Source organism: Anarhichas minor, unplaced genomic scaffold (genome assembly GCF_050575085.1).
Source record: "Anarhichas minor isolate MPS153535 unplaced genomic scaffold, ASM5057508v1 ptg000007l, whole genome shotgun sequence".
NCBI lineage: Eukaryota > Metazoa > Chordata > Actinopteri > Perciformes > Anarhichadidae > Anarhichas > Anarhichas minor.
The window spans coordinates 21,099,469-21,240,396 of NW_027466453.1; the positions used below are offsets into that span (position 1 = coordinate 21,099,469).

General features: G+C 41.2%; 11 protein-coding genes across 12 annotated transcripts in view; 5 read left to right on the forward strand and 6 right to left on the reverse strand.

Annotated features, from left to right (window-relative positions):
- Positions 1-6,466: 6,466 nt before the first annotated feature.
- Positions 6,467-12,919, forward strand: unm_sa1261 (un-named sa1261). Its single transcript, XM_076081565.1, has 3 exons — positions 6,467-6,638; positions 10,710-10,912; positions 12,104-12,919. The coding sequence occupies exons 1-3, from the start codon at positions 6,467-6,469 to the stop codon at positions 12,917-12,919; spliced, it is 1,191 nt and encodes a 396-aa protein (XP_075937680.1).
- A 3,802-nt stretch (positions 12,920-16,721) lies between these two features.
- LOC142945168 (uncharacterized) lies at positions 16,722-24,077 on the reverse strand. 2 transcript variants are annotated; one of them, XM_076086581.1, is made up of 7 exons: positions 23,735-24,077; positions 23,614-23,661; positions 20,378-22,335; positions 19,558-19,651; positions 19,310-19,359; positions 18,314-18,382; positions 16,722-18,030 (listed from the first exon to the last, which is right to left on the reverse strand). In XM_076086581.1, the coding sequence occupies exons 3-6, from the start codon at positions 22,331-22,333 to the stop codon at positions 18,341-18,343; spliced, it is 2,142 nt and encodes a 713-aa protein (XP_075942696.1). In that variant the 5' UTR covers positions 22,334-22,335; positions 23,614-23,661; positions 23,735-24,077; the 3' UTR covers positions 16,722-18,030; positions 18,314-18,340. The 2 variants fall into 2 exon arrangements, with proteins under 2 accessions (XP_075942696.1, XP_075942694.1); XM_076086579.1 differs by lacking the exon at positions 23,614-23,661.
- A 1,776-nt stretch (positions 24,078-25,853) lies between these two features.
- LOC142945169 (uncharacterized) lies at positions 25,854-47,565 on the reverse strand. The gene is made up of 22 exons (XM_076086582.1): positions 46,666-47,565; positions 45,461-45,538; positions 45,304-45,369; positions 44,792-44,943; positions 44,626-44,710; positions 43,694-43,871; positions 41,957-42,098; positions 39,113-39,230; positions 33,525-33,623; positions 32,587-32,643; positions 32,435-32,503; positions 32,257-32,346; positions 32,066-32,175; positions 31,083-31,593; positions 30,880-30,972; positions 28,609-30,786; positions 27,838-27,985; positions 27,460-27,577; positions 27,202-27,361; positions 26,904-27,005; positions 26,537-26,623; positions 25,854-26,404 (listed from the first exon to the last, which is right to left on the reverse strand). The coding sequence occupies exons 1-22, from the start codon at positions 46,789-46,791 to the stop codon at positions 26,264-26,266; spliced, it is 4,908 nt and encodes a 1,635-aa protein (XP_075942697.1). The 5' UTR covers positions 46,792-47,565; the 3' UTR covers positions 25,854-26,263.
- Positions 47,566-48,856: 1,291 nt separating this feature from the next.
- Positions 48,857-58,257, reverse strand: LOC142945170 (splicing factor U2AF 65 kDa subunit-like). Its single transcript, XM_076086583.1, has 11 exons — positions 58,118-58,257; positions 56,180-56,468; positions 55,635-55,738; positions 55,249-55,400; positions 55,015-55,131; positions 54,579-54,717; positions 54,415-54,494; positions 52,057-52,179; positions 51,887-51,973; positions 51,416-51,652; positions 48,857-51,183 (listed from the first exon to the last, which is right to left on the reverse strand). Exons 1-11 carry the CDS (start codon positions 58,164-58,166, stop codon positions 51,052-51,054), a joined length of 1,509 nt encoding a protein of 502 aa, XP_075942698.1. The 5' UTR covers positions 58,167-58,257; the 3' UTR covers positions 48,857-51,051.
- A 2,687-nt stretch (positions 58,258-60,944) lies between these two features.
- On the forward strand, positions 60,945-65,504 carry dhrs7ca (dehydrogenase/reductase (SDR family) member 7Ca). Its single transcript, XM_076081578.1, has 7 exons — positions 60,945-60,980; positions 61,594-61,759; positions 62,626-62,738; positions 62,852-63,062; positions 63,149-63,241; positions 63,862-64,011; positions 65,022-65,504. The coding sequence occupies exons 1-7, from the start codon at positions 60,945-60,947 to the stop codon at positions 65,225-65,227; spliced, it is 975 nt and encodes a 324-aa protein (XP_075937693.1). The 3' UTR covers positions 65,228-65,504.
- Positions 65,505-66,231: 727 nt separating this feature from the next.
- LOC142938299 (protein NATD1-like) lies at positions 66,232-67,743 on the forward strand. Its single transcript, XM_076081591.1, has 3 exons — positions 66,232-66,427; positions 67,123-67,232; positions 67,306-67,743. Exons 1-3 carry the CDS (start codon positions 66,274-66,276, stop codon positions 67,420-67,422), a joined length of 381 nt encoding a protein of 126 aa, XP_075937706.1. The 5' UTR covers positions 66,232-66,273; the 3' UTR covers positions 67,423-67,743.
- Positions 67,744-70,003: 2,260 nt separating this feature from the next.
- LOC142945171 (germ cell-specific gene 1-like protein) lies at positions 70,004-78,574 on the reverse strand. The gene is made up of 5 exons (XM_076086584.1): positions 78,063-78,574; positions 75,934-75,981; positions 74,457-74,609; positions 71,212-71,323; positions 70,004-70,307 (listed from the first exon to the last, which is right to left on the reverse strand). Exons 1-5 carry the CDS (start codon positions 78,364-78,366, stop codon positions 70,004-70,006), a joined length of 921 nt encoding a protein of 306 aa, XP_075942699.1. The 5' UTR covers positions 78,367-78,574.
- A 3,686-nt stretch (positions 78,575-82,260) lies between these two features.
- rcvrna (recoverin a) lies at positions 82,261-85,049 on the forward strand. Its single transcript, XM_076086585.1, has 3 exons — positions 82,261-82,649; positions 83,243-83,354; positions 83,460-85,049. The coding sequence occupies exons 1-3, from the start codon at positions 82,269-82,271 to the stop codon at positions 83,576-83,578; spliced, it is 612 nt and encodes a 203-aa protein (XP_075942700.1). The 5' UTR covers positions 82,261-82,268; the 3' UTR covers positions 83,579-85,049.
- Positions 85,050-87,200: 2,151 nt separating this feature from the next.
- On the reverse strand, positions 87,201-101,967 carry gas7a (growth arrest-specific 7a). The gene is made up of 10 exons (XM_076081601.1): positions 101,798-101,967; positions 95,696-95,785; positions 94,297-94,412; positions 92,573-92,647; positions 91,198-91,276; positions 89,735-89,866; positions 88,835-88,958; positions 88,071-88,150; positions 87,751-87,849; positions 87,201-87,314 (listed from the first exon to the last, which is right to left on the reverse strand). The coding sequence occupies exons 1-10, from the start codon at positions 101,924-101,926 to the stop codon at positions 87,201-87,203; spliced, it is 1,038 nt and encodes a 345-aa protein (XP_075937716.1). The 5' UTR covers positions 101,927-101,967.
- Positions 101,968-117,604: 15,637 nt separating this feature from the next.
- LOC142945176 (myosin-13-like) lies at positions 117,605-129,808 on the forward strand. Its single transcript, XM_076086588.1, has 34 exons — positions 117,605-117,808; positions 118,061-118,204; positions 118,525-118,681; positions 118,764-118,791; positions 119,185-119,293; positions 119,386-119,478; positions 119,568-119,631; positions 119,715-119,813; positions 119,902-120,005; positions 120,096-120,234; positions 120,316-120,434; positions 120,781-120,930; positions 121,023-121,193; positions 121,532-121,838; positions 122,179-122,252; positions 122,766-122,853; positions 122,928-123,045; positions 123,115-123,238; positions 123,309-123,445; positions 123,843-124,098; positions 124,175-124,417; positions 124,498-124,674; positions 125,399-125,544; positions 125,707-125,797; positions 125,881-126,270; positions 126,359-126,485; positions 126,567-126,685; positions 126,766-126,962; positions 127,453-127,636; positions 127,936-128,101; positions 128,185-128,309; positions 128,692-129,000; positions 129,078-129,281; positions 129,665-129,808. Exons 1-34 carry the CDS (start codon positions 117,605-117,607, stop codon positions 129,806-129,808), a joined length of 5,307 nt encoding a protein of 1,768 aa, XP_075942703.1.
- A 2,648-nt stretch (positions 129,809-132,456) lies between these two features.
- The window catches only part of LOC142945173 (myosin-4-like), a 14,134-nt gene continuing 5,662 nt past the window's right edge, over positions 132,457-140,928 (reverse strand). The window contains exons 18-40 of the mRNA XM_076086586.1: positions 140,796-140,913; positions 140,594-140,717; positions 140,363-140,499; positions 140,025-140,280; positions 139,689-139,931; positions 139,263-139,439; positions 139,034-139,179; positions 138,852-138,942; positions 138,384-138,773; positions 137,722-137,848; positions 137,221-137,339; positions 136,931-137,127; positions 136,612-136,795; positions 136,365-136,530; positions 136,157-136,281; positions 135,767-136,075; positions 135,230-135,433; positions 135,014-135,139; positions 134,770-134,940; positions 134,369-134,473; positions 134,142-134,237; positions 133,417-133,551; positions 132,457-133,187 (exon numbers count right to left, since the gene is read on the reverse strand). Coding sequence (XP_075942701.1) covers positions 133,146-133,187; positions 133,417-133,551; positions 134,142-134,237; positions 134,369-134,473; positions 134,770-134,940; positions 135,014-135,139; positions 135,230-135,433; positions 135,767-136,075; positions 136,157-136,281; positions 136,365-136,530; positions 136,612-136,795; positions 136,931-137,127; positions 137,221-137,339; positions 137,722-137,848; positions 138,384-138,773; positions 138,852-138,942; positions 139,034-139,179; positions 139,263-139,439; positions 139,689-139,931; positions 140,025-140,280; positions 140,363-140,499; positions 140,594-140,717; positions 140,796-140,913 — 3,788 coding nt within the window. The 3' untranslated portion in view covers positions 132,457-133,145. The remainder of the gene's footprint in view (positions 133,188-133,416; positions 133,552-134,141; positions 134,238-134,368; positions 134,474-134,769; positions 134,941-135,013; positions 135,140-135,229; positions 135,434-135,766; positions 136,076-136,156; positions 136,282-136,364; positions 136,531-136,611; positions 136,796-136,930; positions 137,128-137,220; positions 137,340-137,721; positions 137,849-138,383; positions 138,774-138,851; positions 138,943-139,033; positions 139,180-139,262; positions 139,440-139,688; positions 139,932-140,024; positions 140,281-140,362; positions 140,500-140,593; positions 140,718-140,795; positions 140,914-140,928) is intronic.

Below are 140,928 nucleotides of genomic sequence, written 5' to 3' on the forward strand. Positions count from 1 at the left end.
CACTGCAGAGAAAGAAAGTCGGAGAAGAAGAAGAAGAAAGAGAGGCAGAGAGATTAAAGCAGACAAAGGGGGTAACGTTACCTACTGTAGCGTGGGGTTCACAGCAGCAGAAATGGGTTGTTGGCATTAAAGGAGAGCGCCCAGTGATGTGCAGGCACAAAAGCTCCAGTGTGTTCGATGCTGGTTGGCCGAGCCGCGGTTAAAGCCTCCCTGCTTTGATGTGCTGTGGGAGCCGACCGCCGAGCTCCACCGGAGGGCCGAGCTGCAGGCCGGCCGCCACACAGGGAGAGGGAGCGAGGGGAGTTTCAGCTTTTTAGTTTAAGCTCTGCAAATATTTCTGGAGGAAAGAGTTGCTCGTGGTGCAGAAATAATCTCCCTGGTTCTGTTATCTCAGCGGGCAGAGTTAGAGAATGACATTTTACACTGTGTTGGATCACTGACTTAAAAAGGTTAGAACGACTAAAGGAGGAGACCGAAAGTCCCACAGAGACTGGAACCAGAGGGGAAGCCTGTAAAATGTCAGGACTTTTAGGTTTGATTGTGCAGCTTAGCCTTCGTTGAAAAACTGAAAAGGGACAGTCGCCAGGATTTAATTACTCCATTGTATCTAAGTGGGCTCTCTGGGTTGTTTGCTTCTGTCAACAGCAACAGATTGTGGATCAAATTTGTAAGTCAATCGGGGGTTTGTGTTCAGTACTGTTTGTTTGTTTGTTTGTTTGTGTGATGGCAGGAAATCTCAAAAACATGTTGACATATTTGATTGGATGTGGATTAAAGTAAGGTCATGGGTAAGGTCATGGGTGAAATAGGGGTGAATCGTTTTTTGAGGAATTTCTCAATCATGCAAGTCTTTGTTGAGCATTTTTGCTTTTATCTCATGAATTATTACATTTACTCGAATATAAATCTATTAAATCTCTACGGTGATGCTCGCGGCTCTGTGCGGCTAATGACATGCTAACATGCTGATGCTAAGCAGGTGTTATATTTATCATGTTAATTATTTTAGTTTAGTTCATTGGGAATGTCATAAACCAAAGAATCGGACAATGTGAGATTTTGACTTCATGGTGTCACTAGATGAACAGTTTTATGGGATCACCAAAGTTATTATAGTTCATCCTGAGGGGACCATGAATGGTTGGGCCAAATTTTATTGCAATCCATCAAATATTTCAACCTCATGGTGTCACTAGAGGAAAAGTCAGAGGATGACCAAAGTTAGTAGGGTTCATCCTCTTGGGATCATGAATGTATGTCCAAACTTTAATGACAATCCATCCAACAGTTGAGATGTTTCGGTCTGTACCAAACACCCAGTTACTGCTGGAATACAGTATAATTGATGAGGTGTTGTTTCCTGCTCTTTCTGGAACTCTTTCGAGGTGGATCAGACGTTTGCATGCAGCCAAATATTACTCAAGATGAGAACAATTGTTCCTTAAGTATTTTCTCGTTGGCTGACAAATTGATTTGGCATCGCAAATGATTAATTAGGTGCTGATGTTTTACAAGTCGATGTTGGCCTGAACTCAAATGGGGTGACGGAGGCAGCTTTTCTGCAGTGCTTAATGTGTGTCTACTTTAACAACAGAGGCCATTACTCAGCACTTCTGTCAGGTTCTATGGACATTTGCATGTAATGATGTGTAGTTGTGTATTATCAGGTGTGATGTTGTGAACGTGCAGATGGTAGCTCCTCTGTCGGTCTTTGGTTAAGTTTTGCAGAGTCATTGCGTCATGAATAGAGTTGTAGAAGTCCTATGATCTTAAAATCCATCCTGAAACTAACTAGCGGTCAGTTCAAGGACTCCAGAACTGCAATGTGATCTCCCGTCTTTGTTCCAGTTGAAACTCCTGCAGTATCGTTCTGTACACGCTGTAATTGATTTACTGACTTTCTGTGGAGACCTGAGAGCATTGAATTGCGGCAGTTGAAGTCTGCTTGAAATGAAAGCTTGTACAGGCTTCTGTGTCGAGGGGGGAAAAGACACGTACTGACCTTTTTAGTTATGTTCTCTTTCTGCGAATAGAAAATTAGGCCAGAGGCGGTCATGCATACAATTCTCAGTCTACGAGGAGACCCAAAGCAGACATGACAGATTGGTGCCGCTGGTGCAGGGAGATGAATAAAAGGTCTTTAAGCCCGTTCCCCCTTCAGGTGTTAGACCGAGCCCTCCTGTTTTGTGCAATCGGCCAGTAACATTAGCCGGGAGGTACAGATGGAGAGAAAAGCAGCAATGACGCAAAGCACATTGGCTGAGTTCCAGCTTTGATTACAGAAGAGAATTCCACTGAAAAGAAAGATGGAAGGCGGTCTCTTTCCCCCCTTTTTATCCGGGAGGCAAGCGGGGCTTGGCGCTCCTCGAGGCCCTCTGGGGAGCCGCCATGGCACCGTTACCCTGAGAAGGAGCATCGCGGCTGCTGAGAGCTGCCGTGAACAGAAGATGCTTCTAATTAGTGCTGGTTGTGACTTCTTTCATCTGCTGGCTCTTTGAAATGACGGCAGTGTGAGAGCACATAAGAGGTAAGTACGTATGCTTATGCTCGGGAGGTTTGATGATCGAGAGAATATGAGCGTGAAACTGCACGCACACATGTCACGGTTATGGTTAAGTGAAGCTAAGAATTACACAAGGCAGCAAGTGAACATGTTGTCCCACTCAGGAAAAAGTGGTAGCAAGTTTTAGCGACATGATAGATTAAATTCAACTTCTATATCATTTAACAAGTACTGAGACAGTGAAATGCGGTTTATCCTGCTAGAAGTGCAAAAATCTCACATGAGCCACAGAATTAGAAAAACAATGAAAGCTTAATTTAATGTTTTACATTTATTAAATTAACAAAAACAAGCAGAGGATACTCGTTTACAGAAGAAGTCCAGTTTACATCTGAATTCAGCTCAAGTTTTAAACATTTCTGGAAAATTTGCAGAAGAAAATATAAGTTACTGCACGTTCCATCCTCAATTACTATTTTTAAAAATAAAGGAATAGTTCAAACAAAGATAATGTAAATTGTCTATAATGCCCTCCTCCTATAGGCTCTCTGTGGTGCCACACAAAGACATGTGTCCAACGGTGTTCAGGAGAGCGCTGCGCCAACAATGTAACACCTGTCGGTGCAAACAGACCGAGAGAGAGAGACGGCAATAAAGATTAGAAAACCTCTGAAACCCTTTCTGAGAAATCCTGTGCAGCATCATCCACGTGTCTTGTAACATTCATGGGAATCAGAACACACGTGTTTACACTAAACTATCTAACAAAACAAAGGGATTAGTGAATATTCTGAAAATGCTTGGTAAACAGTGAAATAATGTTTCCATTGCAGTTTGTCGCGTTTCGATTTTATTGATGCACCAACTCTTCCACCTCATTAAGTGTAAACGCTGCTTTGAGATATTTCAACTTTTTTTTTCTTCAAAATTCCGTCATTTCCCTCCAATGTTTTGATGCACAAAGAAGATTTTCTAAGCTGCATCACGAGAGGATTTGTTTGCCGTTTGTACAACTTGAATGTTTAAACTGATCTGCTGCTGTATTTTCTGAGTCTTGGTAAACAATGATGTGTGACACCAGAACAAAGAAACCAGCTTCAGACTGCCTCCTCTTGGACCGGATCATATTTAACAACGCTGAATGCAGTGAGTTCAGTCCTTGTTTAAAGCTGGTACAGAAAACCCATTCTCGTGTATTGTGTTGATAATGTAACTGTGGTGAAGACAAACTGGACAACACCGTTATTATTCAGAATTGGGTTTGAACTCTAATCGAATCACAGAACCAGTAAATGAAAAGAGTGTTTTCTGTTTGCAGCTCTGGCTCCTCGTCCGCTGTGCGTTTGTTTTATTGACCTTGTCAGACGGCTGAGTGGACCGGTGACGGACAGCCAGTCGGCTCCTTTGGGTTCAGCTGACTCGTCATTTTTATGTGCTTGTCGTACTTTTATGCTCGGCACATACTGTTTGTGTTTCAGCCTCCTCTGTCACTGCAAGAAGACCCAACGTTCTGTTGTGACTCTCAGCTTCTGTGAATAATAAGAACGACCAATATATACGTGAGGACGGTTAAATCAATGTGTTGCAGACATCAGGAGTTCGGTCCTGTTGATTTGGTGGTTTGTGTGGTTTGATAACGAGGCAGACGCTCGTTGAGCCGCTACTTAGTCAGAACACAGAGTACCTGGTGTATCCGTCTACAGAGTATCATCGCTAGTAGATAATACTAGATACAATACTACAGAAGTCAACATTTACTCAAGTACTTAAAGTGTTAAACTTAAGAGCGTCTTTATCTTCTGTACTGTGATTGATGGATGGATGTGTATCTTATACTATTGGTTGTATTCGGTTGGTATTAGCCTACGTTAGCACGCGTCACATTCTGTTATACGGGAAGAAAAGGTAATTGGATTTTGCTAAAAAAATACAAAAATGTTTCCGTATATTGTTAAATATGTGCACAATATGACTAATCGTCGCTTAAAGTACAATTTTGAGGTACTTGCACTTTATTTATTTACGTTTTAAATAACTTTATACTTCTACACTAAATCTCAGAGGCAAATATTATACTTTCTTCTTCACTACATTCATTTTAAAGCTTTAGTTAGTTACTGATTTAGATCACTGATATTAAATATAATGTTTAATAACATACATAACTCATATGTTGTTATAGATTAAGCCACCCACTATTACAAAGTAATACAAGCTTCATATTTACCTCCTGCAACATTAAAGTGATGAACACATTAATGCATCAATAGTTAGAATCCAATAATATTATATATATATTATTCTGAAATGAGTACTTTGAGTAGATTTTAATGCTAAAACTTTAGTACTTTTACTTGTAACAGAGTATTTCTACACTGTAGTATTACTACTATTAAGGACTTGTTTCAACAGTAAATAACACAAAACACAGTTTTACTGTCACTGCAAGTATTTCCAGTGAAACATACTGTTTGTTTATTGTTTCCACACGTTGTTTTTTTAGTTTTGTGCACACATTTCCACGTCGTGCACGCTCTCACCGTAGACGGGTACACAGATGGACCGTCCCGTCTCCTTCAACACTTTCTCATCCTCGTTAATGAGACTTGGTATAATTGTGCAGCTCCATCAGGGCTGCGAAAGTCTCTGCTGTCGTTCGGATGTCTTGGCCCGCTGTGAGTGATGCAGCAGACGAGTGTCGCTTGGCTTCTTGTGGAAGCAGAAGGAGGAAGGTGAGACAGATTCACTGAGATTGGAAGCCAGCGGGCGCGACGGATCAGAATTAGACTTTCATTAAAGCGGGAGGATCGTTAGTCAGCTGCAGAGGATCAGCTCCACAAACAGCTAAATGCTTCTCGTCTCACATCCAGTTTGACTTGTTCACACTTTGATTTTATTACTTAACCGGCTCTAGAGTTCAGTGTATGACTGCATGTAAAGAAACATTCTGGGGAGTTTTATCTCTGACTCACCGACCTTCATACCTGAGGAGGAGTAAATGTAAACTCAGTGAAGAGTCCATGTTGCTGCAATCATGTTGGAACAACGACGACTTACAGCCAGGAAGTCACTTCATGTTGCAGACAGTTTTGAGCTCAAACTTGTAACTTGTATGTGATGAAATATCTGCAAAACTAATGGCGTTCCCATAAGTTTCAGATCTAGTTAGCATTTTGAGCTAATTAGCTAATGCACGCAACTAACCGGTGAACTTGTTAGCATTGTCATTAGCCGCGTTTCCATTCACATATTTTTATGCTCATTTTGAAGTATCGTGTCAGAAAAGCTGTTCGGAAGCAAAATTCAATAAAACTATCTTAGTTGCAGAAAAAGGTTTTACGCTCAGTTGAGACGTTTTTTGTTTGAAAAAGATTTAATGCGCTAAACTAATTATGGAAAAACCTGAATACATTCTGACGTACGGATCATTTAAAATGTTTCCGCTGTCTGTATCCTCCTGGATAAATGGTTATATACTATATATATATATATATTTAAACATAGCCAATACTCTCTGACATGAAAGAACAATTGAAACTAAATCCTGAAACTTGTCTATTTTTCTCTCGTAGATGGTTCGATGGCGACTTGTTTTGTCTCCGGTTCACAACCTCTAACTTCTTCTTCTCTGTTTATCGTTGGATTACATATTTCAGAAGTTCACCTAAGATTGTCTTGACAATAGCCTGGAAACATGACTAATGTGTCTCTCTCTCCCTGTGATCTTTAAAAAACCCCAAACCTTCTCATGAACACAAAGTGACGATTGAAAGGTTGAATGCAGTTCTTTTGGCCTGAACACAAAGCATTCTGTCCACACGTGCACGTACAATACAGTAGCTGTGTTTACAGTGGGGGGGGGGGTCACATAGTGAACCTTTCTCTTCCTTCCTGCTCCTCCCGTCCCACAGCAACATCCGTCTCCAGACCAGACCCTCGGCTCCGGCCCGACCCTCCACAACAATGAGCTCCTCGCCCCGCGGCTCCCGGGCCTCCATCGACATCCTGGAGGAGCTCCAGCTGATCGCCGCTCAGAACCTGGAGAAGCTGGACATCAACAAATACTACGAGGTCGTCTGTGAGCTCGGGAAGGGCACCTACGGGAAGGTGGACCTGGTCGTCCACAAAATCAGAGGTAACTTCTGTTGGACGCTTTTTGCAGCTAGCTTTGGATTTCTCCACATGTTTAAGTGAGCGCTACTAGAAACAATAACTGGAGTTTAATACGTAATTCAAAAATGCATTCGAAGCCCTCTTAACTTTCAGACACACCTGGATGTAACAACTGACGATCACCCAGAATTCATAGAACCGACACAGTAGATGGTGACAGGGTAGAATATATGAATGAATACATGAATGATTATTGATCAGGAGGACGTACATTTGCCATTGACAGAAGAAGTACTCTGATCATTGACTTGTATAACAGTAATGATACCACAGTGCAGAAATACTCTTACAAGTAAAAGCCTACAATCAGCATGTTACTTTAGTAAACATACAAAAGTATTGGCATCAGAATATACTTAAAAAGTACAAATACACAACATGCAGAACGACCCCTGTTTATATTTATAATGTATAATAATCATTGATGCATTCATGTGTTCATCGCTTTACTGTCGCAGCTGGTAAACACGCAGCTCGTTTTAATACTTTATATAATGCTGAGTAGTTTAAACTATAATAATACATCAGAATGTATGAGTTGATTTATATTTTTGTATTAATAATCTGAGTAATAGATAAATGTAGTGCAGTAACGAGTATGACGTTTGTCTCCTAAACGTAGTGGAGTAGAAGTATAAAGCAGCAGAACATTTAAATACAGTAAAAGTACCTCAAAATTGTACATAAGTACAGAGGTTGAGTAAATGTACTTTGTTACTTTCCAGCACTAGGAAACGGCACACAGCCAATGATCACCTGGTGTTTGACGCTTCATTTCCAAAAGATCAAACTAAGAGTCGATCTTTCGTTTAGACGAAGAGGAGCCGGTTTGAAGGTTTCACTTCATCGCCTCGTGTGTGAGAAGAGTTCAGCTCCTGACGTGTTTGTCAGAGGGAGTAGATCTTCAGGGCTGCAGTTGGAGGAAATGGGACGTTGTTCTCTTCTGTGGCTCTTCTTTGTGAGTCAGAGTGATACGACTCTCTGTCGTTTTTATATTCTTACTGACTTTGGTGTCGCAGCAGCAACAAACGCTGAGAGAATAGGAAATAATCCTGTCTTCACTCGGGTGAAGTGTTTACGTTTTCGAGCCGCTCTTTAGTGCAGAGCTTCAGAATCGATCTGGCACCAGACGGCCTGAAGTCACGACTTAACTAATAGAAAATCTGTTCAACCTTTTTCACATTAAAAGCCCAAAATGTTGCCCATCTGCCCAGAGCTTCTAAATCGTCTCCTTTATGGAGCACAAAGCTCATTTTCAGAGCGGCTGATGAGTTCTGACCTTTTCCAGCCTGTAAAGTGCAGTTAAAGCAGAAGATAATGAAAGCAGGTACACGTGTTTGTCTTCTTAATGCATCCTTTATCAGAGAGCCAGTGTGCTCTGTATAAATGTCATGTTAACTATGAGAATAAACGGGCTGAAGAAGACGGTGTTCTGACCTTTTGAGTCATTATTTTGTGCAAACACGTTTTAGTGAAGAAGGGAACTTTAATGAAAATCAATCACAGATTTAGTTTCTGTTCAGAGGAAAATAAAGAACTGTTTATCTGTGCACTTTAGCCGGCAGGCTGATGTTAACAGAGCGACTCATTTTCCATGTAAACATGAAACTACTGTTGATGCTGCAGGAAAGTATTTATTTACTCCATTTAGAGAGGATCTGCTGACTTCTGCTGCGTGTTTGGGAACGAATACATTAATGTTCCGGAGTCAGAAAAAGATACGAGTCAACAAGTGAGTGCAGAGGTAAAGAATATCGTGAAGTCAGTTTGGTGTTGCTGCACCAAGCCAAAGCAGTATTAGAATCAAATAAAGTACCAGAAGTAAAAGTAAAAGGTCTCTTTCTGAATAATATATATTAAAGTACTGGATTATGTACTATTTAATCATTGATTTGGTAATTAAATGTAATGTTGCAGCTGGTAAATGCAGAGCTAGTTGATTACTGCTGTGTATCTTAACATATATTACGTATATAATAAAGTTATTTGTTGAATTGTAGTGTTCTAAATCTGAAAGGTAGTATTGCTTTCAAATACATTGAGTAAAAGTACAATATTTACCTCTGAAATGTAGAGAAGTATAAGTATGCATACAGTACTAAGGGGGGAAACGCTCTCTATAACTCCAGAACTTTCCTCAGACTCATCACTCAGTGATATTTATATGTACATCCAGTGGTACTCTGCAAACAAGAACTAGTACTAGATGATTCAGCCACTTGAATCAAATGCAAATTTATAATATGCTATATTTATAAGAAACCTCAGGGAGATGATAAATTTACACCAGAGCGTCATGAGAAATGAGTGTGATGGAAGAAACATTTATTTATTTATTTATTTATGGTGGAGGTAAAGTCCTTCTGCATCACGGCGTTGGGAACAAACGGACCTCCTGACCTTCTCCCAAAGAGTGTCTGCACTCTGTGAAACTGCACAGAGCTCTTTGCAGAGCTGACCCGGTGGTATTGGAGAAGCGTCTCCTCTCGTCCTCGCTGACTCTCTATTGGTGCAGAGAGAGAGGCAGACGTGGCTGCTCTCCAGCTTGTACTGTCTGGGCTGTTTCACATTTAGCTCTGCTGGTTTCCCCTCGCTGCTCCTCTTGTTGCAGTGAAGTGTCTGCCGAGGCGAGACGATGCATCCGAACCTCACAAATTACTTTCCCGTGTTCCCTCCGGACGACTCGATGCGTTCCTGTGAATCTTTTACATTATTAAATCAAGAGGCTCGTCTTCGTTGCCTTTCTAATCCAATTTATGTCTGCAGCCGTTGATGTATATAAGCATGAACAGAGTGGTGTAACTAAGTACATTTAGTACAGATTCAACATGTTGTACCTTTTACTCCAGTCAGAGGTACATGTTGTACTTTTTACTCCACTGCATCTCAGAGGTACATGTTGTACTTTTTACTCCACTGCATCTCAGAGGTACATGTTGTACTTTTTACTTCACTGCATCTCGGAGGTACATGTTGTACTTTTTACTCCACTGCATCTCGGAGGTACATGTTGTACTTTTTACTTCACTGCATCTCGGAGGTACATGTTGTACTTTTTACTTCACTGCATCTCGGAGGTACATGTTGTACTTTTTACTTCACTGCATCTCAGAGGTACATGTTGTACTTTTTACTCCACTGCATCTCGGAGGTACATGTTGTACTTTTTACTCCACTGCATCTCAGAGGTACATGTTGTACTTTTTACTCCACTGCATCTCGGAGGTACATGTTGTACTTTTTACTTCACTGCATCTCAGAGGTACATGTTGTACTTTTTACTCCACTGCATCTCAGAGGTACATGTTGTACTTTTTACTTCACTGCATCTCGGAGGTACATGTTGTACTTTTTACTTCACTGCATCTCGGAGGTACATGTTGTACTTTTTACTTCACTGCATCTCGGAGGTACATGTTGTACTTTTTACTTCACTGCATCTCAGAGGTACATGTTGTACTTTTTACTCCACTGCATCTCGGAGGTACATGTTGTACTTTTTACTCCACTGCATCTCAGAGGTACATGTTGTACTTTTTACTCCACTGCATCTCGGAGGTACATGTTGTACTTTTTACTTCACTGCATCTCGGAGGTACATGTTGTACTTTTTACTTCACTGCATCTCAGAGGTACATGTTGTACTTTTTTTACAATATGTACCTCTTAGGGATAATACTTACATATTTAAAGTTATCAATACAGGACTTTTACTCATAGTGGAGTATTTTCACAGTGTGGTATTAGTACTTTTAAGTAAAGGATGTAAATACTTCGTGACTGCATGAAAGCAGCTCAACATGTTCACTCCGTGGGAACATAATCTGGCAGAGGATTTGAGAAACGGCAGCAATTAATTCATTGACGTTGGAGTTTTTAATTATTCTTCTAATTTTGATAATCTTAATTAAGTTTCATTCACGCAATTAGACGGCCGTGAAATAAATCTGTTGGGAAAAGATGAAGAAGAAGCGAGGAACTAGATTTATTTTAGTTATATAACACTTCTCTGTCCTCTTTTCTTTTTTCTCAGGGACAAAGATGGCTCTGAAGTTTCTGAGGAAGAAAACCACCAAACTGAAGAGCTTCCTGAGAGAGTACAGCATCTCCCTCTACCTGTCGCCCTGCCCCTTCATCATCAACATGTACGGCATCGCCTTCGAAACAGACGAGTACTACATCTTCGCTCAGGAGTACGCTCTGGCAGGAGATCTGTTTGACATCATCCCTCCACAGGTGAGGAAAACAACAATAAGCTGTGAGAGAAACGTACATAAATCTGCTTAGTAATAATGATATAATGTAAAAAAACTAGTGCTGGGCAAGTTAGCGCCTTATTATCGCGTTAACGCATTCATTAATTAACGGCGACAATTATATTATCGCGTGTTAACGCAGTTTTTTTATTTATTTATTATTAAGCGACATTTTTAACACAAGAACCAGGCAACAAGCAGTGAACAGCTGTGTTCGTGTGGCGTCACTTCCTTCTCCCCCGGGTCCAGAACCCCTCCTACACTCTTCTCACGCACACACACACACACACACACACACACACACACACACACACGAGCCGATCTTCTCGTTACAGATCAAACGTGACTGTTGTGAAGTGGAGCTTCTAGTGAGGAACAAGACACGTCTTGTTTGAACGGAATACTTTACTGTCTGAACTGCAGTATTCAGTGTTACAGTGAACAGAACACGCTCTTGCACCCGACATGTGGTTTTCTACTATCATCAATATTGTTAGCGTCAAGAACACGTACCATTCTACTTCCTGTCTCTTCAAAGTAAAATCACTTCAGTTTTCATGCTCTTCACAATAAAAGTAAATCATGCAATCAAACAATTTACAACAGTGACAATATTAACATACATATTGTCGAGTTTTTAAAGTGTTTTGTTTGTAATATGTATAATAAGCATCATTTAGTTATCACTACTGAGAATTTAACAAACATAAAAAAAAGAAGTAGATGGGTTTGCAGTTTTCAAGGTGTATATTTAAATATCATCTCTTACACACATGAAGATAAAGTTATGAACACCGGCTGAATATCTATTATCAGAATCATTATAACTGTATTTTAACTGCTACTGTGTAAAGGGAATACTGCTGTTAAAAATAACCTTATTTGTTTAAAGTGTTTACAAACCAAATGTTATTGACCTTTAGTTCATATAGCAGTACTTTTAAAATAAAAGTGCGCAATACACTACTTTTGAATTCATTATTGAATTTTGCCATAACAATGCGATTAATCTCAAAAAAAATCCATGCGATTCAATATTTTAATCGTTGCCCAGCACTAAAAAAAACGTATAAATATTACATAGTATAACTCCAGAACTTGCTTAAGAATCATTGTGTTTTTAAGTTTTCTCGTCGTGTACCTAACTTTATTTTTCTTCGTCTCTGCTCAGGTGGGACTACCTGAGCCGGTGGCCAAGCGCTGCGTCCACCAGGTGGCCATCGCCCTGGACTACCTGCACTGTAAGAAGCTGGTCCACAGAGACATCAAGCCCGAGAACATCCTCATTTTTGACAAAGAGTGCCGGAAGGTCAAGCTGTCCGACTTCGGCATGACGCGGCGCGTCGGCTCTCCCGTGAAGCGCGTGAGCGGCACGATCCCGTACACGGCGCCCGAGCTGTGCGACACCGCGCGGCACGAGGGCTTCTGCGTGGACTACAGCACGGATGTGTGGGCTTTCGGCGTGCTGCTCTTCTGCATGCTGACGGGAAACTTCCCTTGGGAGAAGGCCATGCCCAACGACGCCTTCTACGAGGAGTTTGTGCGCTGGCAGTGTCGCCGCACGGGCACCGTGCCGTCGCAGTGGCGCCGCTTCACCGACGAGGCCCTTCGAATGTTTCGAAGGCTCCTCTCCATCGAGCAGGAGCGCCGCTGCTCCGTCAAGGAGGTCTTCAACTACTTCAACCTGTGCTGGATGCTGGACACGGAGAACGGGAACAACAGCGGCGGCAGCTTGGCGAGCAGTGCGCCTCCTCTGGACATCAGCTCGTCTTCATCCGAAGAGGACGTGTTGGTGGACAGACTGAAGCAGCAGAGGTTGTCGCCCGCTTTTGCGGTGGCGAAGGGGAGCATCATGATGGACACCCACTACTCCTCCATGTCCACGAACAGCTCGCCGTCCTCCACCGGCAGCTACGAGAGGGTCAACAGAGATAACAACGAAAGAGGACGCATCTTGGTGGCAACGCCCTTCGAGATCTGCGTGTAGGGGGCTTCTAGTGGTGCGGTTCAGGCTGCCTGCACACACGTGAGCTGAGGAGGAAGATTTCTCCGATGATGATGAGGAGAGTGTAGTTATTGGTGCGCAGCGTCGGGATCAACAGCCTGACATACGTTGTAGCTTCACTGCGGATTTACTCATTTCTGATGAAGACGAGCTCTGAGGAAATGAGCAGCGAGACGACCACAAGCCTCTTGTTTGTAGTTTATTTATCAGATACTGAAATGAACTCACTGGACAACATGTAAAGAAACATAAAGCTGAAGAAAGAAAACATTCATAATCCACAAGCAATATGTTCAAATGTTTGGAACAGTCCACTAAATGCAAAAATAATGTGTGAAGAAAAGATATGATCAACTTTCGAGAGGACTTGTTGATGTTACTATTGTGTGTTTGTTTGGTAGATGTGTTCCTGTAAAGTGTGTGGTGTTTTTTTTTGGAGTTAAATTATTTATTTATATCAGATGCATATATTTATGATTTGTTTTTACCAGAGAATTTAGAATTTCTGTAGAAGCAGGCGGCTTTCACAAACCCACATTTTCCTTTAAATATTTGTCATGTTGTCGTGATCTCCCATAAAAAATAAGTAAACCGACTGTTCTTTCTCACCCAAAATGTCCTTTTTCATGTTTGCCTGCGATGCCTAAACCAACTGTGCGGTAGCAACCACTAATGTGAGCGGCTGAGAACGCACCTCGAAGTGTTAGTCGGGTATATTCGTACTTTTCTAGCCTTCTAGAAAATGTCTGCAGCCAATTTCCTTTTAAGGTAAAAAAACAAAACGTATGTAATTATCTATTTGGTAACATGACAAGTGGGAGGAGCAAATACTGAAGTATCTTGAATAACCTTAGTTTTTCAATATGCATGGTTGATAAAGAAAATAGAAATTGTACCTTTCATGGAAATGATGAATTTGTCTTTTTCTGAAAAATATAGTTAAAACTGGAAAACAATATAAAAGTATTTGGGGAAACCCACAACTTTTTAGTGATTGAGTTAAACCCTGAAAAGATGAACAAATGTTTGAAATATTTCAAAAGCACTTGGGGATAGAAATGTTACGGAAATGTTCTCTTTGTGTTTTTTAAAAGTATTGTATGACGTGATTATTACTGTGGTGAACACTTGTTGAAATAAACACCCCGAAAATTAAAAGTGGACGCTGTGATTTGTTCTTACGACATTTCTGGAAGATTCTATACTATTCATGTCTGGACGGTTATTAAGAAGCTACAGAAAGAAACCGCTGGGAAACGGCTAGCATTGCTTTCTTACCATAGAAGGATTCTGTCTAAAAGTCCCTCTACATACGGGGTTCTCATCCCACCATGTGACTGAGTGCTGCACAGGAAAAGGGTAAGCATGAAACAAAATGTCTTTTCCATCTCACGTCCACATTAAACTACCGAGTTGTCCACCGAAGTTGCTAACTTTTGCTAATGGCATTACAGAACGTCATCAATGCTAGTGAAGTATGTCATAAAAAGTCACTGTATACTCTGTCCTATGAAAACTCCATGAATTAGACAAAGTATTGATTGTCATGAAACAAATCATAAAAAATGTCGAGAAAGGGATACTAAAGTATGTCATGACAAAAGTCCTAGTATAGTATTTATACAAAGGCCATTGTATGTAGAAAAATATAATTAAAAAACAATAGTATAGTGTGTCATACTGTGATGGAAAAATGTAGTATAGTATGTCGAAAAATTTCACGAAAAAAAAATCATAGCATAACGTCATGTTTAAAATTGTCATAATATAGTCTGTCAAATGTTTATGAAAATAGCCGAAGTCACAACCGCCAGCGTAGTAATGAGCTCCACCTCAACAGCTACAGCAGTAAAATCCTGCTGAGTAATAATAATCTGACGATATAATATATAATAGTATAAACTTTTTCTGCTATTTGAATTGATCAAACTGCAGAAGAGATGTGCAAATGTGCATTCCTGCTTCAGCATTTTCTTCTATATTTAGACTTTTCTGCATTACATGACGCTTCGCTGCATGTCGGTCACATAATTATGCCCCAATAAACACAGCAAGCTGTGGAGCCACTGGGGCATGTTTCTGACTGTAACGAGCAGTCTGCCTCCAAAGAGCCTCGCAGGAAGCTGAGTTACATAACACGCCCACCGAGGCACAGAATGTGATTCAATGTTACAGCTAAAAAATATATCACACACACACACACACACACACACACACACACACACACACACACACACACCAACAGTAGATCTGAGGCTAGAAAACACAGATGCAGCAGACGTGCACACAACAGTGTTTCATACACTGATACGAAACAGATTAAATTGGTGTTTCAATTCAATTTAATGTCAGTTCAGCAGAATAAACTCAGGTCTGCTTGTATATAACGGATGGAAACAGAGAGGAGGAAACCAGCTAAGTGCAGCTGAGCATCGCTGCATGTTCAGCATAGTAATTACAGCTGCTCTCACTGATCTCAGTGTTTTTCACCAACGTGTTTACATATTCACCAGCAGACGGAGAGTAAATACCAGGAATGTTCATCTGCTTCTGTGTCTGATGTTCACATCTGTTACTTCAGGAGGAGTTGTAATACTACAGTGATGTACAAATACTCTGGTACGAGTAAAAGTAGATGTATCCACAATGTTACTTAAGTAACTGTACAAAAGTATTGGCATCAAGATTAACAGAAATAAGTACTCCTATATTATAATTATTGATGCATTCATGTGTTCGTCTCTTTAATGTTGCAGCTGTTAAAGGTGGAGTTAATTTGAATTACTTTATATGTATTTCTAGTTTACTCTATAAAATACATCAAACTTTATCCGTTGAATATATATTGTATTTATAATCTGAATATGCAAACTAACTAAAGTTATCAAATACATGTAGAGAAATAAAAAGTAAAATTTTGCCTCCAAATCGTAGTGGAGTAGAAGTATTAATTAGCTGAAAATGTAAATACTCAAGTAAAGTACAAGTACCTCAAAATACTTCAGTAAATGTTTTAAGTTATTTTGCAGATTTCTCAGGGTGTCTCAGAATGTTTCAGGGTGTCTCTGGATGTCTCTGGATGTTTCGGGATGTTTCGGGATGTCTCTGGATGTTTCGGGATGTCTCGGGATGTCTCGGGGTGTCTCGGGATGTCTCGGGATGTTTCGGGATGTCTCTGGATGTTTCGGGATGTCTCTGGATGTTTCGGGATGTCTCTGGATGTTTCGGGATGTTTCGGGATGTCTCTGGATGTTTCGGGATGTCTCGGGATGTCTCGGGGTGTCTCGGGATGTCTCGGGATGTTTCGGGATGTCTCTGGATGTTTCGGGATGTCTCTGGATGTTTCGGGATGTCTCGGGGTGTCTCGGGATGTTTCGGGATGTCCCAGTGTTTCTATTCTGAGTAAGAAGCAGCGTCTTCACGCTGCCGCAGGTCTACACATCAGCCTGATGCTGAAGTGACGGAGCAGAGCTGTGACGTGTTTATAGAAATAGATTCTAACGCTACGACGTGTTGGAACTATTTCCATCAAAGTGACTCCAGAAACAGAGCTCCGTGTGAAAACACTCAGATTATTAAACTGTATTAACACGTTCAGCTGCTGCTGTAAATCACACATCCTGTGTTAATCCTTTGAGAACAAAAAAAAGAACAATAATAATTAGAAAAGGAGAAATTTAAATTTTATGCATTTTGGTTTCATCACAACGAACCAATTGGTCTATTTAAATCTATTGGTCTATTTAAATCTATTGGTCTATTTAAAGACGGACACAGACAAGAGTTAAGTTTTATTGACTTTTATTAAATAACATTAATTATCTTTTTCATCCCTCAAATGATAAAACTTGGAACGTCTTAAACAATGAACGAGTCGTCCGTCACATGACAGGAGCTCAGAAACAGACGACCGTTAAAGCTCCACCACATATTAAAGTGTCAATTCACCCAAATCACAAAAATACATTTCACTGCATCGCTTTGTCAAGTTATGGACTTTATGTACAGTTTGATTTAATGAGGACAAAATCAACCTTTTTTCATATTTAATCAAATAAATGTCCATAAATCCTGGTAGAAGAAAAGAGGCTGACTGTAAGCTATTATAAGTGTTGTTCTGTTTAAAGTAATCGAGTGACTGTCGTCTGTACGTCTGTGTGAACACTAAAAACTAAATCTACACAAATACTACAGAGTACTTCCTGTTTACATCCCCAATACCAACAATCATGGGAACTGTAGTTCCAAAGAAATATTAGTTTGTTTTGTCTGAACATTCACTAAATACTAATAAATCATCAATGATGTGAAACAAAGAGCAGAAGCAAATCCTCACATTTCAGAAGCTGGAATTTGTGTTTTTTAAATAAATCATTCAAATCACAATTAAAATAGTTTTTAATTCTTTTTTGTGATTTTGTTGAAGCGAGCGACCCTTTAATTTGACACTTTCTTCAGTCTTGTAACGTCACAATAAGAGAAAACTTTACAGGAACATTGACCGCTGCCGTTGATTAGAGATTTGTTTGAATAAATGTGATAAGAAGGAGAACGTACAGTTTGTGGTCTCAGAGGCTTCAAACAGGAATTCTAACTTTAAATAATATTAGTAAAAGGGGGAAGATTAAAGTCTACAAATAGACATAAATAATCACAGATAAACATCACCTGTGCATGCAGCTTTATGAAAATAAATAACTTTTTGTTATGTGATGACTGAAGAACGACAGGAATTCAAAAAGTAGTAAAAAATACTGTAGAAAGAAAAGTGGCTTTATATAAAGATCTCCTCCTAAACAACCAATCAATACATCGTTTAACGCTAATTATTATCCTCAAATAATAAAACTGTATTTGTGACATTTAAGTGTGGAGGAATAAATACCCATTCACACACACACACACACACACACACACACACCTTATAAAAACCCTAAAGTGGCCCCTGATGGATCGTCTCTGATGTGGAATCTTACCAGAAGATTTTCCTTCTGCTCGAGCAAACGCACGCGAACTCTCGTTAGTTTGTGTTTAATAAAAACCTCCGAGGTGAAATCAGGCCGATCACGTCCTGAGGAGATCTGTGGATCGTTCTGGAAGAAAGAAAGACAATAAAGATACAGAAACGTATTTATGGACATATTATTATTATATTTTTATACATTTATACGAGTAGAGATGAAAATAATCTGATCATCTTCTTGATCAATCGTTTGTTTGGTCTAAAAATATGAGAAAAAAAATTTCAAGTTATTTATTGTCATATTCACGTTTACAGAGACGCTCAGGATCAAACGATTCATTAATTTCTGAAATAGTTACAGATTAGTTGCATCTCTACAAACAAGCAGCTTTAATTGTTTAAATGTTAAATACCTCCAGTTCCCCCAAATGTCTTCCGCGTCATCTCTTGTGCTGTCGGGTCACAACGGTCAACAATTTGTTCTGTCGGATACAAACGCACATTATTAACAATAATAACAAACAAATAAATAAACCAACCAGAATATTTTTTCCAAAAGCAGGACATGTGTGACGGTGTATTAGTGTACTACAGGGTACTACAGGGTACTAGTGTATTGTAGGTTAACATGTTTTTTACTTCCAGGACCTTGTCCTCTCACAGCGGTTGTCCGTCAGAAACAGAAATCTTTAGGATTTATCTGATGACACATAAATAAATAAAACTCCGGTTCTTTAAAGTGAAGTCAAAGCTTCATGTGTTAAAGCTGCATTCTCTCTAGTGTCCACCAGGGGGCGACTCCTCTGGTTGTATAGAAGTCTATGAGAAAATGACTCTACTTCTCTCTTGATTTATTACCTCAGTAAACATTGTAAACATGAGTTTATGGTCTCAATCTCTAGTTTCAAGTCTTCTTCAATACAGCATGATGTTCATTTAGTACATTATGGTCCGTTTAGAGTCAAACAGACCATAAAGCAGGGGATGCTTTCTACAAGCATCTACATTTACCTGCTTACATTTTCGTGAGATTTATTTTTGTTTATTTACAGTCTATAGTTTACAGGAATTAAATATATATTTGTTTACTACAGTATGTTATTAATATTTATTCTGGAATCAACAAAACAAAGAAATGTACCATTAAATATATTTAAATATGGAATTTAAATCTATCCGTTTATATGTGGCTATAGTTCACTTTATATGAAACTATTTCTCATGTTTTATTCTACAGATATCACCATTAACTTGCAGTTGTTCATACTAACATGTAACGAGTCTCCTCACACACTCATGATGCAGTTTAATATTTTGAATGAACCACCAGCGACCCCCGGAGGCCGTGCAGCTCCTCACACTGTGAACCAACAGACGCATCAACGCTCTCTCACTAAAGCTGAACTTACTTTGTGCTCCGGACATCGAATTGAGAAGTTTTCCTCGTTTAAGACGCAGCCTGAAAAACACAAAACACACAAAATAAACTTTCATGTTCTGAAGTATTCGTCCCTTCAGGCCGAGTGAGAACGAAGGTTTACCGACACGAGCTGTTCAGACAGCAGGTAAACAAAAACAACATTTATGTTTATTTATGTTTCGTTTATTGATCTCTTCACAGCTGCAGTATTTGAGTGGCACATGTGTCAGACTGCACCTGACTGAACAGCACATCTGTAGTGATAGTTTTTGGGGCAGCCCTTCTGGAAACATCCGATTATTGCACCTGTTTGTTGGCACGCTGAACACATCTGGAAATAAAAAGCACATTTATCTCTTCATGTGATGCAGAATCACAGAAAACAACAACAAAACATTCATAAAACGCTTTGCACACAATAACTTAAATATGTAATATTTCCTCTACGGATAGGTTTACTGTCTCTTAAATGTATTTCAATAAAGTAACTCACATCCTCTTATGCAATATTTAATAGTTATTGGATGCTAAAAGTATTCCTCCTCTTCATGCTGGCTGGGAAAAGATCCTCAACACACATTTCAGTCCCAAAGTTTGCTTTTAGTTTGAAAATCCCTCTTTGCTTCCTTTCTGGGCGGCTGTGTGAGGATTGTAAAACAAAGAGGAAATTTCAAGCTAAAGAAAAACAAAAAAAAAAAGTAACTTTTGTGCTAAAATGATTAATTCGATTTGTTGATAATCGTCTTAAATAAGTAATTTTTCAGGCAAAAGTCGTGAAACAATCTCTGGTTTCAGCTTCTGAAATGTGAGGATTTTCTGTTTCTTTATCATTTATTATTGTGAACTAAATCATTTAGGGTTTTGGTCTTTAGGTCACATGACATTTGAAGACTTGAAGATTTAACAGACTTAGTTAATGAAGCTCTGATACACTTGACCTGACTGTGGGTTTCATCCCCCATCACTTCTATTGGAAGATGTAAAACAAGAACTTCAATAAATAATTAAACTATTATTTAATTATGATGCATGAGACGTCGGTGTGTGTTTCACTCACTGTTTCCTGTGCGAGCCGGGCCGCCTCCTCCAGCCCGTACAGCTTCCCTCGGACCAGGAAGACTCCGGCGGACCAGATCCCGCAGTCCTCGTGGATCCAGCCCTCGTCCAGACGAAGAGGCTCCTTAGGGAGAGAGCGGCCGTCGCCCTCCAGCAGATCTTTGACAGCAGAGCAGTCGTAACCGTCTTGACCGTCCTCGGAGGAGTTCACTGAACGTCTGCTGACGAGTAAACGTGGTTCTTCCTCTTTCTGCTCGGTCCTGTGGTCCAGAGACGGGTTGGTGGGGTAGTACGGGCCGTGGAGGTCCCCGAGGCCCGTGGCGTTGGCCGTCTGACCGCACAGGCAGCATAGCGGCGTCATCGGACTCCGGCCGTCCGAGCCGAACCGACCCAACTGGAAACAGGACGAACTGGGAAGGAACCCGGGCGGAGAGCTGGAGGCTTTCTGCTGCCGTCCTCTGCTGCTCCGGACCGTCTCCTCTTCCTCCTGGTCGTTCACAACGGTGCACATCCTCTTCCTCACGTGAACAAACGGGCAGAAACTTCCCAATTTCTTGATCTTTTTCTCCCTTTTCATGTTTGCATATTTGAGCTTGATTTCCGGCTCTCTGGGATAGAACAGAGCAGAAGGTCCGGTGTGTGAGCGACCTCTTTTCTTCCGTCTCGCTACAGGTTTTTTATTTGTTTTCTTTTCATGCTGCTCTGCTGTGGAGCTGCAGTTTTCCTTCTGTTTAGTCCTCAAGCTTTTAGCTTTACGAAGCGTCGGGGGCTTCTTTCCTTTATTGATGCTTTTGGCGTTGGAGGCTTTGTTCTGCTGCTCCTCAGACTCTCTCTGCGGCGACTTCCTGTCCGTCGGAACGTCCACATCGGACTCCTCAGAGTTACTGCTCGCTCTTTGCGACGCATTCGGCTGCGAGGCCGACTCCTCGTCCGCATCCGAGCTGAACAACCTCACCGTGTAGTCCATCATGTCGTCAGAGTCACAACATTCGTTATAAATACCCACCGCGTCGCTTTTGGCTTGTCTCCTCAGACTGTGGCGAGACACACTGCAGGTGAACGGAGGCGTTTCCGACACAGATTTCCGGATTCTGGGGCTACGTCGAACTTCTCTGAGTGGAACTTTTTCGTCCTCGCTCTGTGGAGCAGTTTCTCTCACCAGACTCTTCTTCTTACAGGGAAATGTTTTCTTCTTTTCGCTCGTGACCGAAACCTCGATGATGTCGCTGTCATCGCTCGTCATGTCCACCGGAGATCCGGCAGGGTTGCCGTAAACGGCGCCGAGGTCGGACAGGAGTACCACGGGTCTGGTGTGATGGACGGGAATGTCCACCGAGCTGTCTGAGGAGTCCTCCGAGTACGAGCTGTCAGGACTGGGTGAGCTCAGAGGCTGAGGTAGGTGATAGCAACCTCTCCCTGCCTCCAGTGAGGACACAACCGGGGTCAAGGGCTCCACGATGTGCCTCACGCTGTCTTGGAGGAAAGAAGTGCATAAGAGTGGCTCCTTAGCGGAGGACACGAGGAAGATAACATCGGAGCCGCTGCCGCTGTCGCTCTCCTCTCCGCCACTGCTTTCTAAGACTGGACCGCCGGTTTGGTCGGGTCCGTAGAACCCCGGATGCCACAGGCTGCCGTGAACTCCGTCGCGGTACAGATCCAACCCGGGAGCTAGTGATGAGTTCACGTAGTCTCCTAAAGACTCGGGGCCCTGCTCCGGGTCCCTGCAGTGGACAGGCGCACCGGGCTCAGGATGCAGCGGAGCGCTGTAGGACGACGAGGCTCTGGATCTGTACGGGGAGCTGATGTCGGTGCTGCAGCTCGGCGGGCGTCTGTGGTACCACTCGGGCTTCTTTGCCAGGTCCATGGCCTCCGTGTGGCTGCGGGTCAGCGGGTTGACCGAGTAGCTCTTTGACAGGTCCATGGCCATGAGAGGAGGGTCCTGAGGGGACACTTCCATCACTGCAACAAACATCATCAATTCAGTGAAATGTATCATTTTATACCAGTTTATTATCATTTCTTCAAAAGAAAATGAAGTCTGTTAGCAGGTGTTGAGGAGTAATAATGTGTATGAGATGCATGTATAACTTCCCAGAGCCCGAGGTGACATCTTCAAATGTCTGTTTTAGTTTAAATAAAAGTCTAAAACCTGAAGATATTCAGTTCACAGTTAATCATGATGATGAGAAGCAACAAATCATCTCATCTGAGAAGCTGAAACCAGAGAATTTGGGCTTTTTTTCCACTATTACTGCTGGAAAAATCAACTGATCAAAACAGTTGATGGATATTTGTTTTTGTCAATCAACTGTTCAATTAATAGACTAATCGTTTAATCTCTAGAGAAGCAAGATCCCCAGACGGAGAGAGATGCCGCCATGTTGTTTGAGGTGGTTTTGTGTCTTTTTCAGTGGCACACTAAAGGTGAACCACAACCAGAAATATACAAAAATATATATTTTGATGATTGGTTTGTTGTTTCAGCGACTTTTCAAGCAAAAAACGTAATATAACACAAACACAAACACAAAAAGCTTACCAATTGCTGCTTTTCATGGTCATAATTCATTATAAACTGAATATCTTCTTCTTTATTTTACAAAACACAACATTTGACGCCGTCACCTTCGGCTCTTAGAAGCTGTGATTTTTTCCCCCACGTTTTGGAATTATTAATTACAGCCCAGCCACCGAACTTCTGTTTTTTGATTCACTTTGGAGATGAAGAGAAGCTGGCTGAGTCCTGTTTATCATGGCACACATATTTAGTGTGTATGGTGAGCTGTAGGAGTCATAGAAATACTAATAATCATGTTCATTATTGTATTTGTGTAGCAGCGTTCAAGCTGGGAGCACATTGTAGACAGCAAAAATGAAAAACTCAAGAACAGCAAAATATAAGCAAACAGTTCAAATAAATGCACAAATAAAAAATCCAAAAGAAGAGAAGTATTATGTAAACAAAGGCTGTACAAATGTTTCTTAAACGGAAGCAGAAACAGATGCAGGCTCTATTTTATTCATTTTAATTATGTTTATTTATAATTATTTACTAACTTAAGTGTATTTAAATAAAACAATGTCTCAATATGCTGTGCAGCAGTAACAGGAAGGAACAAAATCAACCAAAACAAATATTAGATTAGATTTAGTTCACAAAGACTATTTATATAATTTATATAATTTATCCATTCATTAATTAAGAATCAGGATCGGTCTGTAATTGATCTTTCTCACCTGTTAACAGGTAGGCCCGTCCATGAGTAACGTAAAAGGTAATGTAACCTGTTTATAAATGAAGACATGTAACGTTACTTTAACTAATAATAATGTGTGTTTTATTAAAGTGTTAAATTACCCCTGAGGTGGCAGCAGGTCTGACAGACGACCCCCGGTCCTGGTCCTCACAGAGGGGCTTTAGGAGGACCCTCTCCCCACAAAACACGCCTGGTAGCCGGGTTAGCTAACACACCTCACCGTCATCAGGACCGGATGTAAACAAGAGCAGCGACTCCATACTAGCTGGCTAGCTAACGTTAGCACGCTAAGCTAATTCAAACCTAGCCGACACTCGACGCGATAACGAGACACAAACATTGTTTTTGTTTAAATAATTTGCTGTCAGGCAGTTGGAACCCCTTCTGGCTACTGTTGGTATTTTAAAGTTGTCATCATGGAGACCATCTTTCTTCAGCGTAAAGTCGGACCAGAAAACCAGTAGAACACCGGAAGAGAACGGCGTCCTTTCAAAGTAAAAGACCTCAAGAAGCAATGCACAAGTTTTGAAATGTGTCCCTCAACCTAGAAGTATGGAAGCCCATTTAAGCGAGAGAAATATGAAAAGTTAGACTTGATAATAAAAATATCCCCATGGTAGATCGAAATTATGAAATAAAAAGTCATATTTATGAGATAGAAAGTCTAAATTATAAGATACTTAAACACAACAGTCATAGAAGCAGCTATTCCCTTACAGTTGACACAGAAATGTATTGTGAGTACATTGAAGACTACTTTAAACGTGGCTTTACAACAGATGAAAAGTTCTGGAGTAGAAAGAATAAAACCGATGTGGCTGAGGAGACAACCTTCATTGAACAGCAACTGGAAACATCTGGTCTGTGTCATGGTTGCAGATGGATGCACTAAAAGTGCCATGGGGATATTTTTATTATCAAGTCTAACTTTTCAACTTCCAGCTTCCATACCGATGATTTACCGGTAGGGAATAAATGGTTTCTCACTCCATCCCCTCAATAATAAAGCCCTTTTTTAAAGAGATTCCACATTCAAGTCATATTGGAATCGGTTTGTAAATAATAAATATGTTAGAAGACAAATAAATCACACAACAAGAAATTCTGGCAACAAGACCTTTGCAGATTTGTAATTGATCATATCTGTGAAGACTGTGTAGCGTTTGGTTTCTTCAATAGTATGTAAATAAAATCAATAACAAAAAAGCCTGGGTATATCATACTTATCAAAATATATATAAAACAGACATATTTAAGTGTCTTGTAGGCTTTTTGTTAGTAAATTGCCATCATTATGAAATATATTATTTTTTAAGAAGTGTCTTCTTTTCTTGGGTTGTACTGAAGCTGTATTATGTTCTTTTGTTTAAAAGAATACATTTAAAAAGTTTAAAAGATAAATTCTTGTACAGGAAGTGACAGTTCTGCTCTGACTATTTTTTATTACACAACACGTTCAATGTGAGTCAATGTCAGTGGTGGAGAAGTATTTATACGACATAAAAATACTCCATTACATATGTTTAGATGTTTTTATGTAAAATCTTGACCTGAAAAGTAACTAAAGCTGTCAAGTAAATACAGTGCAGGCTGGAGGATGAAATGGAATTACTCTAGGGAAGTACAAGTACCTCAAAGTTGTACTTAAGTACAGTACTCGGGTTAAAGCAGTCACTTTCCACCACTGACAAATGTTAACGCAAAATAAAATACATTTTATCTATAAAGGTAATTTTTACTAGCAGTACTCCACATTACAGTTTGTACAATAGATCTTAAGAAGTTTATATTTATTGTTGAATCTGATTCATTTTAGTCTATTTCTTTCACTATATTCTGTCCGACTGTTAGAAGAAGAATGTCAATAAGGTCTTTTATTTTTGAAATAATCACTCGCAGCCACAAGAGCTGAACTTTATTTTTCAGGAGGACTTGACACTCTTCTTCTTCTTCCTCCAGAAAGAATGTTGAATACTGTGAATGGGAGCCTGAATATAACAATATAATATGAACCGACTTTGATTTAAATCTTTCATTTATAAACTTCGTCTCATTAACAAAATAAAATACAATGTGTCAGTGTTGGTTAAATCTGCCAATTTGGTTTAATTAATAGAAAACATTTATGTTTTTAATACTGCAGTTTACAAATATAAATTACAAGTAAATTTACCTGCAAGATTTTTGTTTAATTTAAATTATTTAATTGATAAAAAAGAAAACACTTGACCAGTTTAATGACGACACTTACAGCAGAGGTTAGAGAGCGAGACATACATGTCAGATTGAAGTGTTACAATAACACAATGACTGTACAGATACAATATATACATAACACACAACATTAGGACCATTTTTGGGAAACACATGTTAAAAATAAATTGTAAATGACAAACTCAGGGTCAAAACGGTTAATAACTGATCTAAACATTCACAGACAATATAAACAACTTTAAAACCAAACATAGAAAAGGAGTGTGAAATGAGATTGTGTTTCTGGATTCATTAAATAAGACTCACGGTCAGACTTCTTTGTTTTAAATATCGTTCTTGTGGGTAAAGCTACAGGAGAAGTTCTCCGTGTTACAGTGAAGACGAATGTGTTGTTGCTGTTGTATAATCGGTTGTTTTCAGGCTGACGTCTGGTCCAGAGCGTGATGAGCCAGCCTCAGGTTCTCTCTCAGCTCGTCCATCTCTCTCTCTGCTTTGGCTCTGGTGATGCTCAGCTCCGTGTACACGTCTTTGCACTTCTTTGAGGCGTTCCTCTTGTCCTGAAAGATGACAGATACCATATATATATACAGTATATATATACATATATACACACACCACGGTCACTTCTTCTCTTTTTGGTTCACAGATGTTATTTATGACTCCAGCAGCTGTCCGTGTGTGATTCTCACCCTCTGTGCCGACTGCAGGTCGTCCCTCAGAGACGTGATCTCCTGCTTCAGACACTGAACCTCAGACTCCTTCACTCGGAGGGTGATCTGAGACAAAATCAAACAATCAGCTTCACATCTTTAGAAAAATAAATGATGTAAAGAATCAAAGTAAAAAATTCAACTAAAATACAGCAAAGAGTAAAAATATAAAGTATGTAAGAAGTGATACTGACACCAGTGCCTGATGGAAAAGTAATATTAAGCACGATATTAAGAGAGATAATGTCAATGATATTGAACAAGTAGTAGAAAGTCTTATTGCACACAGATTACTGAGAGTGATATTGCACATGCTGTGGTTATTATTGACATATTATTGACGTACCTCCATCTCGTACACGTCCATCCCCTGACTGAGCGGCAGGGCGTCCTGCTTGGCCAGAGAACAGAGTCGGGTGATCTCTGCTGCGAGGTGACCGCTCAGCTCCTGGACGACAGAAACAAAACCACAATGAGGCCTCTTACTTAATGACAATAATAATCTGAAATATACCGTAATAACATATAATTCTCTCTTTAATCGAGGCACTGGGAGTAGTTTTACACCCTGGGTGTCTGCAGGTGGTAACTGTGTAGGAGAACATGTCTGTGATGTATTAAAGGAGGCGTATCGGAGCTCTCGCCTGGTTTCTGGTCCTCAGGTCCTGGTTCTCCTGCTGGCACTGACACAAGGCCTTCCTCTCAGCATCCACAGCCTGGACCAGATGTCCGTTCTCCAGACACTTCAGAGAGAACTGCTGGGACAAAACCTCCAGCTCCCGCTGGTACGACGCCAGCTCCTCACTTCACAAACACAGAGACATTCGATATGAAGATCAACGTTCCATAAGAACACGTTAAACCCCACGAGACGCCCAAATGATGAGGTTTAGAAGACGCACCTGTGCTGTCTGTATACGTCCTCCAGGTGAGTGTTTCCTGTGCTGTTCTGGGACTGACATCTCTTCTGCACCTCCTTCTCCAGCTCCAGCCGCTGAGCGTTCTTGATGGCTTCGATGGCTGAAACAAGATTTTATGATTATTAAAGATTCATATGTTGAATATCAGAAGCAGCTTGACACATGAACACATTCTGTAAAGTTTGATAATGATGATAATAAACATGTCAAACTCTTTACAAATGTTATTTTTACCATCGAAATACATTCATATTAAATCTTTTCAAGAAATCAATTGTTTTACCTTTAAATATTTAATAATGTTAAGAACACGAGAGTTTTCAAAATAAAAGTGAGGAGTGATGAGAGTGCCTTGCTCACCGGTTGCAGTAGCAGCGCTCTCCTCCTCCAGCAGTCCGTCTCTCTCCACCAGGAGGCGCTCCACTTCCTGTTGGTGTTGATGCTGCAGTTCCTCCACCACCTTCAGGTGCGACGCCTCCATGGAGGCGAAGCCGCGCTCACACGTCGCCTGGAGACGTTCACACGACTCACAAACTCAATACATAAACTTCAGCATGTTACACATAAAACATGTTAATCTGTCAGATATCTATCACAGCCGCCACTCAGGAAAGTGTAAACACACAATATGTCATTTTCTCTCAATGAAAACAATAAAATGAAAGAGTTTGGTGATGTCATGAAGTATTAATTTGAAGAACTCAAATATCCAAAAATCAAACTATGTTAAATGAGTTAAAAGACGTTTTAAGTTTAGGACCCTCGTACGGCGATATAAATTTAATATCTCATAATTAATTCGACTATTGGAAGCAAAATGTAATGATTGATTCTCCATATAAAGATATAAATATATAGTAATATGAAATTACATAAACTGTGATAGAGAACGTTATTGAACTCTTTTATCTTTATGTTTCAGGCCGTCATTGGTTTCCATCACTTTTCTCTGTGGTATTAAAGTTAACTCACTGACGCTGCACGTATTGATTATTTTCTATGATGTGTAAACTGGGTGGAGCTCCCCTTTAATAAAATAAGTGAGTCCGGTCTGAAGAAGATCAAATGATCCTTGAATAAGTTCAAACTTTAATCTGAGGTCATAACGTTTATGTTAACCGCTCCTCTTACCTTCAGCTTTTCCATCTCCGTCTCGTGTTGCGTCTGAACAGAACTCATTTTCCCATCAAGCTCTTCTTTCACCTCCTCCGCCATGACAGCCAGCTGCTCCTCCAGCTCCTCCACTCTCCTCCTCAGCACTGAAACTTGCTCCGTCTCTACATCCAAAGGATCCGTTTCCTTGTGCGTCGCTTCACTTTCCTCTGTGTTTCCTTCTGCCGTCTCCTGGATCTCCAGCTGACCTTCCAGGCTCTCGGCCTCTTCCTCCCCAGTTTCACCTGTAACACTTCCATCTACGACCTGTAACTTAACATCTGTGTCCTGTGGGTAACCTTCTTCTGTCTGACAACAGCTGTTCATCGTATCGCCCAAAGACGACGACGACTGCTGCTGTGCTTCTAAGTCTGACATTCTTGCTCTCAGCTCCCTGTTTTCTTCCATCAAGGCAACACAGTTGCTGCAGACGAGAGAAGAAGTGAGTTCCTGTTTGGTTTCTTCTAGTCGCCTCTCGTACTTTGACTGAAGTCTGCTTAAATGACAGCAGTGCAACGCCTCCGTTGCTGCAGAGTGAATGAAACCAGACCAGGGGTGCTGGTCGGAGAGCCGGTCGGCCGCCAGCTGCAGTTTGTCGTGGGCCGAGGTGCCGACCGAGGAGGCGAGGTGGTTCAGCAAAGAGATCTTCACCTGTGTGGCGCTTCTGAAATACTCCATCTCATATAGCTGGTTGTTGAAATCAACCATCCTGCTTTCATCCATCTGGTTGGTTTCTGTCTCACTTGCAGTATTCCAAATAATGTCCAGTTGTTTCACACCGTTGTCGGTGCACGTCTCAGAGAGCAGGCGATGCCCTAACAGCAGCATTTGTTTCTCCACCATCATACGTTCCGTCACCTCACTAAGAAGCTCTTCCACAGGTTCCTCCTCACGAAGCTCAGACGGATTCACCTTCAGTTTGTCGAGCAGAAAACCCCAAAACTCTTCCTCCCACCTCAGCTGACTCTCCACTGTGGCCGTCGTCTCTTCCTCCGTTCTCAAACCAACATCAAACTTGTTCATCACCTCCAGTAACTTCTCCAAAGCTTTCAACCTCATGACCATCCCGTCTATCACTTGCCGGATCCTTTCTTCACCAGAAGCACATCCGTTGCTCTCTCCATCTTTCAGCTTCTCCTTCTCCAACTCTTGATTCAGCCTCCTGACGTCGGCCTCGGCATCCGCGGCTGTTTCATTGCATCGTTTCTCAGCTTCCCTCAGCTCTGTGTTCTGCGTGCGGAGCTCCCTGCAGGTGAGCTCTGATTGGTCGAGCTTCCTCTCCAGCTCCGTCAGCTTGGCCTCGGTGGCCTCGAAACACCGGAGCAGGTATCCTTTATTCTCCTGTCCTGTTTCTTCTGTTTCTTTCGGGACGTTCAGCTGCAGCAGCGCCTCCATCTCCCTCAGATTCTCCTCCAGGGAGGCGATCACGGTTTGGGCCTCCAGGAGCTGCCGGTCTCTGGAGCTCAGCTCGCTCTCCAGATCTTCCAGCCTGGTTTGTCCCAGCTGTTCCACTTCAGGGAGGTGATGGGGTTCGGTGTACCTGCTGCTGAGCTCTGCTTTCAGTCTCTCTATCTCACGGTCGGCCTCCGTCAGCTGGTTCAGCATCTCCTGGTTGCGTTGGTTGAGAGCCTCGTTCTGGCTGGTGAGCAGCTCCACCTCTTGGGAGAGCCTCCTCACCGTCGCCTGGTCTGGAGGTGAATGTAGCTCCACACAGCAGCCGAGCGAGTCGTCGTCTCCCTCTGAAGGCGTCTCCAGAATTAATGAACTAAATTCACCGTTATGTATTTGTGTTTCCGAGCTGGGAACTTGCTCACGGTCGCCTCTGTCCAGCTGATTCTGGTGGTTGACTGTTTGTCCGTCGCTCTGAGAGAATAAGAGTTGTTTCTCTGATGTAGGTGATAATAATAAAGGTGTGTCTTCTGTCTCAGAAAGCAAATCACCCAGTTCCTGGAAGTTGCCCTCCGCGTCGTGCAGCCAGATGCTGGGCGTCTCAGGCGTTAGTGAAGGCGACTCGAAGCTGAGCTGCTCCTGCATGTTGATGAGGTTCTCTCTGGTTTCTTTGCACACATCCTTCAGGGTCTGCGTGCTGCCGTTCAACGGCTTCTCATTTGTGTCCGATGGGCAAAAATCTGCTTCGGGAGTCAGAGGAGGGTCCAGCTGAGAAAGACAACAGAGAAACGGAGACATAAAGAAGCATAAGCGACCACACGGGTATCAAACACTGAGAAGAAAGCGAGTAGCTGAGCGAACCTGCAGCGTATGAAATCCCGCTGTACTCAGCTGAGCCTCCAGATCCAGTCTGTGACGCTCCGACTCGACCAGCTGAGCCTTCAGATCCTCCACCTTCAACAGAAAACCAGTTTGTATAAAAAGCTTCTCACATTTCTGTAGCTACAGTATAATTATCTGTTATCTATATTGTTATGAGTTGAAGCCAGACGCGAGGAACTCACCCCCTTCCTGTAGCCGTCCAGCAGCTTCTCGGCCTCCACAGAGTCTTTGTCGTCGGTGATCAGCGGGACGTTTCTCTCCAGTCTGAACACCGTCTTCTCCACCAGCTTCCAGCACTCTTCGATCTCTTCTTCCACTTTCTGCTGAGATTTGGGACTGAGCGCTCTGACGCCGCCGTCTGCTGCTGTACCTCCGATCACCTCCCAACCCAGAGGGAAGCCCAGCATGCTCTCGTACCTCCTCCTCCTCTCCTCCCTCCTCTTCCTCCTCTCCAGCTCCCCGAACTCCAGCGAGCACAGAGCTCTGGTCCTCTGAGGATCCAGAGTGCGTTTGCTCTGCGGCCTGAACTCGGCCCAGTCGAAGGTTTTGTAGCGTCCCTCTCGCCGTCTCTCCATCACGGTCCTGTGTTTGGGGTGAGGGTCTCTCTCTGTGGAGACGTCAGCGGAGTCCTGAGTCACATCTGGTTTGGGGAGAGCTTCAGGGGGGCTGCAGGAGACGTGGTGGCTGGGTAAACTGCAGAAAACACGGAGGTATGTTTAGATGGAGAACAGGAAAACATGGAAATGTCGAGAAATTCATTTTTATAAGTAACTGTTAAAAATGTGAGGATTTTCTACTTTTCACTGTCTTATATCAGAGTAAATTAAACATCTTTGGGTTTTGGACTACTGGTCGGACAAAACAAGTTATTTCAAGACGTTTACTTTTAATACTTTAAGTAAATGTATCTGATAATACTTGAGTACTTCTATTTAAGTAAGAATCTGAATAAAGTATTTCTACATTGATGTGTTGGTACTTTCATATAAGATCTTAGAACTTCTTCCCTGATTGGTTTCAAAATACGCAGATTTCTTTTTCTATTTATAATAAAAACGATTAAATGTCTTTAGGTTTAATTAAACTGATATCGAAGGCTGGCTACATTATGACTGCTTTAGGATGTTACATGTCATTACAACACTAAAAGAGTGTTTAAATGTACCTGGCCACATCCGGGGCTCCAGCTGGACGAACGCTCTTCATCAGAGCCTGGATCCAGTTCCTCCGTATCCCTGAAGTCATCGCTGACAACGTGAAGACGCCCTTTGGGGTCTAAAACAAACATTTTACTAACTTTAATGTTGATGCAGAGGAAACATATTTGCATGTTTAGAGTAGGAACTGTTTTCTTACATAGATCTGAAAGCCATAGTTCCTCTGCACCTGGTACTCAGACACACTATAACACTTCGTCAGGTCGATTTCTCCTTCCAGATCTGAAGCCTGAAAAAAGAGAGAAAAAGACGTTTGAGAATTATAAATTAAACACTTCTTATTTGTTTTCTATATAAAATAACTAATATTAAAATACCTCCTCAGCTACGGAGTCCTTGTAGCACCTCAGACTGTCCATCGACAGCACAAACCAATATTTCTTCCACTAGAACCGAAACACAAACAAGATGTTTACAAATCATTCAAATCAAGAACTTAAGTTTAGTTTCGGACACTTCAAATGTTTACCTGCTCATTTTCATCCAATTTCACCATCCAGCCTTTTTTGAAGTTTAATAAATCTGGCTGTAAAGAAAACACAAAGTTAACACGTTTACTGTTAACAACAATAATCAGACTTGTGTGTCAGTGCAGCAGCTCAAAGGTTTGGTTAATTTGTGTTACTTTGTATTTAAGTGGTTCATTGTGAAACCAAACTTAACTTTGTTTATTGAGAAATAAATGTAATATAAGTGATGCAAGGTTACGTTTATAACGAGGAATGTACCTTTAATGTTTGTAATTGTAGTTCATATTCATATTTTAACTTCAAGTTTTAAGTTTTAAATATGTAAAACTTTTTATCTTTTCATGTTTGCAAGCAGTGAAGAAAAGTACTTTACTCAAGCACAAGTTTAAGGTACTTATACTTAAGTATTCTTTGCTCTCTTATACTTCTACATCACCTCAGTACTTTTTACAAAACTTAATATTTCTCACAGTTACTATTTTCACTATTCCTACAAATCAAACAATCGATCGATTAATGGAGAAAATAATCAGCAGATTAATTAATAAGGAAAATAATCGTTCATCAGTAATAATAATCTAATGATAGAATATATAATAATAGAACAGACACAGTTTTATGATTTTAACTACATGTTAATACTTTTATTTGTGTTTTCTTGTTTTCACAGTGTGGTATTATTACTTCCACTGAAGTAAAAGGATGTGAATACTTCCTCCACCACAGATTTGGTCTCTTCTCTGAACTATTGGACGTGTAATGAGCTGCACGGCCTCTAGGTGTCGCTGTCAGGGCAGCCATGTTTTATATCTGAGACGTAGTTTAAAGAGGTTACGTCTCACCGCTCCCCTCCTTTGATGCAGCCACAAATAATTAGTTTGAAGTTTGTTGAAGAACGAATCACGAGTGAAAAACCTGGTTCTGTTTGGTGTCTCACCGTCATGGCGGTGTCAGACGTCCTGCGGTCCAGAGACTTGGCTCTTCTCTGGAGCGGGGGAGCGCTGAGCTGGGCTATGTCTCCACACGACTGGAGCTTCTGTGGGAGGCAAAAACAAAAATAAATCAAATGATAACAACTCCAAAGTTTGTTTTTTATCTGAAGACGTGAGGTGTTTTCTGAATCAGTGTGTGTGTGTGTAGGTGTGTGTGTGTGTGTGTGTGTGTGTGTGTGTGTGTGTGTGTGTGTGTGCGGCCTGCATTCCATCAAGCAGAGTAACCGATAGTCTGGATCCTTGGCAGAGACGTCAGCTGTAAGGATTAGGCCCGGCTGCAGAGCACCGCGGGGAGCCCAACAGGCTTTTCTACACTGCCTGTTAAACTCTTACTCACATCGACACCCGGCTGCTCACGGATGACTGCATTCGGCTGAGTGGAATGCATGAAAAGGTTGTTTATCTGAAACTTTGAGGCTTTTTGTGTTGAAAATGATGCTACAAGTCGAGATCCCCGCGTGCTTCTTCATGTTTCATGCTGCACGTATCTCTTTCAAGTCTGAATTACAGCATTAAATAAAACAACGGTACGTTTTTGTTTCTTTTGTTTACTTGAAAAGATCCATTCTTCCCTCTTATATACTTGATTCAACAGGGGAAAAGTGACCACTTTGAACATGACAGAACATTCCTTGTGTTTTTCTTTTCCTGGCATTTAAATTGAAAACCATCCAACACACGGAGGAACACGGCGCTCCGGGCTGCACTGATCTCTTTCTTCTTCTTCTTCTTCTCAAACAATCGCTGACCGCTGCAGACAGAGCCTGTCCTCTGTTTGGTGAAGAAGCCTCTCAAAGCCGGAGGGGGAGGCTGTCTTGTGAATCTGGGCTCTGAGGCCTGAATGAACTCCGGACCGGCTCTTTTGACCTTCTCCTGGCTACCAAAACAAATGCTCCCAAAGACACATAAATCCTCACATGGGATAAAATGTGCTGCCGAGTGTATTTAAAGGGCAAATCCTCTGGAATGAGCTCCTCTGTTTAATGAAAGATTAACAGCTGCCTCAGTGGTGACCATCTGGGTCAAAATAAATGTACCGTCTTCTACGTCAAAAAGAGAAAAGTAAACCTCTCACTGTTTCATAAAAGAGTCACGTCTGGTTTATTTCGTTTAATTTCTTTCAAACACTTAATAAACATCAAGCACGTGAAGAAAACAGACGCGTTAAGACTAAACTGCATATTTAAAGACATAAGATGGAGAATAAAATATGAAATCAAAGCCCAGGAGAACTTTCGGCTTCATGTTTTAGGTCAGCGGTGTGAGCTCTGACTCCTCTAACATCGCTGATCCTCCACAACTGGTATCACAAACATGTTTTAATACCTCGCACGGCAGCTGGATTCTCACAATATCACGAGATCACATGAGCATTGTGGGTAAATCCGTCTAGTCAGGCTTCTGGGAACGTGTTTGTGTACAAACCACAGAGTCCGGTGAGAGGTCACTGGAAGCTACTGGGATGGTTCAGGTGTGTGAGATACGAGACACAGAGAGGAGACTGACTGTTCAAAACAAAAATGGCGTCTCCTGAAGAGGTTAGCGTCGATGCTGCATTAGCATCAGTTATATCAGAGCTGGAGAGTATTTCAAAGAACGATGGAAAATATGCTTTCACTCTTCTCCCAGCTGGCTTTGATAAGAGTTTGATTGACAGGCGGTTCAACCAATCACACGCCTAGTATTTCTTTAAAGCGCCGGCCCTTTTCCAGACAGTTTCCAACAATGACTTCTTAGATGGTTCTGTGAGACAAACCATCTGGTGCGTCACGTTAAATGTTTCATGAAGCAAGATTACCAGTTAAACCAGACTTGTTTAAGTAAGTCAGGCAGATTTTCTGGAAATTCTGTTTCATAAAGGAGGTTTAAAAAAGTCTTTCCGTCAGAGGTTGACACTTAATTGCATGATTGAAATCTGAAGTCATATCTTTTTCAATCTAAAAGTCAACATATTGTTTGTTTTTAAAATGGCTGCATTTAAAATAAAGCTGACAAACAGCTTTGACTTGATGCTGCAGCCTCATTGTGAGAAACATTTGTTCTCTCTTTAAATGTCACCACATCAAATTAAAGAACCATAAACCAAGAAATCTATTTATTTACACTTTATTTGCACCATATGGATGCTGTAATGTCACTTATCAAAAGCAAGTAACAGTTCAACTAAGAGAGAACTTATCAGGAAAAAAGGTCATTATTTACTTAATTTTACTTATTCAAGTTGTTTCATAGTAATCTTATGCATCTTTGATTTTCAGCACTAATTATATAAAGAAAGTTCACATAATAAATAACAGCTGACTTGAGTTCATCTCTACTTCTGAGAGTCGGAGATCTCTGCTGACACACGACTGTTAGTTCGTTCACGGAGTGATTTTGTTCTCCAAATTAAACTGAGTTAAGCCCAAAGATAGCGATTAACCCACTAATCAAGGTTCAAGCTCCAGCTGTATTTTCATTATACAATACAGGATTACACAATGAAATGCAGCTGCACCGACTCCATATTACACACAGAACATCTATAAACAGAAGAAATAAAAGGAAAACTAAACTGTAAAAAGATATATATTTACGTATATAAGTACATATAAATATGTGAAATATCTTCATCTGTAACTGACCTTGCTTTGCAGTAAATGCTCCTTTTGTAAATGTTTCTTTATTAACTTTTATGTAATTATTGTTTTTTAATTACTTATTTAGGTCCTGTGTCAGGAAATGTCCTGTTTTGTGACAAAATGACAAATTTAATTTAAAAAGAACTATGTGCAATATTAATGTAATATGTAAGTTATGGTGCAGAAAGACGCTAAGAAGAAGTGGGAATGAGATCAAAGGTCTTGCTTCTTATACACAGTTTCCTGAAGATAAGCCTGACTTACTGAAGTAAACCTGGTTTAACTGGTAATCTTTATACTTCATGTTTGTGTGTTTGTTAACACTGTCGCACACAGACAGACACTCGTTAACGTCTCCTCGCCTCCTTAATCACTAGGGTCTAGCCCGACAGCACACAGTGACTATCATTCACAAACAGATGTGCACTTGGAGAAGGAGGCACGACTCTGTGCGAGTTCATCAGGTTCAGTAAATACAGACCGTCATGTGAGTTATTTCGTTGAGAGTTCCCAACATTACACTGAGTCTTGTTTAATATCTGAGGAATCCGGGGAAAAAGTCTGAGAGGAACGCCGTCCCCCAGATTACAAAACACACAAAGCAGGCGTGCTGAACAGCTTCGGGGCATCAAAACCAGTTCTGTTCGCAAACAAAATGCAGCTCTGAGTGAATCACCGCCTCTCTCCCACCTGCTGACACATGCAGCCCCTCTCACACACACACACACACACACACACTCGGAGGAAACACACAAGCCTTGACACGGCAGGATCGACTCGTCCACGCGTCTCGTGCCAACTCTCGTCACCTTCTTCTTTTCAACGTGAGACGAGTTGTTACAAAAGCAGACGACTTGACGTTTAACACGTGTCGGTCGACGACTGACGCAAACACAGATCCACTTCGTCCAGCCGAGTCTTTGATCAGGTCAGAGCTCTCGTCGTTAAAGTGACGATGTTCTCTGAGTAACACCTGGTTGTTGTGTGAATCATGTTCAAACCGGTCCAGCTCACAGCTCAGCCCAGTGCAGGCTGAGTAAAGCTGGGAACAGAACAGGGACTGACTGGTCTTGATCATGACAAACCGAAGTTGAGATTAATCAGCAATTCCGTTTTATGGCAAATGGAAGCAAACGACCACAGTCAGGAAATGGATTTTTTAATCGTTTGCTGATGTGGCCCTAAAAATGGTATTATTCATGTTCCTGCGATATGCTACGAACACACTATTTACTACCGTAATAATAGTCACTTCTAAAGGGATATTTACGCTTCTCTCACCTGGTTGAAATAATAAATTGACGTAAGGTACACCTCAAACATAATGACCTCATCCACTCTAACTCTTCGACCTGCAAACAGACTGCATGACGTTCATTGGTGTTTTTCACAGCGATGACAAAAATGTATGTAACGTGCAGAAACCTGCAGAAATTATACAATCGTGTAGCTTTGGTGATTTGAAAGTATTCATTGTATGTTGTTGGACAAAACACGCCTCCTCGGTGACTAACCTTGAAGGTATTTTGGGAGGAGACCCTGTGACGGACCCAGAACACGTTGGAGGGATTACATATTGACGCCGTCCAATCAAAAACATGTGTGTCCAAATTTGGTGATTTTTAATCCAAAAGGAGGAGAAGGAGATCTTTTATGGGTCTCTAAGTGAAACCACTACATTATTTTTTTATGCTGTAAACAAAATCACAAAAGGTGTTTTTGGACCAAACTGTTGTGGCGACTTCCCTCGAGAACTACAAACCTTTAAGGCTTTTTTGTCTGTTTTCATTCGCAGCCTCAATAGAAACACTGAAGTGATGTAAGACGACCTGAGACGCTCCCACACATCTCCAGCTCGGAGAACAGCTACTTCGCTACGTTCCACAAACTCTCTTAGCTTTTTTAGAAATACGGAACATAAAGAATATATTAACAACTCTGTTACACGCCACAATCACGGAAACGCCATTAAAGTGCCATCATGAAAGGACATTATGCAATTTCAGTTCAAATCAGCTATCGCTCTTTGGCCCCGTGGGTTAGCCGTTGTGCGACTGGGTTAGCCGTTGTGTGACTGGGTTGGCTTTTGTGCTACTGGGTTTGCCATTGTGCTAAAATTACTGGGTTAGCCTTTGTGCTACGGGGGTAGCCGTTGTGCTACGGGGGTAGCCGTTGTGCGACCGGGTTAGCCGTTGTGCGACCGGGTTAGCCGTTGTAGGACCGGGTTAGCCGTTGTGCGACCGGGTTAGCCGTTGTGCGACCGGGTTAGCCGTTGTGGGACCGGGTTAGCCGTTGTGCGACTGGGTTAGCCGTTGTGGGACTGGGTTAGTCATTGTGCTAACATTACTGGGTTAGCTCGCTGAGCAGCGGTTCCCACTTGCTCTTTGTCTCAGTGGGTCTGTGCTTACGAATGAGTTAACTTCTGGACTTCACTATTTTATTTGTGTTTTCTTCCATTTTTTTGAGTTGTCTGTTTACACGGCTAAAGGGTTTTTAAAAACGTTGATTGCTGGTGCTGCACTGGCTCATGTGTTGGACCGATTACCATCATGACATTATTACTGAACGAAGGTCCGTGTCTTCTGTGTCCTCTAACATCCTCTAACATCACTAAGTATGAAACCACGAGGCCACAGTCATCACCCACCACTCCACTGCTACATCTATTAATTATGCTGACAGGGAGGGTTCGAGCAGGATTTGAGGTTGTAGTGAGTCTTTAAGCTAAATTTAAAATCATTTTGGATTATATGAAAAATATACATGAAAACAACCGTGACAACTTCCTACTTGACCTCAGGATCCATGAGGAAGAACTGGGCGACTCCCAGTAACTTAGAGAAAGGGGATAGTTTGACCTGTGTACTGTCGAAGGTATACTGTAGTACTAAACGTGTACTTGGTGTGGTTACCTCTCGCTTGCTGGTGCGAGCTTCACTCCTGCCCATCCTGGAAACAGCTGTTCCTTCTTCCTGCTCTTTGTCGGTGGCCTCTGATCCCAGAAGCCTCTCTGTGTGACATGTGCCATTGCTGGAAAACATGAACAGCTAATGAGTGAAAAACTGTATGTGTGGCTTCTTTGACCTTGCTAACACAGAAGTGGGTTCTGACATAATTTCCCCTCACTTGAACACTGAGGATGACAGCTTAATAACTCCTAACAGCACCTGTGCAGAAGAAAAGAGCCCCAAAGACACCAGATCTCCCACTGTTATTATTGCTATTAAGAGACTAAATAAGAGCCGACATCCTTCCACTGGTGTCAGAGGTGTTTTGTGTAGAAGTAGAGAAGGAATTACATTGACCGAATACGCCAAAGAAACCTGATAGAATGTATACACAACTGTCAAGGTAAGAAAAGCACTGCTGTCATTTAAAAGTTGGGTTTAGTATCAATCAATGTGTGCTGTTGGGAAGTTGATCTCAAGGACGACAGTAACATTTACATTCTTCAGATTTAAAGGGTTTTGTTTTGATTTGTTTGCTTTGAGTTGGTATTTTCAGATTAGTTGAGTTTGTTTTGATTTCAGTAAATCTAAAATTACCATTTAGGTTATTTTTACACTACTAGTCTGACAAAATAAATGATTTTTAAGATATGAATTTGTGCACTGATAACTTATTGATTGGTATTTGTCAGTAATCAGTAGATACTAATAGTGAATAGTAATCACTAAATACTAATAGTGAAAACAAGAGAGCAAAATGATAACGTCAGCATGTCAACATGCTAACAATGACAATGCTAACACGCTAACAATGCCAACATACTAACAATGACAATGCCAACATGCTAACAATGACAAGGCCAACATGCTAACAATGACAATGCTAACATGCTGATGTTCAGCAGATATAATGTTGTTTATCATCTCTGTGCAGTGTGTTAGCATGCTAACATTAGCTAATTAACAACAAAAACGAGAAAAAAATGTTTTCAAGAATTCGGTCATAAATCAAACACATAGATCAAACACATAGATCACATAGATCAAACACATAGATCAAATGTTGACCTGATGAGGAAGAGACTAAAGTTATTACAAATCATCCTGAGGGGAACATGAATCACTCAACCACATTAAATAGCAACAGTTGTCCCTTAAAACCTCGTTCTTGTTAGCACGTGTTGTGTACTTAACACGGTCTGTAAAAACCTGAAACACCACATGAAGAACTCTGTGTAACTCTTTCAGTACATAATATATATATATATACATACACATATATATATATATATATATATATATATATACATACACATATATATATATATATATATATATATATATATATATATATATATATATATATATATATATATATATATATATATATATATTAATCGCAAAAAATCCATGCGATTAATCGCGATTAAATATTTTAATCGTTGCCCAGCACTAATATATATATCATGTGTATATATATATACATATATATACATATATATGTATATATATATATACACATGATATATATATATATACACATGATATATATATTAGTGCTGGGCAACGATTAAAATATTTAATCGCGATTAATCGCATGGATTTTTTGCGATTAATCGCGATTAATCGCATTGTTATGGCAAAGTTCAATAATGAATTCAAAAGTAGTGTATTGCGCACTTTTATTTTAAAAGTACTGCTATATGAACAAAGGGGCAATAATATTTGGTTCACAAGATGCAGGTAACATGTTTTATACTTAATGTGAATATAATTCATACTTTGTTGGCATCTTATTCTGAAAACCGGATGTTCGTCTGAAGAAACCGGATGTTGTCTCACGTTAATCGTTCCGCTAACTTTCAAAGTCCTTCGCTTGCTCCCGATCTGTGCCGTTTAAATGCGTTTTCCGTGAATTTCAGCATATAGGTGCACTAAAATTACTGACTATAGGATGTTTGCTGGCTTTTATCCCACTGTTCTTGTCATCCTCTTGTTGTTATGTATGTTATGTATTGTCTCTTGTCTTTCAATAAAAAAAAAAAAAAAAAAAAAAAAAAATCATAATAAATAAAAAAATGCGTTAACGCGCGATAAAATAATTGTCGGCGTTAATTAATGAATGCGTTAACGCGAAATGAACGCGTTAACTTGCCCAGCACTAATATATATATATATATATGATTATAACTGTAGTAACTTTTCCTGAGCCTCATGTTTCACGCTCTGCCTCTGGTGGGTCCAGACAGCTTCTTGCTCTGACTCTGAGCTTCCAGCTGAAGTCGACTTCCTCTGACAGCCGGGCAGACAGTCAGTGAAGGTCCTGAGAAACAATGGCTCAGATATCCAATTACACCAGCGTTTTGGAATTTCTGACCTTATTTGGGCCATTAAGTATTTTGTGTTTTTGTTTCCCAAAAAGGCAGCGAGTGAAGAAATGAGATGTGCTCTCCTCACGTGACCAGTTCACATGCTGCTGGGACTCAAACTGGGAGGGATTCTTTAAGCTAAATTTAAAAAAGCAGCAGTCAGATCTCTAATGGAGGGGTAGAGCGTGAGCCTTTGATCTGGTGTTTAGCGGTGTGTGATGGCTGTTCGGCTTTATACTGGGGGGAAGCAGAGAGGCATTGGATGTCCTTTGTGCTAATTGCTTGCACATTTACCCCCTTTTCCTCCGCCAAGGCACTTTCAATGGCTGTTACCAACAGAATACATAACAAAATAAACACCACACGGCCGACAAACACAACATATATAAACGTTATTCATCAAAAATGGCTGGAAATCTACTTCCAATACGTTTCTGACCTTTTGTCCTGGCTCTGGTTTTTGTTGTTTGCTGATGTTTGGATGTTGTTGGACTCAGCCGGCTGGTTTCTACTGGCGGGGTCGGTGTTTCCACTGGTCACCAAATCCAAGGAGACGGGCCTCAGGTAGCTAGATGTGTTGCCTGGATATAGAAAACACCACAAAAGGGTTTCAGACTGTTAAACATACCGAGAGCAGGAACATAGTTTTGTTTAATTCCACACTGACCGGCTTTAAAGAGTCAGCAGCCAACGAGCTGGATGAAATCATTCTTTATTAAATCACACAACACTACGTCAGGGTTCACACGGAGTCCTGTGGCTAAAAACCTCCAGAGATCCCCTCTCAACATTATACTTCATGATAAACTGTATTTCTCTCAGGATTAGGAAATCACCTTAAAGTTAAACGAAGCATCTCAATCTGTTTTTCTGGATAAAATACTAAGAAGTTTGAAGTGTTTTAATATTCATGATTATTGTGCCAGAACCACAAATAATTCATGACTTAACATGACAAGAATAAAACACAACATTCTGAACTAAATGTCATTTTTCTACGTTCAAAGCTTCTATTGAGGTTTTTGAATGTAGCTTTGAATGTGTGTTGTCTTTACTTATGGCGACATCACCGTAAACAAAACCCAAAGAATCCTCGAACAAAATCCTCAATTTTAAGAAAGTAATTCATCAAATTAAATGAGTTACCGTAGTATCTTTTTCGGTGTGAAAATGTATTTTTAAAGAATAAACGCCAACAAATATGGATTAAAGCAGAATATTTTGTTGAATAAAAACATGTTGTGAATGTTGGAAATTATTTTTTTTAAATACATTTTGGTTCTGGAGTTGTTGGGAAATTGGAAACAGTCCTTGGCAGCCACGACTAGAATACAATTCAACAAATAGTGTAACCTGATCTTTATCTGCAACTGTGACGAAAACACCAGAAACACTTAAAAAAAGCTGCGCAGCATATCGATGTAGATTTAGAATTTGAATGTCAACGTGATGAATGAGGCGTCAAAGCTTTTCAGCACAGCCCAACAAGATTTATAAATATTTGACTGTATGAGTCTGTTAATGTTGTCTGTCTAAAAGGATGAACGGTTACATTACACGGTCTGAACGGTTTCATCTTAAAGAATTCAATGATGGTCCAGGAATCCGATGACAGGAGGGAACCCTGACTGAGCATCTTCCACTAGACGGCCTCCCTCATGCACAGCCTCCATCGCTCTAATGAAGCAGCCTATAGTCAGCAGGAGTTAATCCAGACCTTTATTACAGGACCTGTCCAGACCCGGCAATAAGTCTGACGCCAGACGGGTGCTGCAGCACAAAGCTCCACTAAGGAGAGAATACCTGTCCTGTGCTAATTAGGACGTGTTTAAGAGCTCTTTTATGGATCATGTTTGGCTTTTATGATGCCCGAAGCTTAAAAACAGACGTTTGTTTCCTGCACATCTCACAGTGTGTTTCTGTCTGTTCGTCTCTGTTTATGTAACTTCCTGCTTCAGCTCCTCTAGCCTGTTCCCATGATTACAAGTCAGTGCTGGGTCAACATGCCTGGTTAAACGAGGGTTAAATGAAATGTATAAACAACAAAGCTGGAAGTGTGAGAACATCTGCAGGACGTTAGGACAGTGAGAGAGAGGACAGGAAGTGGCTGGGATTGGCTAACGGACATAAAAGCCTGGGTATGTGTGTGTGTGTGTGTGTTTTGCTTCTGCTGCACCTGCAGGGGTCTTGTCCGGGCCCCGGGGATCTGGATCTGGGACATTATACATGAGGGTTTCACCCGGTCCACTGCCCTGCTGAGGGTTTTCCTTCCACTGACCGCAGCCGGACTCTGCAGTGTTCTCAGAGGACGGAAAACTGGGATCGGTTGCAGCCATTTTTGCTGGACTGGGATCCTAATGTTTAAACAAACAAAAATTAATGTGAGATTAATTGTTCCAGTTAAAAGTTACAGCCCCATATCCTCTTGTTCCAGCTCCTTGATTGTGAGGATTTGCTGCTTTATATTTAAGGTTTAGGATTGAAAACAAGCAACTTGATGCTGTGATCTGACATTATTATACTGAACAGTTAATCAATTAAAATTTATCGGCAGATTAATACGCAAAAAAAAGAATCTTTAGTTGTTGTCGTAATTAAATTTACAAATATAAAAGCACAGAAAAGCACAATTCCACACATTTAAACAAAAGCTTGTTGGAAGCAACAGAGAAAAAAGCCAAAATGGAAAAGGGTTCATCCTCTGGAGAACATGAAACTCTGCTCAATAGAGTTTCATATTTCTTGCCTTGCTAACAGCTTTAAGGACGGCAATGGTTGGTCCACCACTCTGGTCCAGACTGAAATATCTCAACGACTTGATGGATAGCAATGTTATTTGGTTCATTCATGGTGCCCAGAGGATGAATCATACTGATTGGTGATCCTCTGCCTTGTACTTTCCCGTTACCAGGAGGTTGACATTGGTGGTTTCTCAACAACAAATGCTTTATATCTATGTTCCCCTCAGCATGAAATGCAAAAACTTTGATGATCCAAGACGAAAGGTTAGCGGGTCGCCAAAAACAACATGATGTATCCTCTGAGGACCATGAATATCTATATTGAATTGTATGGCAATGGCAATTTGATGGACATTTGCTTTGCTACCTGGGTGGCAACAGGTTCCACTTTGCGTTTTTTCTTCTGAGTCTGCCGGTTAGTCCGCAGATAGACGGCGAGCTGTTCGGTCCACCTGGTAAAAGAAAGACATCGGTTACAGAGAAACCTTGTTACATGCTGCTCCTGTAATTTCTCTGCAGTTTTATATACCGACCCATTAATGATCTCTTTATTGTCCCCACGGATGAATATTTCCTGCTCCGGTGTGACGATGCAGAGCGCGTTTCTCTGGCCCGTCTTGGGCTCTGCATCAGCGACGTCTGAGCACAGATTGAGGTTCACCGTGCCCTGTGGCAGAGTGCTCGGCTGGAAGGGGGAATCAGAGCAACTGAATTATTCTGGTGAGCTAGTTACAAGATCTGGCTTACTGAGAGGACTGATCCCCAGATGAGTGACAGTAAAACAGAGAGCAGTTTGTGGTGTTGAGTGTGCAATGAAAGAGATTTGAGGGGATCACAGAGAGAGAGAGAGAGAGAGAGAGAGAGAGAGAGAGAGAGAGAGAGAGAGATGTGTGCATTAGAGGACGAGCTAAGCCCAAATCATCTGCTGTGGTTGTGCACACGACATCTGGCCTAAAGATGCTTGATCCCAACATACTGTAAATGCAGATACAGAGCAGGACTGACTGTACACTGCTACCTTATGTATTTTGTTTTTGCTTCTTACCAGTTCATCCAGGGCGAAGCTGAGGCTGCCGTCTTCATACAGGATGAAGAAGCGCCGCTGCCATTTCTGACGTTGAGACACGACAAACAAAATCACCATTTTTACTTGAGGAAAAAAGTCACGAAAAAGAAATGTGTTTCAGCTCATCGTGTCCTACCCTCGACTTCTGCATCGGGTTGTCAAAGTCTGTCCCCTCAGGAGCCAAACACAGCCAGCCTCCATACAGCGGTTTGGCCTAGAAAGTGGAGGAAAGGGAAGTAATTAGCAAGTATTGTGTACACAGTATGTACTTCAAAACATGTTAACAACAGTCCAAAGATGCTCCACCACAGCTTTGACTTGAGTCACGTCATGTGTAGAGTTTGCAGTTTGAGCAACAGGCGCTGAAATTACAGGGAACTGTGAAAGCAGCGAGGTGGAACGAGAGTAATAACATATTTTAACAATGTGAGGCATGAAGTCTTCTTACATCACCTCCACATGACAGACCTGCAGGAGGAATGTCTTCAAAGGCAGTGAACAGAGTGCAAAGTAAATAAATATATCTTCTGCTGAGATGTTTCAGCAATAACTGAGAGATAGTTTGATATTTAATTAACTGTTTGTCATATAAGTAGTAAAAAGCAAACATTTTATGATTCCACGGTCAAAAATGCTTCTTTTTTTGCTGGTTTTCTCTGATTCATTCAATAATAATTTACCAATTTATAAATTTACAGCAAACATAACAAAAGCTTTAACTTTTATGACACATTTCAGTTTAGATCTTTTGCAACGATGCAGAAGAAAATAACATTTTAGAGTGATGGGGAAAAAAAATCCCTGAAACAGATTTTGGTGACTAAAGTACACTAAATGACTAAAGTACTCTTTAAATGTATTAATTTTCTGAATAAAAGTGAAGTTTAACTTTAACTGAAAACTAGCTAAAATACCGTCATTTGATGACGCAAATAACAGAAAGGAGTGAACAATTACGTCAAACATTAGTGCCTCAAAGTAGTTTTCTGGACTTAAAAATTTGTTAATAGTTTAATTTTCAATTAATGTTAATATTTTTAGTGTAAAATCACTTTATTCTATAAGTTTAACTATCAAACTGCCACAGTAACTATATAAAAAGTAGTGTAAAGTTGATTAAAGATAACTAATGCTGATCACAAGAAGGAGCAGACTAATGACGTCACGTACGTCGAACATGAGTTACCATAAAACATGTCTTCTGGACGTAAACACAAGTCTCACAACTTCTATTCTTCAATGCATAATTATCAGGTAACGTTCCGTTACTCTTTAACTAATGCACTAACCGTCACGTTAAAAATAAAAAAATAAAAATAAAAAGAGTAGTTTTAACGTTACCTGCTCCATGCCATGGTCGGTCAACAGATGCAGCTCGCGGGACTTGAAGCAGTTTTGACATTTACTTTTATTAAATATGTTCGCCTGGAATTTGTTGCACGGACTCGTCGCCTTTTCTCCCGACATGTTTTGCACACGGCGCCGCTCTCCCTCCTCCGGTACTTTGGATGGAGCGGTTGATCCTCAACGAACATCTGTCAAATACTCACAGAGGGAGCTGTTGACTCTCTGTCGTCATGGACACGTCACGTGACAAGGTAACCCCCAAGCAACATCCGGTCATAACCTACAAAATAAAACCAGGAACTGATTTATATAGTTCTTTCTTTAAAAAAAGAATAAAGTATGGATAGCAAGTAACCATTTATATCAACAATATGTTAAAAGAAAGTAAGGTAAGATCCAGCTTGATCCAGAGGGGAAATGCAGAACAGAAATAGTAGAACAATAATAAACATATTTTAAATAAAAAATAGGAATAGAAATAAAAAATTGCCCCAAAGAAACTCAAAATTACAAGGCAATTATATTGTTCTACATACACAAGAAAGAACAGTACTTATATTGCAATTCTGTCTTTAGTGAAATATTATATATGTCTGTATATATAATATTTTAGTTATTGTGGATTTTTTACTTTTTTACTTATTTAATATTATTTACTGTTGTATTACTTATTTATAATACTTGTTTTGATCTTGTTTTTTACTATGTCTCTTGCACTATCCACTATATATATATATATATATATACTCCACTATGCTGCTGTAATCCTGTAAATTTCCCCATGTGGGACAAATAAAGGATTATCTTATCTTATTGTATGTAAAAGTAATACATACACCAGAATCATATATATAAGTAAAGTGTTTGTCTGTATTAATATATGAATATGATGTGGTACATAATATAATAAATATTTGCGTAATGTAGCACGATATAGTACAGTATAATATGGTATGGAATAAAAAATGTAGCATGAGGTGAAAAGTATACAATTATATACAAAATAGTACAGCAATAAATAGAATAATAAAAAATAAAAACTTTGTAAAGCTCTCATGTTACATTCAGCTGTAAATTAAATGTATTGTTTGACAAAGATAATCAGCTCAAAGAAGATTGATTTGAATAATAACAATAACGTGACAATACAATCACCATCAAGTCCATCAAAATGAATACTGAGGTCATGTCTTATTTAGTTTTCTTTAAGGAAGTTTTGCTTTATAACCATTTTGGAGACGTTTGAAACAGTCATCTCTAGATTGGTTTGTATTTACTATTTATTTTGAAAGTACTAACCGGAAGTGAAGGGATTATATTACGTCTAACTTGACATTTGATCTCCACGCCAGAAAATTGTAATTTAACCCATTTGTGCCCAAAGACTACATTCAGTATAAGGAAACATGCCACAACATTGGTTCTGATTGGTCTAAATTCTTAAAATGTGATATGTATATACTTAAGGAACATATCTAACAGTACAACTTTTTATTTTTTAGGTAGTTTTTTTTTCATTATTTCCAGTACACAGATGCAAGAGGCTACTACAGATACTGTGTATTCCACATAAATAAAAGTTGGACAGAACTACTGTAAATCATGCAGCAGGTGAAAACATTCACTTGAGGACAAATTCTCCATTAGTTTCAATGGATTGTAATACACTTTCAGGAAGTATGTATTTTTGCTTCTATTCAACTAGTTTTTTTGTTAGATAATTCTCAAATACATATTGAAATGGAGAATGGCTTCTCATGACTTAAAATAGTTCTGTGCAACTTTTATTCATATGGAAAATATATAAGAGCTTCTCGCATATGTGTACTGAAAATATGTATATTTTTAAAAAACTACATTTTTACTGCTTATTTTAGGGCATATTCTTCAGGATAAAAATCATCAGTCCCATGTGCTTAAATACTTAATATAGTATGATTCTCACTTTCTCAGCCACAGTTTCACCAATTTTAAAAATATCTTCTAATTTGTGCTTACTAAATTCAAGAGAACATTTCCACAAATGGGTTTGTGGAAACAGTTTCTCACTGTGGCCACTGGAGGGCGATGAACACTCGTATCTAAACACAACACATATATAAAGACAAACAACACAGAACTAAAATAAATACATTTTTTACATCTGCATAATCACGTAACTGAACAAATGTCACAGATAAATGTATCAGTGGATGCAAGCATTTATTCAAGGCAATGGCAGTGGCAAGGATTGTTCAAACTAAAAAGGTTTTTCAAATTGTTGGCCATCCAAAAACGTATGAAATACAGTGGCTGTTTATTATCAGTTGATATGTTCCACTTATTACACTAACATACGATTTAAAACAGGACAGTTTGCTGCATATGCAAACCAGGTGACTTCTAATGCATATTTTCTCAGATTTGTTTGGGTATTTGTGTCTGCACTATTTCGTAATAAAGTAATGCTTTAATGTTTTCTTTTCTCCGCCAAATCACACAAAGAATAAAACTTGAAAAAAAAAATTCAGTTTATCTACAAAACTTAAAGGTGCATTTCTTGACATGTGCGTCATTTCTTAAATAAGACCACGAAGACAGATTTGATTTTGTTATTCTAATTTTGACAACAAATTGTCAAATATTGCTGGTTAGATGGACGCATTTGACCGTTCATTAAGCCCCGCCCCTTAGCTTCTGTACTGTTGCTATGTCGGTTAAGCTAACGTTGTCAGATTAACCTTTGAAATCTTAAGTATTTTTCAAAATAATGGGTCCTTGATTTAAGACAGAGGAGAACAAAAGTTCTCATTTAAAGCCGGTTGACCGTCACTTTTTTTGCAGATTTAGCTCGCTAGCTAGCTCTTGAGCTAACGTTAGCCCCATTCCATGAATTGGTTGAAAACATATTGACGTTTATCGTTGTCTGTTGACTTGTTTTCAAAATAAGAGTCTCATAAAAGGGTTCTTAAATACACACTTAATGGATACATAAATGATCATGTGCCAAAAGAATGAGGCTAAAGCTAAATTACCATCCTCACTAGTTGATGGTCCACGTGGAAGACAGAAATAAAGAAATGTTTTGCATTGTAGAGCTAGCAAGCTAAGTTAGTACAAGAAATATGAATGATGAGGACAAATGTGAACTCAGACTATTGTTGTTTTAGCATTACAATGTCTGTTTAACTTACTGGCTTGTTATTATTTTTCAAACAGGATGAGGACTAACCGATGTATTATGTAAATGTTATCTCAGGTAACATACGATGCGTTTGTTTGAATGTCCTTAAAGCCAATAAAGAGCAAAGCAGAGCTGCTAACGTTAGCGTGATAGCATGACCAAGATTAGCTTCCTACCTTACAGCTGACTAGCTAATTAACGTTATCTGTACCCCACAAACTAGCTAGCATTAGCTAGCTTTTAGGATGAGGACTAACCAATGTATTATGTAAATGTTATCTCAGGTAACATTAGATGCGTTTGTTTGAATGTCCTCAAAGCCATTAAAGAGCAAAGCAGAGCTGCTAACGTTAGTGTGACAGCATGACCAAGACAAGCTTCCCCACAGCAAAGAAGGCTAGCTAGTTAACCCCACAAACTAGCTAGCATTAGCGATATGCTACTTGGCCTCCTCAGTTAGCTACTGTAGCTAGTAAGCTACTTAGCCAGACATGCTAACATGTAGCTTACATTGGAACTGACAGTTTAATCTATTCTTTACACTTAAATTCTTTAAGTTCTTTAAGTTTTTTCCCAGTTCGTAATACTGCAAATACAAAGGCTTTCATCAGTGTACCATAGGCTCGACCACCATTGTGTGTCTTCGAGATTATTACTTTGATATTTCATATTTACAAAATGACCTTTGAGGCCGTTCTGACAAAAACAACCCAGACATGTGGTGTATGTAAGCAGTGCATGTAATAGCATTATTCATATGGTTAAGGAACATTAATATGTGACACATAGAAGAAAATATTACTTTGGAAAAATAAATAAATAAAAACTTTTTCACTCTCATAGCCCCACAATAAACATTTACGATGGCTTCTCGAATCTAAAACAGAGAAATAAATGTTTGTGCTCAGGAGTTTAATCTAAACATTTGACCAGCTACTCTGGCATCATCAGGCAGTATTAGTTAAGGTACATGTCACATTCATTCTACTACAAATCTAATGGATACTACAGTCATTTTTAAAGTCAGAATGTTCACTGTGTGGTTGTTAAAGCTAAAGCTGGGAGTTAAGATATTCAGTGAAGGAACACACACAAACTGCAGTCCAGTTTGTTAAGTAGAAGACGTAATAAAACAAGTCTTTTCCTTGACGCGTTCGCAACATTCAGAGGAGTAAAGAAACCGAGTCTCACAGAAAGCAAGGACTTCGTCTGTGCTTTCAAAAGTCGTGTCTGTGATACATGTCCGGGTCGTAGTATTTGGTGACCACCACTCTGTTGGCAAACTTGCGGCCAGTGAGAGCTTGCATGGCTTTGTGACAGTCGGCAGCAGAAACGTACTCCACAAAGATCTGGAGAGAAAAAACAGGTCCTAAACGGTATGGAGATGAGGATCTGAGATCTGTGACTCATTCAGGAGCTTCTTTATATGTGTGAGAAGTTCATTAAACATTGTGTTGTGGCCAAAAAAAAAACATAAAGGAAAAAACATCATTCTCAGTCCTGAATGTTTCCCATAGAAAATCTTAGAAATGCAGTTCTGACGAGAGAAGCTAATGTGGAAAAGCTAATGTAAACTCGTACCTTTCCACAACCGGGGACTTCCACTCCGTCGACGGGTCGGGGGATCTCGATGGAGCGGACGCTGCCGTACTTGCAGCACTCCTCGCGGATGTCTTCCAGGATCTCCTCGTAGTCCTCGTCGTCCACCAGCTCCTCAGACATCACCATGTTGAGGAGGCACAGCACCTCCGTGGGGATGCCAGAGTTCTGCAGCCTCTGAAGCCCGGGGACCTGCAGCGTCACTGGGGTCTCTATGATCTGGGGGTTGGAGGAAGAGTCATACTCATCAGCTCGGACTCCGTTTCTGCAAATAAGATCCTGACTTTCATTTTCATTACAAATATATTTCCCATGAAGCCTGCTGCTTCCTGCCCCCCCTCCGGGTTTTGTGGAGGAACCCAAGGAAATCTCAGGATGTAATTTCCCAGTAGGCTGGCTCACTGTCACACCTGCTGCTTCTCTAATTTAATTGAAAAAGGTAAAAGGACTCACAGGATTAACGTTCTTAGCTCCCACGCTCGCCCTTTGGACGATCAGCTTTTTGTCGCCCAGCTGCATCCCGTTGAGTCCGGTGACTGCCTGACGGAGAAAAACACACAGCCCTCAAAGTGAACATCTCAAACAGCGCGGCCATTCATCTCAGCAGCTCGTCGCACTGTTACCTGATCGGTGGCGCTGAAGTCGACGTATTCGCAAAAGGCGTAACCCTTCGACAGTGACGTGGCACTGTCCTTCACAAGATTGAATGCTTTGAGAGGCCCGAACGAAGTCAAGAGCTCCTTCACCTGCGAAGAAGAGTCAAGGAGAGAAGATATGAGGCGGAAAATCCACAGCGGACACGCAGAAAAACCTACAGAGTGAAACAATAAATCACAAAGTCTATCCGATGAAATGATTACTGGAGACAAAATGTGTGCAGTTAAATAGAATTGGTTTTGGTCGTTTGAACATTGCTATAAATAGAAGGAAGAAGAGATGATGCTCATGTCTTTAGTGAAGAGCTGATGATGTGGATCTGAGCAAAATAACAGACATAATTATTAATATATAGTATATATAATCTCACGTTCAAAGTTGGAACTTTTTTTCTTCTTTTTTTACAACAAGCTGAGCGATAAAATAATTAGATTTTAACTTGTATTGTATTTTGCCAGCTATACAGGCAAATTACAGTTAATAACAGTTGCACAATATGTTTTCTTACCTTTACATTAACCCCCCCACACCACCACCACCACAAAACCACCAACAACAACAACAACATCCTCAACTCTTAATCCTTCAGGCCTTAAAACCCCCTAAAATCCCCGAGTCCTAAACGCGCTCCAAAAGCATGATGGGAGACAGAGAAGAGCCTGCCGGCTGGGAGTGAATCCGTGTGAGGACCAGAATGTCTTACTTGCCTTGTGTTACATGTTGGCATGGCAGCAGTAGATGAGTACTACTGAACAAATTATGAGCGCAGACTTAACGATCTTACAGGCCCCTAGCTGGGGACAAAGTGGGGGAACAAAAAATGAAAGAGCTGTGAGTATCAACGCAGTGGCAAGTGACTGCAAGAAGTAAAAAAATAAAAGAAGTCAGTGAGTAATATACATCTACGACGGCCTGTTAGGGCTATTGTCGGTTAAAATAAAGTTGATTACAGAGGCGGAGGAGATGGTTAATATTCCCAGAAAAGAACTTTCCAAATTTCCAAGATTAAAGTAGTAAATTAATAGGAAAAAACGTGGATATTCACTGAGATTAAAGTCGCAAATTCACTTTGTTTTGCACATTTACATCTTTATAATCTCAGAATATTCACGTTTGTTTTCTCATAAATTTGTGATTTTTGTCTCATACATTTACCAGTTAAATCTCAGAGAATATCCAAGTTTTTTCTCTGAATATCACCCCCCTCCCCCGGCTCTGTAAATATATATATATATATATATATATATATATATGTATATTTGTAACCTACAACAGCCCTAAAACGCCGTCGTATACATCAGGCTTCATGTGCTCTGTGAGCTCGTTAGACTAAATGAGACAGAATGAGTTAAACTGTGTAACAGAGAAAGTTTTCACCATCTTCTCACCTGAGAGCAAAGACGGAGTCTTAGACTCAGTGGAGTGAAGCCTTTTTATGAGCAAATATTTAAGTAACTTTTGATATTCTCAAAGAAAAAGTCCAACCATATATTTAAACTTCTAGTTATGATTCATTCACAACGTTCAATGCACTTTTTTGTGACTTTTGTGGGTGTTCCCACTTTCCCTGAACCTGCCTGATTTTACCCATAATGCCTTTCTACAGCCACCTAAACTTATTGTCTCAGTTAACAGCAGGTGCAAAGTCGGACTGCAGGTATAACCCGACTACATTTGGATTTTTGAGGCCAATACTGATATCGATATTTGGGAGGGTGATTGTACAGCTTCTGAACTATAGGTATGACAGCCACTCTATTTCAAAATAAAACATCCTGTTTTCTTAAAGTGGACTTTTTCTTTGACAATATGGACTCAAATGAATTGGGAGTCTAAATACACACAGATATAAAACACGTCTGTTTATCAGCCTCTTATGTAAATATACTGGACTTGTCTTACCTTTCTTTAATCAGTATGCTTAACATGAGAAAGGTATAAGCAGTTTACTTCACAAAAAGCCTTTTTATATCATTAATGATATGATATGATTCATGTTTGTTTGATATCATATGGTTTTAGCAAAATAAATAAAAAAGAATAATCTGGAGAAGTTGCCCATTGTGAATAATGAACCTATTTGTTTTTGTGTTGTTTTTAGTCTTTATTGTGTTTATGCTCTGGGTCACGTTCTGTTTCTGGCTCTTATAAACATTTATCTCTACTTCTGTTTTCTCTCGACAAAAACACAGTTATTTTATGACATAAAGAAACGTAAAACATATTTTGTGGATGTTTAAAATGCGACAACAAATCTCAGCAGGTGAGAGAAGAAAAAGAGGAAACATGAGTGCACCTGTTCAGTCTGTTTTTCAGTTAAATACCTGGTCATCGTTCAGGTAGTTGGGCAGGCCTCCTATGAACAGTTTGTGGGGGGAGTCGGGAACAACCGTGGAGACGACGCCTACAGACAACAAGACAACGAGACAAACATTTAGTTTATGGTATAACAGAAGACGTCATCGCTTCATACGAGTCAGTGACACACCTGGAACGTGGAAGGCGGGCTGCTCTGAGATGCCGGGTAAAGGCCGATAGTCGTGAGGTCGTCTGATCTTCAGCGACTGACCCTGAAATATGATCCCATCGAAGGCCATCGCCTGCGTCGTCTCGTCTACGGACCGGAACTGGAGAGGAAAATGTTTTGATATTGAAACATCTGCTTCATTATATATATATTATATATTATAATCAAATCATGTAATAATAGCTTTAACTTTAAAGAAACTATATGAAAACATTCAATATGTCTGGATAATGTGTAAATGCCCTGTTTATTATTATTATTATTATTATTATCATTATGACCGGTAACTGGCTGAAGCTTCATACGTAACATGAACAGACGGACGTGAGAGTGATAACGACCTTCTCATCTGACTCTCAGCAAAAAGAAGAGCGTAAAAAAGTCTCACAACAAGCACCTCTAAGAAAGCAAAGTTTTTATCCTGGTTGATCTGCACAGCGAGCACAGGGTTGCTCGGGGCTTGTGAGAGGCCTGCGAGCCTCATCTGAGTGTTGAAGAACTCGGCCATGGACTCCTGAGGAGGCAGACAACAAACAGCATGGCTGGAAACAACACGAACATATCAGTGTTTGGCATAAATACCACAGAATGAGCAGGAAGTCTAAGAGAAGGGCAACGAGATTGGCTTCACCTCAGTTACTCCAAAGGGAATATTTCCAACGTAGAGGCGCCTGGCTTGTCTCGTCATCTGACTGCCAAATACGGGCACTTGTGTTGGAGCTGCAGCCACTCCGGTGGGGGTGGACGTCGCCAGCAGAGCTATCGTTGGTATCTGGCCGGCGGCTGGAGGACAGAGAAGAACGTGAGGAACGTGAGGAACTTCAACTACAAAACTGTTACCTTCTGCAAACAATGCAGCTTGTTCTTAACTTGTTGGTCTCCATTTAAAAATCTTAAGAAAATCTCTACTTTTACTCATGGTTGGTTAAAACAATATTATTTTCAGGGAAGTTCTGAAGACACAAGTAACGCCTTTACTCTGTTTTAAAACGAGCAAAAGGAGAACACGACAAGTACCTTGCATAGCTTTATATTGCATTGGTGTGATGTGTTCAAAGCCAGGAGGAGAAACATCCCAATACTTGCAGGTCCTTTTCTTCCTTGTTCGCCTCGGAGAGTGGCTGTAAGCAGAGGAATTACAAAATAAAAGCTCAAGCGCTGTATTAACAGTGACACTTAAATGCCATCAGTTCTCTAAAAAAAGCTGGCTGTACACTCGCTGCTCAGCAGAAAACATCAGACAGACACAGTTAGAGACGAGCTGGTGAACATAGTGGAGCATTAAGTAGCTAAAGAGACAAATATTTCCCTGGTGGTGGAGACCAAAAACAGAGCTAAAAGAGAACTTATATTTGTATCGGGGGATATGATATTTACACAGTGGAGGAGGAAGTATTCAGATTCTTTACTGAAGTAAAAGTACTAATACCACAGTATAAACATATTCTGTTTCAAGTAAAAGTTGTGCATTGAAAAGTATAAAAGTATAAGCAGGAAAAAGTAGTTAAAGTATTAAAACTGTATATTGTACTACAAGTACCTGCAGACTTTCCCCCACTGACCTGTGCTTCTTGTGGTCCCTGGAGGAGCTCCGGCGGTCCCGGCTCTTCCGGTCTTGGCTGCGGCTCCTCTTCTCTCGGCTCCGGCTCCTCTTCTCTCGGCTGCGGCTCCTCTTCTCTCGGCTGCGGCTCCTCTTCTCTCGGCTGCGGCTCCTCTTCTCTCGGCTCCTCTTCTCTCGGCTCCTCTTCTCTCGGCTCCGGCTCCCTCGGTCTTTGCTCCAGCTGCGATGTTTGTCGCCTCGGGCGGGAGATCCACTGCGACTCCTCTTTTTGTGTCTTTCTCTTTCTCTCTCTGTGCAGCAACAAGCAGTGATTACTATTTGTGTCCGTTATTAAATACTCCACATTTATAAATAACAATGGAGGTTACATGACTTCGACAATGAGAACGATAAAGTTGTAATCTGTCCCACAACAAAACTAACAAAATAGAGTAATAACTAAAAATGTATTTCTCATGCCCACGTTATTATTATCTTGTGCTCATACAGTTTAAAAAATATATATTAAATTTGGGACCTTGAAGGCTCCATAATTAAACACAGTGAAAGGGGGCATTTTTCATTATAAGTACTTTTACTTTGGATACTTTAAGTACATTTTGCTGCTATAAATATACTAATACTTCAGTGAGGGATCTGAGAACATCTTTTACGTGATAGTATCCTGAATATCTTTGGAGTTTTGGACAATTAGTCATTGGTCTATAAAAAGTATTTTTCACTTTTCTCTGACATTCAATTTTTTGATTTTGATTTGATCCAAAACATAATGTGCAAGATGAAAAGCCACCGTTAGAAGCAGCCCTAGTATGTAGTATTACTGCATTACTCACTCTTTACAGGTAATTAAGATTGTTATACAAATAATTTCTGCATTATTAGCTTGTTAATATTATTTTAATGTGCCTCATTCATTCTTACAATTACTGGGATGACCTGACTTTAAATACTGTACCTGAACTTATTTCATGGGACTAACTGCAGTTAAATACATTTTTCTTAAAAACAATGAGCACACAAGGTGAAATAAAGTTCCACCATAAAACACAACGATCTCCTCTCGTTATTAATAACTCTGATTCCCTCCAGCTCCTCTGAGTAGTCCACAGACCACCGCGTCGTATTTCTTTGAGGAATCTGACAGATTAATGTGGTCATTCTTCTTGGCAAAAGGAGAACGTCAGGTAGAACACAACTTAAGAGCTTTTAACAAATCAATAGAGGTACTTTTCATTTCTGCTCAGATCGGATCCATCGGGCAGCTCCACGCTGATTTAAACTCAAGTTTTAGATGTATTATTAATTACTTTTATACTTTATTTCTTTGTGTCTGGGGAAATGATTGGTGTTTTATGTTACTTCTTCATCTTACTGTACATGAGCTCTTTATTTATTTCATGATTTATTTATTATTGCTTTGTTTTTGTTGTCAGGTGACTAAAACCACAAAAAAGCACACATTAGTTTTATAGTTTGTTTAATCCTATTAATAATGTGTTGCAACACTTAACAATGGATGCCAAATTGAAAAGTACATCATAACGATTCAGAAAATCCCATTTTGAGTCACTTCTGCTCACATGTACCTTTACAAGAGAGGATAACAATTAAAAAAGGTAAAATATTTTAATTGAGTTTTGCATCCGGCTGTCTCGCGCACGAGAGAGCCGGAAGGTAACTTCGTTTGTGTTCTCTCACCGGTACCCAGACTACGTCAGGTTCACCAACGGCTGTGAGATGACGTTACCGGCATCATTCATATTTAAATATTAATAATTAATAATTATGACAACACGAATTAGCTGAGTCACGTTGTGGGAAAAACTACGCGCTAAAGTTGTGCTGTCAGGTGGAGTTATTCATTCATAAAATAATCATAATCTCTATTGCTTAATGTCGCTAGCTGGAAGACCAAATTGGGGGCACAGTTAACACTCACCCTGTCGATTCTCGCTCAGCTGTTTCTCAAATTCCTCGAAATCCGACATTGTTTCGGTTTGTTTGTGTGTCTGAAGATGCAGCAGGTCCGTCTGTCTGAGGAGGACGATCACACAACCAGTCCGCTGAGTGTCAGTGCAGCAAAACACACTGAAATCTCCCCGGAGTCCAGCAAACACAGAGGCAAAAGATATACAACATCCGGTTAAAACCGTCAGAATAAAAGCATCCAGACGTACCAGGGGTTTTAGTTTAAGAAAATGCTTCACCTTTATTTACACATAGTGAAATAAAAAAAGGAATCAGTAAAAAGAGGTCTATGATTTAAGGAATGTGTATACAAACACACGATGTTCATACATGTGGCAAAAAATTATAATATATATATATATACATACCATATATATTACTTATGGTGAAATGTAACTAAGTGCATTTACAGAGGTTTTCACTGTGTTCATTCCACTGCATTTATCTGATCGTTTAAGTATATTTACAGATTAAGAATGAACATAAAAAATAGATATAGATATAAATAGAATAGATAATATTTCTGCAGATGACACGACCCAGAACCGAACTTCAAATTAGCAACAATATAAAAAAGCTACATGTTAATAACAATCCTGCTATATAACGCCATCATGCAAAAAGCTTACTCTTACTTTTGGTACTTTATTATTATGGTAATTCAGTACTTTTACTATATTGAGTACAGGACTTTTACTTTTAATAGAATATTGTTAAAACAAACATTAGGATCCGAGTACTTCTTCCACCACCTGCGTACAACAAATTTAAAAACGGACTACATACTTTATATAGTTGCAACCACTTTTAATGATGCAATCCTTTCTTTATAAGGACATTTGGTCATTTAAAGGGGTACAACTTTAGAATAGTTTTTATTGATTTTATTTTTATACTGTTTTAATTCTTTATTTTTCCTTTATTTTGTCTTTATTTTTCCCAATTTTTTTATTGTAATACTTTCTTATTTAATATGTTCTTACTTTACTTGTTTTGTTATGTATGCCCTATTTTTGCTTTTTATTTTGAAGCTCACTGGCTCTACTCTACTGTATTAAACATGCTAAATAAATAAACTTGACTTTAGTCTCTAACATCTTATCATGAAGACCTCAACACCACAGCTCTCCCTCTGGCTGCTCAATCCATAGATTGTTTTAAAATGCATGACATTTCCTTTTTTGTCTTTTAATTCTATTTTGCTCTATATGACTCTATGTGTTCATGTGTAATTAATCTTTGTACAGTACATCAGAAATGTCACCTGAAAGAAGCCTCTCTCACCCAGCCCCCCCTCTCCTCTCCCCTGTCACTCTAAACATAAACATGTCGACAACAGCATCAGCTGTGCTGCTATTAAAAGAGCTCAAATCCCTGAGTATTGCTCTGGCAGCGCTGCAGCCCGTCATGTCAGAGGAGCTCTGTGAATGAGCTGCTGAGGCGAGCAGCTCCTCGGGAGGCGAATAAAAACCCCAGAACACCTGCAGAGGCCTCAGAAGCAGTAAGTGTTGGCTGCTAATTCATTTCTTGCTGGATCGAGGTCAGTTAGACGTGACCGGCTCTCTTTAACTCACTCGTGCAAAGTGCCAAGACGCTTTGTCAGCAAACTTCTATTCTAAACAGCTGCTGCTTGGAATAAGAAAAGTGGCTATTTCTTTATTTTTGTTGCTGTTCAGTTTCTGATTGTGTTCATGTATCTCTTGACTCTGTTGAGGAATAATGTGGCTGGTTCTCTGTGGCATTGAGTCTTTGTGAGAGGTACAGTATCTATTTCTAGGGCATGTGTATATTTAGACAAACAGCCGGTGCTTGGCATGGTAAACCTAAACCAAAAGGTTATCTTCAAATTCCCTGTTGGACAAATCTAGAACATGTAAGTGCCTGTCTTTATAATCTAACAACAGAAAGTGGCCTTTTCAAGAGGTTTCTAACAGATTACACCTAAAGTGAAAGATAACTCTATGAGGTCATGGACGGATTAGGAGACAATGAGCCAGAGGACACAGACATAAAATACATCTTACATGGGATCAACAGTCCTCTAGTCTAGTTGTTTTGTGTCTCTTTGTTTGTTTTACATCTGTTTGTAGTTGTTCCGTGTCTCTTGTGGTGATTTTGTGTCTCTTTGTGGTCTTTCTGCGTCGTTGTGGTTGTTGTTGTTACTTTTTATGTTTGTTTTGCATCTTTTTGTGTTCATTTAGTGTCTATTTTTGGCCATTTGTTTTTCATCTTTTGTGGTCATATTGTGACATTTTGCGTCTCTTTGTCTCTTTCGTGGTGGTTTTCTGTCTCTTTGTAGTGATTTTGCATTTCTTTGTGGTCAGTCGACCGACCAACTGAGTAATTGATTAATTGATTGATTGAGCGAGACCCTGGTCCTGTTTCAGGTCCTGTTCCCGGTTGGCGCTGTTCAATAATCCATGTTTAAGATATACTCACATACACGATTCATAAAATTGAAACTAAAATCTGGAAGAATACAAGTAATTATTGTTTAAAAAGTTAAAAGGCTGGATTTTATAGTTCAAAATTAGGATTAAATGAATAGTTTTTACAGTTTTCTGATTAGCGAACGTGATTTTTCCTCATGCAGCACTGACCGTCTGTATATTGTATTTAAATATCCATATATATGTACAGTATATGCAATAGGCACACATCTCATTGATGATGTGGTTTTTATAATTTATTCTTTGTTTGGATGACCGATGTACGAACATGGTTAAAAATATGTCTTCTCTGTTTGTATTTCAGAGTTGTAAAAGTAGTTAGATTAAAAAGTGGTTGAAGCAGGTGAGATGGATTCCAATGTTACGGAGCCGGAGAGCTTTTGGGTACGAAACGCTCCTTTTCTCATGTTCTATAGATCTGAAATGGACATCTCATCCCATCTCATCTGCATCTTCAGAAAAATAATTTTTCATCTAAAAAGTATGTTTAAAGCATCAAACATACTTTAAGAACAAACAACAAAACGTATCAGCTAACGTTTAAACACTTATTCACTTTCTTCCTGAGATTTAGATGAGAAGATTGACACCAATGTAATGTATGATGAATATGAAGCTCCAGTAAGCTAGTTAGCGTAGCTTAGCACAAAGACTGGAAACAGTGGGAAACAGCTAGCCTGGCTCATAGCTCACTAATTAATGTAGCATCTTGTTTGTTTATTTCGTACAGAAACCAAAGTGTTACAATGTTTTTACAGTGAGTTTTGCATAAGCTATTCCTCCCTGTTTTCAGGCCTTATGCTAAGCTAAGCTAACCATTTGCTGGTTGAAATCTTGTGTTTAAATCTCCGTCAGAAAGTGAAGAAGCGTCTCAGAATGTCAAACTATTCATTTAATATTTCCTGCCAGTACTTACAAAGATATATCCATACTTTTGTTTTGTGTCAATTCTGCATTTTGAATATAAAACTAAAACCTTTTCTAGGATATCCTGCAGGAGATGGACTCAGTTTGGACCACCACTGTTCTCCTGGTTCCTTGTGTGATCGTGCTCACAGCTGGATTCTTCTACCTCTATAGCTTCATCATGGGTCTGCTGTCCAAAACGTCAGTACGCAACAAAGTGGTGGTTGTAACCGACGCTTTATCCGGGCTTGGAAAAGGTAACAATGCTTTAAAGTTACTGTGAGGAACTCTTAACTGGTTCTGAACCAGTCTCAGTTTAGTCCTGATCCTCTATCAGACCTCCATCAGTAAACGAGACCATCAGAGAGAAGATGGTCTGTTTCTATAGAGTTATTCTTAAAGCTCGTCATCGGTGCCACTGGGTCGGATTCTGGTGAAACCAGATGAAATCATGCAGGTTCACCAGAAACTCCTTCAGCTCAGACTCCAGCAGAGACCGGTCCACCGTGGACAGACCCAGATCCTCCAGCAGAGACCGGTCCACCGTGGACAGATCCAGATCCTCCAGCAGAGACCGGTCTACCGTGGACAGACCCAGATCCTCCAGCAGAGACCGGTCCACCGTGGACAGATCCAGATCCTCCAGCAGAGACCGGTCCACCGTGGACAGACCCAGATCCGGCTTCACTGCAGTCTTGGACCTGCAGTCGGAGCTCCGGAGGGAGGAGGAGAGCTCAGCTCCCGGCAGCAGCAGCGTCTCCTCCTCTTCCTCCTCCAGGAGCAGAGCTCCTCCTCTCTGGGAGCTAACACTGACACCATGCTGCTGGAGACCCAGGACATATTGCTGGACCCGCTGGAGGGAAGGGAGGCACGGGAGAACCAGAACCAGGACTGAGAGGGGCAGACTGTCAGACCCTGCTGCAGTAAAATGAGAGGTTTTCTAAAGGGAGTCTGGTGCTCAGAAACACTACAGCTTTAGTCCACAGGGACCAACAGAATCAAGACAGAAAAAGTTCCTCGTAGTAACTTCACCAAATAACAAACTGCTCTGCAAAGTACTTTGCTCTGCTAAGATTCTGGTCATCCATTTGATTTCACAGTGAACTTTATTTTTTTAATGCAGAATGTGCAGGTGTGTTTCACCGAGGAGGAGCGAGGCTGATCCTCTGTGGGAAGAGTTGGGAGGAGCTTGAAGAACTTGCCGATGATTTGGCGAACGCCTCAGACCCAACTCTGGTAAGAATACCAGCTCTGAAACATGAAACAGAGAGCGGTTCAACACTAAAATACTACGTTATCAAGTATTAAACTATCTTTGAGTAAATGTACTTATAATCCCCGTTCCTCAGACGTTTCCCTCTAAACTGGTGCTGCTGGATTTCGGAGATATGGACAGCATGCCCGATGTGATCTCTGAGATCCTGGAGTGTTACGGCTGCCTGGACATCGTCATCTTCAACAGCAGCATGAAGATCAAAGCTCCGGCACAGAACGTGTCTCTGGAGATGGACAAGTTACTGATGGACAACAACTACTTTGGACCGGCCACACTGGCCAAAGGTAGACGATGGAGACACACTTCGGTCCGTAGAAGTACGATAACGTTTGTTGTTGCTTTGCGGTGTGTTGAAACATTTCTGTTTCAGGTTTGCTGCCCTCAATGATCTCCAGGAGAACCGGTCACCTGCTCCTGGTCAACAGCATCCAGGGGAAAATAGCTGTGCCTTTTCGCACTTCATGTGAGTTTTATGAAGGGAAATACAATTGTACTTCTTATTTTGGGGTGCTATTGTACTTATTCTCAAGAAATATTAGAGGGATTACCGTTAAACTTTGCCCAAACATTAATGGTCCTCAGATGTTTTCCCGTAGCACTCATCATGAAGTTACATTTGTGGTTCTGCGTGACAACTTTTGGATCTATTGCCATGAAATTCGACACACGCATTCATGTTCCCCAGAGGATGAATTGTAATAACATTGGTGAGCCTCTGACTTTTCATCTAGCGCCAACATCAGGTCAACGCTTAATGTGTCCAACGCTGTAAAACTCCTGACATTCCCATCAGCCTCAGCTGTACTTTCGTGCTAATTAGCAAATATTAGCATGCTAGCACGCTAAACTAATCTAGAGACTTAGCACATTTAAGTCCCGCCCACACCGGAGGGTAAAACAATTCATCGCTGTCCATTGACTTTGTATTGTGTGAAGGTGCCTCCTTGTCACTAAAATAAAAATGTCTAAAAGCTGCTGTGTGGTGGGATGCTACACTACCAACAGGGTAAAGAACCCAGAACCACATGTACTATGTACATGTACATGGATGTAGTGTAAAGATACTGTGTTTTTACTTTCCAGACGCAGCCTCTAAACATGCGGTCCAGGCCTTCTTCGACTGCCTGAGAGCTGAAGTGGAAGAGTTCGGCATCTCCGTCAGCACCATCAACCACACCTTCATCAGTCGCTCGGCCTCGTCCGACACAGAAGCCTCCAAATCCATCTGGTCATGTGAGTAAAATCAGAGGATGAAGTTCAACCAAACGTCGTATATTTTACTGCTGCAGGGCAACATTGAGTGTGATGACAACTGCCGTATATTCTTGGTCCCCAGAGGATGATTCTGATTCTGAACATCATCAGGATCAATTTTCACCTGAGCAACACTTTTGATTTGATTCCAATCCTGTGGATATTTTAGGCTCCCAGAGGATTTGTATTTCCTCTAATATTTTAGTTGATATCATGTGTATATGGATCATGTTCTTAAACTGCAATAATTGATTTTTAATCTGCTATTATCGGATTAAGACTAAATTGTTTATAGTATATTTTTACCAGGAAAAAAATACACAAAAATGAAATAAGATGGTGATTACAAAAAGAAAATATATATATCATTTTTAGTAAGTTATTTTCTTTTTTCTTTTTTAACGGCATTTTACCTTTATTTGAGCTACAGACAGAAAACTCTGGAAGTATTTAGATAATTTACTTGAGTAAAAGTAAATACCACAATATAAAAAATACTCCACAAGTTAAATTATAAAAAGTAAAAGTACACAATTACCTCCAACAAAATGTACTTAAGGTATCAAAAATGAAAAGTACTCACTTTGCAAAATGGCCCCGATCAAAGTGTCATATTTATCATATACGTATAAATGATTGGATTATTAGTATTGATTCATTTTTGTCTTAACATAAATAGAACTGCATATTTCAAAAACCTGATCATATGTTTATGTATAAAATATTGATCTTCAAAGTAGCTGTTATAATAAATATAGAATAGTAAAGAGTGAAATATTTACCTCTGAAATGTGGAAGTATAAAGTAGCATTAAATGGAAATATACAAGTGCGAGTACCTCAAACTTCCACTTAAATATGTTAGTAAATACACTTGAATAAAGATTTCTAAAAAGTGAACTTTGGTTAAGTCTACTAGTAGTTCGACTACGTTTTAGGAGAACTTTAATGAATACAAACTGTATTATGTCATCTCTCTGATCTTCGCAGTGTTGTACACAAAGAAACCTCTCGGCGTTTCTCCGGACGAGGCAGCGACTGAGATCGTGAAGACGTTGAGCAACAAGAGGAAAGAGGTGCTGATCGCTCCCTCGCTGCCGAAGGTGGCGCTCTTCACCAGATGCTTCTTCCCCGACGTGTTCTTCGCTGTGATGGCCGCAGGAGTGAAGAGCGCTGCAGCCGCTGAGAACATGTAGTGTGATCACTGAGGATGTGTTTCATGATGTTTCACTCTTTCACCCAAGCAGGCAATCTAAAACATGATCAATAATCTGTTGTTTGTCCTGTTTGCACTATTCAAGATGTTTAAGCCATATGGCCAAGATGGTCTTTAACTTACATTTATCATTTAAAAATAATGTCCACAGAGCATTTGGGATGCAAAATACATCCAAAGGATAATTCATATGTTATGCTTTGATTGTTCACAGTGTTCTGTATATTTTGCATGTAAACATGCAGAAAATTATCATCAAGGTGCAGCATTGACATAAAAAATAGTCATTAAAAAGAAAATGTTGTATTTGTTCTTGTATTTGTGGCTTTACAAGAGAAATAAAAAGTATTTATGTGAACGCTCTAATCATTTAAAAGTTATTTTCTTTTTCTTTTAATGCATTTTATTATTAATTTAAGTCAATTCAATTTTTGAAAACGGTTTATTGCTGGCACCAGGAACACACGTGCTAAAAGAAAAAATGAACACTTTAAACTTGATGATTTCCACTGAGTTTTTCTGGAAATAAACATTAAATTTGACACTAATTAAATATATTTTTTTAAAGAAAAGCTCAATTTAATTTAATTTAATTTAAGTAAATATTAATTTATTGTTAGAAATGTTACTCTCCATATCTGTTGAATTGTAGGCTTGCCTGTAAACAGATAGAAGGGTAATTATTATTAATACCTTTTGTGTTTTTTCTTAAATTAATACCAAATTATGTAGATCTTAGAAGATTTCTTAGGAAATCATTCAGAAATCACAGAACTGTAAATTAAGTTAAAGTGGAATAAATTGTGAAAACATATTTAAAAAATACGCACCTAATTTCTAAAATTTCTCGTCATTTAATTACATTTTAAAATAATTAAACTCGTTTTACTTTAGAGTTTAAAAAAATAAAAAGGTGATAAAGAAGTTAATCATTGTCTTGAGAGCGAAGGCGCCCCCTGGTGGTCAGTCTGTACAACTACTACTACCTTCCACTGTACTAGTATTACGTGTCTTTTTCATGTATAAATGGCCTTTAAAGTATTCTCCAGACTCACTGCGGTGACTCTCCGACTGAAGCCTCATCCTGCCACCTTCAGTGCGTTGAGCTCCGGCGGCAGTTTAACGGTGGAACACGACCGACAGAACCGGCGCTTCACCGTCTCTCCGGACAGCGGGGCTGGTAAGCAGAGGTAGCCGGGCTGGGCGCACCGGTAACGTGGGAGATCCTGAAGGAGAGCCCGGGGTCCACATGCGGCCTGCTGGAATTAACAAGTCTGTCCGATAGAATAATTTACATTTTTACAATAAACAGCTGCTTCTTTACGGACGTGTATTTAGATTTTGCTCAAATATTTACAGCGTCGTTTTTGTACGTCGAGAACTCTGAGCGAAACTTCGTTTAAAGATCGTAAGATTTAATTTGACTTCGCCCTGTGCACACGCTGCTCAAACGATATGAATGACTTGTACTTAATACAATGTGTTACTATCCACCAAACCGTTCGGCGTACATATTACAAGCAAAAGTCACACGTTTCAGTACATTTCTGGCTAGTTGGCCACAGTAGCACTGTAGTAACAGACACGTGGGGGCCACTTAAATACAGGTATTTCCGGAGGGACCTTGGTATTGTTCAAAATATCTGTAAAAAGGGCCATAACTTCCACCTAATGTCCCTCACCCCCATTACAATGAAACAAAAGATGTGACAACTGCTCCCTCATAAGAAAACATGAGTTAAAGCAATAAATACTTGTATAATTCAAAGTAAACTGTTGTTTAATTAGCTCATCCTGGGCCCCTTGTTGTCTGTGATTCCCTAATAATTGTTATTTGGATCCCAGTCATTTTAAATTTTCTTCCTCTCTCCACAGACTGTGCCGTGCTGCTCTACAGGTTCACCGGGGAGCAGGAGGTGGATCTCATGTCAACCTTTGTACCGGAGACCTTCAGGGGCCACGGTGTTGCTGCTCTTCTGTCGCAGGTAAGTTAAACTCACTACGCGTCAGTCGGCGTTGAACCGCTTGTTCTTCATGTATTAAATGCTCCTCTTCCAGGCTGCCATGGACTTCCTGGTTGAGGAAAACCTCAAGGCTCATGTCTCCTGTTGGTATATAAAGAAATACATAGAGGAAAACCCACGACAGCGTTATGAACAACGTGTCATCACTTGACTGAAGAACAGATGAGATTCTACCTCAAATCAACAACAACCTCGTGTGTCAATGGATCAATAAGTCATATCATATTTATATTGTAGAGATATTTGACGAAACCCCATTAAAGTTAGGCACATATAATTCAGAACAGAGACATGCATTTAATCCAACGTAATTATGAATAAAGTTACGGAAAATCTCCCTGAAATGAATTCTGGGTTTGAAGATGTTTGTCTGTAATCACTGTTTATATTTTCTAATAAAATATGAATATTTATTAATTATTCACATGTTTATCAAGACATAATGTTTGATTGTTGATCATGTCTGCATACTTGAAGAAACACTACAAATCTTTGTCTTTCTAAGATGTATTTGTTGACAATTAAAATGCTAATTTTTGAAAATGTCTTCTCTGAGTATATTGATATCAGGAGGGATGAGTGGGTTTACTTTGTGATATATATATATATATATATATATATATATATATATATATATATATATATATATATATATATATATATATATATATATATATATATATATATATATATATATATATATACTGTATATATAATAAGATTATTGTTATGAGATGACTTGCAGCAGCAGGAAGAACAAACGCTCAGCAACACATTCAACAGACATCACTCATCATCAAGGTTTTATTTCAGTTTTTGTTCCTCAGTTGAAAAGTATTCATGTTTCATTTAATGACGAGTAAACTATGAGATCAAACGAAGCAGAAATGATTCCCGTGCTGTAAATACAAACAATCCTTCTGGTTGTTTATAGTTTTAGTCCAACAGATGTCAGCCTCACTCCTCCTTCACTCCTCTTGTTGGTCGAGTCGATGTTTGTAGAAGAAAAAGTAAACTCCTGGTTTCTTTGAAACAGTCGATGACAGAACTAAAGCGTGGACGAACGATAGATTAATGATGTTTAAAAATCAACCACATGCAGGCGTTTTGTTAACATATCAAAGGTATATCGGTGTCTTTGTGGTCATGTTGTATCCTTTGGGGTGTTTGTTTGCCTATGTTGGTGTTTTGCATCTTTTTGTGGTCGTCTTTTGGGTCTTTGTGGTCATTTTGTGTGTTGTCATTGTGTTTTACATCTTGTGGTAGTTTTGTGTTCATTTTGTAGTATTTTTCAGTGTCTTTGTGGTTGTGTTGCGTCTGTTTGTGGTATTTTGTGTGTCTGTGGTCTTTTTGTGTCTCTTTGTTGGTGTTTTGCATCTTCCTATGGTCTTCTTTTGGGGTCTCTGTGGGCATTTTGTGTGTTTTTGTCATTGTGTTTTACGCCTTGTAATCATTCCATGTCTATTCGTGGTGTTGTTGTTTGTGTCTTTGTGTACTTTTCTGGGTGTTTTGAATCTATTTAAAGTTGTTTTGGTCGTCTGTTGGGTATTTGTGGTCATTTTGTGTGTTTTTGTCACCAACAAAAGTATAAAATAAGCTTTTTAACTCTGTCTCGAGCCACATCTTTGCCGACGTCCTTACATACGAACACACGGTGGAACTCTTCGTGCCAAGTAGAGATCATCAATACAGCAAACGAGCGTCGGCTGATCCTCTCGGCTCCATATGATCCGTGTGATGAACCGTCAGCTCCTCCCATCTGCTCCTGAAAGACTAACGCTCACAGCGTGGTCGGCTAAAGACAGAGAAGATGTGCTTTTAGCTGACGAGAATAATCTCTCTCCTCAGACGTAGAATGGCTTCACATGAACGGATTATGAGACAATGGACTTGTATGGTTGAAGGGTACTTCTGTGTCAATTTGTAGTAGTTTTCAGTGTGTTTTTGTGGTAATTTTGTGTACTTTTGTGGTTGTGTTGCATCTGTTCGTGGTATTTTGTGTGTCTGTGGTGATTTTCCTTGTTTATGGTCATTTTGAGTGCCTTTGTGGGTGTTTGCATCTTCTCGTGGTCTTCTTTTTGGGTCTCTGTAGGCATTTTGTCATTGAGTTTTACGCCTTGCAGTCATTTTGTGTCTCTTTGTGGTCAGTTTGTGTCTCGTTGTAGTAATTTTGTGTCTCTGTAGTTGTGTCTATATGGAGTCGTTTGATTGACTTTTCATCAACAACCGTTTACAGTCCGGTTGGGCCTTTGTGCCGATGCTCAGTCGTCCCTTTAAAGTACAGTAATGTTCCTACTGAGGGCCATTGTTCGTCTTAATGAGCAGGTGACCAAACGTCGTCCCAGAGAGCAACACAAGAGCAACATTTTCATGCAACTTGAGTTGAGAAAAAGGCCAAAACAGCGACGGATCTTTGAAGTGGAAACATCCCAACACGACACATAAAGGAGCTGCAGCTGCAGCAGCCTGCACATCCTGCAGCTTTCCTCAGATTAGTGCGAAGACGTTGAAATTGCAGCCCGCTTCCTCCCACAAATAACATCACACGGAAAGATTTGATGAAATACATGTTGTGTCAAATCCGACCATGTTACATTATTTCCGGAAAAAAAGAAAGAATCCGTGGCAACAAGCAAATATGTCTCCTGTATTAGAAATTCAAATCCCAATCTGGGTCCAGGAAATCAGCCTGAAAACTGTTCTAGTGGGTCACGGGGGCAGGGACTTCATTTTCAACAATACACCTCTCCTTGTGGTTCTGGTTCACCGTCCATCTCCACCACATACGTTGTTCCTGTGGAGGGTTTGTGGCCGTTGACCGGCAGCTCTAGCTGAGCCTCGGCGCCGGCGGGCACAGCGGTGAGGTACATGTCCCACATCTGGTCGGGGAGGTCCTGCTGTAGCATCTTCTGCTTGATCATCAGGCTCTTCGCGATGTTCCGCCGCTTGTATTTAAACTCCACGATGGTCTTCGTGTACCTGTTGAGCGCCGTCACCGCAGAGCCCATGCAGGTGCCAAAAGAGCCCCACGCTAAGCTGAGGAGAGGTTTCAAAAACAGGCAACGTAAGAAGTCAAAACCCACACCAAGATTATACATCACCGTTCAAAAGTTATGAATCTCCTGCCACCAAAGCTTGACTGTGTCCAGTCAGATGTCAATAAAACATTTGAAGTCTGAATTATACTTTTTTTTATGTCTATTAAGATGGTTGTTACTGTAGAGAAGAACCCACTGAGCAGGAGACGTCTGTGCCATAACCTGGACGACCATTGATGACCAGACACAGTTGATCATTTACCTTTCTTTTAAAAACAAAGAGGAGAGACTGACTAGCGAAGACAAGCGTAGACTTTAAACTCTTTATCCAGGTTGTGGGATTTGGAAATCAATTTACGCGTTGTATCATATAACAACGGTTCGTATGATATCTTACTTTCTCCAGCAACACGAGCCAATTTCCACTCGTTACATCCATACAGGCTTTTCAAAATAAACTTCCGTCTTCACAGGAAATAACACAGTTAGGTTGAGGCAACAAAACTACTTAGTTTGGTTTAGGAAAAAATTGACGTTTGGGTTCAAATGAATACGGAAATGCTGTTACTGAACTACTCAAGTTACGTGACAAATAAATCAACGTTGACTTCTCGTTTCGGGAACAAACTGCGATCTCCTGGCTAAAAGTTTGCAGTTTGTTGGACTCATCCACCTTCCATCCGCCTGCCTTTGTGTGCTTTAGCGGCCTCTATACTTCCTCGTTCATGATTACGTGGGATAACTAAGAATTATGGCGCATTATTTTTCGTCTGTATTGTTACGAAACACTGGATGAAACCAGCTCGACCAACAACATACAGAACGGAATATAACAGCTGATCCAAACTTTTAAATACATATATATATATACACATTTTCCAGTGGCGTTAAAAAGAGCTTACACATAAGACCAGCTGTAGTCCCAGGTCTTGGGCCTCCAGTCTTCTGGTCCCATAGCGACAGCCAGCTGGAATATGGTGGTGAACATCATGTGGGCCACCATCCCACAAAGGCCTGAGAGAACAAGAGCAGATCAGTGAGTAAGATGAAGTAATATATTACTTATTACTTTAGTAATGGGTGGATTGAACAGTATATTGATTCATGAATTACACAGTTTTCAGTCTTCCTGATCATCAAGACTCAACATTACAGGCATGAAAAGTCAAACTACAAAGTAAGACAGGTAGAAAAAAGGTTGGAGAGCTAAGTTAAACACAATGAATGATGGGAAACACTTAATTTGTCACCAGCAGAGTACCAGCAGCGTAGTAGATGACACAGACATATTCGTCTCCGGTAGCGTCAGCGGCCTGTCGATCGCCGTGTAGCCCCGCCCTAAAGCATCCCCTGCTTTATGGTCTGTTTGACTCTAAATGGACCATAATGTACTAAATGAACATCATGCTGTATTGAAGAAGACTTGAAACTAGAGATTGAGACCATAAACTCATGTTTACAATGTTTACTGAGGTAATAAATCAAGAGAGAAGTAGAGTCATTTTCTCATAGACTTCTATACAACCAGAGGAGTCGCCCCCTGATGGACACCAGAGAGAATGCATGCAAATGATGACTTTTATACAGTGTTGATATGTACCAAATGGTTGTTGCAGATGAAACGTAAAGAGAGATCTTTAAGGAACACATATTTAGTGACAGTTGTGTTGTTCTGGGACGTGTGATGCATTCAGGCGGACTCTGGTTGAGGTGAACTGGCCTCTCTGTTACCTCTGTTATATCCTGGATCCTCTCTCATCCAGCAGCCTGCCTCTCCACAGCTGCTTTTCTTGGGATTAACTCGTAACAACGGAGGGGGATGGGAGTCAGGGGGATGGATGGAGGGGGTGGGGGGGGGGGGTAGAGGGAGCTCCTCTGGGCAGGTCTTGGCACAGCCCAAAACCGCTGCCCCGGCTCCAATCCGATTAGTCCACAAACCAGCAAATCCTCCGAGGTAGTGAGCGGACGCAGGACGCCGCTCTGTGTTCGCTGCTGCTGATTGACCTGCTGCCCTGACTCATTTACAGTCATCTCCTCCGAAAATACAGTAAAGGCAGCACTGTTTTCTCTCTTTACTATTTAGCATTTATAAGCAGTCTAAAGACTCCTAATGGATGGTTTTTAACACACTTTAATGTGGCAGATTTATTTATGTATTTATAAACAACTATGCAGCTTCTCTCTCTCTCTATAAATATATATATATATAAATATATATTTATTAATATATGTATGTTTTAATATATATATATATGTATATATACATATATTATAAATATATATTATACTATTAACTTAATCTCCAACTATTGTAATTATCGACAGGTTAATCAACAATGGAAATAAACATTCCAGATATTTGTGAGACATGTTGCAGGAGTTTTTTCCTCCGACACACCTTCAGCTGTGCAGAGACTTTTTCATTAATATGAAATATGTCCTCACAAACACTTAAAATGTTCTTAGATCTGCATACAACAACACTATAGTGTGTTAACAACCAGGACAAATGCATATTATAGAGAATTTATAAGTTCTTAAAAATAAAATATAACAAAACTTTTTACCACAATAATATTTAGTTTGGGGGAGTTTATGGAAAATACTCTCACAGACTTGAGGCTTGATTGATGAACAGCAAAAATAAATATAAATGTTGTATTTCTGCACAAATAAAAAAAGGGATTAAACTGAATATTTTTTAAATAAAGTTATTGTTCCCAAAAAAGGGAACCCAATACATGAATCCAGATTTTTGGCATGCATCTATGAAAGTGTGTACTTGTGTGTCCAGTTTAAACTGTCATCATGTGACAGGCTGTCCCTCTGCGGTTCACCTCTCTGATTGGTTCAGAGCGGCTGGATTTAGTTGATGATCCCAGCGAAAACTCAGAAAAGACTTTTCAGAGGCAGAACTGCAGAAATAATGTCGGTGACTGAACTGAAGGATTTCACAGTTTGTTTAAATCAGATTATTAGAGATTCTTGTACGGAGGCTCGAGTGTGCCACCAGGATATTAGATTTATTTTTTTTTTTTTCTGATTATCTGTTAATGCATTTCAAAATAAATTCTAATGTGAAAATCAGAGCAACAATATTTATTTGGTTGTAATCATTAAAAAACTATTCTAAATGGCATTTTTCCTATTAACATTTTTTTTATATCATATTATATCAATTCTCATGTTAATTTTTTTAATCTTTTGAGTGACAAAATTAATTCATTTCCTGTGACTCTTTCACAATAAAAGCTGCCCTGTGTTTTGTTGGGTTTGTGGTAGCAGTGAAGGCTAAGTGAGAATGAGATCAGGGAGATAAAAATCCCGCCGCATTGTTTCTTTCATGAGCGTGAAGGTAATTTAAATCCATTGCGGGAATGGCGGACTCCGCCACCAACAATGCAAACTACTATATAGAGAGTTAATTACACAATGTAAAAGCATTGGCTTATATTCTGACCCTGAATAATCTCACTCCCTATTCCTAAACCCAATCGACCTAACCAACCAAGGCAACGAGTACTAGCCAATCAGAGGCAGAGTGTGGCGGGTCAAGCTTTCACAACAGAAAGATTCAGAATTTAGCGCCACCCTGAGGCCAGAGGGCTGTGTTTTACCCCCAAACTGCCACAAGGGGGCAACAATGAGCCAATTCCACAGTCAAAAATAAACTACGTCAAGTAACACCAAGATGAGAATAATGCTTTATCGCGAGTGTTTTCAAACACTATTGTTTATCTTTATCTTTTTGACTTTATTCACTTTTCTTTCTAATTATTTGTTTTAGTTTAGCTTAACTTTGCTTTATTTCAAATCCAAACTCGATTGATTTTGAACTCATTTATAATAGCTTTTCCTCAGTTCCTGATTTACTAAATGAACATCATGCTGTGTTGAAAAAGACTTGAAACTAGAGATTGAGACCATAAACTCATGTTTACAATGTTTACTGAGGTAATAAATCAAGAGGGAAGTAGAGTCATTTTCTCATAGACTTCTATACAACCAGAGGAGTCGCCCCCTGGTGGACACTAGAGAGAATGCGGGTTGTAAGACACTTCCGCATCGGCTTCACTTGGCAGAACCGGAGGTTTAACGCCTGGTCACAACTCACTCGGATAGACTGAAAAGCAAACAGCAGCGTTACCTGAGAGGGCGGTGCACACGGCAGCGAAGGCACTGAGCTTCAGCTTGTTCATGATGCTGAAGCAGGGACACTGCTCCAGGGTCATCAGAGCCCCGCCTGTGAAGAGCAGGGTGAGGTACAGACTCTCAGCCACGATACACAACCACAAAACCCCTGTGAACACAAAACAAACGGAGGAGGGGGGGGGAGGGTCAGAAATGAGTCTTGTTTTCCTCATAATACCCTGTCACTGATGAATAATCCCACTGAGGTCATGTGGGGACAACAGGTCTGCTCCTTTTAGGTCTGGAGATCTGAATCTGGTCGTCTGAGACCAGATGGATGAATAAAATCAGGGCAGCAGCTGCTGCTGATGCTATTTATTCATATCGTGCTTGTAAAGCTGAGATCTCACAGTACGTGTGAAGGTGTTCTTTCAGGTTTATGTTGTTGTTATTGTATGTTATATAATTATTTTCTAGACTAGATGATGCTGACTCACTAACTGGACGTACAATTGCATTTACTTTAAGATCTGGCATAGGGCAAAACATCTGCTAATTACATTTGTTTAGTAATTTGCAATTTGCACACTTGTAGACTCTTTTACTCTTATGTTAAAACGTGTCCATCCGTCCATCATCATCATCATCATTCGTCACCCATCATCTTTCCTTCCATCCGTCCCTCCATCCATCCATCATTCATCCGTCTGTCCATCCCTCCATCATCATCCATCACCCATCATCTTTCTGTCTGTCTGTCCATCCATTATCATCCATCCACTCATCCATCTGTCCATCCATCTCTCCATCCATCCATCATCATCCATCCATCCGCTCATCTGTCCGTCCATCCATCCGCTCATCTGTCCGTCCATCCATCCATCCATCCATCCGCTCATCCGTCCATCCATCATAATCCATCTGCTCATCCATCCGTCCGTCCGTCCATTCATCTCTCCAACCATCCATCATCTATCCATCTATCCATCTATCATCTATCATCCATTCATTTGTCCACCCGTCCGTCCATCCTACATCGTCCATCCTACTTCGTCCATCCATCGTCTGTCCGTCCGTCCATCCATCTAAATCCTAAATCATACAGTATCGTATCATATCGTACGATAGGCCATAAATCAGAGACGCTTCTATGCTGACAAAACACTTTAAAGCTCACTGATTGGATGTTTCTTGTGGAAATGCACCATGGGAATTGTAATCGTTGCAGTAATCTTTTATTATGATGATTCAACTGCAGAAGTATGTAGACATTAATTTAACTTTCATATCATCATTTAAAATATTTGTAATGGGCAAGTAATCTCGTCTAATTTTGATGGTTAACACTTATGAAATGTAGGTCGCCATGTTTGTACTGAAACATCAATAATGTTACCCGTGTTCAGGAATGCATCGCTCAATTGTCCCGCTCTCAACACCTTCAAACGAAACATAAAGTTATTGTTAAAAATATCAAACTTCCAGTATTTTACCTCTTTCATGTTCTGGTGCGATCTCTGAGAAGTCTCGACAGTCAAATCCTGTGATCAAAGGGAAAAATACAGTCAAGTGAATGTAATTGTTGTAGAATGAAGTGACAAGAGTCATTGTAATTTGATGATAAATGATGAAAAAAAGGACTTTCCTTGAAATTAATTTATTTAAAGTGTACACATTGATGTAGTTTTACAGATCAAAACAAGACTTTTAATTGTAAGAATAGTAACTGTAGTCTGTTGTGTGGTCAGAAAATGTTTTTGTAATTAACCTGATATAAGAATGGCATACATCATTTTTCTCTCAAATTAACTCACTTCATTCTGACTTCTTTTTCAGGAAACATTATGACTTTTTTCTGGAAATATTATTTTTTTCTTTTCTTTTAACAGCGGCCTTAATACTCTATTGTACTAACTAAATCTGCTTTTCAAGGCAAATCGAGTTTAAAGCTTAATATATTCTGCATAATTCCAATAATTTCAGATCCCAGCTGGAGATCTGAATTGATTAAACCATCAAATTTTACTCTTGGTTAGTTTTCAATTTGCCTTCCTGCGAAACTGATTGACAATAATTTTTATCGGTGGAAGTCGGCACATCAAACAATTTGTCTTTAAATTGCATGTGATTCCTAAAATGTATTGTATACTCGGTGCTATTATTAGAGTTTATGAAAACAGATGGGACAGCTTGCATGCAACGCTAAGAGAAATGGATTTAATCCGGTTGTGATTCACAGGAGCTCTGCTGGTAATGTTGAGAAAACAGAATCTTACAAATACTCAGAGTGCTGAGAAAGGTGGCTGCATTGTTTTCTGCATACTCACATTAATCCCACTTCCTGAGACAATGTGGACGCGTTCACCTACATAGTGCTCAGAATTACACAGACTTTGTGGAGGTTTTCACTTTTTGTTTCCGGCATTGTTAAGTGAAATGCTTAAAGGCACATCAGCTGTTTTCAACCAATCAGGATGAAGCAACATGTGATTCAAGTTTCTGATTGTTAAACTCTTAATGAACGATAACTTATGATGTATTTTCCAAAAACAGGTTGTCGCTTCTTTAATCATGAACATTTAAAGTCATCAAGAACAAACTAAGGTGTGAAACAAAGTTTTTATTTGACAGTATCTCTACCTGTACATGGTGGATGAGTTAGTGATACAAAATACGATAAACTAATAAACTATGATGTGTAATTATGGATTAACCTACCCAGCAGTACATACACAAGGTAAATTAGCTCCACCTTTACCAGCTGCAACATTAATGCTTCACTGATTCAATAACTATAATAATATATATTATTAGTACTTTAGTACGATAACTATATTTTTTGCATGTCAATTATATTTGGGGCGAATACTTTTATACTTTTACTCAGTAAACTTTGGAATGCAGGACTTTTACTTCTGCTACTTTTACAAAGTAAAATATCTCAGAACTTTAGACCTAAACTTCAGGTTGATTTGTTCTGGAGCATCTTTACGTTATTGTTTCCAGGTCAAATGATGAAGTTTCATGTTCTGGTTGATATTTAGCTTTGACTTTGACTCATTTCTTTGTTCTTAAATGCTGCAACATCTCACAGCATCAAATCAACTGGACTCCTGGTTAATCCTGGTAGATCTTTGACTTTCCCTGCATTCATTAGCACCTTTAATCTGTCCTTACCTCACATGCATGGTAGCAAACACAGCTGTGAGTCTGATTCATTATTTTGTTGATTTAAAATACACATAAAATACACAAAAAGTGACCCAGGCGCCTAAAGAAAATCACTAATGTCTCATAAAATTATAATAAATATAGTTTGACTATTTAAATACTAAATATATAAATAAAAATACAGTTGTTGCACGTGTTGAATCATGGAAAATATTACTAAATAACAGTTTTAAAATGTTCTATGATCTGCAGACTTAAGTGAGATACTGTGTGAAGGTCTTTCATGGTATATAAATAAAGTGAATAAAACATATTCAGTGTATTCACCAATGACTAGACGGACTCTGTAATTACTCTCATTAACCTGTAGGTCGACTAAAGAGTCCTCTGACATCACTTCCTGTTTTTGAACACCTCTAGCTGAACCTGAGAGGTCTTTGGTCAGACTCACCGTTCATGTCGGCGGCCTGCTCGCAGGAGAAAAATATTCCCGCGTGGAACTTCCTCAGGAGAAACTTCTCCTCTCCGCTCTCGAAGATGTACTGCACCAGCCGGCTGTCGTTGATGTTGGAGCTGTTGAAGCGGATGCAGAACCACTGCTTCACCTTCAGCGGCGGGCCCGTGCAGAACGGTTTGGGCACCTTCCTGGTCCCCTCGCACCAGTAGCTGGTGGTCACCGCCGATAAGGCAAAGGCAAACGCCACAAAGTTGAGGGTGAGCGCCAGAGAAGCCCGCCGCCCGCGCTCTAGCCTCATGGTCGAGGCCAGGCCCGAGGAGACGAAATGAAAAGGCAACTAATCCCGGCTTTCGATATGTAGCCGCCGTGTTTCGCCTCCCAGCAGATGTGTCAAATCTTCATAATCTCGTTGGGGCTCCTTGGGTGAGAATTCTGCGCATCCCTCCGCCGGCTCTAATGATGTGCTACCACCTTGATTGAAGGGATTCATTATTCTCTTCACTTCCACAGAAACAATAGAAACCCATGGCACTCTTTGCTTTTCTCGGCTTCATTTGAACTCTTTCGCTCTCCGCTGTTCGTCCAGCCCCATCCTCGCTCCTCCCCTTCTACAAATCTTTTCCTGCATTATTATCCATTACAAATGGCAAATTATGTTCCAGATTTCCTTTGAGCAGAGTCATGAAAAAAATAAATAGAAAAAAGATTACTATGAGCTTAGATTATAATCCAGGACCAAGTTTACATTTCCCAGATTTTTTCTGCCTTCAATGTCGAAGCGCATCTCAAAGCAGCCGCAGACGTAAGATCGAGTGCCTGTTTCCCAGCCGGTGAGCCGTGACATAATGTGTACAGTCGCACATGAAAATGCATCCATAATGTGGGTGCATGCAGGACAAATCTGCTCATGACGAAAAAGCCCGCTGATGTGGGCTACGCCGCGCAAATAAAGACAAATTACTTACAGAAAGTAAGGGAAGGATGACAGATGTTTGCAAAAAAAACAAACATCTGCCGTGTTTTTTTCCTCTCCATGATTTTCCATCTCAACATTATACTTATTCATGAGATTCTGCAGCTCAGACTTTCAGTAACAAACGTGTCCCCTTTGGTTTGAGCCATAGACTGTATACAAGAAGTGGACGTAGTCATCGTGACGTCACTCATTGGTTTGTGGACTGATGTTTTGAAGCCTCGAGTTTGGCGATTTCTCATTCGCCATCTTGGATTATGGCCGTCGCCATGTTGTTTTTTTGGCAACCAGTGAACGAAAGTTACCATCTTTGAAATGCAGAGGAGTGACGTAGAGACGCCGTATACGTCTCTGGTAGAGACCTGTCAATCGCAGTTAGCCCCGCCCTAAAGCATCCCCTGCTTTATGGTCTGTTTGACTCTAAATGGACCATAATGTACTAAATGAACATCATGCTGTATTGAAGAAGACTTGAAACTAGAGATTGAGACCATAAACTCATGTTTACAATGTTTACTGAGGTAATAAATCAAGAGAGAAGTAGAGTCATTTTCTCATAGACTTCTATACAACCAGAGGAGTCGCCCCCTGCTGGTCAGTAGAGAGAATGCAAGTTTCAGGAGACTTCCGCATTGGCCTCACTCGGCAGAACCGGAGGCCATCTTGTTTTTTATGCAACGGATGAACGGAAGTTACCATATTTAGACTGCGGAGGAGTGACGTAGTGGTGACGTCTAAATGGACCATAATGTACTAAATGAACATCATGCTGTATTGAAGAATACTTGAAACTAGAGATTGAGACCATAAACTCATGTTTACAATGTTTACTGCTTCCATACGATCAGACTTATTTTTTGCAACCGGAGGAGTCGCCCCCTGATGGTCAGTAGAGAAAATACAAGTTTTACGTATCGGCTTCACTCATCAGATATGTTTGTTATGTTTTTTTCTTGTTGTGTATCTGTATGTGTTGAACATTCAGAAATATGTATGAAGGTCTGATGTGTGTGAACATACAGAAAAGGTTTTAGACTCTTTGCAAGAAAAGTATTTGCAATCATAAATGTTGATTCATTCTCAGGTAAATTCATCTTTAAACTTTAGGGCAGTACTTTGATTCATAGCCAGCATCTCACGAGTAATTCCCCTAAACACAAAGAGATTATTCTGAACATTAGTCTTCCATGTAATAAAAATGTAAACACGGGAAGAATAAGTCCAGCATTACACTTGATGAAGTAGTAAGCCTGTTGTTCAGTGAATATTTCCTAGGCTCCTCCCTTTCTTACATAATAAATACCTGCCGGGGGGGAACTCATTCTGAGTAAAAGCCGTAATGTTAAGAGTTTACGACCAACAGATGTGAGCCTTTCCCCTGACACAGAGATGCTCCACATTCTGTGCATTTTAATAACAAAACCTAAATGTTATGTGACTGTGCAAAAGTACATGATGATATGATGAAAGACCAAAGACTGATTTGGTTTTTTTAAATAATCTGATTCGGTAAAAGGGAGATATTTCAGATAGCTGCTTCAAACATAGACAACAAAAGAACAATATCCATTCACTCAACACTCAACACTTACACAGCACAGTCCACTCATCCCAATTCATTAATTGCCTTCACTCGCTGTGGTTTCGGCACCACTGCAGCAGATGGACTTGTAATCTGGCCTGAGACTATTACACTGGAGACACAGATAATCTGATCCCATTTATTGTGGAGGAGCAGCCCACTACCAGAAGGGATTCACCACAACCCCCAGCGTTCAAACGGGCCTTGTTTGAATCCCTTTCTGCCCTGTCACTGCTATCTAATGCCACTGCCTTGTCACTGCTATCTAATGCCACTGTCCTGTCACTGCTATCTAATGCCACTGCCCTGTCACTGCTATCTAATGCCACTGTCCTGTCACTGCTATCTAATGCCACTGTCCTGTCACTGCTATCTAATGCCACTGCCCTGTCACTGCTATCTAATGCCACTGCCTTGTCACTGCTATCTAATGCCACTGCCTTGTCACTGCTATCTAATGCCACTGCCCTGTCACTGCTATCTAATGCCACTGCCTTGTCACTGCTATCTAATGCCACTGCCCTGTCACTGCTATCTAAGGTCACTGTCATGTTACTATCTAATGTCACTGCCTACTTCTCTACAAAACCTGGATTCACTGTCTGTCTGATGGATCTAGATAAAGACCTGGGTTTAATATTATATATATATATATATATATATACATACATATACACAAATAAAAAATGACCAATAAAACATTACCGTAGTAGGTCGCAGTGATAAAAGAAATTACTTCCAACTAACATACGTAATCATAATGAGAGTAAAAAAGCTTATCATCAATCCAGTTGCGCTACTTAGGAGCTTAAAGTTTAAAATGTCAGTGCTCTGTTGGAGATTGTTAAAAGAAAGCTGCAGTAGCTAGCAATAGCTAGGTTTCTAGTTTGAGCATCACAATAAACGATCATGTCATCGGCGTAGAGACGGACGCTACCAGTAACTGTGTGTTACAATGTAACTTTATGTGTAACGTAAACAGGACAGGACCCATATAGATCCTTGAGGAACTCCCTTTAGATTCAGAAAATAGCCAAATTGTTGACTTGTCAAACAACTTTTATTTACAGTATGGTGCAAATAAAAACAGTTGCTGTGACTGTGATCATCTTGAATCAAGCAATTGTTTGTTTTTTTCCTTTTAAAAGTGCTTTTCAGTTCATGTGGATTCAAAAATAACCCTTAAAGCTGAGCATTATTCATCGTATTACCACCTGGATACTCTTGATAGCTTGATACTTCTATTACCAATCATGTGGCCTGATGTAATTCAATATCACAGAGAGTTATTATGCCCAGGGATGGCAGATGGGATTGTAGTTCAAGCAATAACACGGCAAAAAGGGCGTTTAGGGTCCCCAGATGTTGACCTTTAAAGTGTTAGCCGTGGCGTTTAATCCTCTGCTTATACCTCCAGTATTTATCTGTGTATTCAAAAAAAAGGTGTCATAGTGGTGTGACACGGTTTATCCCCTTAATCTTCCAAGACAGCTGTCTGGATTTAGGTGGTGATGACTATAATCTCATTTGGCACCTTGAGGGCCAGCCAGGGTGATATATGAGGCAGAGTGAACTCCAACGAACGCCGGCGAGGTTTTTAAACCCCCGAACACAGGAGGACAGAGAAGAAGAAGAAGTCTGCAGGATGGGGAATACCAAGAGCAGCGCTTTGTCGAAGGAGCTCCTGAAGGAGCTGAAGTCCAACACGAAATACTCAGAGTCCGAGCTCTGCACCTGGTACCAGTCCTTCCTGAAGGAGTGTCCCAGCGGGAAGATCAGCAAGCAGCAGTTTGAGGGCATCTACGCCAGCTTCTTCCCGAACGCGGACCCCACAGATTACGCGCGGCACGTGTTCAGGAGTTTTGACACCAACGCGGACGGCACTTTGGACTTCAAGGAGTACATCGTCGCTCTGCACCTCACATCCGGGGGGAAGACTCTGCAGAAGCTGGAGTGGGCCTTTTCCCTGTACGACGTGGACGGGAACGGAACCATCAGCAAAAATGAAATACTGGAGATTGTTCGGGTACTTATACCTTTTTTTTTTTCATCATGATGGCGGAGAAAACAGCAGTTGCTACTCACAAGCTGAAGTATTTGATATATTTCCTTTATCCCTACAGTAAGACTTCCATTCAGCCTCTTTCCAAAAGCCTTTATAGATAGTTAAACGCTGAAAACAAGATGGTATATTGTTCCATAATTTAGATTTATTTATATATTTTCTTCACCTTATGTTTGCTCTTTACACCTTTATTCCCTGAAAAATCTCTGTAATGCAAACTAGAGGGATTTTAAGTAGTGATTAATGAGTCATTGATAAATAAATCCTGGTGGAGTAAACTGCCATTATAATTTCCCCGTTTTAAATTGCTCTTTTAGACAGACAAGCTGCCCAAAATAATAAATATACACTCATACAAAGCAAAGAAAAGCAGCAAGCTGTCATATTTCAGAAGCTCGAACCAGTAAATGGTTGATTGATTCATTTTCAGATTTTTTCAGGCACCAACTGAATCCATTGCATAATACGCAGATTATTTAAATTATTTTGTGTGTATTTAATGATGAAACTATGCATGCACTTTAAAAACATGTTTAAAAATTACTCTCACTCAGTCAATATTCAACATGATTCCTAATGACGACCAGAAGAACCTCCCCGAGGATGAAAACACGCCGGAGAAGAGGGCGGAGAAAGTCTGGGAATTCTTTGGGAAGAAGGAAAACGGTAACTCTTCAATAACTCCCTTTTAAACAGCTGCTTTAAAGCCTCACCCACGTGTTTGATGCCGTTCTACTTGTGCTGTTTATTTGTATTTGTATCCTTTCCTAGATAAAGTCTCAGAGGGAGAATTCATTCAGGGTGTGATGGACAACAATGACATCCTGCGGTTGATACAATATGATGAACCTCAGCAAATTAAAGACAAGCTGAAAGAGAAGAAGCAATAACATGTGGAAAAAGCCCCTTCTTGTGATTTTAAGACTTTTGTTTTTCTGTTTAAATTCTCAAGTTCTGGCTGTTTGTCCTCTTCACTGTTTCGCTCTTTTTTTGTTGTATTTTTTTGGTCTAATAATCAGGTAGACAGTACTGCATGTTTGTCTTCGTACCCAGAGAGTATTTTTGTTTGTGCCCTTTAGGATGTAGTATCTCAATGTTTTTTAGGTCAATGTTTGATTGCTTTAATCGGCATTAAAGGCATAAATAAACTGCAACGACTGCACTCCTGTTAGTTACGGCTATCTGCTAGCCTTCTAACTTCCTATAACATCTTAGTAACTGAGTGTATTATTCCAAATAAATTAGACAGTGGCTAAATATTATAATGGAGAAAAAATTTGATTGGCTCAATAGAAGTATGTAAGGTCATTGACTAACCAGCACAAAGGTCATTAGCTAGTTGTGGCTAGTTTACCAACTTGCCTTAGTCAAAGCTAATTTACCCCTATTTCCTGGTTGAAAAACTATTTTGGCGCTATGTCATCTTAGTACTGTATTTGTTAAACCACATCAATCAGACAACAGCTAAATCTTAAAAAAATAGGGAAAAGATTATCACCAGATAAACTACTCGGGCTAAACGCTAACTAGCCTAGCTAGCAGGGTAGCAGTAACTGCAATATGTGCTGCCTCTAGAATTCATGTGGTTTCATTTTAATTTTAGCTACTTTCATTCACATTTTTGTGTTGAATTAAACATAAATGTTTTAGCTTATTAGCTCAAATGGAGAGAAGAATCTGAAGAAGAAACAAAGAACATATTTTGTGTGTAAACATTGTGTTCTCCCTTCACCCTTTAGATTGTTTTTTTTGTTTTTTTATGTAAGGACAGTGCAAATATTTAATAATCAGTATAAAAAAATTACACAATTTACAACTTATATCTGTTATACTCCTGTTTCTTACTGCCCCCCCCCCCCCCCTTTATGTTTGCTCGCCAGCCTTTCCTTGACAGCCAATTTACTCTCTCATGTCTGGCAGCGTACCGGCAGTGTTTGGTCACACTTGGAATTGATTCATTAGGTTGAGAGCGAGAAAGTCTGGACGAGAGCTCCTTATGAGAGGAATTAGGCTCAGGTTAACAATCTGCCTGAATCAGCCGATCCTCTTAAGAGCTGAAGGTCAACTGAGACGAACACACTCCTTTACTTTAAGTGTGTGGTGAAGATAATGTGGGCTTGGCACACTGAAGAATACTTTAGTTATACATGTTGTCAGGCAAGCTACAAGTATTCAAATTATAATGTATGTGTCACTGCAAAAGACTGTTTTAAATCATAGAATATGTAAAGACAACAGTGAAAACACTGGCCTTCTACCAAATGGAAGATAACTCCTTTTCTTACTTTGATATTGTAGCGTTTTGTAAAAGTAGTGTAATATATGAATAGAATACTAGATATATGTATAATAAACATCTTAAAAGGGTACCTGTCTAGTATTCTAATGCTTTGTGTGTTTCCTTTGAGACCTATGAATGTGTTGAATGTGTCCTCATTGAAACATTTGGAAAACTGACTGTTATCGGGATTAAATGTAAATTATTTGGGGAATAATAATAAGAGATGGTATCGTAATATCTCTTTGCAATACAGTTAAATAGTTGAGTCAAAATAATTAAAATAAAGAAGAGCACAGAAGGTCAAGCTTCTTCATCAGACAGCTGAGAGGAAGATTGGCTTTGCATCCTCTTTGGCTTCGGGTCAATACACCCCAGACCAGTGACCACCTGTCCTACTGGTCCTTCCAATCTGTACTGGACTGGATCCAGTAGTGTTTGGAAACCCAAAGATCAAAGGTTTCAGCTGATTAAACTACAAACTGCTTCCTGCCTCCCAACACAGTTACATAACGACACACCGTGATGTTAAATCTTTTCAGAGAGGAGATTTATTTTGGACACTGCATTCCACAGCACACCGTCTGGACAGAGTTCACCTATGATCAAACATTCGTAAAACATCGGGAACATCGGATTTGAATGCACGTTATGAAAATGTTAATCACGGGAAGGGGGGGGGGGGGGGGGGGGGCAGTAAACTCGACCGTTACGTCATTGTGAAACCGTTGAGACATTTAGTTGGAACGTAATAACTTTGTTACATTTAGTGCACAACATTGACACACACTGATAAAACCTCTACGACAGATATGCTATTTAAACCTGCGCATTTTCATTTAACACAAAAATAATGTAAAGCACTCTACGCATTATGAATGTTGGTGATAAGGCAGGTGAGCATATATATACAGGTATATATATATTTAATATTTTAATAGCAATTCTTTTCTTGTGCTCAGCAGCTGGATTACGACTTTAATCTTCATCTGATCGGCTTCGTGCTTTTGAGAGATTTTAAAGAGACGGCCCACAGAAAGGTAATAATCGACCACAAATGTAAAGGACAAAAGACAAACACACATGTAAACACACACTGTTCATGCAGTCTCTGATATAAATGCGTTTTTCATTTGGGCAACTGGGATCAGCTTCAGATCAATAACGTTCTGGTCTGCGAGTGTTTTTTACATTTGCTGAATTTTTCCGCTTTCAAGCAAAGTTATCCTCTGTACATTTACCCCCAAAAAATAAAACAAACAACGTCGTACGGTACAAACACCTCGTCGATGTTAGAACATCTGACAGCAAAATACGTCTAGCCTGTACAAATGCACACTGATGCAGTAGAGTATGTCAAGGACATTCCAGGTATACAACCGTTAGGCACTAAAAGGTGTTTCAGTGTAACTTGGACCACCTTTTTCCTCCGGACTGATCCAAAATAGACCCTGGGCCTAAATGTGATCCACCACCAGAATCAAAATCACATTCCAAAAAAAAGCACTGTATGTGTGTTTTGTTATTTTTTAAACAACTGAGGTTACCGGCTATTACTGCTATACATGTGTTGTGTTTTTGTTGTGTGTGTGTGTGTGTGTGTGTGAGAGAGAAAAGCTCCTAATTTCTGTCACTTGCCAGGATACCTTGTGTAACTTCAACGGACTTTACCGAAAACAACCATCGCGGTTCCACAAATTGTGCAGCTCTCCATATACAGAAAAAGCAAGATATTCAAAACATGCATTTCCACCAAAAATGATCCGGCAAAATATGAAAATATATCATATTCAGTCTAAGATCTCAATATCCGTATCTAAAATAAAGGTAATATCAATAATTCGACTTTTTTGTGTTTTTTTTGTTTGGCTCACTCGAACTGTGACAAGTGTAGATTGAAGCTAAATTAAACGATTCAAAATACATGTAATTTTTCTAATAGTGTCAACTTTACAACAGGTAAACAGCAGAATATGTTAAATGGCATTCAATAAGCTAATGTTGATTATGAGAGGGTTTAAATTTAGGAGGAACATGCTGGTACTTTGACCCGTCATCACGTTTCCTGACTGCGTCACGTGTGAATCTTTCCTGCTGTTGTTCCAGCCGGAGAGAGGATGAGCAGACCTCGGTGGTCTGGACATGCACCGTCCCTGGATCAGTGTTATCAGCTGTGACTCTGTGTATGTGTTGTAATACTGAAGACAGAACAGCTGATCCCAGGTCAGGGCGGTCTATATGTCCATGTCCACGGGTCGGACGTCGCCGGTGTTGTTCTCCTTCACCCACAGCTCCCTGTCTTTGGCTGGATCCACGTTCTGCAGCAGCTGGTCCACCGGCTCCACCATCTACACGCACACACACACACACACACACACACACACACACACACACACACACACACACACACACACACACACACACACACACACACACACACACACACACACACACACACACACACACACACACACACACACCAACAATTACATCATAATTTAGGGATTTTTAACGGGTCCTTACAACCGTAGCACGCTGCCGTTGCACATTAGTTAACTTGTTTTTTTGTACAAATTAAACAAATGAGATGCAATTACTAAATCACTGTTACAAAAAGGTCTTTAAATGTATTATAAAGGTTAAATACAGGTGGCTGTTGTCCGTTAGTATAATTGTATAGGAGATGTGTAACTTTAAATGTACGTTCTGCCCACAGATCATCTTCAGGTTGATAGTTACACCTTCAGAATCGTTTGAATACAGGAAGAAGGAGCTCGAACTCACGCTCTGATTGAACATGTCCGTCTCGTGTCTCAGAGTCGTGTACTGACGTAAATGCTGCTGAATCCACTCGATCCGTTCAACCTCCAGTTTCTCCAGCTCCTGAAGACAAAAGGAGAAAACCTGTTAAACCCTTACATCTTATTTAATGGACATTAACTTCGACCCGACTGCTGTACTTGTACTAATAATACTAAATTGCTAAATCAAACAATTTTCACCTTTAAACATCGATAGATAGAAACATTGACATTGTTTTTCTGACAGAAGCTGAAATAACGTGTCTGTGTCATTTCAGAAGGTGAGCATTAACCCTCTCCTACCATGCTGGTGGTGACCATCTCTTCAAACCACTTGCACTGCGTCTGGTTGTACAGATCCACGCAGCGCATCAGGTCGTCTCCTGCAGGACACAGAGAGAGGTCAGAGGTCAGCATTTACACGGTTACTCCTTTAGTTCTCCAAAGGTTTTAAATCATCTCTTTTCAGCTCTGCATGTCTGTTATTAGTGGTTTAGAGCAAAACCTTTAAGCTCCAGCAGAGGGCGCTCACAAACCACCATTCAAAGATCCTGATTTCATGTGGACATGAATCTGTTATTATGGCTGTTTTACAGTATTCATCAATCTATAAAGACTGTTGGATGAGTTCTATTCTAATATATTGGGAATGTTTTACAAGAAATGTGCCAAACTGTGTCTTAAATTGAATAAAATCACATCCCTGTGATGACATTGTGACCGGCCTTGAGGCGGCGGCGTTAATCACGATTCACACATTTTTGCAAAAAAACTGACTAAAAGACACGGACAGGCATTCAAATCAGAAAAAATTAACCAGATTGTGAACATTTAACGGTTTCCTTTAGCTGTGATTCACACGTTTTACCTTTAAAAACACTACAACGACACATGGAAAATCTCCAGGTTTAAACTAAAACTCAAGGTTTTAAAAACACAAGTTTACAGATGTTTAAATATCAGTTTAAACCTGAAGTGTTCCACGTGTCTCAGTGCAGTTATTTGGTGACACGTCAAATAAACTGTGATCGGCTCTCATTCAAAGCTCCGACTCTGTGACCTCTGACCTGCTTGTGTGGATTTCCGCCGGGCCTTCTTGATGTCCTCCTCCGTCTTGTTGCTCAGCTTGATCTCCAGCTGCTGGGTCTTCACCTCCAGATCTTTCTGCCGGTCCGCCAGGGCTTTACGGGACTGTAGACACACACACACACACACACACACACACACACACACACACACACACACACACACACACACACACACACACACACACACACACACACACACACACACACACACACACACACACACACACACACACACACACTTTTAGCGGGACGTGTGAACGCAGACACAATGAGTGATCGCGGATCGAGTTTGAAAGGTAAACATACAGTAACAGCGATGCCAAGAAAGTCTCTTTGTTTCAAGAGACAACAACGGAAAGAAAAGATGTGGGATGGAGTCAAACTACAAACCACTGATCAGGTTACTAAAGCAGCAGAGCAGAGACGTGTTTGTTTTGGGCTGGAAACACTTTTTATAGCAGAGATATACCTCAGTGATGGAATAAAAAAAGATGTACTTTTTTATACAACAACTAAATAGAACAAATAAATAGAATCACCATACATTTAAAAAAAAAAATCCAGAATATCATAAAGCTGTTTTGACAATCGGCTGAAATAATGCTGACCATCACAACATGCAGAAAACACCCAGAAAGTGAATGTGTGTGTGTGTGTGTGTGTGTGTGTGTGCAGAGGGAATTCATTCATGATCTGATTTGAACAGGTGGGAGGCTGTAACAAGATACCAATATCTTCCCAGTGTAGGAGCTACTGAAGCTCTTATGTAACTTTGAGATGTAGACAAACACTGATGTGTGTTTTTCTTGTGAAACTAGTCCGTCACTATTTGGAGGGAAACACAGGAATGACGCTGTATCGGCACGCCGGACTCGGTACCTTCTCCACACTGGCGTAGCGGCTGGCCAGCTGCTTCCTGAGGTCGGCGATGTGATGGTCGTACTTCTTCAGGTCCTTCTTGAAGTGGTCTGCCCGGAACGTCAGCAAAGGTTTTTCTACCTCAGTGTGGAGCTGTGAAGACAAGTCGCTCAGCTGTTCATTTAATAATTCTTGTTGTGTCATGTGAAGAAGGCGAATAAAACATCTGCATTCTCTCTAGTGTCCACCAGGGGGCGACTCCTCTGGTTGTATAGAAGTCTATGAGAAAATGACTCTACTTCTCTCTTGATTTATTACCTCAGTAAACATTGTAAACATGAGTTTATGGTCTCAATCTCTAGTTTCAAGTCTTCTTCAATACAGCATGATGTTCATTTAGTACATTATGGTCCATTTAGAGTCACACAGACCATAAAGCAGGGGATGCTTTAGGGCGGGGCTACACGGTGATTGACAGGTCTCTACCAGAGACGTATATGTATAAAATGCCAAAGTCAAGGCTTGAAAACGTCAGTCCACAAACCAGTGGGTGACGCCACGATGTCTACAGTCGAGGGTTAAAACCCAAGTACAGCATCACTTCTCAGGGCTTTTTGCTTAATAAATCCTGTTTCCTGTTCTACAAAGTCACATCCATCACCATGAAGGGACACGATTACATTTTAAGTCTCGGCTTCATTTTCTCCCACCAAACACTCCCACAAAGTCTCTTCAATAAGCTGCAGTCAGCAGTGTGGGCTCTCCACGCAGAATGCTAATCTAGTCCAAATGCCAAAGCTGGAAGATATAGATGAAGCTTATTAGAAAATGAGCCGGAGCTTCTGCAGGCCAACGCATTACCTTCCCCTCACCCGTCTCATAACGAGGCGGCGCAGCGTCGGAGCACCGGTGGAGCACGGAGGAGGCTGCGGGGCCTCGTCAGAACACGGAGCTAATTAATCAGACAACAGAGGGCCACGAAAGAGCTCCGAGGCCGCCGCCGCTGCGGTATTCGAGGCTGCAGCCGAGGCCGGCGTGCAGCTTCTGCATGGCCGGTAATCGGACCGCACACGGGTCACTTTCTTTCGGTCGAGGTAAACAAGCCCCGTCGCCTCAGGACGCGGTCGGATCAAGTATCCATTACTTCAGATGATTGGAAACATTAAACGCTTGACCTGAAGGTGCAGAGAGATGCACACCAATCCACACACTAGTAAAGTGTTCGTGATTTAGAGGAAGCTAAAAAAACGTTAACTTCAGGCATTTTCACACTTAAAGTCTTTACAAATCGATGGGAAAAGACCGTCGTAATACATCATTTCTTGCCTTTTCTGATCATCGAGCAGAAACCACCAAGATGTTCAGTTTACCATCAAACATTTTGCTTGAAAAATGTCCGAAACTATTAATCGATCATCCAATCGCTCCATGAATGAAAGGTGTTCAGCTCTCCACAGTAAACCAGTGTCCTCATCAGACTTTACCTTGTTGGAGAACTTCAGGTGAACTTCCGCCTCATCGTGAAGACTCTTCTTCAGCTGAGTCCAGGCTTCTCCGAGAGTCCTGAGAAAAGACTGATGTCAAATAAATCCTGGAAATATTTAATGTCGTTTACGTTTGAACTAAAACAGAAAACAGGGAAATACGACACGGTGGCTGTTCTAGTCATGAACAAGGCTTTTAAATGAAACCTGTTTATCTACTGACACGTGAACACTTGTACATCTACTAAAGTACTGCACTTCAGTACAACTTTAAGTACTTGCACTATATTTGAGCATTCCTATTTTATGATACTTTATACTTTTACTTCACGACATTTTACTAGTTACAGTACAGTTTATTATTCTACACGTAAAAACACATAAGTTTACAAAGTAAGACGCATTTTTACTGGATATAATATCCAACAATCTATAAAAAGTGACAGCATTAAAAGGTTGCGACACATTAATGTATCAGCAAACCACACTTATAAAATTATAATAAATATAAACAATAATAGATCAAAATAGAGACTCTGAATGATGCCATTTTGAGTACTTTTACTTCTGATACTTTAAGCACATTTTGCTGCAAATAAAATGACTTTTACTTGTAATATAGATTACCATAAATACCACCGTAAACATTCATGAGCAGTCAGACCAGACAGGCGGACATTTGTGCTGGATTAAAGCCGCTTTATTTTGAAAAGTTAGGCTGTTTACAACGCACAGTCTGGGTTGTAATTTACTGCCAGATAAATGTGATTAACCTGTTGGTTTGAAGGTTGTTTACAACCTTTCCGACCGTCCGACCCTGAACATTTCTTATCTGGACCTTGGTTTGTGCAGGGCCTCCCTCCTCTGAATCATTAAGTGACTAACCTGTCATTTTGGGCCGAGTCGAGTAAGATCTATTTAATGGATTATTCATTGATATGCTTTTTTCACGCTGGATGACTCACTTCCCAGAAACGTATGAGCACAAGATATAAAGTGGTGCTTTTGTGTTTCAAAAAAAAACCTGATTTATCGACAAATAAGAAGTCTCTGGTGGAGGACAGCCCTGGGTTCGTGTCTCCATTAGTTTCATTTTTATTGCCAAAACAAAAATGTTCTGCAATCGAGGAATCTCCGGAGCTGGAGAGCGACCAAAACACACCGTTTCTTGAGCCAAGCCTCTTTTCTGTCTGCCGATTTTGAGATCTGCTAAAAGATTTTGGTGTTATATTGCTGACAAACATGAAAACACCTCCACTGTTTGATGATAGTAACATGGAGAAGTAGTGTGGGTATGAGCTCCTATTCTTAGAGCCAGTTGTTCAGTAAACCGACGTACTGTTTGGCTCTCAGAGCTGCTGTTTACTTCACTCACCCTTCCTCCTGCGCTGCCAGCGGGCTCAGAGACAGCTTGGAGAGGTTCTTGGCATATTCTTCTTCAATCTTTATCCTGAAAAACACAAAGGACAGAGATGTGAAAACCTGAGCTGCCTGGCTCAAGGGCAGGGCAGAAACTGCTTCAGCGAGGAGACGGATTAGTGGTGTATCGTCATCCGTACGGATCCCCTAATTACACAGTTTAACGTTAACCATCACAGTGTGAAATAAAGATTTACTGACAATCGTTATCCGACAATATTCAGTCAAAATATGCGATGAGGAGATCGGCTTTAATGCTTTCTGATAACGAACGGAGGTCCATAGAGTTACATCATGATGCCTTCAGGCTCTGTTCAGTGAAAATGAGTATAATTATAATGATGTGTTCACATGTAATCTCCTAAAATGTAGTGTTCGTGAGAAACTTGAATAAATCCAGTAGTTTGAAGGAGATGTTTTCACATTAAAGAGGGAATTATGAGCTGTTTACACTAAGCTCTGAACATCATTAAAACTACTAATGACAAGATCTGTTGTAAGCAATAAGAATACAATCCTTCATTAGTTTTTCATTTAAATTGTGTGTTTTTATGTAAACAACACTCTAGATGACTGTGACAAAGTAAAAGTATAATATTTAGAGTTTCTCATCGTTTACATTTACTTCAGAGCGTTGAAATGATTTTTGTGACGGTGAAACATCGTCTGGATCCTTGTACACCAGCTGCTATTATCAAACAAAAGACAGCAAAGGCATCTGTATCTGCCAACGTGGACCATCAATGATGGATAATTAATATCAGCCGCAGAAAAGCGTGATCGGGGATCTCTATGAGTTATATTTGCTCCCTTTTTCATTTCCTCCTGATCATCGTTGACTCCGATCCGTGAGCTTTATGATGTGTTGCACCTCTAACACACATCATCTCAGAGATGCACTGCAGATTGAAGCTTCCACCACAATTCACTGCCGAGGCTGGAATCCAGCCGTGACCCCTGACATCAATAATCCCCTTCGTACTTTGTGTGACATTCACTTCCTGCACCGGCCTCACATCCACCATCCACACCTGAGTAAATCTGTCACCTGCAGAAGGTCGCGAGGCCCATTCTTTGACTTAATGTTTCAGATTCTCAGCAACACGGAAAGGTCAGCGCTGAATAGAAACCTCACTGAGGGATTTGGCCTCTTGAGTTTATTCAGAGAAGAATCCTCGTTAACTTCCCACCGCAGTGAATAGAGCTTCGGTTAGAAGTGGGCGGAGCTGCTGCCATAGAGAGAGACGTGGGATCGGATGTGAAACTTTTCACTCAACTCCTAATTATTCATGTCGTTTATTGACATCCTGTTGCAGATTCAGTGGGAGCCAAAACAATCAATGCACTTCCTGTGTGCTCAGCGGAGATCTGAAGCCCCTTTAATTACTGGGTTCAAGCATCGATTACAGCTGAGAGACAGAAGCTCTGATCCCTACGGACCCGTTATCAACTCATCATTTATAGAAAGAATAAAAACCTGTTTTCTTTCTGCCTCCTTTCAGAGGATTTCTCACAAACAGCCTTGAGATGTTGTTAATGTGTATAAATAATATAATTTAAAAAAATAAACTAATAATCAAGAGAAATATAAAAAGTAACCAGACTTATTCTTCATGAAACGAGGTCGCTGACATAATTACTGATCTCCCGACTTTGTTTGTTGTCATCAGTCTGCGTTACCTCTCGTGGATGAACTCCGACATCTCTTTCTGCATCTGTTTGCCCTTCAGCTGCTTCTGCAGGGGGACCTCGAACCCCGCCACCGAGGTGGTCCCCTGGGGGTCCTTCTTGTCGGTCTGAGGAGGAAGAGGAGGAGGAGGAAGAAGATGAGTAAGAGGAGAGCATCACCTCAGCCGATAAACAAACCACATAGCGTGCAGAAACGCCTCTGTGCTGTATGTTTGAGAGCATGTAGGGGGGTTTGTGAGAAAGAGCTCTGAATGTGTGACTCACACTTACATGTCAAGGAGGACATGCGTTGGTGTGTGTGTGTGTGTGTGTGAGTCAAGCACTGTGGGGTGGATGTGCAGTGCTTTGTGACAGGACTGATGTGGGTCAAGAGGTGCTAGATTTGATTCCACACAGCAGGTCGTTACAGAACATCAGGACACGACAAGGAGCCAGACGGCAGCAGCAACAACAGAGGAAACGGGGGGTCGGGTTTCACTCACTGATGCAGCTGAAGGCTTTTACTATTCAAATCTAATTCAGGATGGAAATGTCCGGAGACTGACATGAAAATGACATTTGAAGCAGGATGATCTCTGTGTTTGCAGAGAAGCCGGTCGATTGTGCCTTCATGTTAAATCCATTTGTTTTATTCACGTAATCTAATGTCAGCGTGAGACGCTTTTAACTGCACTTTAAACAGCAACGATCAACAAAACGTGTTGACAGGAAGCTTCTGCAGCTTTCGGGTCGAAGGACCAAACACAATCATCGTGTACGCAGCAACACAACGTTTTTTGTGGCTAATAGCAAAATCTATATATTGTTTTTTAACATAATAAACATTTTTGATAATGATCCCTTAGATTTATCTTTGGGTATTTCTATTTATGCTACTTTATACTTCTACTCCGCTACAACTCAGAGGAATATTTTCATTTTAACTCCATTCATCTGACGAGCTTTAGTTACTTTTCTGATTCACTTTCATGATACAAAATATAAATAAACTAATAAATTATGATATATTATTATAGATTCAGTTACCCGGCTGTATGTAAAGTTATTAATATTAGCTCCACCTTTACCAGCTGCATTATTAAAGAGATGAACACATTAAAGCAATCCAGTAACATATTATAGATTATTCTGAAATTCTGCACGATGAGTACTTTTAATTGAGGTACTTTAAATATAATTTGATGTAAATACCTTTTTACTTTTACGTAAGTAATATTTTGAATGCAGGACTTTAAATTGTACCAGAGTATTTTTCCACTGTGGTATTATTACTTCTACTTTAAAAGATCTGAATACTTCTTCCACCACCGCTAGATTTCATTTAAATCCTTATATACTATTGTTTAACTTTATAGTCCCACCGTAGTTCCTGTGTTCCAGCTGGACTCACCCAGAAGTAGTCGCAGTAGCTCCATTCGTTGGGCTTCAGGAGCTGCTGCTCCGGACCTTCTCCAGCCAGAGGGAAGGTCACACAGTTGATCTGAAGAGAAACACAGAGGAAGAAAACGAGGATGACGAACCGAGAAGCGAAAGAAAACAACAGATCTGTGACACAGAAGAGGACACGAGGAGTTGGAATGACGTCTTTAAAGTCACAGTGGAACAGAAGTTAGAGCTTCATCTTCTGGATTTCACAATAACTCACATATGCTCTCAGCATCGTGAGCATACTGCATTTCACATCCATATTCTGACTTTTTCTGAGCACTACATGTATTATTTTTACAGGAAGAAAAGATAATTGGATGTTTTGATAAAAAAAAATTTACAAATCATAAATGGTTAAATAAGTGCACAATATGACCGAGGACGTCATCTAAAAGGTTTTAAAAGGCTTTCCATTTCCTGCTATGTTGTACTTCTACTCCACTACAATTCAGAGGGAAATATTATACTATTCATTCCACTACATTTATCTAACAGATATATTTACTGGTTATAAAATACAGCGTGTAAGAGCTGGTTTGGTTTCATCACCAGGTCTCAGACTTTTACTGGTAATAATAACAATAAACTTTATTTCTACAGCAGTTTTTAAAACAAAGGTACAAAGTGCTTTACACGATAGAAATGGCAGAAAAACAACGATAAAAACATTTAAAATGGTTTAAAAGTTATACAACAATGAGCAAAGAAGCCAGAGATGAGAAACACATGTAGTACTTATACATCAAGGTATGTAGTACTTCTTCCACCACTGCATTTGGATCATGCAGACGAGAGGAAAAAGGTCAGGCGTGAGTAAAGGTGACCTGTGAGCCTTCAGGGAGCGAGAGAGACGACTCTGTCCTCTCCAGAACACAGAGAAACCTTTATTACTACGAATAAACCAACTTCACACACTTGAGAATGTGCGGCGCTGCAGATAAATGCAGCCAACACTCGGCCTGAATACAGACTCCACGGTCCACAGCGTCTTCAATTACTCTCGGGGCTGCAATTATGTAACGCTCACCATCTGCGAGCCCTCCCTCATTGGCACCGCAAGAAGCCCTCTGTGCCATGTCAGCTGCTGCTGCTGCTGCTGCTGCTGCTGCTGCTGCTGCTGCTGCTGCTGCTGCTGCTGCTGCTGCTGCACAACCACACGGGCGTCCAGACAGGATGCTTCATCCACCAACACACAGAAACACACACTGAGTCACAGTGTTTGCTGCAAGAGCTCAGCACTGTGCTGCTGTCTCACAGACTGAGGGGGGAAACACGGAGCGCTCACCAGCTGGAGCAAAAAGAACGGCTGCATTATCTTCACTTTCCAATAAAATAAAAAGGTCAGACATCTGAACAACATGGTGCCAGTTCATGTTCGTGTGAGGCTACTGATGGGAAGCGAGACGCAAGAGACGGCGAGATTCTAGTATTTATTTTGGTAAAATTTTGGTAAAATTCGTCAGACAAATTCTAGTGCAAGAAACTGATGTTTATGACCAAATTACGAACAGTTTATGTGGGCGCTGTGTAATCCGCGTCATGTCCCGCCTCCTGCACGCTCTACCTAAGAAGAAGAGTATTTCCAGTAGGTGAGAACGCATCTCCAGTTGTGTGCTACATGTGTGAAAGGGCTCATATAAGGAAACATCTTACAGTTAAATATTCTCTCTCTTTTAGCTCTATGTTTGGTCTCCACCACCTCCTGGGGAAATGTCTGTCTGTTTAGCTGCTAAATGCTCCACAATGTTCACCAGCTGGTCTCTAACTGTGTCTGTCTGCTGTTTGCTGCTGAGCAGGTAGAGTTCAGGTGGTTTTCACGATGAAAGCAGACAGAGAGAACCTAAGCAGAGACGTTGTGGTCCGGAAACTCACGACAAAGCTCCGTAAAGCCGAAGGGAGCTAAAGATTCAGCTCATAATTCTCTGGTTCATCACTTGCGACCCCTTTCACATTGTCTCATCGTCATTTACATATTTTATTGTAAGTATATTGATTATAGCCACTTACAGAGCAGCACATCGAGCTGTAAACAGTGACTACACTACTATGGCTTTATAAAGTTAATATGGCTAACATGTTAGCAAACATTTGCCTATTTTTATCCAACAGAGAAGAAGTAACATTATCTTTCATTTGGAGTCGGAAATGCAACTTATTTTTCATTGCTAATACAAAAATATTGATTTGAATTAGACAGAAACAAAACTCAGGTAAGACGTATAACTACACATGAACCACATTACGATTCATCCGTCTCTGAGGTTCTCTTCTCTGCAGCAGCCTCGTGGTGATAAGCTCGGTGCTGCTCTGCATAAAACTCTGCAGCTTCACACATCACTAATATTGAGCTTGTAAAAAAAAAAAAAGCTGAACAACCAATAAAACGCTCGACATTGACCTCTTCCTTCTCTGCACCGCCACCGCAGCACTTGATCTGAACAACTCCCGATAAACAACTTCAGAAACAGATGAGTAATACTCGTTCTCCGTCGTGTAATTAGCAGGAATCCAGAGGAAACACTGACATGGCTACTCGCCAAGCGGGCACAGCGATACGACAGGAAACAGCTGAAACGTGCATAAACAAGAGACGCATTAACTCACAGCAACACTTCACAACCTAAATGGGAACAACAGGGTGATGTACTCCGTGTGTCGACCCGTCACTTTGTTCATTTTCTGCTTCAGAGATCGTGCTGATTGTCGCGGGCAGCAGACTTTCCATTACGCCGGCTCCACATCTATCACCACTGCTGTTTATCTGCCTCTCACATCCAGCACAAAATGAGACCATTCATCTAAAAGACGGCCGGCTGGCTAAGTTACTCCTTCTCCTTCAGAGCCGCTTAGTGAGGGAATCAAATATTGATATAGATTACCTTTATTACACAGCAGGAGATAAATCCTTCTGAGGGATCTGAAGGCCAGCTTTCAGACATGTACTGCTGCAGCACGCCGTTTCGCCATATTTCATCACTGAAGGACTTTACATGCACACTAATGTTACTCCTGAAACGACAATATTCTGGATTTGATATGGGTCATGTAAACAACATATACCTTGTAGATGGGCCTTATTCCCAGTGGAGCATTTCTGATTTAGACGTACGAGATATGCCGATGTTATTCAGGTTTGAGAAGCGTTCCTGTATCTGGGTTTCTGCCCCAGTTTGCAACACAAGGCCTCGTTCCTGTTTACCACCAGCTCTGTGGGTTCAACAAACAAAACAAATAGCCAACAGTTTACAAAGTTGGAGTAGAAAAGCATGCCCAAAAGAAAAGCCCACATTTCTGGTTGGAAGTACAGACACACCTGCTGTTAAACATTATAAAAGAAGTGAGATTTAAGGTATTTAAAGGGCGTAGCATCGGACGCAAGTTGTGGGGTCTGATTTACGTCATCCGCAGTATGATCGGCTGCATGCAAACGGAAATATTAGCGGAATAATCAATTTCGTTAGCCATGTAAAGAGCTTAGTGGGAATCAGGGATGCGCGGTGATGTCGGCAGATAATTATAATCAAATAACGGCATTGGCCACAAATGATAAGATGACGTGTACGCATACATGTACGCAAACCATTGACGAAGCAGGTGCAAAAAACAAACATTGCAACTTGTGAAACAGGTCAACTTTGCTCTGGTTGAGCCCATTTTCAGGATCGTCTCAGAGACAGAATCGCCCAAGCTGCTTCAGCAGGATCAATATTTCGGTTTTCTTTGCACACACTGCATATAAAACTAGAATGAACGCCTCACGGTTGTTTGTCTTCAGGTCACGGTTAGTTTCCTATTCTTTCCCAGTGAATGTGTACATTTAGAAAAGCATTGTATTCAATGTCTGCTCCTGCCCGTGGGCCAAAATAATTAATTCCAGGAGAGACTTTATGTTCAATTAGGTTGCAAAACGAGTTAGAAAATATCGTAATTTCGGCAAAAATCCAATATCTCTTTTTTTTGGAATAAAGGGCAAAAAGCAAAATATTCTTTGCACGCAAACGTGGTCAATGTTCCAGTTTAACACAAAACAAAGCTGCAAGCAACACAAAGGAGTGCAGAGTGGATCGGGACATTTTGTCCTCACTCAGCGTTCATAAACATTCCCTCTCATGGGGGGCGGGGGGGTTATATCCAGGCTCCAGGCTGCTTCATTACACATTTTTATGTTTTTACTAATTTATTTATTTTTGCTCTGCCGAACACAATGGAAGAGTAAACGGCTTCAGAGAGAGAGAGAGAGAGAGAGAGAGAGAGAGAGAGAGAGAGAGAGAGAGAGAGAGAGGTACAAGCTGAAACACTTCCTCTCTCTCTCAGCAGAAGGTTTCAGTGAATGTGACTGGAGGATGCTCTGCTGCTGTTGCTACGCGACAAATTACTTTTGCTGTAAAAGACCCCGCCCCCCCCTGATCTCCACACACACACACACACACACACACACCTTCACATAACAAAACAATATCAGAGTCCCGCCAATGAGACTCTCTTTAACGAGCTGCTGTTCCCCCCCCCCCCCCCCCCCTCCGAGTGTCTAAACATACGCATCATATCAAGTTGAACCACACGTGAACGTTTAATAAGCATCAGAAACCCTCAGAAAGCATCTGCTCTGATTGGTCCCACTCGCTGAAGGTGAGAACAAGGTTGCAGCGGTGTCTCCTCTCTGAAGCGTCGGAGCCTCCTCGTCCTGCGAGGGTCCGTTCATTTTACCAACGACGGTCACGGATGTGTGCGTCTCCATGACAACTGTGGATGGGGTTGTGTAACGCGAGGTTCACCGGAGACGAACACAAAGAAAGACACCGTTTGTGGACTGACGTCATCCGGCCACCGCTATCGCCTCCTGACTCTGTGTTGATCTTTGCAGCAGAAAGGTTTAATATTCACGCACGGCTCCTGTTTACTGGACTGAAGGCTGACATCAGATGTATTCATCAGAAACACTTCTTCTCTGCTGTTTATTTGGGAACTAATTGAGAATCTGACAAGCAAAGAGTCAAACACAGATTCCTGAGAGCGAAGAAAGCTTTGAAAGAGAAACCGTACGTCAGACCGTACGTCTTCAGTGGACCCCCCCTCCCTCTGTTTTCCATTTCAACACCCATTAATCAGTGCTATTGCTTTTGTCACCATGGAAACTGGACTTGCTGCGTCTCACAGGTCTGGTGCGCTGTTGGTTTTTATTATTTATTTTCCTTCACAATAGACTGACGGCTCCCGCGGCTGCAGCAGGTCAGCGAGAACAAAATCAGACCCTGTGAGACACAAAACCACCTTTGTGTGTCTGTCTCACCATCATCACCACCACCACCATCCTCATCATCATCACACGGTCGCCTGCCCCCTCCACTCCCCCACTCCCCCAGTCATCATTACACCAGGTTACATAACCACAGCTTCTGTCTGGGCATCTTAAGACAAACACACTTTGACATGTGATCCTCCTCAGTGTTCTGTAATGAGCCTCATCGGACGGACGAAGGACCCTGCAGCTCAAATACTACTGTAATCAAAGAGGGGGGGGGGGGGGCTCCTCATAATGCTGCTGTGTGTGACCTGCACTGCCCTACAGATTACATGTGGAGATGGGGGGGGGTACAGAATCACACAGAGCAACAACTCGATTCTAAAAATACCAACAACCGTCTCCTGATCAGCTGCTTTTCACTTTACATTTAAAATCTGCCGGAGAGAAAAGAATGAAACGCATCTCAGTGTCTCGAGAGCGGAGCGTTAATTCCTCTCTGACGAGCATTAGATCAATATTATGGATCAGGTCAGTCAGTCAGTCAGTCAGTCAGTCAGTCAGTCAGTCAGTCAGTCAGTCAGTCAGTCAGTCAGTCAGTCGTCTCCCGGGCAGCTTCTTCATTCAGACTAATGTGGAATCCAATATGCACGGGAAACCCACGATACTCCAACGAGATCCCACAATGCATTATGCTTTGGGCTTGAGGACGATGTCAACAGATGATAGTAAAAAAAGATGAACTTATTTCTGCCCCATGAGGAGACTCAAGAGGATGGAGAAGAAGAAGAAGATGAAGAGGAGGATTAAGTTGGTACTCACCGTGATCTTGGTCTCCTTGACCTCCTTGATCTGCCTCTTGGCCGGCGATACGGAGCCGGGGTGCTGCGGGGTGAGACAGGACGGATCGTCAAAACTCTCCTCAGTGTCAAAGCTGGCTTCCATCATCATCCCTCTCACCTCCTCCTGATGCTCTATTCTGGGAAAGCCTCACTTTCCTCTCTCTCTCTCGTGTCTCTCTCTCTCCTCGCTCTCTCTCTCTCTACGCACCGAGGCTGCCTCCAGTCTCACAAGCTACAGAGCGAGTGGAGAGGAGTCGTGTTGCAAAGAGAGAGGGGGAGGAGATGTGAAGCGTTGGGGAAGGTAGCGTTAGGGGTGAGGAGGGGGAGGGTCGTAGGGGGAATCTGTGGCGGCAGTGCAAGCGTGACGAAGTCTAGCCTCCGGTTAAGCTGCTGTCACACGAGTCTTAAGGTTGAAGGCTGCGAGGAGATGGATGCTGCCCGCGAGGGACTCTCACCTCCACCCCTCACCCAAAGATGTCCATGCAAAGAGAGAAAGAGAGAGAGAGAGAGAGAGAGAGAGAGAGAGAGAGAGAGAGAGAGAGAGAGACCACTGAGCCAGCTCATGGATGGAGAAGCTGGAGCATAAAGGCGAGGATGAGGGGGGAGAAAAGAAAGAAAGCATAAAGAGATAGTAAAAGGAGGAGGAGGAAGAAGAGGGGGATTTATTTACATGATCCCTGCCACACCTCCGTCCCCAGAGAGAGGCAGATAGTGTGGGAGGAGGGAGGAGGAGCAGCAGCAGCGGTGGTGGTGGAGATGTTTGTGATGGGGGTTGGTCTGATGGAAATGGTTGAATGATTATCTTTAAAAAGACTCATTACGATTGGGAGGAGAGAGGAAGGAGAGAGGAAGGAGAGAGGAGGGAGAGAGGAGGGAGGACAGGCAGCCAATGAGACGAAGCCTCTCTGATTATGTGTTCGATCAAAGGGGTTATAAATGTGTGTAAGGAGACAAATCAGGGACTGTGTGTCGTACAACGTACTGCACAACGTTGTGCATCTACATGTGTGCGGCGCGACGCTCGTGTTGACAGTAAGTATCTGTGCTGCATCTCTGTCGTACGACGGAGCTTCACCCGAGGATTCAAACACGAGCTGCAGCCCTCACACCTTCTCACGACACCCACCTGGTCCAACAACACCGACACAGCCAGAACAACAAAGCCCCCCGTTCTCACCTTCGCCGCACAGAACATGGCGGTTGGGCAGCTCCGACCACCACAGTCCCGGTCCAGGTTTTTCGTGATCCACGCGTGATCCCAGCACTCCCAGTGTGAGCCGCTACCGCCTCGGCTGGCTCACTTTCCAAAAACTGACAAACTCTGACAAGTGGAATGCAGATCTCAACTGCCCATATGGCACCAAGTGTCCGTCCATCTATACTCTCCTGCGATCAGGGCTCGGTATGTCCTCATCCGGAGTTAGTCACGTGGGCTGGCATGTAAGCGGCGTTGGCCCCGGTCCATCAGAGCGGCGGGAGCGGCCCTGCTTTCAGCGGACAGAGCAGCTTGTTATCGAGGAAAAACTGGTTCCAGATTGTGAACAGAAAGCGTTGTTTACACGAGAGAAAGTGTGGATTCGATTTGGACGAAATCTGCTTCAGCTATCACAAAATATCGAGGTGATGTCTTCAAGTTGTTTTTGTCTGACCAACACTTCATATCCCAAAGATATTCAGATTACAACTATTTAAAAACAGAGATATTTCTTCAGATTTGAGAAGCTAGAAACCGAAAAAGTCCAGCATTTTTACTTGATACACGACGTAAATATATTGTCAAAGTTGCTGTTGAATCATTTTCTGTCGATCTTCAAATCATCATTATTGTTTCATCACGACATAAAAGCCTGAAGTGAAAGAGCTTCATCGATATGTGATGCGCCACACGTCACTCGGGATGCAGGGTGATATCGGCACCTCATCTATCGGCAGATAAAGACCTTCAAATGAAATATCGGCATCGGACAGAAATAAACACTTCCTCTAATATGACGCGTGTGCACTTGTGACACAAACTGTTGAAGAAGCTGGGACATGCTCAGCATATGGCATGCAAGGAGGAGCCAGATCACATTCCTTCAATGCTCAAATTTAATTACCCATCTGAAGAGCCGTCATGTCGACCATTACGACCAATTTGTGAAGGACGGACGCACACCGGCAGCCTTTCCTCCGGTCCTTTCATACACGGCATGTTCTACAAGTAACCTCAGTTCAAGTAGTTTTCTGATTTTGCCCAGAAGATGTGTACATTTTGAAAAGCCTCACAACAGCAGCAGTTATAATATGTTAATCCCACTACAGGAGAGACTTCTCTGCAAGTAGGTGTAAAATAACTGTGTGTGTGTAACGGTATCGTCGAACAGACAAAATGAGCTGAAAAATATATTGGATATTTGGCAAAAATCTAATATTGTGCATCTCTTTACGTAACAGATCTCAATTAAACAACACAAACACGAGACTGTCCTCACGAGAAGAACAGCAGCATCGGTCGTTACAGTAAATCACAAAATCGATGCGTTTTAGTTTAAGTGACAACGCCGCCTCCGGCGGTGGAAGTAATTATGGCGAGAGGAAAAGAGGAAGTGAGGAGACGTTACAGTCCACAGAAGGAGGAGGTTGAGGTGGACGGATGAAGACAGTCTGGACCTCTTTGTGTGCACACAGAGCAGAAGGTTCTTAATGCTGACTAGTCTCTTTAGGCTCACCTGTTTGGTCCCGGTGGGTTTCCTCAGAGCAACATCAGCGGCCTCTGTGTGCTGACCGTTGGCTGCAGACAAAGCAGATTATAAACACACATTCGTGACGAACCTGACAGGAGTTTTTACTTTTGTTCGATAACTTCACATAAATGAGCAGGAGGGGAGAAGATGTGACGTCCTAATTTTGGTGAGTACTCGCTGTGGTTCAGCCTTTTCAGAGGAGACACAGACTCCCTCACACTAAAATAAAGACTATTTCATGCAGCTTTTGTTACATTTAAAGGGCGATTTTAAGGCCAATTTTCCAGTTTGCAGAGTACGATATCTCTTCCCAGATCCATATCACCACATATTGAATGACTGTCATTAATGAGCCGGGTCCCGAGGGGATCGCAGCTCTGAGGAGACGTCCCTGGTTTTATCCTTTAGGCCCTTAATGGTTCCGCATGACCTGTGATTCATGAGTTGTCTGCTCGTCGCACATCAAACCGTCCCATCTCCAGCTGACGGTAAACACGTGAGCCCGGCACAGTGAGACCCCCGAGGCCACACGACACAGCCGTGGACGCCGGTCAGAGCAGGACCAGATGAACCGGGCCGGCTCCAAAAATAACAATGACTGTCCCTTTGCTTAAAGGGGACATTAAGACATCCACGGCCTTTCATTAACCTCCGTTACTCCACAGAAAAATTCAACATATATACACCATCATATACACCATCATATACCTGTGATGCAATGATTGTTGCCTCACTATTTCTCTCTCTGTGGAACCAGTTGGTAAAACCTTCTGCTTCCTGTCCAGAGGTTTTTAGGAGACGTCCAGGCTGCTCACCTTTAAACTGTCTTTCATTACTTACCTCTCTCTCTCTCTCTCTCTCTCTCTCTCTCTCTCTCTCTCTCTCTCTCTCTCTCTCTCTCTCTCTCTCTCTCTCTCTCTCTCTCTCTCTCTCTCTCTCTCTCTCTCTCTCTCTCTCTGAGGAGGAGGAGGATCACACTTGTCTGGTTAAAAGCTGACAAAACTCCTCTGCAGCCGACTCGTTTTTCCCTCTAAGTGTGTTTAGGCCACGTGCCAGCAGAAAGAAGAAAACCATCTGCTATCTGCTGAGACGTCGTTAGCGAGGATGCTGCCAGCGATGAGACATAATAAGCCAGTCATTAAGAAAATGTAGGATTTCCATCCAGTAGGGAGACTTCGTGATGATGCAGGACACAGCAGAGAAATGAATTACAGAGGATTTGTCAAAGGTTTTGTTTAAAAAACTAAAAAACCTTCAGGGGAAATGTGTCTTAAGTCTCTTGGAAATTCTTGTACTGTGTCAGTTAAACTGCTCAGCTGAAGGAATCTAGTTTTTGGATAATAAGTAGATTTACTACTGCTGACGCCAAAAGGCTTAATCTGTTGACAAATTAAGTTAAGACCTGTGGCTCCAAATGCTTTCTATCTTTGTCACTCCTAACGCCTTAAACCTTATCACCTCACGCTATGCTTCTTGTGCTGTTGTTTTGTTTTCTACACGTTAGAAATTAGTTTCAGAAGAAAAGCGCGTGGCTGAGCAGATAAAGGCTCAGTTTTACCATATGGTGAGGCGTTCTGTCGTGCCAGCGGTCTCTGTGGGGCCTCGGCTGACGAGGACGGATGCCGCCATGTTGTTTCTGGAACGAGACATACGACAGATAGGATGACAGCTGAAAAAGGAAATGTGCCACACGTTCACACATCATCAGCTCCTCCTGCACGTTGATGTTTCTCTGCAAAACCTTCATCTGCACTTTGGATTACAGGCAGTCGTTTGATGTAGAAATGCACTAACTTTCCTTTTTTTTGAGAAATGTTCTGAGTTAATTTGGGGTAAATGGGAAAGTATGTATGTACGTTTAAGTCTTAAGTCATTGTATTGTAACTTTTTTAAATTAAGTATTATTTGCATTTTTAAAGTTGTGTGAGACTTATTTTCAAGGTGCTTGTTTGAATGAATGTAAACAACAAAAAAGAAATGTGCTGAGCACATTCATGTTCCTCAGGGGATACACCTTCTCCATTTTAGACGCTCTGTGAGACGTTTTCTAGCTCAAACTTCAGGTCGAAATGTCATCTTTGCACACAAATGATGTCAAAATCAAATGACAAGTTCTGCACACATTCATCCTCACAGGACAAACCTTCCTGATTTTAATTATGGTCCAGAATAAACCTTTTAATTTGTGGTTGTAATGAAAACACAACGCCCACAGACTCCCTGTGCTACCTGCAGGATATTTGGTCCTTTTATTGTGATTCAACTTGTCGTATGCTTCTTTCCGGTCCAATTTAAGGACAGGAAGCCTAAAATGTCCCTTAAACTCTCAAATATCATTCAGTAGAAATAAAAACCTTTAACCTTGTTGTGACAGCACTTCAGGTAAAGTCACAGTCAACTTTATTTCCTAAAAAGCTCGTTGTTTATGTGTGTAGACCCTCCTGCATGATTTCCAGCTCGCCTCCTGTTCTTTAGTCGTCTATCAAAGTAATCAGGAATCATTCCACTTAGTGGAGCAGGAAGTCCTTTACGCTCTTACAGCTGCGGGTGAATCGCTGTCGCTCTGCGGTTCCTCAAGTGCAAACTCAAAACACAAATGTCCAAATGTGTGTGATGGATGGAAAGATGAAAGTCAAGAATCGTGGACATTTGTTACTATTTTACAGACAAACACTGAGGATCAACATGTTGATCTACTAATTACATCACACCGCTGTCACTTCTGATTTGTAATTCTGTCTTTAATTGCTCTATTTTGACTTCTTATATTTGTTTTAAACACTTCTCAATAAAGGCTTATTTTTCCTAAAGTCTTCTTGTAAATAGTTTATTGTTTCTATCATATTAACTGCTACTTATTGCTTCGAAATTATATCAAATGTCTTCATACACAATCACATTTTTTAAGCCTCAGTTCCTCCTTTGCAATTGTTTTTCCTGATCGCTCCAAATCCCACCGTCATATTCGCAGCCACAAAGGGATTAAGTGGAAGGATTTCAACTGATCCTCAATGTTGTGCACTTCCTCCATTAAATGACGAAAACAGCTTTCTAATAAACACTGTTGGCATCACTCACACACACACACACACACACACACACACACACACACACACACACACACACACAGCTTTTGAAGTTCAGACACAAAACAACAACAAACTGTAACAAAATAAAAAGTGACTGTTGCAGCATATGGCTGCTGAATGTAAAAATAGCTTTTGGGTGTTTTTGTTTTTTTCCTGCTCAGTGTGTGTGTGTGTGTGTGTGTGTGTGTGTGAGTGTGTGTGTGCAGTGAGCCAAAGTGGATTCACTGCCAGAGATGTTGTTGATGCCTTTCATCAGTCCCGTGGGAGTCTGTTTTATCCCCAGTGGATTTATTCCCAAATCAAGTGTAAAACACACACACACACACACACACACACACACACACACACACACACACACACACACACACACACACACACACACACACACACACACACACACACACACACACACACACACACACACACACACACACACACACACACGAGCAGATGTTTGTGAAAGGTCGCCTGCCTTCCAGCCTCTGTGTTATTAATACACCTCTTCAGACTCTAGTATTAGGAGTATAAGTATTAGAGCAGGAGACAAACGTCCCTCAGTCCACAGACCTCACTGCTGAGGTTGGCTGTGCAACACGTTTAAGATAATCAGATTAAAGTGGATCCAATCTGCAGGCCTGTGTCCACATGAATGGAGTGCTGAGACGCGACGATGGGGAGGAATGATAATGAGTCCTCGTAGTTCACAGTGAGCGCTGAATGACACGATGAGCAAACTAAAACTCAAGAGGAGGTGATAACAGTTTGGTACAGGGCCAATGAATAGAAATACATGACTTCTGTGTCCAATGGAGGGACGTTTTCACTGTACAAATGTGTCTCAAAAGGACAAAAAACTCAATTAAGCATTGACTCAAAACTCTGAGTGTCACATGTTCACTTCCCACTGTTTTGTTTTACAGGGGGAACCACATTTTTAATATCTTTACTTGAAACATACTTACTCTATCTACATTTAAAAAGTATAATACAACAGTGATGAGCCAGTTTGAGAGCAGCTCTCTGTACGTCTGCATGAAAGTTAAAAAGTTTTAAAGATTTTAAAATGGGCAGATCACATAAATGTTATTAGATTTGCAAATATTTGGTCATAAATCAAAGTATTGGATGAACCAAATGGTGGCGCTCGATGAAAAGTTATTTCGATTCATCCTCAGGGGAACATGAATGTAACAGTGGAGCAAAATTCATGACAATCCATCCAATAGTGGTTTAGACATTTCACTTATATCAGAAATGTGAACCTCAAGGTGGCGCTAGAGGAAAGGTTAGAGGATCACCAAAGTCAGTAGTGTTACTCCTCTGGGGATCATGAATGTCTGTGCAACGTTTCATGACAATTCTTTCAATAAGTGTTGTGATATTTCAGTATAGTGGACGGCAGAATGAAGTTATAATTATAAAAGTGATATTTACGACACAAACACTTTCTTTTTCTTCCGATGTTTCTTTTCACTTTAATTTGCAGCAGAAAAAAATGATGTTAAATTCAGATGAAAATCACTTTACTTAAAACCAATATATTGAGTCGTAAAAGAGTTCCATCAGTGCAACTCTAGCAGCTCTATTATTCAGATTATGGAGCCAGAAGAATACTTCGGTCCGACTCCGACATGAAAACAGTCTCAACCTTCGTTGCCTTCAGCAACACCAAACCCCTGCTGTTAAGAATGATGTACTGATGTACCGAGGGTGCTTCATGTCTTGGTGGCTCTCACCTTTGCTGCAGCTGTTGACGTAGTATCTGAGTCCCTCGGGTGACGTGTAGCTCCTCCACCCTGGAGGAAGAGGCCGGCTGTCGGTCTCCTCTGTGGGTGCACCAGAGCTCACAGCCGCCGGCTTCTGTCGTAAACAAACACTTTAAATGTTACTACTTAATACTACTGACACACTATAACTCTACTTACTGGTACTGCACAGACATATGGAATATAATGGAGCATCCTAGCAGTAGCTCTATGCAGCTTATAATACATAATTGAAAGTACTTATATGTAAATATATGTACTGGTATTGGATCAGTACTCATATCAGCCGATACACAAGATCAGATATCGTGATTGTGAAGGAGAAAACATCAGCTGAGCGTCTCTCGTGAGATCAGATGCTTTAATTCATCTCGAGTAAGTAAAAACATTGAGTAACGACGCCTATAATGTGATGCTGCTGCTTTATGTATATGCAGCTGCAGCTTGCATATATAGTAGGTAATGTAAATCATAACAGCCTCCGCAATAAGGGCCGTTATTATCATCAAACCCCCATTTTGCATTTCAGCAGTTCTCTCAATAATGGGGTTATTCATATGGGGAAATATGATCGGCTAAATGGATAAATAATGATAAATGCTAAGGCTCCACCTTATCAGCAGTCCCCAGGAGCTGCACACACTGAATACTGGGCCAGAAATGACTGCAGTGTTCTGCACGAGGAAGAAAGCGACTTTTTCAGACGCAGCGGTGCATGCAGACAGATGTGTGCGTGGCCCCGCTCACATCTGTCTGCTGCGATCCAATCACACATCTGAGGGGAAGGTGTGCGGACGGGATCGGACAGATGTATAAATGAGGAGATTATTAGCAGGATGATAAAGGAGTCGTGTTCTTTATGAGTGGGTGGATGAAGCCGATTGATGTGTAACATTAAAAAGGGAACTCTTTTCTATCTCTGCTCCTGATTTAAGTTTTGCAGTGAGAGCCGCAGATAGCTTCAGCTGTGTTGTGCTGCAGTATTTCTGCTGCTGACGGGACGTTTGCTGCCCAGAGAAGATACGTGGCATCCTCTCCTGACAGATAACATTGACCCATGTGCTGTCAGTATATTCTGTGATCCGCCCCATAACAGGGAAAACAAATGCGCCACCTATAGTGGAAGAATTAACCTTCATGTGTTGCTTCAGGAAGATGCTCGGCAGGATTATGTTTCTCTTATCAGACAGCAGAACATTCATATTAACAGTTGACACGTCTTCATAACTAGGTGACAAAATAGGTCGTTTGTAATTCCCTTAAAAACGCCTCAATATTCCTCATACAACGCTTAGTCAAATGCTAATCTCAGCAGCATGACTGTAGTAATAATCACAGCTAAAACACTCTCACTGTGACCTTTAGAGAGCTTTGTAAACTTCTGACGGCCATTCATCACAATTCTTTCTGACATTTTAAACTGAAGATTAAACAATTAAAAAGGGAAGGTTCATCTGTGCTCAACTGGAAACACTCAGCCGTGACAAAGGTTACCAAAGCTCATCAATAAGGTCGTGAATGATGGGAACACTAGCACTAACTGAGGCTCGCTGTGCTACATTTGGAAACAGCTGAAAGGGTTGGATTGGAAGTGTGGTTGTATGTATACTCCAGCTAAATAAAACTACTGTTTTTGTCAATGGAGTCTGGTAGCGTTGAAATGAGCGATATTACGGCTTCAGTTCCACGTCAGAAAGGTCTGTCTGACCGTTATCTCTGCTCTCGTCAAAGCCAACAGACTCCATTAACAAAAACAGTCAGCTTACCGACTATAACACGGGAGTTCTGGTCTACCGCTGATCGGTTAGTTATTTTTTGTTGTTGTGTGACTTCTAGATACAAACTAACCGTACATTGCTGAGCTTCTCTGCCTGTAGTCCCGTCTTCTTCTACAAACTGAAAGCGTGCTGAACGCCATCTATGTAATACACCGACTGTAAAGAAGAATATATACTGTATGTGCAGCAGCGTCACCAAGCAGAAACCTACGTCAGGTCATGTTGGAATACAGCTGTCATCTGTTTATAGTTACTTTAAGACAACTAAAACTACCTGGACAGTCTATGAAAGAGTGCAGTCATAGTCAAATGATTAAAAAATAAAATAAAATCAACGCAAAGCAATAACCCACATGGCTGTATAAAGTGCAGACCTCCTCACCTCTCTTGTCCACTACACCATGAATGTCAAACTACTTCCTGTTTCCATAGAATTCTGTTGGACACAAAACTAAATAACTAAAGCAGAAGACTTTTATTTGAATATCATTTGTAGTCGACTTAATTGCAATAAAAAAACATCCATACTACTTTTTTTCCACTTGCAAGCACAATCCTGGTTCCCACACTGCGACTGAATAAAAGGTTTGAAGATAAACTCTTATCGGCAGTTTTCACACGTCCTCTGGCTTCCGAGGAGAAGAAGTGCAGCTGAATGGTATCTGAGCTTTAACGGAAACGCACACAGATCTGTAAGATACCACTGCCAAGATCTCCACAATCCTCTGGGGTGCTGCTCTCAGTGTAACCCTGAAACCAGAACCTCCTCTCCACTCGCGTTAGCTCACTTCTCCCTGAATAGGAGGAAACTAAGAGGACAGGCTGTGTCCGGAGGGAGGAGGCCTCTCGCTGCTTCACGAGGTCCGACGAGGAAAAGGAAGAAATCCCTGAGATCCTGTTTCCACCTGGAACATGAGATTAATGAACCTCAACCTTCTTACGCTGGTGAAAGAGAAGAGCTGCTGTTTACATCGCTGTGCAGCATTTCACCTAATTCAGAGAGTTATGTAATTATTATATGATTAATAACGGTTCACAGAGGTACATTTTATACTATAATAATAACAAATGTTGTCTTTGTACTGTAGAATAAAACACAAATGACATGGACCAGAACATATCACTTACAAATAAGTAAGAAACGGGGCGTCTCAACGCAAAACAAAATATTCCCTTATCATTAATATATTCAGGAATCTGAACTGTATGCAATCTTAAATGATCAAAAGAGGAAAAGCTTCAGTGTGTAATTTTAGATTTTAGAAGGAAAAGCTAAACGGAGACATTTTCACGATTTAATCCTGTGTCTGGAGGCAGCTGCTGAGAGTTCAAACAGCAGCAATTATAATATACATAATTATATAAAATATTAAAGGAAGAAACCGAGGGGAAGGCTTATAGAGGAGTGTACAGTCACTCCACACAGGATGCTGATGTAGGAATAAATAAAGCAGAGGGCCTGAAACAGCAATGAGGCCTTTATTCTCTCTGAGGCTGAATGAGCAGCACATCACTGAGGTTGGCTTCTGCTCCTCCGAGGGACGCAGAGCTTCTGGTGAAGGATGTAAACGAGAAGAGGCGACACTGAAGTGGTGAGCATCTTTAAGCTAACTGTAAGAAGAAGATGCTGCATTTTAGGGAAAACGGACACAAGAGTCTCCGGCCACACTAGCAGCTCTGTGAGGAGACTTATGCACAGTGACACTGTGGGCTACATGCTAACGACGGCATGCTAACATTGCTAACATATATAATATTTATGTACTCCCTTACATATAAGTACAGCTACTTTGAGCTATTCTTTTGAGCTACTTGTACTTTTCCATTTTATGCTACTTTATACAACATCTGAGAGGTAAATATTGTACTTTAAGCCACGCATCTCCAGATGTTTTGAATGTTTGTGATGAACTGAAGGATGAAGTGTTTCCTTCATGTGTTGAGACATCCTCCTACTTCTTAAACATAAACTAAATAAACTGTTTAAAAAGCCTCTTGGATCAGATGTTAAATGCATCGTCACAGAGAACAGGCTGTTTGTTCTTTTTAGAGACACGGGGTTCTCACAGGACAGAGACGCCTCAAACATGTGATGATCTTATAGAATGTGATGCATTGATGTAGAATAAACTAACCAACAGCATATAAAGGAGTTACAATGCAACATACTAATTAATGCAACAGGAATATTAATCCAGAAACATCAGGTATGACAGTAAAACACAGACAGGGAACTTTTTCTTCAGTAATGTTTTGAATGCAGGAGTCTTACTTGTAGTGGAGTCATTTCAGTGCTCTGTCGATACCACCACTGCATATCTGAATAGTTTATTTACTGTTTTAGAGATTCATATAACTCACTCACTCTTTATTTCTGCACCAGAGAAGAACAACTCAGTTCAGATCTTTAATCATGAATGAAGCTGGAAGCAGAACGTGTTGTTCAGTAATAACTGCAGCAATGTGGGCTGAGATTTGAAGTTCTCTGCTGTAAACGTGGTACATAAAGCCGATCGTAAACATCCTTTAAACCATCTACAAGTCTGCTATAAATACTGGTGAATAAGCAAACTACATACAAAGTCTCACATCAGAATATCAGCTTAGTCTAGAAGACGTTTGTCTGTATTAGTTTCATGTGATAAAGATACAAGCCCCTCGCTTCTTTAAATAGCAGTTAAAAGCAGTTCTTACCATGCTGCTACGCTGCTGTGCTGCAGGACTGTATCAGTCGACCCGCCACTGGAAATATGAATGAAGAGACAGAGAAGATTATTAGATGTCATTTCTGTCCATTATGAACCAAAGCCTGCAGGGAACAGAGACACACTGAACATCTTTCAAACTCTTTTTCCGCTTGTTAAGGAAGTTGTGGCAGAGAGAGAGATGAAGACATTTTCTATGAGTCTTTGTTGAGCAGAAATGTCCGGCGGTCCTCATTCTGTGTCACAAACACAAAGGAGGACACTGTAAGACGGGACACAACAAGGACCTTTCTGTTCTGCTAAATCAAATTGACTCTGAATAAAGCGAGTGACAGTCTGGTCGTATCCAGTTCAAACAGATGAGGTCTGTCTCTCCCTCTCAGGAGAATGAAGCCACTTGTGACTCCACTGCCGGGCCCTTTGGGGCCCTTTGGGGCCCTTTGGGGACCGTATGTGTGATCTGAGTGTTACAGGTCACTTTACAATGTGCAGACGTGCACAACAACAGCTACGATTTAAGGCAATTTGACCCTGACTTTGATATAGTGAAGATATATTTTTACGCTCCTAAAATCATAACCCAAAACATATTTAGAGCATCTAAACTATTCATCAGTTTATTAATGTATTTATTAGATGAACTGTGATTATTTTGGGAGCCTTAAGAATCCTCTAAAATCACTGCACAGATAATGAATTCATCATTAAATGAATAATCTGTAAACGATTAGTCTTCACAACAGAGAGTTGAGGCTATAAATAATTAAACCGTTGTTGATGTCGTTTATCTCTCGCCGTTTTATGCCTCTTCGTCTCGTTGTTTAATAAATTAATGAAAACATCGTCTTTGTGTTTCTCTGATATTTTCTCCTCCTCATTCTGTCACCGCTGCACAAAGAAGCAGCTTTGCTCCAAAGAAAAAGAAAACAAGGTTATTTTTGTCACACTGTCCTTTGTTTTCATTTTGGATCAAAAGCAGTTGGACGTCTCACTGGAAAGCAAAACAACAAATAAAAAAAACAAGACGAGATCTAAAATTAATGATTTCTAACTTCAAACGACTAAAAGGAGGCGAGGGACACAAGCGCACACAAGATTTAGTTTATCTCGTGCTTTTCTTGTACGGAAGATAACTCGGTTGGAGAAGACTTCATTATGATTTAGATGTTTATTTCACCGGCTTGAATTCCTCCTGCTCTATTTTCCTGCTGAAGCCCCTTGAGGGTGTTAAAATACAACAGCAGTACTGCAGTATATTATAATAATAATTGCTATTCTAATATATCAGCCTCAAGCATCTTCTAGACGTTGTGCGTTCGATGCACCGCCAATGGGAGAATGTACAGCGTTCAGCATCTACAGCACCGGCTGATGCAGTAAAAACAATCTCACGTCAAATACAAAACGCATTGCTCGGGTCTTTGTGTTGCACCTAATGACCTCCCGCTGATCTATGATTCATAACTTTGCTGTATATTCAGATTTAAGCAAATTAGCATTCATTTTCTTTATTGTTTTTAGCAGCATGAGTCTGAGGACGTCCAGACGGAAATATCTCAACATCTATTGGACGGATTGTCATGTCATTTTGTACACACATTCATGGTCCCCAGAGGATGGATCCCACTGATTTTAGTGATCCTCTGACTTTTCCTCTTACGCCACCACCAGGTTAACATGTGGGGTCTTTGAGTAAAATATCTCAACCGCAGAATCACAATGAAGTTTGGCCATAATCAGGTCAAAGTATCTTAACCATTAAGATACGTTGGTTTGTGACCAAATACCTGCATTTTCTGTAGTTTTTGTGGAGGGAACCAGTGTGCTGCTGACTTCCTGTTGGTCCACATCCCTGGAGCACCTTATCACCCCTGATTAGCATCAGCATGTTAGCATGTAGCTCAGAGCACCACATGATTAAATGCAGCCTTATAGAGCCGCTAGCATGGCGGCAGACTCTTAGTCTTGTTTTTAATAATAAATGAGTTGTTCCCTTAGGCGTCATCCACTCTTTATTTACTGCTTCACATTAATTGCATTACTCACCGACTCTGGACTTCCCAGCATCCTCCTCTCCTTTCCTGTAACCTCTAAGCTATCACAAAATAAAACCGTGTTCAAGTTCAATGTGGTGTGAAAGGTTTTTATGTTTCCTTGGTGTTTCATGATTTTTACAAACATCTTCGAGAAGGAAAACCTGATGTGCTGCATGAGTTCAAAGAGGAAACGTTCGCTGATATCAACAAAGTGAAACCTGAAACCTGCAAACAAAGCCGCTCAGACTCTTTGTTAAACTCCTGTCCTCAGCTCACCTTGCTGTGACATTACAGCTACATGCTGTGACATTACAGCTACACGACTCGATAACAACAGCAGCTTCCCTTGAAACGTGATACCGCCCGGTGAACGCTGAAGATCACGGCCAACCTCACACACAAATAACAATGCACCTCTGTTTACTTTGGAGCGTCTCATTGTTAAAACAACTGTTTCCCACTCAGGCTTTCAAGGCCTTTATTTCAGCACCAGCTGCCTGCAATAATCCTCTAAAAGCAACAGACTCAATCCTCTTCAGATCCACTGTTAGAGGCCGTCTGCCCGCCGGTGTCCGGCCACTAATCACCTCAGTCGGCTTTATCCACCAAAATAGCATTTGTTAAGACCCTCGGAACACGTTGGGGGAATCGAAGGTTATATTCGGTTCACTTCTGTACGAATGTGAATGAGATCTGACGGACGGTATAAATAACCTGAAGCCCCATGTTAACTCTGTTAATACTCTGTTGATCTTTTTTTAAATTTGCAGAATGTGTAAGAACAGAAAACAGACTAAAACAGGCACAATGCACAAGCAGAGTTATAGTAAGATGGGATTTACGCTAAAGCATATGAAAAAATATGGAAAGTACGAGAAAGAAAATGAGAAATTTCTGTATTTTACAAAACAACACATAGTTAATTGTGAAGATTTCCATATTATTCACTTTTTAAACAAGTAATTTGACTTGTTTCTAGTGCATCAATCTGTCTCATTGTTTGATTATCAATGAACAATAAAAACTTCAGAAAACAATTAATCTTCAAAATGTTGTCTTGCTTTATCTGCATTACATTTCAGATTATTTTTCATATATTGCACTGTAGCTGCTGTTGTATTCTATTTAATATATATTTCATATTCTTCTTTTTCTCTTCTATCTTATTTTACTCCCTTTATGTGACTGCATATGTTTTTTCTATATTGCCTTATTGTGTTTATTTTACATCTGGTCTTAATGCTGTTACTGTTGTATGTTGGGCACTTTTGTATGTATGTGCCACCCTTTGGTGTCACTCTATTTATAACCGGCTGCATCTTAATCAATGAGCCGTCCTCGTCCACGCTGAGCGGCAGGTTCGTGTGACTCTACATGTCCATTTAAAGGAAGGAGGCTTCACAGCAGAGGACAATGCTGAGGTATAAAAGGAGCAGTGCAACTGCTTGTTGTTGTTCTTTGCAGCGCAATCAAGAAGGTGAGTCCTCCATTCTTTGACAGCAGGATTGTTGTATTTTAGGGAAAAGTTGAGACTTTATGTGTTTATTTCTCCTGACTAGAGTTCAATCTTCAGCGTTCCTGTATTAGAGCAGTAAGTGAGGTGAGTACGTTTAGATCAGCATCCACATGCATGAATGAACTGAAGAGAGGCTGACGGTGGAGTTTTTCTTTGATTCAGGAGGAGAAAATGAGCACAGATGGGGAAATGTCAATCTTCGGGCCGGCTGCCCAGTTCCTCCGCAAGTCTGAGAAGGAGAGGATCGAGGCCCAGGCTCGGTCGTTTGACGGCAAGACGGCGTGTTTCGTCAGCGATGACAAAGAGCTGTACACCAAGGCCGAGGTCCAGGACAAGGAGGACGGGAAAGTCACCGTCAAGACCGAGGACGACAGAGTGGGTGGACTGAAGGGTTGTGCTCATGACCTGACCTTTTTATTACTGAACACAGACAGGGGATATGTTTATGATATGGTTATGTGAAAGGGTTTCATGCATCTTCAGTTTGTAAGAAAATCTGAAGAATTTAGAGACATTTGTGAGCTTTTTGCACATTATTTTCTAAGAAATTAAATGTTTTTAAAGCTCATTAGTGAATATCAAGTTTCTGGTTTCGACATTTGTTCCAAGACTTTTCATGTTTTCCAGACTTTGACCGTCAGGGAGGACCAGGTGTTTCCCATGAACCCCCCCAAGTTTGATAAGATCGAGGACATGGTGATGATGACGCACCTCCACGAGCCGGCAGTGCTGTTCAACCTGAAGGAGAGATACGCAGCGTGGATGATCTACGTGAGTCTCTCAGCAGATACGTCCAGATTCAAACAGGGAGAAGCTTTAACACTGGAACCTTAAGTTTGGTAGTCTTTCAAATATGTGACGTGAGATTGTTCCACTTGTTTCCAATGCAGCTCCACAATGAAGTATTGTTTGAACGAGCTCAGTAAGAGAGTTTGATATCATCTTTTAACTGATTTAACTGAAAAAGGATTGTCACTTTCATTACATCTGAATGCTCCTTTGATTTATTAGTCATTGAGTACTATGCCGGTCACCCAAGTCAGTAGGATTCATCCTCTGGGGAACATGATTTTCTCTTCTCCTCCACGCAGACGTACTCTGGGCTGTTCTGCGTGACTGTGAATCCCTACAAGTGGCTGCCGGTCTACAACCCGGAGGTGGTTCGGGCCTACAGAGGGAAGAAGAGGATGGAGGTTCCCCCTCACATCTTCGCCCTCTCTGATAACGCCTACCAGTTCATGCTCACCGGTACGTCAGAGAGCTCAAATATCAACGCAGACGAATGATCTGATCAACTCTCTTCACCGTCTTTCTGCTTTTATGTCCTCAGATCGTGAAAATCAGTCGATACTCATCACGTAAGTTGAGCCGATATTTAGTTTATTTACTACGTCATCACACTCCCGTAGTATTTTCTCCGGGCGTCTAAAAAATACTTAAATTACTTGAAAGCCTGTTGCATTTTAAATACGCTTAAGGACGTCTTGTACGTCGGTGTTTGACGCAGAGGGTGACAGAGCGTCAGTATTTGACGCGAATGAAAAAGGTCGGAAGAATCATAAACTTTTGTTTGACACCTTATTTCATGTAATAATCCAAAATCCTATGTAAACATCCTATTTGCTTTTTGTTCAGGGAACCAGTTCGATGCCAACTTCCTAATAAATAAATAAAATACGTCATCCCTGCAACACTTTATTGACACATAAAATAGTTACAAATATTGTTAAAAACTGTGTTTTTTTGTAAAGTGGAGAATCTGGTGCAGGAAAGACTGTCAACACCAAACGCGTCATTCAGTATTTTGCAACGATCGCAGTGTCAGCGGACAAGAAAAAGGAGACGAGCAGTAAAATGAAGGTGAGCTCGGGACGACTTTGGACAAGTTGTGGATGTACGTTATTGTTTTCCAGAGATGAGCGGGGGTCACATTTACAGTTTTGTTTTGTTAGAGGACTCTGGAGGATCAGATCATCCAGGCCAACCCTCTGCTGGAAGCTTTTGGGAATGCCAAGACCATGAGGAACGACAACTCCTCTCGCTTTGTGAGTCCCAGCCTGACGGACTTTCACTTTAGTCACGAAGAGTTTGTCCAACATAAGAGAGTAAAAGGTGCTACTGTTTTGTTCAACAGGGTAAATTCATCCGAATTCACTTTGGCACGACTGGCAAACTGGCTTCTGCAGATATCGAAACGTGTGAGTTTTTACACATTTTGTACAGAATATTAACAAATGATGATGCTGCAAAAAAAGTTAATTGAGAATTTTCTTCCCTATAGATCTGCTGGAGAAATCACGAGTGACATTTCAGCTGTCGGCTGAGAGGAGTTATCATATTTTCTATCAGCTTACTTGCAACAAGAAGCCTGAACTGATCGGTAATCTGATTATTAATCGTCTGGTCTTCAGCGTTATTCTCCTTTTTATTCAAACAAAAAGATTTCAGATGGATTTCCTTCCCTTTAGATCTGCTCCTCATCACCACCAACCCCTACGACTTTGCCTTCGTTAGTCAAGGAGAAATAAGCGTCAAAAGCATAAACGACGCCGACGAGTTAATGGCTACAGACGTGAGTCGACGCCGCTGAAGCGCACACAAAGCTCGTCCCGTGTTTTTCAGCTGTTTTACGATCTGACTTTTTTTATTTTCGACGACGCAGGAGGCCATAGACATTCTGGGTTTCATCGCCGAAGAGAAAGTGTCCATCTACAAGCTGACCGGATCCGTGATGCATTATGGGAACATGAAGTTCAAGCAGAAGCAGCGGGAGGAGCAGGCAGAGCCCGATGGCACCGAGGGTGGGGAATCACACATCGAAATGAATACTGTCATGCAAGAGATGAAGCAGAACAATAATCTATTTTGATTTTGTTTTGCAGAAGCCGATAAAGCAGCGTATCTGATGGGCCTGAACTCCGCTGATCTGCTGAAAAGTCTCTGTTATCCCAGAGTGAAGGTTGGGAACGAGTACGTCACCAAAGGACAAAACGTGCAGCAGGTAAAGAAGTTAGCGTAGCACTGGTTCCCTCCTCGAACAGTCAGCGAGATGTTTCCACTGGATAATCTCTGTGTCTAACAAATGTTTGATACTTACACGTTATATTCTCCAAGATAATCCCCACAAATAAACACTTTTATGACGTTTGAAGCGTGAATACAATCAACAGAAGTAGAAAGGCTATACAGGAAATATGACAATTATGTCACTTTCTATCCATCTATGGGATTACTATCTATAAAATGTTCACTAATCATGTCCCTCTTCACCTAAACACCCTCAAAGTTAAGCAGTCAAAAATACAACAATGTCCAAAGAAACAGCTCAACCTTTAACTTCGTTCCAGGTGTACAACTCCATCGGTGCCCTCGCGAAATCCGTCTACGAGAAGATGTTTCTGTGGATGGTGATGAAAATCAACCAGCAGCTCGACACAAAACAACCCAGACAACATTTCATTGGAGTCCTCGACATCGCCGGCTTCGAAATCTTTGATGTGAGTGTTCAAAGTATACTTAATGTATTTTCTTCTTCTCCACACACTGAATGACATATTCAAACATGGTTCTTTACGATTCTTGTTTTCAGTACAACAGCATGGAGCAGCTCTGCATCAACTTCACCAACGAGAAGCTGCAACAGTTTTTCAACCACCACATGTTCGTGTTGGAGCAGGAGGAGTACAAGAAAGAGGGGATTGACTGGGAGTTCATTGACTTCGGTATGGATCTAGCAGCCTGCATCGAGCTCATTGAAAAGGTACCGAACACTGTGGTTCTTTAAAACGTTATCGTAAATGGAATTTAAGGTGTTGCAACTGTGCAGTGGTGGAAGAAGTGTTCAAATCCTTTAGTACAAGTACTCAAAACCTTACTTTGGTAAATGTATCAGCAAAATTTACATTAAATTAAATTCTGGTAAAGAATTAAAAGTTCTAATTTTGCAGTAAAATGTCAAGTGTTTTACGATTATTTCTGATAGCAGTATAAAGTAGAATATGTACCTCTGAGATCAAGTTGCATAAGATGATAATACTCACCTGAAGTACAAGTACCTTGGCTTTGCTCGAGGACAGTAAATGTGTGTTTGTTTCCTAGCCAATGGGGATCTTCTCCATCCTTGAAGAAGAGTGCATGTTCCCAAAATCATCAGACACCTCTTTCAAGAACAAGCTGTACGACCAACATCTCGGAAAGAACAGCTGCTTCTTGAAGCCCAAAACAGTGAAAGGGAAACCCGAGGCTCACTTCACGCTGATGCACTACGCCGGCACCGTGAACTACAACGTCTCCGGCTGGCTGGACAAGAACAAAGACCCTGTGAGCGACTCCGTGGTGCAGCTCTACCAGAAGTCATCGGTGAAAATATTGTCCATGTTATACGCAAGCTTCTCTGGATCAGATGGTAAATCCAGTTGAAGGTTTTCCTAAATATTCTATTATATACCTGCTGCTTTGATTCTCCACCATACTGTTTTGTAGCCGGTATTATGACTCCAAAGAACTGGTGAACCCATATATTGATTACATTATTTCATATTGCTTTGACTTCTAGAGCAGCCATAATCACCATATTATCAATAATCTTTCCTCTAATTACTTCAGCATAATTGTGGAAATATACTCAAGAATAGCAATTCTTTTATGGTTGCAAACAGAGAAATATTGTACATGCAAAGTGAAAGTTATCTGACGACCAACGTTACTGTGTGTTAGTTTAAAATGTGTGATTATTAAAGCAGAAGCAGCAGCAGGAGGAACCAAGAAAGGAGCCAAGAAGAAGGGGGCATCTTTCCAAACTGTGTCAGCGCTGTTCAGGGTGAGACGCCCGAGCTGTTGTTTGGAAATATACGTAACACTTAAGTCAAAATGTGTCTGAAATCACGAAACTTAAAACACTTGTCTTCGCCATGCTAGCAGCTCAGTGAGCTTGTACTTAAAGCTACGTGCTAACTTCAACATGCTCACAAAAACAATGCTCACATGCTGATGTTTAGCAGGAGTAATGTCTTAGTCAAGCATGGTAGCATGCTAACATTTGTCTGTGGTTTAATTAGCAGTAAGCTATATAACAAGTGGCTGTCGCCATCTTGTTTTTTGGCCGCCGCCATCTTGTTTTTTGCAGCCAGAAGTCGTTTCCTGTGCAGACCGAAGTTTATTTTGAAAAGACTGTCTGCATGTAAAGAGCGGAAATTAACACGTGTTGCTGGCGTTCAAAGGAAAACGCACGAAAAATGAGAAGTACATTTTTGTCAGATATCGTACAAACCTTTACATGATACGTAAACCAAAAAATAAATAAAAAATAATTCACTTGTAAACTTTCTTACAGGAGAATCTGGGGAAGCTCATGACGAATCTGAGAACCACTCATCCTCACTTTGTGCGCTGCTTGATACCAAATGAGACCAAGACACCAGGTAGTTTTGATAATCTCAATATGACACATATACTATAAAACAACGGCTAAACAAAATTATTACCCTTTCCATAGGTGCTATGGGCAACCAGCTGGTTATCCACCAAATGCGCTGCAACGGCGTGCTGGAGGGAATCCGCATCTGCAGGAAAGGATTTCCAAGCAGGATCCTCTACGGGGATTTTAAGCAGAGGTAAATGAAGCTTTGCATTTCAACATTTCATGTTTGGTGTCACACTCTGACCGATTATTCCTCCTACAGATACAGGATCCTGAACGCCAGCGCTGTTCCAGAGAGACAGTTTATCGATAACAAAAAAGCTGCAGAGAAGCTGCTGGGCTCCATCGACGTGGATCACACGCAGTACAAGCTCGGACACACAAAGGTTTGTTTAAACGGTAGAGATATTAAATATTGAACGAGCGGCACAGGTTAATATTGACCTTTAATTTCAGGTGTTCTTTAAAGCTGGTCTGCTGGGCGCTCTGGAGGAAATGAGGGATGAGCGGTTGGCCCAGGTGGTGACGTCCACTCAGGCTCTGTGTCGCGGTTTCATCGTCCGACTGGAGTACCAGAAGATGATGGCCAGGAAGTAAAGATATTAAAAGCTGCAACTTCACGTATTGGTATCTAGAAATAATAAGTCCATTCCATTTTCCACCGCTTATCCGGTGTCGGGTCGCGGTGGCAGCAGGTCAAGCAGGCCGACCCAGACCTCCCTCTCACGGCAACATGTTCCAGCTCATTCTGGGGGATCCCGAGGCGTTCCCAGGCCAGCTGGGAGATGAAATAATAAGTCAAATGAGAAAATAAGTCATCGAAGAGGCTTCATTAGTTCTACCGATGACATTATATTATTGTTTTGTGCAGTTCAGGGGCATGAATTCTCAGATTTGAGTTTGAGAATGACAAGATGTTTTGTTTTGTTTATAAATAGCACCACCGAGGCTAAAACCTGCACTAAACTAACCCAACTTTTACTTTGACAGGGAGGCAATCTACAGCATCCAGTACAACTTCCGTTCCTTCATGAATGTGAAACATTGGCCGTGGATGAAGCTGTATTTCAAGCTCAAACCTCTCCTGAAGAGCGCTGAAGCCGAGAAGGAGATGGTCCAGATAAAGGTGGATTTCACAAAACTCAAAGAAGATTTATTCAAATCTGAACACCGGCGGAGGGAACTAGAGGAGAAAATGGTCTCCGTCGTTCAGGAGAAGAATGACCTCCTCCTACAAGTCCAGTCGGTAAGTTAGACCACATTGTCGGCATGATTATTATTGTTGTGAGTGTTTAGCTCTAAATATTGGTGGCTGATATTAGGAGGCAGACAACCTCCTGGATGCAGAGGAGAGGTGCGAAGGCCTCATCAAAAGCAAGATCCAGCTGGAGGCCAAGCTGAAGGAGGTGACGGAGAGACTGGAGGACGAGGAGGAGGTGAACGCTGAGCTGACGGCCAAGAAGAGGAAGCTGGAGGACGAGTGCTCCGAGCTGAAGAGGGACATCGACGACTTGGAGCTCATTTTAGCCAAAGTGGAGAAGGAGAAACACGCCGTAGAAAATAAGGTAACGTTCGTGTGCATTTATGCAACATCGTCATGTTTAAAGAGGAATTTGCCACGTCAGCGTGTCGATAATGTCTTTAGGTGAAAAACCTGACGGAGGAAATAATGAGCCAAGATGAAAACATCACCAAGCTGTCGAAAGAGAAGAGGGAGCTGCAGGAGGCTCATCAGCAAACGCTGGATGACCTGCAGTCAGAGGAGGACAAAATCAACACTCTGACCAAAGCTAAAACCAAACTAGAGCAGCAGGTAGACGAGGTGAGTCACTGCACGTCAGCGGTGGAGGAAGTATGCAGATCTTTTACTTTCAGGCTTAGAATGAGCCCGCAATATCGGGAGCAGGTCCTCGTCACAGAGTCCGCCGTGTTTCTACAGTAGCACAGAAGGGACAAACTAAACACTGGCTCTAAAGAGAGCCTTTTCACATTTTTAGTTCCCTGAAGGCCACCGTAGTTCTGTGACATGCTTGTGAAACTGCAGTAACGTAAGCTGCAGAGTGTAAAGCCGTCTGTCGCTCCTGAAGTAGAGTTATTATAGTGAGGATGTCCTCAGAGCGAGCAGAGGGATGTTCGGTTGGTTGCAATCTGCAACCACAACACTAGGTGGCGCCAAATCTTACACACTGCACCTTTAAGTGAAAGTACAAATACTACATTGTGAAAAGTCCTGCATTGAAAATGTTACTCTAAAAGTTTGTAAGTATTACGTGCATTGAAAATGTAAAGTATTAAAACGGTGACCGCTCAACCATTGTATATCCTCTTCTTATGTTTTGTATGCAACATTTTAACAAATAAAGAAGAATAAAGTAGAAGCAGAAAGTGGCATGAAAACAAAATATTTCAGTAAAGTACAAGAACTTCTAATTCTTACTTGAGTAAATGTATTTAGCTTCATTCCATCTCTGCTGTACGTCCAGGTGAGGCTGTAGTATATCGTAGCTTGTTAAGATGTAATGACAGTCTGTCTGTGTGGTTTTCAGCTGGAGGGTTCACTGGAACAAGAGAAGAAGGTCCGTATGGATTTGGAGCGAGCGAAGAGGAAGCTGGAGGGGGATCTGAAACTGGCTCAGGAGTCCATCATGGATCTGGAGAACGAGAAGCAGCAGCTGGACGAAAAGCTGAAAAAGTAAATCTGTTGCCCACAAACGTTTTAACGAATACGTTAGTACCTATCCATCCGCACGGTGGTCTGAAGTGACATTACTGTGGTTTCACCGTCTCTCACTTTGCTAGCTGATGCATTTTCAAAATCTAAATTTGCATTTTGAAAATTCACTTGACTTCACAGGAAAGACTTTGAGTTTTCTCAGCTGCAGACGAAGATGGAAGATGAACAAGCTCTTGGTGCTCAGCTGCAGAAGAAAATAAAAGAGCTGCAGGTGAAGAATTCAATCACCGGCTTTGGTTTAAGGCGATAACACAAAGCTAAACTAACTTCAGTGGGTGAATTCTTCCTCTGCAGGCCCGAATTGAGGAGCTGGAGGAGGAGATCGAGGCCGAGCGCTCGGCTCGAGCCAAAGTGGAGAAGCAGCAGTGCGACCTGTCCAGAGAGCTGGAGGAGATCAGCGAGCGGCTGGAGGAGGCCGGAGGAGCCACCGCCGCTCAGGCCGAGATGAACAAGAAGCGCGAGGCCGAGTTCCTCAAGCTGCGCAGAGAGCTGGAGGAGAGTTCGCTGCAGCACGACGCCACGTCCGCCGCTCTGCGCAAGAAGCATGCGGACAGCGCGGCCGAACTCGGGGAGCAGCTGGACAACGTGCAGAGGGTCCGGCAGAAACTGGAGAAGGAGAAGAGCGAGATGAGGCTGGAGATGGACGACGTAGCGAGCAACATGGAGACCACGGCCAAAGCAAAGGTCGGTTCTCAAGTCCTCATGAATTTCTTGATGTTCATTTCCATGTAAAGACGTAACAAGTGCATGTCTTCTTTTTAAAAATGTCAAGATTAATTTAGAGAAAATGTGCCGTTCGCTGGAAGATCAACTGAATGAGGTGAAAACCAAAGAGGAGGAGCATCAGAGACTCATAAACGACCTGTCGACTCACAGAGCTCGGCTGCAGACTGAAAACGGTGAGGAACGTTTGATCGTATCTGAGCAGTAAACACTCAGAGACGAGGCGGCGCTAATGGTTTTTATCACTTGTCATCCAGGTGAAATGTCTCGCCAGCTTGAAGAAAAAGAATCGCTAATGTTGCAGCTAACTCGGGGAAAGCAAGCTTTCATTCAGCAGATTGAGGAGCTGAAACGACTTCACGAGGAGGAGGTTAAGGTGAGAGACGAGCACGATTAAAAGTTTTTGATAAAAGTTTGAAGACCTAGCCGTGTGTTGATGTTCATTTTTCTTTGCAGGCGAAGAACGCCCTGGCTCACGGTCTGCAGTCGTCTCGTCACGACTGCGAGCTGCTGAGGGAGCAGTATGAGGAGGAGCAGGAGGCCAAAGCTGAGCTGCACCGCTGTTTGTCCAAAGCCAACAGCGAGGTGGCTCAGTGGAGGACCAAATACGAGACAGACGCCATCCAACGCACCGAAGAGCTCGAGGAGGCAAAGTAAGAAAAACCTCCACGCCAGCTGACAATGTATTTCAACGATCGTCATCTTGTGATGGGTGTTCTCCTCAGGCGGCAACCTTTGTTCCTGCCGAGTGAAGCCGATGCGTTAGTGTCTTAAAACCTGCATTCTCTCTAGTGTCCACCAGGGGGCGACTCCTCTGGTTGTATAGAAGTCTATGAGAAAATGACTCTACTTCTCTCTTGATTTATTACCTCAGTAAACATTGTAAACATGAGTTTATGGTCTCAATCTCTAGTTTCAAGTCTTCTTCAATACAGCATGATGTTCATTTAGTACATTATGGTCCATTTAGAGTCAAACAGACCATAAAGCAGGGTATGCTTTAGGGCGGGGCTACACAGTGATTGACAGGTCTGACGGCGAAATCACCAAACTCAAGGTTTCATAACGTCAGTCCACAAACCAATGAGTGATGTCACGATGACTACGTCCACTTCTTATATACAGTCTGTGGTTCTCCTGCAGGAAGAAACTGGCGCTGCGTCTGCAGGACGCAGAAGAAGCCATGGAGGCCGTCAACTCCAAGTGTTCCTCTCTGGAGAAGACGAAGCAGCGGCTGCAAGGAGAGGTGGAGGACCTGATGATGGATGTGGAGAGGTCGAATGCTGCTGCCGCGGTCCTGGACAAGAAGCAGAGAAATTTTGATAAGGTTCCAAATACTTTAATTGAGTCTGTTTCAGCCTTATTGTAGTATTAGTAAATGTATTTATTGTTGTTTCCTCTGTTGCCTGATTTTATATTGCTCTAATGCGACTGTTTGTCTTGGCTCGGCATCACTTTGAAAGATAGCAGGACAACCTGGAGGCCACAAATCAATTTCATGATAATGTTCAGATGTTCACGATGGATCAAACTGTCTTATCTGTGCAACAGTAAATTCACAACCACACAACTGCTTTCAGCTGTCAAACCTTAAAGATAGTGATCGTAGTTCATGTCTTCCTGCAGGTTGTTTCTGAGTGGAAGCAGAAATATGAGGAGGGTCAGGCGGAGCTGGAGTCGGCTGTGAAAGAGGTGCGTTGTTTGGGCACCGAGAACTTCAAGATGAAGAATGCCTTCGAAGAATGTCTGGAACAACTGGAGACCCTCAAACGGGAAAACAAAAACCTGCAACGTACGTCGGCGCGCTCCTAAAGCTGTGCAGATCTGATGCTTTTAAAGCAGAGAAATTAATCTGTGGTGTTTTATCTTTTCCAGAGGAAATAATGGATCTCACTGAGCAGCTGGCCGAGACGGGCAAAACCATCCATGAGCTGGAGAAATCAAAGAAACAGGCTGAACAGGAGAAGCTGGAGGCCCAGACGGCTCTGGAGGAGGCCGAGGTAAGTAGAGGAAAACATCTTAATCAAGTACGAAACCTGACCAAGTATTTCATGATCTTGTAATGAGCAGAAATGTACATGTGTTGCTGGACTTTCGTAGGCAAACACAAAAAACGAAGAGTAACTCTTTATAAGATATCATATGAAACGTTGAATGAGGAAACGTTGAACTGGTGGGCAACCTTAGGTCTAGAGTCTAGACCCTGGTCTAGGGTCAGCACTATTGGAACATCAGCTGAACTAAACACAGTCTAAACCTCTTCAGTCTAACCACTGAGTAGACTCCAGAGCAGGTGTTCCAAACGTTTGAACGGTTGTGTATATTTACACAAACTCCACCATCTCTCTGGTCATAATCACCGCGTGTCACATCTGGACTCAGGCCTCCCTGGAGCACAACGAATCCAAGATCCTGCGAGTCCAGCTGGAGCTGAACCAGGTGAAGTCCGAGGTGGACAAGAAGACAGCGGAGAAGGACGAGGAGATCGAGCAGCTGAAGAGAAACAGCCAACGCGTCATCGACACTATGCAGAACAACTTCGACGCCGAGGTCCGGAGCAGGAACGACGCGCTGAGGGTGAAGAAGAAGATGGAGGGCGACCTGAACGAGATGGAGATCCAGCTGAGCCACGCCAACCGGCAGGCGGCCGAGTCCCAGAAACAGCTGAGGAACATCCAAGTCCAGCTGAAGGTGAGACTCAGGTTCACAGTTTATCTTTCTTTTGCACGAACGGTGGAAAAAGGCGCTGCTTTTATTCTGCCGTGCAGGAAGTTCAGATTCGACTGGACGACGCTCTGAGAAACAGCGAGGACACGAAGGAGCAGGTCGCCATGTCGGAGCGGAGGAGCAACCTCATGCAGGCCGAGATGGAGGAGATCCGAGCGGCTCTGGAGCAAACGGAGAGGAGCCGCAAGCTGGTGGAGCAGGAGCTGCTGGATGCCAGCGAGAGGGTGCAGCTGCTCCACTCACAGGTCGGTCATCACCTCAGTCGAGGTTCAAAAGTTACATCTGAACACATCTTGGTAATGTTGTAATTTACCTTCGCCATACCTAAATAAATAATGATTCTCCATGTACTTAATCTGTTTTACGTTTAAATGTATTCAGAACTTGATTTTGACAGATAATACAATATATTCAGCTACGTTTCCAGAACAGATTTAAATAAATCAGAAAAAGACCAATCACAGCCCAGTGAGTGTTGCGTTCAGACAGGAACAACGAAGAGGAGACTGATAAATCATCTGTCTCAAACTAACTCGTGGCCTTTTCTTCGAGGTATTTAACGATGTATTTGGCATCGATGTGCTGCTATTATATGAAACATAACTTCCTATAAAAACTTTTCTTACAGAACACCAGTCTGCTCAACAGTCGAAAGAAGCTGGAGGCTGATCTGTCTCACATTCAGGCGGAGATGGACGACAGCGTTCAAGCCTCCAGGAATGCCGAGGAGCGAGCCAAGAAGGCCATCACTGACGTAAGTGTCTGGATCTAACGTTAAATTCTCAACCTGAACTAAAAAGCAATCTAATCACTACTTTAACTACATTGTCCAGGCCGCCATGATGGCCGAGGAGCTGAAGAAGGAGCAGGACACCAGCGCTCACCTGGAGAGGATGAAGAAGAACCTGGAGGTGACGGTGAAGGACCTGCAGCAGCGTCTGGAGGAGGCCGAGAACCTGGCCATGAAGGGCGGGAAGAAGCAACTCCAAAAACTGGAAGCAAGGGTGAAGTATTGTGCATTAAATCACCGATAAATCCTGCTTGAGTGATCGATCTGTTCAAATCTGTTCATTTATTTCAGGAAAAAGAGTTTTTGAAAGCGTTTAATCACGTAAAACGTTATTGCGAGGATGACCAGAGCTCATTTGATCTTTTTACAATCAATTAAATTCATTTGAACTGCTCTTTTGCAGGTGCGAGAGCTGGAGAACGAGCTGGCGACGGAGCAAAGACACGGATCGGACGTCGTGAAAGGAGTTCGTAAACTTGAGCGCCGGATTAAAGAGCTCACCTATCAGGTAACCTCTAAACACCACAGCGTGCTCCTCTTTAGTGCTCACAGGAGGGGATGCCCCCGCCATGAAAACCCGGTTCTAAATCAGTAAAAACCCGGAGTTACCCGTTCTGCTATCTGTACTTTAACAAGTTCCGGAGTGAGATGTAACTTCTTGTATTGCTGCTGAAGAAAGACTATTTGTTTATATACAAGAATAATAAAGAAATGTTGATTATTTTCTTAATTAATTATCATTTTCTCTCACAAGATAATAAAAAAGAACCGATAAGCAGTATCGATAAGAGTACAAGTATCGATAAAACCCTAACGATACCCATCCCTACTCACAGCTGTAAATAATCTGTGTCCTGTTGTTGAACTTCAGTGTGACGAGGACAAGAAGAACGCGACGAGGCTGCAGGATCTGGTGGACAAGTTCCAGCTGAAGGTCAAAGCGTACAAGAGGCAGGCGGAAGAAGCCGTGAGTGATTATTTCTTTTATCTTATTGAGATGTTTTACGTCACATTTGGAGTTTTTTGTGAATCAGCTGTTTGGTGGCGGACAGGAGGAGCAGGCCAACGCTCACCTGACCAAGCTGAGGAAGGTGCAGCACGAGCTGGAGGAGGCCGAAGAGCGAGCGGACATCGCCGAGTCCCAGATCAACAAGATGAGAGTCAAGAGCCGCGACTTGGGGAAGGTGAGTCGGTTCGGCTTCTGGTTACAAACTGAATCTCTTCACCACTGATGACGTCTTTGTCTTTGTCTCATTCAGCAGGCGAAAGACAGCGGAGAGTAAACCTTAAGAGGACACAGAGACGCCTCTGGAGACGATGAGATAGCGTTCAACATACTCCTATGTGTTTATTTCTTCGTTTAAAGCCATTATGTGTGTGTTTGTATGACAGCGCTGCGTCTGTTTAACCATTTCTATGACCTCAGTTATCGTTTGTAGACAAATAAAAGTGAGTCATCAAGTTTCCATCCAAATGAAGTCCAAATTTTGGCAGAATTTCCGGAAAATCAGCAAAATAAACTGCAAATGAAGTTCCATCCACTGCTGCTGAGTGAATATTTAATCGTCCACTCAGCTGCTCTCAAAGTGTTGCAGAAGAAGAAGACGACGCAGCAAGATGATGGAATTAAAAGAACCTCAAATTATGGAAAACAACAAAGACGATGAAGCGCTGGAATGTAACTAAGTACATCTACTCAAGTAATGTACTTTACTTGAGTGTTTACATGCCGCTTTATACGACTACTCCACTAGATCTCAGAGGGAAATGTACTTTTTACTCAACTACATTTATTTGACAACATTAGTTACTTTACAGATTTTAAACACAAAATATAATTATTTTAAATAAAACTACCACCTGCAACATTAAAGTGATGAACACATTAATGCATCAATAATTCAAATCCAGTAATATAAATATTAAATTCTGTGTAATGTGTACTTTTACTTGTGGTACTTTTGAGTATATTTAGACTTTTGTATTTAAAGCTACCATGAGGAACTTTAACGTTGTGTTGATTGTGGCGCCCCCTGTGGACAGAAGCGGTGTTTCTGAGCACGAATGTGAGGAAGATCATCTTCAGATAACAGATCTGATGATTTCAGCTCTTCAGTTGAAACTTGAGTTGACGTTGTTGTTACACTTTGTATTTTATAGATACACAAACTTTCACCTCAGACGAGCATTAAACACATTTCAAAAATTGGTGATATTTTTAAATTTGTTATGTCTTTTCCAATCATTTTTTTAATGCACAAATTGTAAACGTGCAGACAAGTGAATGGAAACACACTAAAGTGTCTTTTTTAAGTTGACCACTGGAGGGAGACGAAGCAGAACATTTTCTAAATCTACACATCGTGGCTTTAAATACGAAGCGATGCAGAACAATGATGAGCTCCAGGAACTGTTTGCATTGTGGTCGTGGACGTATGTTGCCTAAATTTCAATAAAGTATAAAAAAAATCCCTTTCTTTGATTTCTTGTATTAATCCAGATAGAGGCGTATGTTATTATGATTACTATTATTATCATGATTTTATGTATTCATTGCTGTATACAGAAGGGAAGTACAGATATTCACCTGTTCAGTGAGTGAAAACAGCACATATGACTTTACTTTTACAAACATTTATTACTTTTCTAAAACAATGAACAAGAAACTAAACGACGACAGTGAAAGAAACATAAAAATTTGACTTGGATTTGTAAAATGAGACGTTTGTGAATCCAACCAGACAGGAAATGAGTGAACAAAGATTAATTTAACCAGAATAATTAAAGGATGTAATGGATTAACATGCTTAATCATTTGATTAAACATTCTAATGAAACATGTTTTATAATTGTATTATGTTTTTCATTGTGCTTTATTATTTCATATTTCCGAACAAAGTTTTTTAATCAAGTTACAGCAACCCGCTGTGTTTAAATGAACCTGCAGCCACTAAATCATAATAAGTAACTAATATACTACAGAATGAATATGTACAGAATTACATCTCTTGTAAAACAAGTCGACACTCATTAAAAATCACATTATCATTTAATTTTACGGAGGATTTAATGTAATTTAATTATTTGGGGACAAATATTGCAGCAACAGCTGATGTTGTCATCATTACTGGATTTATATGAATTAAATATATACGAATGAAAAAGGTTTACTTATTTGAAAGAGGAGTGCAAATGTATTTTCTTAAGATTTATTGACATGATTAAACACGCTGTGATATAAATATGATAAACTATAAACTACTTTTTAAATAATTGGTTCTAAACATTTCTGTCGTGCACATTTGTCTCCGCTGGAGAGTTAAAGTCCAACATTCATCTTCTCGCCCTGTCCTTCTTGTGCCTGCAAACGATGCAAAAACAGTTTATATTAATTCATGATTAAATAAAGAAGTTTAATTTCTAACATCAGATTTAATTGTAGAAGCCAAAAATGTAGATTTATGGGAGAAAAACCCCGATGACTAGCTTTATATCTTCTCTCCTACCACTGAGTTCTAATCACACAGTCATTAATAACAGCTACATATCAGTGTATTTACTGAGCATATGAAATAAAAGACAATCGGTACCTTCGTTCCTATTTCGCGGCTCTTTGCTCGCATCTTATGGGCCAGAGATTCGGCCACGTCGGCTCTCTCTTCGGCCTCCTCCAGCTCGTGCTGAGCCTTCCTGAATCTGGCGATTTGCATGTTCAACTGCTCCTCCTGGAGAGTTTAACGTATCAGTCAGTGGGGGGGGGGGGGGGGGGGGGGGGTATCACACTGTAATAATACTCTAATACAAGTGCACTTAAAGTCTCTAAAGTAAAAGTACTCATTGTGCAGTAAAATGTTCCCAGTCAGTGTTTTACTGGATTAATATTACTGCTGTATTAATGTGTATGTTGCATGTTTTTAACTATTTTAATCTCCATCAATGCATCACATTCTATAAGATCATCACGTCTGTCCTGTGAGAACCTCGTGTCTCTAAAGAGTTTTCCAGCTGATCCAAGAGGTCTTTTAAAGAGTTTATTTAGTTTATGTTTAAGAAGTAGGAGGATTCTCTCAACACATGAAGGAAACACTTCATCCTTCAGTTCATCACAAACATTCAGCATCAACACATCTGGACATACGAGGTTTTCACTGGACAGGAAGTGACTAAAGCTGTCAGACAAATGTAGTAAAAAGCACAATATTTACCTTTGAGGTGTGGTGGTAAAAGTATAAAGTAGCGTAAAATGTAAATACTCAAGTAAAGTACAAGTGCCTTGAATCTTGAATACTATGTCTGCAGATGGAGATTGACTCACAGCTTCTTCTGCGTGTTGTTTGTAGGCCGTCATCTTGTTCTGGAGCTTGTCGACCAAATCCTGCAGCCGGATGTTGTTTTTCTTGTCCTCCTCCGACTGAAACGAGTCGAGACAAACTTCTGGATTCTGTCTTTCATTATTTGATATTTTTGAACAACAATATGTCGCTGAAATGCTCGTTCGGGTTCGGTACATTACCAACAAAGTCAGATCTGTTGCATCTCTACCTGATAGCTCAGCTCCTTGACTCTCCTCTCATATTTGCGGACTCCTTTGATGGCCTCCGTCGAGCGTCTCTGCTCCGCCTCGAGCTCGCTTTCCAGCTCTCGGACCTGATGGACACAATTCAGGATCCTTTCTATGATCTTAAGCATTTTAATGTCCCAGTGGGCCTCCAGGGCTTTAGTTGGACTGCTGATGTCAGAAAAATTACTTAAATAATATACAGAAATAGACAGTATTCTAAAAAATAGATGCAACACAAAAGGAAAGTTCTTTGTAGCAGCTTTAATGAGCTCTGATGGAGGGAGCCTGATCATTACTGTCGATCACGTCTATTTTAGTGCAGATGATAAATACACAAACATTTTACATTATTGTTATTATGATTATGTAACAGTAAACATACCCGAGCCTCCAGCTTCTGAAGCTGTTTCTTCCCGCCCTTCATGGCCACGTTCTCGGCCTCGTCCAGTCGGTGCTGCAGGTCCTTCACCGTCACCTCCAGGTTCTTCTTCATCCTCTCCAGGTGAGCGCTGGTGTCCTGCTCCTTCCTCAGCTCCTCGGCCATCATGGCGGCCTGGAGGTTTCACAAAAAGATTAATAAAATCTCATCATGTCTGTGTTATAAGCAGAATACGTGAAACACTTACATCAGTGATGGCTTTCTTGGCCTTCTCCTCGGCGTTTCTGGCCTCTTGAACGGCTTCCTCGATCTCAGAGTAAAGACGAGTGATGTCGGCCTCCAGCTTCTTTCTGCTGTTTAGAAGACTGGTGTTCTGCCAAAAAGATAAAGCAGGTGTGACTTCTGCAGATCAAAAATAAAAAGCGTTTGTTCGATAAGTTTCGATAGTTCTTGAACAGCCCACCTGAGAGTGTAGAAGTCCCGAGCGCTCGCTGGCATCGATCAGTTCCTGCTCAGATATTTTGCGGCTCCGCTCCGTTTGTTCCACGACGACTCGGAGCTCCTCGATCTCGGCCTGCATCAACGCCGTCCGTCGCTCCATCGTGCCGACCTGCTCCTTCATGTCGTCCTGCCCTCTGACCGACTCGTCCAGGTGGATTTGAGCGTCCTAAAAAAGTAAAGTAGATACATTTATTCAAGTACAATGTGGAGGCACTGCTGCTTTAAAGTAGTATTTACTCCACGACAATTCAGAGGAAATTTTTGTTGAAATATTGTTGCGTTTTTTAACGCAACAATATTTCACAAATGTGAATATTTTCCTTTTAATAATGTTAATGTATTAGTAATGATAACATACATGGTGAAGGTGTCACTTTGGGTAAATGTGATGCCATTTCTCACAAAGTTTCACTCCTAAATCTTACCTAAAATGTTTCCAAGATTACATTTGAACACACCATGTCATAATTTACGTTTTATAATAACCTTATAATCTTACTTTATGCTGCCCCTGGATGTTCCTCAGCAGCTTCTGGGACTCGGCCGCCTGCCGGTTGGCGTGGCTCAGCTGGATCTCCATCTCGTTCAGGTCGTCGTCCATCTTCTTCTTCATCCTCAGCGCGTCGTTCCTGCTCCTCACCTCTGCGTCCAGGGTGGCCTGCATTGACTCCGTCACCCTCTGGCTGTTCCTCTTCAGCTGGTCGATCTCCTCGTCCTTCTCCGACACTTTTCTGTCCACCTCGGCCTTCACGTGGTTCAGCTCCATCTGAGAGCGCAGGATCTTGGACTCCTCTTGTTCCAGGGCGGCCTTTTTAAGAAACAAACACCGGTTGTTACTGACATCACTGCCAAAGACATATGTGAGGGCTACGCTTGTTATCACTCGTACCTCGGATTCTTCCAGCGATGTTTGCATGTCGTATTTCTCCGTCGCCACCTGCTTCTTGAACTTCTCCAGCTCATGAATCGTCTTCCCGCCTTCACCGAGTTGTTCCGACAGGTCGGAGATCTCCTCTGCGTTTTAAAAAAACAATCACTGATTTTAATTAAATGCTTCTCTCAAACACGACGTTTCATCTCGTTAAGATTCCACTTACGCTGCAGGTTTTTATTTTCCCTCTTCATCGTCTCCAGGTGCTCCAGCGCTTCCTCGTAGGAGTTCTTCACTTTGAAGAGCTCAGTGCTCAGAGATCGAGACTCTTTCTGAGCGCTTTCAAGCTCCGCCTGAGTCTCCTCGTACTTCTGCTTCCACTCGGCTAGAATCTGAATAACAGGGGAAGCGTGAGCTCCTCGTGATTGCTGATGTGATATAAAGAGATGTGGTGAGTAGGAACAATACAATACCCTGTCAAAGTTCCTCTGCTTCTTGTCGAGGGTGGCGGCTACGCTGTTGGACCGCTCCACGTCCACCATGAGGTCCTCCGACTCGCTCTGAAGTCTCTGTTTGGTTTTCTCCAGCGAGGCGCACTTTGAGTTCACCGCCTCGATTTGTTCTTCGGCCTCTTGGAGGCGCTGAGCGAGCTTTTTCCTGTCAAACATTAAACCGCTGTTGTTAAAATGTTACCGAGGCGCCTCTTGGGTCTTAGTCCATTTATTCTTCCTTTGGTTAAGTCGTTTATTAATTTATTGTTTATTAATTGATTTAATATCAGTGAGTGATCACTTTGCCTCCTCCAGCTCTTCGGTGCGTTGGATGGCGTCCGTCTCGTATTTGTTCCTCCACAGAGCGACCTCCGTGTTGGCTTTGGACAAACTGCGCTGCAGCTCTGCTTTGGCCTCCTGCTCCTCCTCGTACTGCTCCCGGAGGAGATCACAGTCGTGACGGGCCGAGTGTAAGCTGTGAGCCAGGGCGTTTTTAGCCTGTCGGGGGGGAAGACAACCGATCGGGAGCTTCGTGAGGAGGAAAAAAGCCAATAAAAAGCAGAACGATGTTTACAAAAGATCTTCCTTTACCTTCGTTTCCTCCTCGGTGAGTCGCTTTAACTCGTCGACCTGCGTCGTGAATCCCTGTTTCCCTCTCGTCAGCTGGGAGATGAGACTCTCCCTCTCTTCAATCAGTCGGGAATATTCAGCTACGACGAGCCAACAAATACAAACAGTGGTGGAATGTAACAGAGTACAGTTACTCAAATGTGAAGTACTTGTACTTGAGCATTTCAATTTCATACATCTTTAAACTTTATCTCAGAGGCTCTTTCTACTCCACTACATTTATCTGATAACGTTAGTTCATACAACTTTTTAAGTAAAATGTTTTACACAAAATATATCTGAAGAGTTTTTAAAATATGACATTTTTAATCCAAATTACTTTTACGTTCTTCAATGCAGGACTTCTACTTGTAACAGAGTATTTTTTTAAAGTGAGGTATTTGTACTTTTACTTGAGTAAAACAACCAACATACTAAACTCTGTCACTCAATGAACTCCAACAAGAAGAGGAACATAGTTACCGTTCTCAGTTTGAAGACGAGCCCTCTGATTGGTGAGATCAGAGATCTGCCGCGTGTCCTCGTCACTCTTGGTCTTCAGCTCCATCAGCTGGTCTTCAAGTGAGCGACACGACTTCTCCAAGTTCACCTAAAGGTGTGTGAAGGTAAGTCAGTTCTGGACTCCCTCATGTCAGCGTCAACAGCAAATCATTTTTCAAGCAATTTCCCTGTTAATCGGATTCATATCATGAGAGTTTTTCTAGAGTTGTGGCGCTCTTCTGTGATCTTGATTGTTTGGTTTCAAGTTGTCATAAAACTGAGCTTTCTCAGTTCTTTCTCTTGTCTTGACGTTACGATAAAATCAAACATGTTATCGTAAGTATCGTAAGGTTTTAGCCTTGGCTCGTGAAAATAGTGATGTTCATGATGATCATTTAGTAAATTATGGTCTATTTAGAGTCAAATAGACCAAGTCTGTCTACTTTTCTGAGCTACGTCTTTTTAAGTTTCTCTTCTTGTAAAGGAATGTAGTCTTGCAAATAGTGACCCTGCAAGATCCCCAGTCTTTGACTAAAGACTTTGTGACTTTAGTGAAAGGATGTTTTCAAAGTCTTTTCAAAGTCTTGTATTTCATGGTAGTCATTAAGCTAATGGTATATTCCGGATAAATAAAAAAATCTCACCTTGGTTTTCGCAATTGTTTCCATATTACGGGACAAATCGTCGATCTCCATCTTCATCTCGTTCTTCTCCTTCTCCAGTTTCTGTTTGATTCTCTGGAGGTTGTCGATCTGCTCTCCCAGCTCGGCCCTGCTGTCCGCCTGCTTCTTGCGCAGCGCGGCGGTCGTGGCCTCGTGGTGCAGCGCGGACTCCTCCAGGTCGCGCCGCAGCTTGTGGAACTCGGCCTCGCGCTTCTTGTTCATCTCGATCTGGACCGAGGTGGCTCCTCCGGCCTCCTCCAGCCGCTCGCTGATCTCCTCCAGCTCCCTGAAGAGGTCGGATCTCTGCTTCTCGATCTTCGCCCGGACGGCTCGCTCGGCCTCGACCTCTTCCTCCAGCTCTTCAATACGAGCCTTAAAACAAAAAAAGCACATAGCATGAGGGTTGTTATCAGTGTGTTTAATGCACAACTTCAATGTGAGTTGTATTACATGGAGCTCCTTCATCTTCTTCTGAAGCTGGTTATTAATCGTTTGCTCGTCTGCAATTTTGCTGAGCAGCTCGTTGTTTTCAAATTCTTTCCTGCAAGATCAAGAAGACACGAGATGTCAGTTCAAACCCAAGATGTATTATCCTCCCACAAGCTGTACGCGATCAGTGCGTCGGGAATCACTTCTTAATCTTCTCCTCAGACTGTTGCTTGTCATTTTCTAGGTCCATCAGGGATTCCTGAGCGAGTTTCAGATCCCCCTCGAGCTTCCTCTTGGCTCTCTCCAGGTCCATGCGGATCTTCTTTTCTTGCTCCAGCGAACCCTCGAGCTTGAAAGCAAATTGGACAGAATTTTAATTAGGATGTCGAGTGACACCAGAGTTTGAATGTATTATTGTTTGCAGCCACTCACGTCATCCACTTGTTGTTCCAGCTTAGCCTTGGCTTTGGTCAGAGTGTTGACTTTGTCTTCCTCGACCTGAAGATCACCCAGAGCCTGTTGATGAGCTTCCTGGAGGGCTCTCTTCTCTTTGGTCAGTTTGCCAATGTTTTCCTCCTGACCGGCCAGCTCCTCCATCAGGTTCTTAACCTGAAGAAGGTAGTGTGCATCATAAACACGTTCATTATGGATCGTCGCCGTAGAATCGAGGTTGTTAAAACAAATGCAAGGAGCTTTTTAACACGGTGACCAAAAACCCGTCTTTTGTTTGTTGGCCAATGGCCGAGCATGCAACAACCAAATTCTATTGAAATGTTCTGTTGTTTTTGAGATAACCTGCTCCATTAAGAAGGAGGCACATGGAGGTAACAACCAAACCGTACAGGTAAAATCACACACCTTGTTTTCCGTGGCATGTTTCTCCTTCTCCACTTTAGCCAGGATGATCTCCAGGTCGTCGATGTCTTTTTTGAGTTCGGAGCACTCGTCCTCGAGCTTCCGCTTCTTGGCGGTGAGCTCGGCGTTCGTTTCCTCCTCGTCCTCCAGTCTCTCGGTCACCTCTTTGAGTTTGGCCTCCAGCTGGATTTTGCTCTTGATCAAGCCTTCACACCTCTCCTCTGCATCGCAAAGGTTTTCTGAGTCCTGAGAAGAAAAATGAAACAGAGTGAGAACAACACTAATGCATGATGGTTTAGATGATTGGGATCAATGGTTTTCATTTGCGATGCCACTCACAGATTGTACTTGCAGAAGGAGGTTATTTTTCTCCTGCAAAATAGAAACCATTTTCTCTTCAAGATCTTTCCTCTTGGACTCCGACTTCACCAGATCCTCTTTAGATTTGACAAAGTCCACTTTTACGGTCGCCATCTCCTTTTCGGTCTCTGCGCTCTTTAGAAGTGGCTTTATTTTAAAGAACAGCTTCATCCACGGCCAGTGTTTCACGTTCATGAAGGAGCGCAAGTTGTACTGCAGAATCCAGACGCAGTCTCTGTGAGATACACAGTCAGGTTCTTAGTGGTATTGGTTTAGTTTCAGTCATGGTAGAAGAGAATTCTTGGTGTCAAACTTACTTTTGAATAATTAAATTGGAGCTTTCTTTTCTCTTGAGGTAACCACGACACAATGCTTGAGTCTGGGTCACGAGAGAAACTAGTTTTTCATCTCGCAGCTCCTCCAGAGTGCCGAGTAAGCCGGCTTTGAAGAAGACCTGCAACAATAAGGTGTAGTGAAGCTGCATGAAACGACTCAATGTATTGCTCGTAAAGGATAAAGGTAGACCTACGAGGCATTTGGACACATACCTTTGTAGCCCCAAATCTGTACTGAGTGTGGTCAAGGTCAATGGAACCCAGGAGCTTCTCAGAAGCTTTCTTCCCATCGATGAACTGTCCCTCTGGGAAGGCACTGGTATTCAGGATTTTGTATCTGTTCAGATTTGGATAAAAATAGATTATCGCAAACTGGAATATCTTGGGATAAACTATTTTAGGAATCAACGCCTACCTCTGCTTGAAGTCAGCATAATTAATCCTGCTGGGGAATCCCTTCCTGCAGATCCTGATGCCCTCCAGCACACCGTTACAGCGCAGTTGGTGGATGACCAAGTGATTGTCCATGATACCTACGGTGAAGTCAA

Bases quoted from the DNA above. Each gene is read 5' to 3' on its own strand.
- dhrs7ca (XM_076081578.1), top strand. From the start codon at position 60,945: ATGGATTCCAATGTTACGGAGCCGGAGAGCTTTTGG. The intron at 63,063-63,148 runs GTAGACGATGGA...TTTCTGTTTCAG, and splicing joins ACCGGCCACACTGGCCAAAG to GTTTGCTGCCCTCAATGATC. The intron at 64,012-65,021 runs GTGAGTAAAATC...TGATCTTCGCAG, and splicing joins CTCCAAATCCATCTGGTCAT to TGTTGTACACAAAGAAACCT.
- gas7a (XM_076081601.1), bottom strand. From the start codon at position 101,926: ATGATGATGGAAGCCAGCTTTGACACTGAGGAGAGTTTTGACGATCCG. The intron at 91,277-92,572 runs GTGAGTGAAGTA...GTCTTTTCTCAG, and splicing joins CTGGCAGCGCAGGAGGAAGG to GACTCTCGGAGAAGCCTGGA. The intron at 88,959-89,734 runs GTACCGAGTCCG...GTGTGTCTACAG, and splicing joins GCTACGCCAGTGTGGAGAAG to TCCCGTAAAGCCCTGGCGGA.
- rcvrna (XM_076086585.1), top strand. From the start codon at position 82,269: ATGGGGAATACCAAGAGCAGCGCTTTGTCGAAGGAGCTCCTGAAGGAG. The intron at 82,650-83,242 runs GTACTTATACCT...ACTCTCACTCAG, and splicing joins AAATACTGGAGATTGTTCGG to TCAATATTCAACATGATTCC. The intron at 83,355-83,459 runs GTAACTCTTCAA...ATCCTTTCCTAG, and splicing joins CTTTGGGAAGAAGGAAAACG to ATAAAGTCTCAGAGGGAGAA.
- LOC142945170 (XM_076086583.1), bottom strand. From the start codon at position 58,166: ATGTCGGATTTCGAGGAATTTGAGAAACAGCTGAGCGAGAATCGACAG. The intron at 52,180-54,414 runs GTATTTAACTGA...TCTTCTTCGCAG, and splicing joins ACTACCTGAACGATGACCAG to GTGAAGGAGCTCTTGACTTC. The intron at 51,184-51,415 runs GTACGAGTTTAC...TTTTCTCTCCAG, and splicing joins AAGTCCCCGGTTGTGGAAAG to ATCTTTGTGGAGTACGTTTC.
- LOC142945169 (XM_076086582.1), bottom strand. From the start codon at position 46,791: ATGTCGGGAGAAAAGGCGACGAGTCCGTGCAACAAATTCCAGGCGAAC. The intron at 30,973-31,082 runs GTGAGTTCCTCG...TTTCTGTTGAAG, and splicing joins TGGACGGCTACAGGAAGGGG to GTGGAGGATCTGAAGGCTCA. The intron at 27,986-28,608 runs GTAAGAGGAGCG...GAACGTCTCCAG, and splicing joins CGGAGATGGAAAAGCTGAAG to GCGACGTGTGAGCGCGGCTT.
- LOC142938299 (XM_076081591.1), top strand. From the start codon at position 66,274: ATGGCCTTTAAAGTATTCTCCAGACTCACTGCGGTGACTCTCCGACTG. The intron at 66,428-67,122 runs GTAAGCAGAGGT...CTCTCTCCACAG, and splicing joins CTCTCCGGACAGCGGGGCTG to ACTGTGCCGTGCTGCTCTAC. The intron at 67,233-67,305 runs GTAAGTTAAACT...CTCCTCTTCCAG, and splicing joins TTGCTGCTCTTCTGTCGCAG to GCTGCCATGGACTTCCTGGT.
- LOC142945171 (XM_076086584.1), bottom strand. From the start codon at position 78,366: ATGAGGCTAGAGCGCGGGCGGCGGGCTTCTCTGGCGCTCACCCTCAAC. The intron at 71,324-74,456 runs GTAACGCTGCTG...TTGTTCTCTCAG, and splicing joins CGTGTGCACCGCCCTCTCAG to GCCTTTGTGGGATGGTGGCC. The intron at 70,308-71,211 runs GTAAGCTCTTTT...ACCTCTCCTCAG, and splicing joins GACTACAGCTGGTCTTATGT to CTTAGCGTGGGGCTCTTTTG.
- LOC142945176 (XM_076086588.1), top strand. From the start codon at position 117,605: ATGAGCACAGATGGGGAAATGTCAATCTTCGGGCCGGCTGCCCAGTTC. The intron at 119,479-119,567 runs GTGAGTCCCAGC...TTTGTTCAACAG, and splicing joins ACGACAACTCCTCTCGCTTT to GGTAAATTCATCCGAATTCA. The intron at 124,675-125,398 runs GTGAGTCACTGC...TGTGGTTTTCAG, and splicing joins TAGAGCAGCAGGTAGACGAG to CTGGAGGGTTCACTGGAACA.
- LOC142945168 (XM_076086579.1), bottom strand. From the start codon at position 22,333: ATGGAAGTGTCCCCTCAGGACCCTCCTCTCATGGCCATGGACCTGTCA. The intron at 19,652-20,377 runs GTGAGTGAAACA...TTTTATTTCCAG, and splicing joins CCCGGCTCGCACAGGAAACA to ATGTGTTCAGCGTGCCAACA. The intron at 18,383-19,309 runs GTAAGTTCAGCT...TGTATCCGACAG, and splicing joins TTCGATGTCCGGAGCACAAA to AACAAATTGTTGACCGTTGT.
- unm_sa1261 (XM_076081565.1), top strand. From the start codon at position 6,467: ATGAGCTCCTCGCCCCGCGGCTCCCGGGCCTCCATCGACATCCTGGAG. The intron at 6,639-10,709 runs GTAACTTCTGTT...CTTTTTTCTCAG, and splicing joins GGTCGTCCACAAAATCAGAG to GGACAAAGATGGCTCTGAAG. The intron at 10,913-12,103 runs GTGAGGAAAACA...GTCTCTGCTCAG, and splicing joins TTGACATCATCCCTCCACAG to GTGGGACTACCTGAGCCGGT.